The 144,179-nt window shown below is 46.0% G+C and overlaps 2 protein-coding genes across 2 annotated transcripts; both read right to left on the bottom strand.

The window, feature by feature from the left end:
* Window positions 1-27,073: 27,073 nt before the first annotated feature.
* LOC142566333 (complement inhibitor CirpT4-like) lies at window positions 27,074-85,740 on the bottom strand. Its single transcript, XM_075677255.1, has 3 exons — window positions 85,372-85,740; window positions 82,468-82,579; window positions 27,074-27,626 (listed from the first exon to the last, which is right to left on the bottom strand). The coding sequence occupies exons 1-3, from the start codon at window positions 85,478-85,480 to the stop codon at window positions 27,527-27,529; spliced, it is 321 nt and encodes a 106-aa protein (XP_075533370.1). The 5' UTR covers window positions 85,481-85,740; the 3' UTR covers window positions 27,074-27,526.
* Window positions 85,741-86,347: 607 nt separating this feature from the next.
* On the bottom strand, window positions 86,348-91,864 carry LOC142566334 (uncharacterized). The gene is made up of 3 exons (XM_075677256.1): window positions 91,538-91,864; window positions 88,173-88,281; window positions 86,348-86,478 (listed from the first exon to the last, which is right to left on the bottom strand). The coding sequence occupies exons 1-3, from the start codon at window positions 91,542-91,544 to the stop codon at window positions 86,385-86,387; spliced, it is 210 nt and encodes a 69-aa protein (XP_075533371.1). The 5' UTR covers window positions 91,545-91,864; the 3' UTR covers window positions 86,348-86,384.
* Window positions 91,865-144,179: the final 52,315 nt, after the last annotated feature.

Raw genomic sequence — 144,179 nt, 5'->3', positions numbered from 1 at the left:
CTAAAATATTTGGGAATCAGATATAATGGCAAACTCAACTGGAGTCCACACATAGAGAGTGTAGCGGGTAAGGCACAACGTGCTTTAGGTATTCTGCGCAGAATGAGTAACCGAAAATATGGACTACGTAGGGATTCACTGTTGATGATTTATAAAATGTATATGCGCCCCATATTGGAATTTGGGTGTGTCTTGTTCTCAGGCGGCCCTGCTTATAAAATAAAGCCTCTGGTTCTTTTGGAGCGTGAGGCCCTACGCCTGTGTCTGGGACTCCCCAGGTTTGTGGCTATTAATGTTATCTACCAAGAAGCACGCCTTCCAACATTGCCCTGCAGATTTCGCATCTTAACAGTTCAAACATTTCTGAAATTTTACAGCTTGCAGCTTAGACGATCTGAATACGCATTCATTAATGATCCAAATTCCTTCTTCCTTGCTCACTGGCCTCGATTTCACACTCCACAGATCATATTTGTTCAAAAACAATTAGATAGCCTGAATGTGAACATTCGAGAGGTAATTCCGTCAACCGAATCACATCAGAATATTAAGATAGATTTTGATGACATTTTCCCCCCCAACTCCAAGTTTCAATCTGCCACTTTTTTAAATAACCTGTTGCAAGATTACCTAGCACACGTGCAAACAAATAACATAATAGCTACAGACGCTTCAGTGAACAACGAAAAGGCGGGCGTAGGCATCTTCTCGCTTCCGCTTGGCTGGTCATTCTCCTTGAGACTGCCAGACTTCACACCTGTCTTTGAAGCCGAGCTTTTAGCAATTCTTTTAGCGCTTCGGAAACTCCCGTCGAACTCAATAAGTGCGGTTATTATGACAGATTCCCTTTCGGTCTGTACTTCGCTTACGGCTTCACCCAATTCGCCACCACTAAAGACGTTTCTAACATTAGTTCCTCCACAGTTGAATTCTCTAAAACTATTATGGGTACCTGGACATTGTGGCTTACATTCAAATGAAATGGCAGACGCATTAGCGCGAGCGTCCTTGAGTGGACCTATAATGCCCGTTCTTCCTTTGGTGGCTCACATAACAGCAATTAGATATAGAAAATATTCATTTCATAGAGATATCAGTGAATCAATAACAACATGGACAGAATATCAGCACCTCAAATTTCCGTGGAAAATCCAGTGGTGTCCATCAAGACAATCAGAAGTAGCAATCACGAGATTACGTTGCCGTGTCCCTCCATTAAACCTATATTTACACAGGACTGGTCTGACGCTGTCACCTCTGTGTCCATACTGCCAAGAAACAGAATCACTAGATCATTATTTTTTGGTATGTCGACGATACAAATTGTTAAGAAAAAGACATCTAGAACTTCCGTTCGCAAAATTAGGGTTAATGTTATCACCAGAAATTATACTATCTTTCGGTGCGTCAGTTATAGGGGGCAGCCACAGGGACGTTTTTGATGCCGTTTGCAGTTACATCCAGTCAACAAAACGAATAACTTTTTAACTTTCTCTTGCATTTTGTTTGTTTTTGTATGTTTTCTTATCTCTCTTTCGTTCAATTTTTTTTTCTCATCGAATAAGTGGCACTTCAAAAGAATAGGTGAACGTTTCAGCACCCAATTCTTGGCCAATCCCCCAGTGTGGGTATGAGCCATAACATGAGGCCATCATCATCATCATCACTGGCCTTGCGGCGACGATGGCTGCTAGATGGTGCCATGGAGAGCAGTGCGCGTCAGACGTGTGGAAACAAAGCGCTGCATGAGCGGAGGTCTGTTGGCGGCGGCTGCTGTGAATCGCGCCCACGCGTCACCCACGCGCTGCCTCTCGCGGTCTCCCGATCAGCGAGGCAGTCGCGCATCACTTCGATCCGTTTGCAACGGGCCGCACGAGACAGACTGTCGGTACAGGCCAATTTATCGCGAAATGAAAACACGTATAGAGCTGAGCTCAAATTTCGCTTTAGCGAGTATCGTAATCGTCGGTGAATATTTTTATAGGGGCCATCGCTTCTACGCTGGCATTGTTAAGCTCAATTCTGGCAAGCTTTTCTGGAAGGGAGTGCCTGCCCGTCACAGCAGCTCTACATAAATAGGGCGATTATCACGTTACGCAAAGAGCAGATGTTGGTGTTTACTTTCTTCAATGCACAACCAAACGTGGTGGTTCAACATCTGCACATACAAGATCCCTTGGTATGGACCTCAGTATCCCCAAACAAGAATGGTTACTTTCTTAAAATAACATTTCGCGATGCATTGTACAAGTGATTCCAGCCTCTTCAAGTAATCCAGCAGCATACAGTAGCACAACTCTCTCGGACTTCTTGCGGGTGGACTCGGCGCAAGCCTAATGGTCTTGCAGCATCTGCTCTGCCGCCTGCCTCCGAGCATCTGGCCAGCCGCAATGAACGTCAGTGTCTACGCGTGAGACATGATTGGTGAGGCATTCCTGGACGGGGCACTGCATGCGAATTATTCTTATTCTTATTATTCGTTTTGAAAGCATATATACACATGGCAGGAGAGGGAAAGGCAGGAAACAGCCTTCCGGTGTTTCCACAATCCAATGCCGCGTGAATCGCGTTTCCGCGCGTGTTTCTGCTCAGGATGTTCTGTTGCCGCGTCAGGACGCGCTCTTTATTACGAGAGTGTGCCCGCCGCTTCACTCTGCAGTCGATTAGCGCAAGTGCTTTTCCTCTGTCCAGACTCGCCGTGTAGTTGTCGCGGCACGGTGGTTGTGTGCTTTGTTTTGTTCCGCTTAAACCGGCGCGTGCGTTTAGCGAATTGTTTCTCGGCAATAAATTGCGGCTTTGTGGCTCTTTGTTGTCGCTGTGTTATTTATTGGCCTGCCTTGGGCGCAACAGAGCCAGCTAAGTGCGAGACAAAGGTTTTCAACTGAAATACAGCTTGGCGTATTTGCGCATGTCGGGGAATATTTCTGCGCTTTATCTGAAACGAGACCGTGCTTTAAATAGGACAGTGTTCTACGCATGAAATGAATGTAAAATGTCAAGGTCAATTCGTAACTTAATGTAACCTCCAAATAAAAGAAATATTTATTAACTGATGCATGTCATTGCTACCGACACAAGTACGTGGTTGTCCACGTGTACCGTGTGGTCTTATACTTAAAGGCAGCAGGCAACCACACGCCTCACATTTTTCGCCGTGCTCCATGTAAGTACGGCACAGACAGAGTAAGAAAGCAGAGGCACCTACCGCAGGTAATTTGCTACAAAGCAGCTCCCCAGACTTGCCGCTGAGGGAAATTTGCGCACTTTCCCCGCTCGTGCATTCACTGAAAAAGCACTTACACTTGAGCACACTTGAACGTAACGTTATACATTATTATAAATATAAGCCACTCAACTAACTGTAAAGCAGTAGCCCGCTGTGTCTGGTTGGTGATATCCGTCACGCGCCCCGTCACAAGGCAGAAAACGAAAAGACGTGGTAACCGTGGCCTCCGAGATTTGCTGCCACCGCTGCCAACTACGCGCGTGCGCAGGAGAGCCAGAAAGTTTTGTTTTCTTCTTTGGTATAAGGGGATGGAGGAGGTGTGTACCGTATGTTGTCGGTGGAGCTCAGAACCTTAAGCTCAAAAGTTTGATTCTACCTCACTTGGAGACATTAAACAAGTGGCAGACACCTGATTTCACTCGCTGTCGTTTGCTTGCACTCGACCCTTCCATACTCCTGCTACCTGGTGTTCCCCAAAGTGAAGAAACACTACTTTATCGCTTACGCCTGGGCGTTGCATTCACCAACGTATACGCATTCTTGATAGGCATCACCAATAGCGCCAATGGCAAAGCATGTGGTTGCGAACGAACTACTGTAGAACACCTTCTATGCTACTGCCCCTCCTTCGACAACGAAAGGTTTGCCCTCTGAACCGTCCTAAACCACCTGGACGAAAGACATTTCGCACTGCACAAGATCTTGGGAACATGCATGGTCTCGCATTTCACCGCTGCCGAAGACCACAAGGCTGGTGCTTCGATTAGTGAAGGCAACCGAACTGAGCAATCGTGTGTGACACTGCGCTGCGGAATCCATTCAGTCGTCCACTCCGGTGGTCATGAACTCTTGATTTTCTCTTAATATTTTCCGCCCCTTCCCCCAGTGCAGGTTAGCCAATCCGGTTCAGTCAAGATTAACATCCCTGCTTTCATTTATCGCTTTATCTCTCTCATTGGAGAGACACGTTCAAGGGGACGCAGCATTAAGTCTAAGGCTCGATGGCATACGGCATGTCGAAAGGCTAATTCGAGCGCTGTGGATATACAGCGGTGGCTACTCCAACCTGTTACCGTTTTGTTTTGTGGTTAGGAGGTGCGCGCTATCTTAGAGGCCATGTCGCAGGTGACCTCTCTTCGCTGTCTGCTACGCAGCGGTGCTTATAAATCTGTTTTTCTGTTTTCTCTCTCCATGTTTGACGAAGCTTTAGCTTAATTGGGCCATTGCTTCTTAAATACTTGTGGAATGTAGAGATCCTTTTATTGCGCAACTATTCAATAGAATTCAGTTTTGTCGGCTCAAAAAAAAAAGGAACTCAGAATGTAGTGGTTCAGTGTAGCAGATATTTTGTAGAAGCCTTAAAAAAAGGGAGGTTGAACAAAAATGACGAACTGAGCAAACGGTACACTGACAAATATTGGTGTAACTCATAGAAACCATTGTTTCAAATTTATGTTCTTTCGTAGCTCTATTAGGTATCATTTGCAGAATTAAGATGAATGTATTCGTGGCGGAGCTATAAAGTTGTAAACTACCCTCCGCTTCGCTTAAATATTATTTTGCAAATACTTTCATTTTGGTAAAGTATTTTTGCTTCTAGACAATTAATAAAAGTACTACGGCGTTCACATTTCTCTCAATAAGGAAAACGGAACTGTTCCCAAGCTGAACTTTACGGCAGCTGACTCATTATCGCTGGATTATTTTTATCCAAGAGGGGGCCAAGTTCAAGTTGGCAAAGAAGTGTTGTTTCTCCAATCAATCAATCAATCAATCAATCAATCAATCAATCAATCAATCAATCAATCAATCAATCAATCAATCAATCAATCAATCAATCAATCAATCAATCAATCAATCAATCGGTAAACAAATAAAATAATAAAATAAATTAATTAATTAGACTGAGTCCTTTTAACTGGCACCATTCAGGGAATGATGATAGTTTGGGCTGCAGAGCGTGGCAGTTCTCAGTACTGTACCTCTCTTTCAATATCTTCATGTCAACGTAAAGGCGAAATACAAACTTGTGGATTGCGGAAGAAACGTCATTGATGAAAATTAGGAAAAGAAGCGCACCTAGCAGGGAGCCTTGGGGCACACCACTGTAAATACCGTATAAATAACAAAAAAAAACATTGATCATTGACGCTCGCGAAGGAGAACCAATCGCGGATATAGCTGCGTAGTAGAGCTACAATAGCAGTTTCAACACCGTAGTGCTCAAGTTTCTCGAGCAGTAGGGGATAATCGACTGCATCAAATGCTTTGCTGAGGTCGCAGTACACAGCATCAACTTGCCCGCTTTGCTTGACTGGCGTCGAAACCTACATATAAAGCTCACAAGATTATTGGTCGTTGAACGGCAAGAAAAAAAAAAAAACATGATGCTTTCGAACGAGAACATTTTTTACACTGGATATCAATACACTGTGAATAGCCAATTCGAATAGCTTGGAAAATGCAGGGAGATGAGAAATCGGCTGATAGTTCTCGACATCCGTTTTGGCGCCGGATTTAAAGACAAGAAGGATGCGAGCGCTCTTCCAAGCACGTAGAAAGAGTGCATGGAATTATTCATACAGTTATTAAAGATTGATATCAGTGCCGCTACAAAGATGCTGCAATAGGCTTTGATAATGGCGGCCAGGATGCTGCCTGCATCGGAGGTCAAGATGGCCACAGACGCCTGGCGCATTCGCGGACGAGATTCTCGTCAAAGAGTACCGAGATAGAAAGTCCAGCAGAAGAGCGCTGCTGGTGGACAGCGCTGTCAGGTGACGGTTTATATAATAATAATAATAATAATAATAATAATAATAATAATAATAATAATAATAATAATAATAATAATAATAATAATAATAATAATAATAATGTTTATTGCCACACAATATACAAAACAACACAAGCAGGCCGGTCTAAGCCTTAGTTGGCTTGTAGGACCGTGCCAATGAATATATATTATTATTATATTATTATTATTATTATTATTATTATTATTATTATTATTATTATTATTATTATTATTATTATTATTATTATTATTATTATTATTATTAAGTTCTTTATTTAACGGACCGAGGAACAGCACTGACGTCCGAGTGCTGGCGCATGTGCACAGTACAATAATAAGAAACCCAGCTGCAATAGAAAATAATTAAACAATAAAGCTAGAAAAAGATGAACACAAGAAAAGGGGGACCGACTAGGCATAATCGACTACAGTACAATAGAAAAAAGGAGAAAGGACTTGACCAATGTGGCGAATGGCAACGCGTGCTGCAGTTTAGGTCGACGTGGTCAAAGGAACACCGGGCCCTTTACGGCTGATTAGGTGATTTCTCTTTCATTTGCTCCGTTGGCCAAGTTGTCGAGCGCGTTCGTAAATGTTCACGAATATGAAAAGACGACCACGAAGTAGTATGACAACAAGCTAGACGCATATCTGTGGGGCTACAGCTTGTATATACTTGTGTACCTTGATTTGTTTTACACTTTGTTATGCCCTTCGCAATACCGTTGGCGCTGGAAGATTTGTTGGAATAAGCAATAATGAATAGAAAATAGTTGTAAGCGGGCACTCGTCATTTCTTGCTCGTTTTTCATCAATAGGCTTGCGGAACTCTCTTGTTTTTAGGTAACATTTCAAAGAAAAGTGGGCGAGAACATTTTAGTTGTTTGTGGAAGTGAGCTATTCGAATTTTTCTCTCGAACAATCTTTTGAAATCTCCTAGGCGCGACCTTTCAGAGCTGCAGGTCAAGCACTGAAAGCTGAAAGGTCGAAGGCACTGCAGCTCCCACTGGTTAGGAGCGAACATACATTTAAGCTGCAATTCTGTTTCTGTTTGTACCAACCAGCTCTTCTCGTGCGCATTCATCTACTGCACCACAAGGTTTAGGCATTCGTTCCCTTTCTGCGGAGGGTTGCCGGAGGGAAGCAACGTATAATTTAGGTGACTGTAAAGCAGCTTTTCTTTCTCTCTCTTTCTTTTACTTTCCATCCCTACACTACTATAACCGGCATATTCTGCTGACATTTTTGCTTAATGCAACAGCAGCGCTTCCGGTCCAACGGGAATTTCTATAGAAATGAAATACTTGGAAACAAAACAGAATTTCAGCTTGTTTCTCATATTTTCTTTAAAGACGCAGGAAGAGTTTAGAAAAGTCTATGAATTGCAGAATAATGATAATAAAAAAAAACTATTGCGTACATCTCGAAAAAGCTCCGATATGAACGTTGGCGTGTTAGAACGACACGCTACCACAGTTGGTTCTCGGACCACCGCTGGCATAGCTTTAGCGACGGGTCATTTAAGAGAACATGAAATTCTAATGTACAAAGAGCAAGATATCCGGGCAGTTATGTTTCTTCGCGTGAGTTACGATTGAGGCCACGCCGGAGGACTTTGCAGTGTATGACTCATTTAATTGGCAGGAAGGCGGACGCACCGTGTATGAGGCAGCACTACGCCTTCAGGGTCCTGTGGACATGTGTATCTTTTACTAATGGCTTATTTTCAGAGCAGTTCTTAGACATTTTTTTTACAGCTCGCTTGCAGTGCCGACAGCCATAGATACAGATAAAACTGAAGCAAATCTGTGTGTTAACTCGACTCGAAATAATCAGTGAAAGGGAAGATTATTCCCCAACTCTGGGCATCGAGGACGAAAGGGAATACCGTAAAAGAAGAGGTAGAAGCCGCACGCCAAATGTTCAACCACTTGCGAAATCTTCTATTGTTGCCCAACCTCGACTCGCTTATCATCGCTTATCATTGCATTATTTGTAATTATTAGTGCTTGTATATTACGTATGATACATTTTTTCTGTGTGTAAATTATTTTAACACTGTGTAATTCCTCATCTGTTTATATGCTCATTGAAGTCTACATCACGGCCGTTTGTGTGTTTGTGACTCTGTTTACGAACTCATTGTGGTGCAACTTGCATTTGACTTTTATACTGTTATGTTCATGGGCGTATAGGACTGTGCTGTGGATTTCTGACCGTATGAAGTGATTTCTTTTCATTTCCCTACATATTTTTTATATTGTTGTTTCCGCTATGAGAAAAGGAGTAGCCGTCACCATTATAAGGTGACTACGTCTCTTTCTTTTATTGTCATTTCAATAAAAAAAAAAGAGGGAAGCAACGTGGACAAAAGACAGGTTGAGTGCTGTGTGCCTGCGTGTCCATTTAACTGCGAACCTCGTAAAATGAAACCGGCAGCAAAAGGCGAGTTTTTAGAGAGGTGAACAACGAGAAAGGATGGTAGCGTAGGCCTCAAAAAGGCCAGTGTTTGTTTCGTGCGCTTCTTTTTCACGTTTCAGCGCATCTGCAGCCGTAAAGCATTTCATGATCCGTCAAAGCAATTAGCGTTGCTCCAGTCCGCCTTAAACTTAGTATCGAAAGTTGTATCAAAGTAGCAGTGAGCACTGGAGCGAGATGCAATTTATCCTATGGAATAAAGTGCAAAATACAAAGAAAACAAATGAACGGACAAATACTAATGCTACTCCTACCCGCCGTGGTTGCTCAGTGGCTATGGTGCTGGGCTACTGAGCACGAGGTCGCGGGATCGAATCCCGGCCAAGGCGGCCGCATTTCGATAGGGGCGAAAACACCCGTGTATTTAGATTTAGGTGCACGTTAAAGAACCCCGTGTGGTCGAAATTTCTGGAGTCCTCCGCTGTGGCGTGCCTCATGATGAGAAAGTGGTTTTGGCGCGTTAAACTCCGTAAGTTAATTGTTTACTCTAGACTTAATTACGAACGTTTAGTACTTTAACGAGCTCTCAGCAAACACGTGTGTGCTATAGAAAACATGACTTTCCGCTATGAAAGCTTCCTAGTTTTGAGCACTGCGAAAGTTTACCAGCATTTTTTTCTCTCTTTACCTTTTGGCGCTTTGTTCCCGAAATTGAATTTTATTTCCGCTCTGTGGTACAGTTCCTGGGGCGCCAACACCTTGGGGAAGATGAGACTTAATTTATTAACTAGGTTGTCACGTATGCATTGCATTGCGCTTCGAGAACACAGTGTGTTATGTGCTGGACAAATTTTACCAAATCTCCTTTGCCTCTAAGACACTGGCTTGTTCTGGCTCGACTTTGGCCCGAAATATTAGGAATATTGCGGCCTTGCACACGTTACAAAAAAAGAAAGAAGCATAACAGATTACAATTCTGAATTACTTCATTAAAGTATTAAATTACTTAATGCATTCATTGAGTAATTACTAAAATGTAATTGATTACTTTTACATTTCTTTCCTTCCAACCTTTATTAACATTGCACAAACATAGTAAATAGAGCGAGCTGGCCTGGATTTTTTCAGTGCGTCCTCCGCAGCTCTTCCCACATTGTTTACCTTCCCCAACAATTACCTTCCAAAGTTTTTGTTGGGCACCTTCCCTCATTTTTTTTTTTTTTGTGAACACACCGGACAGCCACCGACTGAAAACTCGCTCCATGTGGTGCGGGAAACGCGGTGTTCAAACGCACGAGCACCTTGCGTGCAAATTGCGCAAATGTAGCGTGTAGCATCGCGTTATTGTGTGAATTTTTTTGAAAGCTTTTTTTCTTCTTTTTCCTTTTATTGCCTTTACCCCTTTCCCCAGCACAGCGTAGCCAGCCGGTACTTACGCTGGCTAACCTCCTTGTCTTTCCTCCCCTTTCGTCTCTCTCTCTCTGAATGCCGTAACGCTTGCGTCTGAGTTCTCTATGATAGCGCATCGCTTCATTGTTGCTGGGACTAGGGTTAGGCACTCTCGGTAAGGCAAACAAAAAGACAAAAAAAAATGCAGGTGATTTCCTGCAGCATCTGCGTCGGAAGTGGCTATCGATATCGAGCCATAGCAGTGTCGGTTCAAATTGTCGGCCGACGTCTGGTGGAAGCGTCGAGACGAGGAAACAAACACTGAGTGGCATTCGGGTTGGCCTGACTCAATATGGGCATCCGCGAGGCTGCTGCGAGTCTCGACCGCGGGTGCGGTCGAGACTCGGTAGCCAAATACGGTAGCCAAATACGGGCAAATGGCTACCGAAAAAAAATAATTTATTTACTACGAGCGTTACCGAGTAAAGAAATGTAATTGATGAATTAGAAAACTACCAAGAGATGTAATTGATTACAAGCAATTAATTACGTGCAATTAGCTACGTACAAGTCTGTTTTTTTTTTTGTCCGCTTTAACATGATCTGTTTGGCTCTGCCACTCTGGTCCTTATGCGTAGGATACATCCACACGAGGTGGACGCTTTGGCCTAAAGCTTTAGAACTTGGCAAAGATTTAGTGAAACTTTAATCACATTTGCTCGAGAAAATAGTATAGCGAGTGCATTGAGTGCGCGTGATGAATAAAACTGCTGAACGGAATAGCAGACAAGGCTAAGCGTATAATTTTTGTCTCGGTTGACAGTTTTCGAACAAACGAACGAAAGGTTCAATGAAAGCATCCTCGGCTGCTCCATTTCAAACATGAGAGGCGTTTTATAGGTCATCTCCAATTCTATTGCAAAATGTGTTAGATAACTTTAAAAGCGTTCGCTCTAAATTTCGTCTTTGATACAGCAATATAAGCATTTGTGATTTTACGCCTGAAGTTGAAATTTTGAACTAGTTGGATACACTAAGCTTGATGCCAAAGTTCTAAAAAATATGCGTTATCCATGCAGTTTACGCGACATTTTTCCAATTCAATGTAGAGACTGATTTTCCATAAGAGATGTGGTGATCTGAACATTTTACATTCGTGATTTGCTTTTTACCATGAAGTGGAGTTATAAACGCGGTATGTTGGCGTTTATTGATGAGCAAATTTTTGTACTCGCAGTGTAACAAGATTTTATGCAGCATTAGAGCACAGAATAAAAAATTTTAAAGATATATATGGATGCGAACCAAACTAAATTGTGTTGATAAAAATATCAAAGTTTCGAAATATGCTTTCCCATGCGTATTGAAACACGAACTCATAATTCCTCCGGTAAACCATCTCAAAACAAAGTATGGCTGATAGAGCATTTCAAATATTGCTTTCTTGAAATGCCATTGAGTTAGTTCCATTGATATAACTTTTCTGTAGTTAGGAGCATCATGTTTGTTATTTAATACGTAATAAAATAGTACATTGCATGAGCTTCTATGCAGGAAGAGGTGCCATAGTTAAAACGCCTTAACGGGACCTCTCAGTATACAGGTGTAAGAAGAGTTTGATGGTGGCCTATAGGTATTGGTATAACAACAAATGTCTAAGAAGGAGGGTATCAGAAAAACGAATATGAGAAAAGTAGGGAACGCGTTTCTTCTTCTTTTTCTTTTTTTCGTTTTGTTTAGTCGTGATGACAGCGCTGTTGCTTTTTGTTTTGTTTTTTTATTTTATCATATGAAGCTTAGGGTATGTTGGCGCCTTTTATTGGCGTCGACAACCCTGTTTCGTATAGAGATGCGCAAATAAGGAAGGCTACGGAAATGAAAAATAAATCACATAAAACCACAGTAAAACTGTAAGTCAACTCATCTAAATAAGTCCAACATTTTCCCTTAAAGTCTTGTCGCCTGCACTGAATATATAAATACCTATATATATATATATATATATATATATATATATATATATATATATATATATATATATATATATATATATATATATATTACAGAACCGCCGAAGCACAAAGCACCATTGACCTGCACTTCGCTTTCGTTGCACAGCATGTCAGTTGCAATGCGAGTTTATCCCCGTTTTATTGGTCGTTTCGTTCCAGTAGTGGCGCTCTAGTTTGACTGTGACCTTATATGCCCCTTTTTCCCACTCTTAGAGAAAATTTCACGAAGTTTTCGTTCCTCGCTGCTCGGCGCTGGTGCCGATAAGCCGCGCGGGGCCCTGTGGGAATTCTTGGATGTGATGCACGCAGTAACATATCGACCCGTGTGAGCGTTTGGCGCTTCCGCTGGAAGGGTATATGGGAACAGCGCATGCCCTCGCATTTTGCACAAGTGAATCCTTGCGTTGCCAAAAAAAAAGGCAAAAGAAGAATCCACTGGCGTGGACCTTGCAGGTTATTGAAGAGAAGCGGGTTCGAGGAAGACCGGCGCTGGAAGCATTTGCCGCGCACTGTGGCGCCGCGTGGTGCACTGCGTGTTGTGCGCTTTTGCGTCCCATTTGGGGCTGAAAACGGAAGTGCAGCAAGTTGCAACACCTGGAATGCATAGGGCGTCGAAAACCATTCAATTATCTCTCGGTAACGAGCGTATATGCAAATTTAAAAGTGTTAACGATAATAAAGTGGTACGATATACCCGCGTCGTACGACTCGTATTTGTGTCGTATATATCCCGTACCGTGCATCAGTTACGACTAACCTGTGAGTAGTCCTAACAGCACAGATCAGCAGATGCATCCACGTGCGGTTAGAGGAACAAAATGAGTCTTTTATAAAATTTCGCTAAATCCCATCTGGCATCATCACGCAGCCGCTATCGCGGTCGCGCACCCGTGTGTGGTGACGCCGACGTAGTGAGTAGGCATAAGGATGAAACAACCAGCGAGATTAAAATCAAATTGTGGGGTTTAACGCCCTCAAACTGCACAGTGGGTTATGAGTGAAGTCGCATGTGGACGGTTCCAAATTTTATTGGTACCACCTGCAGGGGTTCTTTGACGTGCACCTAAAGCACGGTATAGGTGTGCTTTTGCGTTCACGCCACATCTGAATGCTGCCGACGCGGCGGGGAATCGAGCCGTCGACCTGGTGCTGAGCAGCACAACGCAATCGCCGCTGAGCTATCGCGGCTGGCAACCTGCGAGATTATCGAGCCATTCCGCACGCAAAGGATAGGAGGCTGACTCGCTAACCAAGCGTCCATCGTGATGTTGGCGCAGGAATATTTTCGTTTGCTGAGGACATGCACGCATCCTGCATAAGTGTTCAAATTTTAAAGCGTCTGTTCTAGCCTTTCCCGAGCGTGACCCCGTGGTCACTTTTTTGTGTTGTTCTTGTAACAATTAGGCAAATATGTAAAAGAAATAAGACCTTCAGTCGAGAATCAGTGCTGTGTTTGTCTTCTTTCTCGGCCCATCTTTGCCGCTGCAAAATATCACACCGTACCAATTTGCCAAGCTTTGAATTTTGCTCGTTGTCATAATATACAGAGCAATAGATCAAAGACCAGCGGAGCTCTTAAGGGATGTAAGGGTTCAGGAAATTCCATAAATTCTTGCGACTTCCCCCAAAATAATGCCCGCATTGGTTCATCGGTGGATTCAACTATACCCAGTGAAAAGTTTCAACTAAATATCTTAGTTCCCCTGTGCATAGCAAAATATCTTAAATAAACGTCACTTCTTTGGAATACATTTTAGCGGGCAGAGCCGTAATATGTTGATTTCCCTTGGCTTCTTTAATTGGTCCAGACACTATAGATGCTCTGTGTTAACTTTCTATATCGTTGCAAAGTTTAATTCTGATAGACGATGGTTAGTTATTATATGGCTATTGCTTCAGCCTCTCGCGACCTCTGCGGTGCCGCATAATTAATGTAATTTTGATATTAATACTATAACGTGTAATTTAGAGCCCACTGACACAGCACCTCGCGACCTAAAATATGGCAACAGCAAAGGGAACAAGGCCGCGTTTTGGTTTAGAGTTGGTCTTACGACCGGGGGGTCCTTGACTTGATCTTAGCTACAAGACTCCCTTTATGAAATCTATGAACGTGTGTATGCATATGTTGGTAGATAAACATGTTTTAGGGCGTTTGTTACCAGCGGGAATATGTGTGTGAGCGCGTGTGTAGTGCATGCAGATGATTATATGATTATATATGACTATCGTTAAGCAGCGTGGCGTCACGTTCTTTCCTCTTTGCCGTTGTGATGTGAGGCTGTACTTTGTGCCACCAGGATTCTTGCCCCTTAAACACCTGTGTACTTAGATTTAGGTGCACGTTAAAAAACCCCAGGTAGTCACAATTAATTCGGAGTCCCCCACTACGGCGTGCCTCATAATCAGATCGCGGTTTTGGCGCGTAAAACCCCATAATTTAATAAAATTTTTGTCCCTTTCCCTGTCAGGTACGCAGTAGGTGCAGTGTTCACAAACATCCCTGTCTTTGAACTTAAGGGTCTTATGGGGAAGTTTCACTAGCACATGTGCATACTACATTGCCAATGGCATGCGACCCGTTGCTCTACATGTAAATGTATGAAAAGTCTTAGGCAGATTTTCAGGGACACGCTTTTAGTCTACGTGTCGGGTTTCGGCGGTCACGTTGCACAGTGGAATCATACACGCTACTGGCACGGCTTTGATGCCCTTCCTGCGGGGATGACGCTTCCGTATATGAAACGTGAGACATGCACGACCCCCCAGCGTTGGCATTTCTCTTGTTCTCTCTGATACGGCACACGCTGAGGACGTGTTGGGTGTCGTGCCTTATCCAAGTGGATCGAGGGGCCCGCTTCCGGAAGCCCGAGAATTCTGCCGCATTGCGCGTTGATAGCGCACCTCGTTAATCGCCTGTATCTGCGAAGGTCGGAGGCCAACGCTCTTTTGTAAGATGAGTAGCCGCTGTCGAGACGAACGTGAAATGTGGTCGGCGATTGCGTGGCGCTTGGCGAAGGAATCAGACCACGAGAATAGGCTGCCTGCTTCGCTTCGGCGGTGGGAAGAGAAGGCTAAGAACCTATGAAAAAAAAAATAATGAGAGAGAGAGAGAGAGAGAGAGAGAGAGGGAGGGAGGGAGGGAGGGAGGGAGGGAGGGAGAGAAGCAGATCTTGCGTTACCTTGACGGCTTGACTGCATACTGACTTGTTCTAATTCCGTGGTTTTATCACTTGCCTGCTGCTCGAACACCCAGTGTAGAATTAATCTTCAGGGATTTTAATAGCATGCGACGAAGTCAAAGTAGTTGCCTTCAGGTATCGCTTTGATTATATTTGTGCTTTCGATTTATAATTGAAACGTGAGTGCAATGTAAAGCTTCATATATTTCACGCGTCACAGATATGGATTTTTGAACAGTCTGCACGGTTGTAATAAGTGAAAAAAAATAATTGTGATTGTGATCAGATAAAGTTTTTCTTGTAACGCGTTGAAGAGTGGATATTTAATAGCTATGAAAACTGTCGGAGAGGCTACTAAAAGCCTGCGAGGACATTGTCGACACAAGCTACGCCACTATCCCTAAACACGATACCGCGAGCAATTTTTTTTTCAAAGCTCAATAGAAAACCATTGCGATTTCTTAGTAGTATTTAAAACTGTGACTTTCTGTCATGGCTTCATTATGTATGCCGCGGTGAGAGGGTAGTAAGGCCTTCAGGTGAATGAGAAACATTCCAGAAGGCGTTTTACAGAAGCATTTAGGTTGACAGTAATTCTCGAAGTGATTCTGTGTTACTCAGGAATGTATTTTAGCCCAACAATCCCGCAATGCTGGCAAGTTTGTTGCGTTGCTCGGCTGAAAGAGCATTTTTTTTTTAGATCTACATATACTCAGTGGCACAAGCGCTATATAAATGAAAGCGCGTGTGCCCAAGATATATGTCACAGAAGAACCTAGACACCCTGTGTAGGGAGCACACTTAATGGCGACCAAAAACTACATTTCACCAGCACAGCCATGCGCAATTTACTGTAAACCTGCAACCTTACACTCAGAAAATTTCATTTATTGAACACACGTCCTTTATTCCAATCTCCTCAATAAGACTTACTGGTTTCGACGGACTCCACTTGTGAATGCAAAGTTAGATTCACTGGGCGCCATGCTGGCTCAGCCTAGCATGTGGACTCAAAACCACATGGAATCACATCTTTTATTTATTTATTTATTTATTCAGGTTTCCTTACAGGTTCCGTCAGGAACATTGAGTAAGGGGGGGGGGGGCGATTGAATCAAGCACAAGTTTAACAGAAGCAACGCAGTATCAAACAATACAATGTGGTTACATAGTACAAATAAATAAAAGGTTCACATGACGCAAGTACACTATAGTTACAAAAACGTTATGCTTTGCAAAGGAGCGATAACGCAAGAATGTGAGATACACAAGGGGTGGAGACAGCATATTCAGTGGGCAGGCAATAAGCGCACGGCAACAACTGGTACGCTAAAAAAAAGAACAAGATGGCGACAATATACCCCCACGTAATCACAACGAAACATAGTTGCAGTATTTCAGATGCATAAAGTTGATACGCTTGTTTGCGGAAGGACGCGTGATCAGTTATTGAAACGATTTCGTTGGGAAGATCATTCCATAATGTTATTGCTCTGGGCTGTGTCTATGAGTTGAAGGTCTGCGTGTGGCCGTAGATGCGTTTGAAAGAGCGATGGTTGTTTAACCGATTGGACATGCGCATGGGGGATTCTAGGTGTAGAGGTGAAAGGTAAGCGCAGTTTATGTTTTTGTGTAGCCAACAAACGATAGCGACAGAACGACGGGTGTCTAAGGATTCGAGAGTATTATCAGTTTTTATTTGAGTTATGCTCGGGGGGGGGGGGGGAGATGACGGCTGTATTTTTCTGAGATGAAACGAGCAGCACGGTTTTCTATCGCTTCGATCATGGAAATTAGATATTTTTAATGAGGAGACCAGACTGATGATGCGAACTCGAGCTGAGGACGGACGTATGTTAGGTAGGCAAGTTTACTGACATTGGTCGGGCAGCCTCGTAAATTACGACGTAAGTACCCCAAAGTTCTGGAAGCCTTGGCGCAAATGGTGGTGATGTGCAAGGCCCGGGAAAGATAATGTGTTAGATGCACGCCTAGGTACTTATATGATGGAACTTAGAACACAGGTATAGTATCTAAGACATATGTAAAGTTAGAAATATTGCGTTTGCGACTGAAGGTTATGAGCCTGCATTTGGATAGGTTAAGGGACATAAGCTACATTTTGCACCAATGGGAAATAATTTTAAGTTCATTTTTCAAAGCGATGTGGTCTTCGACATCCGTAATTGTACGATATATGAATCAATCATCCAAAAATAAGCGCATGCATGATGATATATTAAGCGGTAGGTCATTAATATATACCAACAATAAAAGGGGCCCTAGAACACTTCCCTGGGGAGGAGCGTAAGATACGTGGCAACGGGGGGAGGAAAAGTTATTGACCACTGTGAACTGTTGACGGAGAAAAAGGAAATTCCGGATCCAAGTTAATGTAAGTGAGTCTAGTCTAAGGGTTGATAATTTGGATATTAGTCGACCATGAGCTACGCGATCAAAAGCTTTAGAAAAATCAAGGAACATGCAATCAATTTGTTTATTGTCATCCATGCTGAAGTGTAAGTCGGTGGTAAATTCCACCAATTGCGTCTCGCAAGAAAAATATTTTCTCAATCCGTGTTGATTAGAGAAAAAAAAGTTGTTTGATTCTAGGTGACTGGAAACATGACACGCGATAATATGTTCCAGCAGCTTGCAGCAAATGCATCTGAGCGCGATCGGACGATAATTATCGGGTGAATGGCTGTTACCGCTTTTATACACAGGGACGATTTTCGAAACCTTCCAGTCAGCTGGTAGCTTTCCTGACGCTAAGGATCGGTTTAATGAATAGCATAACATCTGACTAGAAATTGACGAGGTATTCTTTAATATTTTAGAATTGATATTATCTATACCTGCCGATGTAGATACCTTTAGGTTAGCAATGAGGCGTGAAATGCCATCAGCAGTAACGGTAGCTAATCTGATCTGATCAATCAGTAATCTGATTGAGACTTACTTGAACTAACCGACCGGTACGAATCATCCGATTGACAGGGACTTAATCAGACTCATGCACACTCCGGCTCATCTCGACTCACTCATACTTAGACTCACGGTCCCTAGGGACCATTCGTGTTCACTCAGATTCGCGGGTGGCTCTGAGTCGTAGTGACGACATATGGTCGTTTAATAAATTCGGTGTCATCAAAGTCAAGCTCAGTAGGAATAAAATATGGCTTGGGAGGAACACGTGGTGGCGGAACATATCTGAGTGAAAATTTTGTTTTCTCGTTCACTAACTTATACATAAAACCTTACACCATGGCTTGTGACTTGTTCAAGGAATGCCAAATACAGTAGAATACAAGTATTCAGTTGGTTTAGCCTCAACACGGAGCGTTCGTGCCTAAATTCGGCTCTTCGCTTATATTTGTGACCAGTAAAGTGGCGAATGCAGTTACTTTTTTCTGCAATTCGCTTGTAATATCAGACGCCGTAATGACAATGCATTTCGTACGCTAAAGTAGTTCTATAAAACAGGCATCTCTAATGGAAAAGTTTTCTTACAAAAGAAAACATATGTGTGTACCGCACGAGTACTCTTGATTTTCTTCCGGCGCATATTAGCAACGCGAAAATCAAGAAGAACAGGAATGCGTCTTTCGCGTGATTCAGACGTATTTCCTCCTCTAGAATGGCTTCCCTCCGCATTTCAAACAACAACAACACAAAAAATAAACATTCCAATTGCAAAACTTGAACAAAGCTGAGTTCTCTACGCGACGTCGAGAGAACTACAGAAACCCGCTTTTGTGTCTCTCTCACGTTTATTCTTCACTTCTTCAAAGCTACGCTGCAGCGCCTTTTCATATTTCGCTGCCTGCTTCATGCACTTTCTCGAAAGCGGCAGCCCCGCTGAGGTTTCGCCAAAGCTTGTTGTTGTCTTCCCGGCCAGCTTTTACTCAGAGTAGGAGGCAAATCCCGGCCTAGTCAGGCCCGTTCTGCGATGCAAAAGCAGGCGCCTCGGCGCGAAACTTACGTTCGCGGCAAAAAAAGCGTGGCAAACCACGCCAGCTAGTCTTTATGGAGCGCGAAGAACGGAGGGGGCGAGGTGGCACCGCTACGTTGCTCTCGATGAGCGGGGCGCATTATGCCGACGGAGCAGAAGCCGACGCCCGGCATCTCTCTGACGTGTGGGCGGAGTGCACCAAAGTTTGCTTGCGCCACCGCCTAAAAACCGGACGGCGTCGCGGGAGCGCCAGAAACAGAACACGTGCCGGAGATGAGCGCTGCGGCGAGAACGCTGTAGACAAGAAGACAAATGACGCCGCAAACGGCAGTCACAGCGGCGTTTCCTCGCGCTTTCGCATCTGCACGCGGATCTGCGTGCAACGACTTACACGCGAGCAGCATACAAAACGCTCTGCGTGTTTCGCTCGCTGAAGGATGCCACATTACATAGTTGATCGAAGCGAAGTTATTGCGAGAACGATTTTTTTTTGAGCGCGGCTCTTATGCGCGCGCTCCTGCGGCGAACGTCGTCGGCGGCGATGGCGGCGGCGTAGCGAAGTGAACGAGCTCAGCGAAAGATGAACGCGAACAAAGAACGGAGGGGGGGATGAAAGACGCTAGGAGGAAAGCGGAGAGGAGGATGCAGCGGAACCATGAGGCAGAAAGCTGAGGAGGGTAGAGCGAAAGCGTGAGAAGAAAAGCGCAGTGCAGCGACGACGGCCACGAGATGGCGCCAGAGTAGCGCGCATCGTCTGGTAGGTCTGTCGGCGGCGGCTGCTGTGAATCGCGCCCACGCGTCACGATTTCCACATTAACGCTCCGTTTGCAACGTGCCGCACGAGACAGATTTTCTGCGCAGCCAATATATCGCGAAATGTAAACACGTATACAGCTGCGCTCAAGTTTCGTATTATGGAGTATCGCAATCGTTGCTGGATTTTTGTTTATTCTCCAAAACAAAGAAGCACCACATGCTAGCGCGAAAAAAAGTGCCGCGAAGAAAGCGGCCGTTCGTTGCACAAGTCAACCTGCTCGTGTCTTCCGAGCAACGTAAAGTGATTCTAAAGTGAGGACGCGCGAATGTGGGAAATTACACTGCGAGATTTTCGCGCTATCTTTAGTTTCTTCCCTAATCCAGTCTTTTTTGGCAATTATGCTTCCAAAAAAGTGTGTCATTTTATTCTTTCTTCGTTTTACATCGAAATGACTCTTTCCAGGCCTTGGGAAGCTGCTGTGAGCGTTTATCTCTTCGTTGCCGTCATTCACGAAGGCAAAGAAGTGTCTACTGCATTTATCAGTTCTTGCTCTGTAGCATCCTTCAAAAAAATCTAGCACAGATTGCAACCGGACCCGCAGCTATGACCTCGCGCTGCTCAACACGACGTTAAAGTATCGGGCTCCATCACCGGCAATGGCTGCCGCGTGCATTACGATGAGAATGGATTATGCCGTTATTTGGGTGCGCGCTTGAGAACCTCATGCAGTCAAGTTCAGCCTGGGCTCCATGCACCACGGCATTTCATAACCCCTATGCTACCTTCGGGCGTTAAACCCTATAAATTAGTTATGCTACAGCCAGTAGGTGTTCGTGACTGTCTCTCGTTTTACAAACAGTTCAAACTTGTCGACACGTATACAGGCATTTTAATGAGCAGCACGAGCAGCATTCACTAAATCATGCCTTGTCTAAAAACACATAACATTATTCCCAACCTTGGAATTATGCAAAGCGAATGTCAGCTACGCTTCTTGGAGGAGGAGGAGGAGGAGGAGGAGGAGGAGGAGGAAATAAAGAGAGAAGGCAGGGATGTTAACCAGAAATTAGTCTGATTGGGGGAAAGGGAGAGAGGGAATAGAAAGATGAGATAGAGGGAGGGGAGGAGGAGGAAAGCTGCGGTGAGCTCGCGCACGCACACGGAGGGCATGAGTGAGTCAAAGGCGTTCACATAGGCCAGTCACCATCAAGAAAGACAAAAGTGCTTCAACAGCTTTGTGGGCCAACGAGCCGAGCGATGAGGACGGTCTTCAAGCGGGACCTGCACAAACAACGGCCGATCGTCCAGTCGTCGCAATGCGATAGATAATGTTTGTCTATCCGACTGTAATCGATGACATTGGCACAATAAAAGTTCGATGTTCTCTTCGACGCCGCAGACGTTGCATGCAGCACTGTCGGTCAGTCCAAAGTAGTGTACGCCTTCGTGAAAGCCACTCCCAGCCACAGCCGGTACAGAAGCGATGCCTCACGTCGGTGAAGCCCGGGTGGAGGTCAGAGTCGGAGCAAAAGGTTCAGTTCGTACAACCTGGTGCGCCTTATATTTGGGGTGTTCCATTCTGCTAAAGAGAGCTCGCGCGCCATGTGACGAAGCTGCCTTACAGCGTTTGTCCTGGTAAGAGGAATGCGAACGCTGTGTTCTTAGTGTGACTCTCGGGCAGTTTTATCCGCTTGATCATTTCCACTGATACCGCAATGGCCATGTAGCCACTGGAAAATAATTTCGTGGCCTTTCTGTCTGACATCGTGGTGAAGTTTGACAATATTGCGTGTTAGCTTTTCGTGAGCTCCCCGTCGGAGAATTGACTGCATGCTGTGTAAAGCCAGTTTCGAGTCCGAAAACATGGCCGATGTACCAGGACCCTCTGTGTAAATAAATTGAAGCTCATTGCGCAGATCCGTGAGTTCTGCAGCCGTGGACGTCGTGACATGTGACATATGGAATCGAAGGCTTATTCCTCTCGTAGGTATAAATACAGCAGCGCCAGAAGTGGTCGATGTAGTCGATCTGTCAGTATAGATGTGTATGTGCCTACTGTATCTCTCGTGCAACAGGAGTAAGCTCAATTGTTTTAGTGGAGACGGTGGTAGATCTGACTTCTTTTGAAGTCCTGGAATTCTGAGGTGTACTTCAGGACGGCACGAACAGTATGCAGGAGAAACCGGCCTGGCCGCAGGTGTGTACACTGGTGTAAGCGAGGCACAATACGCACTCGCAGTTGTGCTAACGTGCGGGGTCTTTCCAAGGTGAGTGCGGCGAGGTGGTGACAAGGGGTCCGGGCAATGTGCCTGACATGTGCATGCATTGTCTCGACAGTGATGTGTGTCGTCATTAAATAATCTTGAGCAATGGCAATAGTTTTAGCCGTTGACGCACTGCGTGGTAATCCAAGGCATATCCTCAGAACTTGGGCTTGAATGCTCTGAATTGTACGCAAATTGGTTTTAAAGGTGTTGGCTATAACAGATAGGCTGTACCGGAGGAACCCAACAAAAAACACTCTGTACAGCTTTAACATGGATTGTGTGGACACCTCCCAGTTCTTTTCTGCAAGGAACCTGGGGCGCTCTAACGTAAAACTATTCCAAACTTTTCTATTCCAATTCTGCTATCAGCCCTCCACGATTGGTCAAAAACTTTTTCGACAACCCCCACTTCAGCTGTCTGTCACGCGACGTCACGAAAGCCGCGCTACCTCCCCATCTGATATGATGTGTACACACTGAGTATGCATGAATTGACAGAAAAAGGAAAAACAGATATTTCTGATTCGACCCCTTTTCGCCATTATCCCTCGGCTATTGGTAAAAAGTTTTCGGGCTGCACCCACTTCACCTGCCTGTCCCGCGACGTCACAAAACCGCAAGAACTCGCCGCGTCAAAGTGACGTGTACGCGATAAAGATGCATTAATATGCCGAACAAAACTGAATTTTCTTCGGAATAGCCGCAGGCTGCCCCGTTCCGAAAGGAATGAAAGATGGCTGCCGCCGATCGCTCAGACGCTGGGTACTCGCACCTGCCGGAGAGCATGGGTGTTTTTGCGTATAATAAAATTTCTTGCGTTGCCGTTTAACGTTTTCGAGCAATTTTGGCACGTTTACCCCCTCATTCTGCCAACTATCTTTGATGAGGGTCCATTTTGGCGTCATTCTTTAGCTTCCGTTGCATGCCGCCGCGATTTTCGACCAATCACCACAAGCTAAGTACGGGAAAGCCGACCAGTCGTAGACGCCGGCACCACCCTCTTCCTCCGGTTATCGACTTTCAGTGCAATGGATCGGCCCCATCGAATCCCTCTCCACTTGAGCGTTGTCCTCGCCTCTTGTAAGCCAATTAGATACGACAAGCCGCTCAGCGTAGGGAATGTTATTCGTTTTTCAAGCAAACAAAAGTGACCTCCTATGAACGAGGAGAGCGTTTGATTGGTCTGTTCAGACTACCCTGCGGTTGACCGCCCGGTGCTTGCGTTGGTGGTTACGCAAATTTGACGTCAGGAGATTGGAATAGAAAAATATTGGAATAGTTTTACGTTATAGGGCCCCTGAACAGATGACATATAACGATCAGTCGCTTTTTCACGTGGTTCACGTAAGGAATCCAGGACAGGTCGCTGTCAATCACAACACCCCAAGAACCTGTGACTTCTGCTGGACGATATAACTTGTCCGTTGATTGATAAGCCGTATGCAGACATTGGCTTCCGGGTAAATACCACCACTGCGCACTTTTCCTTGGATGTTAACAACATCTAAAGTAGAGCTAGCTGTCGGTCGATGAAATAGTAGCTACGAGATACATGTTGTTGATAGCTGCGCAACAACTTGCACTGTATCACATTTAGAGCTTACATACTTAGTATACTCTTGAATACAGACAGATGGTAACATAATAAATCCTCTGCTTCAGTATTCGTCATACCAAATTTTTTGCGTTAGAGCAAACATTCAATTTATCTTGAGTGACAGCTTCCACCATCGCTAAATTTCTTGCTATTCACTCTGTGTTGCGCTTCACAGCATCACCAGAGAATGAAAAAAAAGAGGTCATTTTTAGTGATTCGCAAGTCGCTGTCACATCACTAAAAAGCGTAGACAAAGAATTCTTCAAGTACATTTTTATTAAGTGAAGTTATGGGGTTTTACGTGCCAACGCCACTTTCTAATGATGAGGCACGCCGTAGTGGAGGACTCCGGAAATTTCGACCACCTGCGGATCTTTAACGGGCACCTAAATCGAAGCACACCGGTGTTTTCGCCCCCCACGAAATGCGGCCGCCGGGGCCGGGATTCGATCCCGCCGACCTCGTGCTCAGCAGCCCAACACCATAGCCACTAAGCAACCACGGCGGGTTTCATTTTTGCTGTAGAAAACGCTCGACGAGCACACAAAAGCAAGCGTGATGGATCACGCTATGGTGTTTAAATGAATACCAGGACACTGCCATATTCCTGGAAACAGTGCAGCGAATGCGGCTGCGAATTGGACGCAAAATAACAAAGAAACATTAAACCTGCCTATTTCGCGTAGTGAAGTTTGCCTGATCTTGAGACAGATGTCGTGTCGTCTCAGCAAAAAAAAAAAAAAAAAAAAAAAATCGCGTTTGTTCAGCAGTCTAAGAGTTCTGAGTTATTATTTATAGACACATGCATAACACTGTCAGTTCCATCAAATCTGAGCGACAAAATAAAATTGACACGTTAGTGCGCCACGTGCGGCTTGGTACAGCATATCCGTGGCACTTTTTGTGCAGCATAAAACGTGCACCTAGCCTTCAGTGTTCTTGTGGCGACCAAGACTAAGATGTACACCACCTCCTTCTCGAGTGCTCAAGATACTTACTGCGAGGCGAACATCGAGGACAGATTTAATGTTATTAGATCGACTGCCACTCACCTTGAAAAAAAAATAATTGGGCTAAATCCAACAGCGCGCATTCCGAGAAACACGTTTGTCGCTTTAAATGTGCTTTTTTTCTTTTCTTTTTTTAGAGCATACCAATATCTTATGTTTATATTAAATGTATTCTCATCTGAAAGACATATGTGTGATGCAAGCCTAAGCTTGTTACGTTGCCAAGAAGTTATGCCTTATGTTATGTGTGCGTACTTACGTTTTGTGGATACCCGCCGCGGTGACTTACCGGCTATGGTGTTGCGCCGCTAAGCGCGACGTCGCGGGATCAAATACAGGCCGTGGCGGCCGCATTTCGATGGAGGCGAGTTGCAGAAACGACAGTGTCGCGCACGTTGGGGACACGTTAAAGATCCCCTGGTGGTCAAAGTTGATCCGGAGTCCCTCACTACGACATGCCTCATAATCACGCCGTGGTTTCGGCGCGTAAAACCACAGTATTTGGGTTTTGTGCATTCGTCTGCGAAACTGTGCTTTTGTATGCATTCTCCGACAATTATATATACTATCATTTCCTTGTGCAACTGCACATGCTTATTTTCTGTGGCTTCCTGGACTCCTGTGCAGAATTTTGTGTTCATGCTGACTGACTTTAATTCATGTTTTTCGCAACACTTTTGTGACCTAATTTTATTTTTTAAGCATAGAGGAGTAGCCGCGGCCACCCAAAGGCGCCAATCTCTCTTATGATATGATGTCAAAGATAATATTAAAAAAAGGAAAGAGGAAGCAAAATAAGGCCAGAGCTTGTGGTCGTTTTCATAGTGTTCTCTATCTATTGCGTTGCAGTTGCAGTTTTTAAGCATGACTACATGTCGTTACTTCAGGTATTAGGTCCGTGAACCTTTTGCGCAGAGATGCAAACGCTGCACACGCAAGTTTCAGCTCCATACAGCGATTTCTGCTAGTCCCTGCTGGCGCTCGATTGGGCGGTCCGTGAGAATAATTATTTCTCCCCACCTTTATAAGATGTAGCTTGAAGTTCTTGTTCTGGGATCATATAGCTGCACTACAACGGTGTGCAAAAACTTCCCTGACGTCTTTTATGTGTGTTACTTAAGGTAGCCATTGTTCAATTTACTTGAGACACTATACCGGGTGTCCCACGTAACTTGAGCTTAACTTGAAGAATACGCAAATGCCACGGAGCTGGACAGAACCAAGGTGATGTTGCTTGCCGTCGCTTGGAGTTACTCAGATTATTTTTGCATGCCACCTAATTACATATTTAATCTTACTTAATTAATAAAGTATAATTAACTTCTCAAATATTAAAATTCGATGAAAAAGTGTCAACGAGAAAATTGTAGAGCAACACGAGAAACTACCGATACAGATTTCTGCTGCTCAATGCGTGCTACATAAAAGCGTTCTTCCAAGCATGAAAGGAGCCCGCGATTACACGACAAAATTGCCGCGCGACTGGCTGCTCGAGGCACTTTACGTGTATTCGCGGGCTTCTCTCATGCTTGGAAAACCTCTTTTTCAGGCACGTGGGTCACCCTATATATAACACACAGATTGTACAGAAACCCAATTGTTCTGCAGTGTTGGAAAACTCGATGTTAAAATGCCCCGTACGCGCGTTTTATCGGGATCCTATGTTTTTTTTCTTGCGTTGTGTTCAGGGAGTCAGAACACAGACTGAAAAGAAAAAGTGCAGGGAGTTTTGGTCGTTGCTGGAGGCTGCTGCTTCGACGGATGCTCGCCCTTGGGACACACTTCTCGGGCGCCCGTGGCGTGTCACAGGGGTACTGGCGTTCTACACTGAACGTGGCGTATGGGCGGTGCGGGACCTTCAGCACTCGGCATGTACACGAATCTTGTTTATTGCGAGCGTTGGTTTTGCGGACGAACAAGAAAGCAAAAAAAGAAAACACACAAAAGAAAAGAGAAACGAAAAGTCACAGTGAGAATGATCGATACAAAAAAGAAAGCATTATACCGATAGCGCGGTGCACACACACACACACACACACACATATATATATATATATATATATATATATATATATATATATATATATATATATATATATATATATATATATATATATATATATATATATATATATATATATATATATAACGAGAGCGTCTGTAAGCGCATGAGCCAGGTCGATGCGAACGCGGCATTTTGTGGAGTGGAATTTTCGCGAAAGTGGGGGACGTTAAAAACAAAGCTAAATTCTTTTGCGTACTCCCACTGCTTAGCTGCGCGATTATGTGACAGTGCTTTTACGGTGTAAACCATAGTTAAGTGCGGAAGATAAGACACCATTCTTTGAGAGCTGCTAGACACTAATTAATTCGCGTTGTTAAAAGCCGTTTTCCGAATAAAGAGCGGTCCATGCACCGCAAGAAGTCCGGTATACACCAGAAAAGAAAGAAAGAACGCTCGTCTTTAATTGACAGTTTTTCATTTATTTTCTGTCAACGCTGAACATATATATACTGGAGTAACAACAATATTTAGAGCAGGATGTTTTTTATGGGCAACAAATGATTATTTGGAACAAGCATCGTCATCATTTCACGTAAGACATATTTCCTTAGCAACATCAAATCCGAAAAGAAAGAAACACTAAAGAAAGTAATGTGGCACCAGATCTGCGCCCGTGTTGCTGGTGATACAATTAACCCGTTTTATGAGAAACTGAACATTTTCTTAGGCACTAATAGCTACTACCTTTGTACGCATTACCTGAGAAAAAAGAATGATGAAAGCGGCATCGGGAAGATCAATGGCAACTGTCGTTTGTGATTATTCTCCCGAGACATGAATAACGTGCTGCTCGTGTAACTGCAGTGTGATGCTATTGTCGATGACTTTCGCACCAGAGGTGAAGTAGGCGCTCAGTTTTCGACATAAACGGGCATTGGGCAGCAGGCGGGATAGAGCCCCTCCTGGGACTCCATGCGGCAGTTCGCTGACGGGCAATAATATGTTGTGCACCTGGGGGAGAGAGAGAGAGCGTTAACATTATATGGAGCAAAGCTGAATATAGTCACACTGCCTTCATTTAAGCATATCTGGATGAACACTACAAACGTATAAGGCGGGGCCATAGAACAAACTCTTGCATTTTGCGCTAACCGCTTATGACAAGAAGTTTTAATGCATTTTCGGCTGTCTAACGTGACGCATAAGGCAGAGATATCCTCTTAGAACTTGAGTGTAATTATAAGGAATATAACAACAAAATCTTGAAAGGATAACATTCTATCAACAGAAAAGCAAGCTGAATTGAACGATTCACCTATTCGCCACTAGCACAGATTAGGTCACTTTCCCCTTTCTGGTTAAAACAGCGCAAGGTAAGAACAAACGGTAAGACAGCTAGAGATATTAATTCTGTTTTTCCGTTAGGCATACTGAAGCGGCCGCTTCCTTTTCATTTCTCCTCGATCTCATTTTATTGCTCTTTCAGTAAACCAACCAGTCAGGAATCTACTGTTGCCCCATGTCTGCTGCTTGCTCTTCAAGATTTAAAAATAATAATAAAGGAAGTCACTGTCTGGCCTGTGGTCGTATATACTCAGAGCCATATGCTTCCCGAATATTGCCACCAAACCGGATATATTCCCCTCTGGTTATCCTCCCTGTCTCTCCCCTTTCTTTTCTCTCTCTCCTCCTGTTTTTGTTGTCTGTCCTCTTCGTGCTTTTGATTAACGCTCAAACAGGGAGCTTCGAAGAGGTGTACCTAAAACCTGTAAGGCTCGAGTTCTCTCGGCTCTGCTTCTAAGCATTCGTCGATTTGCTGAAGCGAAGACATAGAATCGGGGCGCGCAATTTCAGTCCATTGCAAAGTGTCCTCCTTTATTTTGCCCTGTACTCTGCAGGCATTGGAGAGATCGAACGTTCATTAATATTTATTTATTTATTTATTTATTTATTTATTTATTTATTTATTTATTTATCATAAGTAACCTCAGTTGCCGAAGCTTTAAAGAGGGGAGTGGGGTTACAATTAAATCAGCAATTCAAAATTAAGAAAAAAAAGGTGGCAACGTTATACACGTGCTAAACAAATTACTAACACTGATAAACAATAACTATAACAAACAATGAAGATGGTACGACACTAAACAAGAATAGTGCCTAGTAAAACGAAATGAAAAAAAAAAGAACACCAGCGGTTAATAAGAGAGAGAGAGATAAATGAGATCTGGCTGAGATGAGATGAGGTTAAGCATCGATTGCGATAACAAATTAGTGCGCAGCTATACGAAGTCGGGATAGGCAGTTTTATTGGCTATATAAACATGGAAACATTCACTTACTAAGTGGATTAACAAGCATGGCGTCAACATCCACGCGCAAACATGAACGCATAACACTCGATGAGCGCGGACACTCGCTGTAAAAACGCGAGCGAAGTAACCTTCTTGCGGTCTATCGCTTCAACGCAAGAGCGGCGAAAACACAGCGCGCAGCCGCGCAGAGTACGCCCTTGTTGGCGTACTCTGCCGTGGGTGTTTTTGCATTTCGCCCCCATCGAAATGGGGCCATCCAGGCCGGGATTTGATCCCTCGACCTCGTGCTTAGCAGCGTAACGCCAAAGCCGCTAAGCAACCGGGGTGGGTTAAGTACGGCGCTGTATAGGGAGGAAGAAACAAATCGCCTGCATGCCACAATTTTGCGCGCTTCCTTCACACATTCAACCAGCAATTTTACATCCTAGTAAAATTGCTGGTTGACAGTGTATTCAGAAAAAAAAAGAACAATTTCCCCTCGCACAACTCTCAAAATGCCGAAGCAGAAGAAGAAACGATATTTATTGTCTTTCACACGAGTGCAATTGTCGCATTTTTTTCGGTCTTCGGGAGGAAGGAGGCTTCAACTGACTAGAAGCTTGCTTGGTATCGAGGTCACATCCATAGCACCAGCTTTAGTAGCCCAAGATAGTCTTCGAAAAAAAGGTCTTGGTCACTTTCGATGTGATTTTTGAATCCTTGCACAAAATGAAACAAGTGATCTTTGCTTCGTTTATTGTGCTTTGAGAGCACGCTGGGAACAAGCATCGCGGCAACCTGTCTGAAGCCTAGTTCCGCATTTAAAATCCCCTCACAGGGGATTCAACGCATGACAGCAGCTTCGGCAATCTTGTTGCCTGTGTAGAGACGATTGTCTTTTACAGTGAAGCTGTTAAGGGCTACTTTCCCCACTATCGTGTCCGTGTGCAGAAAATATCCCTAAGATAGTACAGTACCCGGCCGACCCGCGGCGGAAGTGAAGCAAGCGTTAAACACTCCCCATACGTGAGCCGATCCCAAAGATATTGCAATGCCGGGCCGACCCGCGGCAGAGGTGAAGCAGGCGTGAAGCACTCCTCATACCTGGGCCGATCTTAATGGCAGTGAAATGCCGGGCCGACCTTCGGCGGAAGTGCAGTTCGCCATTAAGCACAGCTTCGCTGGTCTTCCTTCTTCACAGAGTGCAACAGAGAGGAAGGGCACTGAGCTTTTTCTTTTCCTTTTATTTTCTTGCATTTTTTCGTCGAGATTTTTCTGTAGACTCGTACGACTAGTTCAAGATGGGCCGAAATGAGTATGTTTTTTAATGTTCATTTCTGCTCTTGCAAACCGCCGGAACGACTCAAAAGCTCGTGTAAGACTCAGTGCCTTCTCTATAAACCTCGTTTGAAACATTTCAAGTGTCTACTTAGTCGTTTTCTTTTTTTTTAGAAGGGATCAAATGCTCGAGGAGTGTTACTATTTGGTTCCAACAGGCGTCACGGTTTCACAATAGTAGCGCTATAACAGTTGGCAAAAGTGTCATGACACATCCGTAAGACACCTTACAGCGAAGTTGGCTTAATAATAATAATGTTTGGGGTTTTACGTGCCAAAACCACTTACTGATTATGAGGCACGCCGTAGTGGAGGACTCCGGAAATTTTTGACCACCTGGGGTTCTTTAACGTGCACCTAAATCTAAGCACACGGGTGTTTTCGCATTTCGCCCCCATCGAAATGCGGCCGCCGTGGCCGGGATTCGATCCCGCGACCTCGTGCTCAGCAGCCCAACACCATAGCCACTGAGCAACCACGGCGGGTGAAGTTTGGCTTGTGTAGTGGCCCGTGAAGAGCCCATCTACATCCACCTAGTGGGATAACACCGCTATACAATTACGAAAAGCTCCACGAAGCCAGTCCCTTCTTTTTTCCGGGTCCCCCCGAATCGGCGATAGCAATGGCACGCTGGATTTCTTGTACTGCGGTGATGAAACCTGTTCCATTACAACCTGGATCGATCGAAGGCGGTACAATGCCACATAGCGTCGCAATGCACTCTCTGTCCCAGCAAGGGAGAGAAAGAGAGAGAAAGAAATAGCTGAGTTCTTGTCATTTGTTCAGAGGATGGCGGCCCTAGTCCAGGGATAATGATGACTGTGGCGATGTCCTGGGCCTGCGGGACCAGCGCATGCTGAAGCTGCGAAGCATGTGTGACACTGGCACATTGCCGCTTTTATGAGCTCCACGTTGCTATGCGACGTGATTCACGCCAAGGACAGTGGTAAGGTCAACAGTCATTCGCGCGTTCCAATCCTGCGCATGTGGCTCAAAGGACCCCTCATCAGGTATGGCCATCTTGAGCTGACTTGCGCAGAGAATACAATGCGTGCTAACCATCGTGTCTGAGAAATATTCTCTACGCGCCGCGGAAGGACCTGAAATTTCAAACCGAACGTCGTATATCTCACCCTCGCAGGCGCCGCGCTCCAAGCTGGAGGGTGATGTATACATGCAAGTGCGCCTACGTGCATGTGTTTGTACTGTGATGTCGCTCTTACTGACACGTGACTTCGCGAATTATTCTAGGCAACATCTAATATTTGGACAAGTGTTGGTTCAATACACGAAGTAATGTTCAGAGAAATGATAAAGCACACAAACCGAATGTCTGCTTGTCTTTGTTTTACTTCGCACCGCTACAAGAGCGACCCACTTCGGTTTTGTCTGCCTGTTCCCACGTCGTGCAGTCGCGCGCGGACACCGAGACATGTCATCGTCTACCGTGTTCCAGAGGGGCGATCATCCACTGTGATCCGTCTGTGCCTGCCTCAGTATTCGTGTAGCACTGAATTATACCGCCAGTCAGGTGTTCTCGAGCACAGCGCGCAAACTCGTGCGCTGCGCGAAACGAGACAATTGCACCAGCTCCGCGCGACGCAGTCAGCAGAAGTGCGCCGCGCTGCAAAAAAAGCGAAGAGGAAAAAAATGAAGGCGCGGCCCATGACGTATGCCTCAGGCGATCCTTGCGCTCTGGTATGGGAGAACGCGGTGAAGGAATTTCGCGTGCGGAGGCTAGACGGGGCAAGCGGAGAGAGTGTCTTTCTTGGCAGTGGCGCTCGCCTCCTGAAATCATATATGTTCGCGGCACTGAAACATTTCGATCTCGGCTATTAATGAACCTTTTCGAAATTTTTTGTGGCAGAACGCCCCTTAGAGGACACGTAACAACTTACAGCGTCTAACCGAAATTTACTATGTGTCCTTGCGAGGGGCCCTTTAACGGAAACTGGCACGCAAACACGTGCTCACGCTTTTAGAGCAATAGCGTTAAGCGCCCGTGTCGCAGGAAATCTGGTGTCGGCATCCGCCGTCGTCGTCGGCGCCGGCGTCCCGTGAGCGAAAGTAGGCGCATATATTCTATACGTCACTAAAATTCTTCCATCACTAAAGTTGCTCGCACCTTGTCTTACATTCTTCAGAAAGTTATTCCTCAGAATTTTAAGAATGACAGCCCACAAACAAATGTCATGACACAAAACACCGGTAGTGCATGCGTTTTGGGTTAAATGTTCTCACAATGAAATATTAAAAGTGCGAAACAATAACAGAAGATTGGCTCACGCAAGAAGCCGTGTTTCTATCAGAAAGCTCGCCTTCGTGCTTAGCGCTCGCAGCCAGCGTTTCTCGGTAAACGTTACGGTTACATGCGCTGCAGTGGCCAGGAAGCGTGAGAAGCAGTCAGGGATCTTTGAGTGCTTTCGCGTTCCATTCTTAAAGGCGAAACTTAGGCGTCCTCTGCATTTTCTCTCTAGAATGTAAAACATTTTATTGAAATCGCTCCAGCGGCTGCTCCATAAAAGCATTTCTCCATTCTATTTTTTTTCTCCATTTATTTCTATTTGAATAGAGAAATGGGAGTTTTCCCTGCAATAAAGCGTCCTGTTAATTTCCATCATAGATGTCGCCTAAATGTACCTGGGGCATAATCAGTAAACTGTATCAACTAGAGCAAGGAGGCTTAAGAGAAAACTTAAGATATTAGAAATTTGTAATTGAAAATTATAATTTACAGATATTAAATATTATATTCCTTTTACACGGTCGCGTTCATATGCCCAACAATTACGATCCCCAGTGCTTGGAAATCCCTCCTCCTAAACAGTGGAAGGCCGCGCTGCTCAGCTGGGACCCCGACATGCAAGTCTGGGTCACGCACCGGGCGGAGGCAACCGCCAGGATCGAAGGATTTCTGGCCGCTCGACCATAAGTGGCGTCCCGCCAAGTGGCATTTCCGCTCCATCTTCATAATATTCTGAACAAAAGTTTCTTTTTCCTCCTCCTTCGGAGGAAACAGAAGCTACGTAACTCATTTACCGAGCACTACTGCAAAACTATGGGCTTGGACGCAGGTTATATTTACCCCCACATCAAAAGCTAACAAGAGACGAAGGTGCTGACTAAAGGCGACTCCGTGTATGAACACCTGCACACACGACATCTTATTGCATCATATCCAGTCGATGCTATATAGCTACACCTGCACACATTGCAACGAGCCGGACACCCTGGCACACCTTCCCCGGCAATGCAGGCACACCCAAGCAAGCATCACAACGACACAACTAGCAGCACCAGACACATACGACCTCACTGAAACGTGAGAGACTGCGATTTCCAAGCCGCGCCAAGTCGACCAGCGCCAACTGTACGGCCGGGCGCGGTGGGCGATACAGGCCAGAGGGTTCCTGGAATAAGTACCCTCTGACAGGACCCTCGAGTGACAAGTCACTGCTTAAATAAATGCTCAATACGACCCAGGCTGGCCTGTAGCTTCAGGTCAGGGCCGGAACACGGCTCCGCACCTCAGAGAGCCACCATTTGGGTGCGGCGGATGCTTGAAATAAATGTTTATTCATGTCATGTCTCCTTCTTGGGCAAGACCAACATAAACGTAGTCTTTTACGGCGGTGCTGTATAAGGCTGGGGTACCACATAATTTTCGTGTCCGCATACAAAGAATGTCATCATCAATGGCTCATGCCCCCGTTAGCACTCATACCCCCGTAAGACAGAGGCTACAAGCAGTCAGAAAAGTAAAGCAAACAGTGTTTCCTTTCTTTCTAATCGCGCATACAGCATACAGAACAGCATGTCGAAAACTGTCATCATAAACGGCTCATACCACTCGTAAACAATGACTAATACCGCCGTAAGCAAGCAAAAAATGCAATGCCTGATAGCCCCGTAAGGTTAATGGCTTCTCACTTAGCACAGTTTAGTTCCGAGGACACTAAACCTGTGGTCGTTGTCAGTTATTTCAATGTGAATGTGTCGCGACCGAAAACGCAGTGGTTTACGCGTGTCGTGTTGCAGACAGATCGCCTGCAATGCCACACTGATCCGGCCAAACTCACCACACAGCGGCGTACGTGAATCGGTTTGACATTATCAAATAATGTGTTTGCAGTTGCGAGCATGCCGATCAGTGCATGTCATAGCGACCACGAAGCCAGTGTGACCGTCGTTACTAAGTGACAATAACTGATGCAATAAAATATTTACCACAAGTTTTCTTATCACGACGTTTACAGCTCCGGTGGTTACCCACCTTCACAAGGCGAAGTGGACTTGATTTTTTACAGCGAAGCTGTTTATGCGGACCCTGTGCCATCGTTGTCCGAGTCAGCTAAAACGATCGTCATCAGCAATGACTCGAGCGTCGTCGTCTTCTTCCACAGCTGGCTCGTTGGCGCTACGCGGTGCTAACGCGCGAACGCGTCGCACCACTGCTCCCGTATTCGTCGTCGTCGTCGTCGTTTTCTTCCACAGTTTCCTCCATTGCCACTCGTCATTCCAGCGGAGAATTTACCTTCTCTTCTGTCGTCGTAAAGGGGAGGCCGCGTTTACGGGGGTACGAGCCATTGCTTAAGGGGGTATGAACCATTCATTGTCTTATGTGACGAACAGATTTAATTTTGAAGCAATTTTGAAGAATCGCAAGGGGCAATGCCGGGCGGATGCTGCTAACCACGCCACCGAGCAAATTCGAGACATCGAATGCAAGCGACAACGGCGGACTGCGGGCATACCGTCATTGACGTCATTCTCTCCGTCGCAGGCGAACGTGTGTGTGACCTCATTAAGAAACGCAAAGACGCAATCGTCAAACAATTCCAACCAATCGTGAAAACGATTGCAGCGTCCGCATCTCAAGTGGTGTGCCTTGCGACCAATATGCGGAGCTTTGGATTAGTGGTTTCGCACATTCCATCCAAGCCACAACTATGAGAAGACCACGAGTGGTGCGTATACTCCTGAGGGAGAAGCTGCCTACCGCGAGCGTCAGCCAGAGTTGGCTCGTGAACGGGCTCGTCGCCCTAGGGCCAACAACGAGCTGCCCGCCACAGATGCCGACTTTAAACGGCAGCCTGGGAGAAAAACAAAGCGCTTCCTAAACCATGCTCACACACGAACCACGCAAAGGCGAAAATGAAGCGAAAGAATGGTGAAACAAAAGATCTATAATATAGACTGCTTGCGAAGTTTGACTTGCATGGTGTGACGCTCAAACTTCGCTGGTGGACCATCTTCACGGAGTGGAAGGGGCGGTCATTTTTTTATCTTTCTTTTTTTTTTTGAGAGCATGCACCGTACCGCCGTAAGCACGCGTGGCAAGCACGTGCCTCGCTCGACGATCGGTGGCCTCAACACACGTGCTCTCACGAGAAACTCTAACTTCGTCGCAACTTCTTTTTTGATTAGGCTGCAGCTCAGAAAAGACACCATCAAAACATGCGTCTGTACATCTGCATAAAGCAGAGCTGGGCCCCTGTATCTGCGTTCTATGGGGTTGCTCACTGAGCTCGCTATGGAGCGATCAAGGAAGCAGCGGCGCTCCGAGCAGCCTCTGGCTGTTACGGAGTGGCCATTTTCCTTGCACTTTCTGAAGTGCGGCGGAGTGCTTGAAGCTTCTTGCTTCACTTCTGCCGCGGATTCTGCCGGTATGCCACTTATACCAGGCTAGCCCTTCTCTCCCCACACTCCTCACTTTTCCCTCTTCCTCCCACACCTTCCTTACTTTCCCCCTGCCCCTGCACTTTCTGAGCTCCTTCCCACTTCCCAACCCCCTCTTGAAAATCAAAAGGCAGGCCAGTATAGCAGACATCAGTCCCCGGACTCGTGTCGCTGGTGCGCAGTCAAACAAGCAAGCTCGCGCTCCTCAAGGCTATGTTTGACGTTGAGTGGTTAGAGTGGGCGCGTGAAGTGTGAAGAAGAATCAAAACCGTACGCCTGTTAAGCATTTTCTCTTCTCAAATGATCTCCTTTACATGCTGCAGCCTTTGTAAGGGAACCTCTTGCGAAGTGTCGAACGACTGCAGTGTCGAGGATCAGTGTTTTTTTTTATTGAAACGAAAATAAAAGAAAGAGACGTACTCACCTTATAATGGTGACGGCTACTCCTTTTCTCATAGCAGAAACAACAATATAAAAAGAGATATGTAGGAAAATGAAAAAAAAAGAGGAAAAGAAATCACTTCATACGGAGAGAAAGCAACAGCACAGTCCGATACGCCTATGAACATAACGGTGTAAAAGTAAAATGCAAGTTTCACCACAATGGGTTCGTAAACAAAGTCACAAATACACACAAACTGCCGTGATGTAGACTTCGATGAGCATTTATATATATATAGTAGTCTCCATAATAATATTTCAAACGGAATGGCCGTGAATTTTTTTTTTCCTATTTTGAGAGCATGCATCTCATCGTCGTAAGCGCGCGTACCAAGCACGTGCCTCGCCCGATGATCGGCGTCACGCGTTGTCACGAGAAACGCTAACTTCGTCGCAACTTCTTTTTTCATTAGGCGGCAGCTCAAAAAATAAGAGCCTCTGGCTGTTACGGAGTGGCCATTTTCCTTGCACTTCCTGACATGCGGCGGAGTGCTTGAAGCTTCTTGCTTCCCCTCTGCCGCGGTTTGTCCCGCAGTGCCACTTGCTCCGGGATAGCCCTTCTCTCCGCGCACTTTCCTCCTTCCCACTCGCTCTCCTACGTTTTCCTCCATTTCCCCCTAACACTGCGCTTTCTGAGCGCCATCCCGTGCTTCCACCACTTCCTGAAAAATCAGAAAGCAGGCCAGCATAACAGACCAGGGGACACGAAGAGGTGTTTAAACGTCAGGCCGAATAACGCAACCATGGCTTAACTCCTCGTACTCGTGCCGTTAGTCGGACACATTGTGGCTCATACCGCAGTCAGAATGGCAAGCTCGCGATCGTCAAGGCTTCCCTTGACGTTAAATTGTTAGAGTATAGCACGTGAAGTGGGAAGAAGAATCGAATTATTTATTTATTTATTTATTTATTTATTTATTTATTTATTTATTTATTTATTTATCATACGTAACCTCAGTTGCCGAAGCTTTAAAGGCGAGAGTGGGGTAACAATTAAATCAGCAATTCAAAATTAAGAAAGAAAAGGTGGCAACGTTATACAAGTGCTAAACAAATTAAGAACACTGATAAACAATAACTATAACAAACAATGAAGATGGTACGACACTAAACAAGAATAGTGCCTAGTAAAACGAAATGAAAAAAAAAAGAACACCAGTGGTTAATAAGAGAGAGAGAGAGATAAATGAGATCTGGCTGAGATGAGATGAGGTTAAGCATCGATTGCGATAACAAATTAGTGCGCAGCTATACGCAGTCGGGATAGCAGTTTTATTGGCTATATAAACTTGTAAACATTCACTTACTAAGTGGATTAACAAGCATGGCGTCAACACTCACGAGCAAACATGAACGCATAACACTCGTTGAGCGCGGACACTCGCTGTAAAAACGCGAGCGAAGTAACCTTCTTGAGGTGTATCGCTTCAACGCAAGAGCGGCGAAAACACAGCGCGCAGGAAGATATGAACTGCCCCGTGGATCACTTTCAAGATACGCTGCGAGCGACCGCGCGCAGCCGCGCAGAGTACGCACTTGTTGGCGCACTCTGCCGTGGGTGTTTTTACATTTCGCCCCCATCGAAATGGGGCCATCCAGGCCGGGATTTGATCCCTCGACCTCGTGCTTAGCAGCGTAACGCCAAAGCCGCTAAGCAACTGCGGTGGGTTAAGTACGGCGCTGTATAAGGAGGTAGAAACAAATCACCTGCATTCCACAATTTTGCGCGCTTCCTTCACACATTCAACCAGCAATTTTACATCCTAGTAAAATTGCTGGTTGACAGTGTATTCAGAAAAAAAAAGAACAATTTCCCCTCGCACAACTCTCAAAATGCCGAAGCAGAAGAAGAAACGATATTTATTGTCTTTCACACGAGTGCAATTGTCGCATTTTTTTCGGTCTTCGTGAGGAAGGAGGCTTCAACTGACTAGAAGCTTGCTTGGTATCGAGGTCACATCCATAGCACCAGCTTTAGTAGCCCAAGATAGTCTTCGAAAAAAAGGTCTTGATCACTTTCGATGTGATTTTTGAATCCTTGCACAAAATGAAACAAGTGATCTTTGCTTCGTTTGTGCTTTGAGAGCACTCTGGGAACAAGCATCGCGGCCACCTGTCTGAAGCCTAGTTCCGCATTTAAAATCCCCTCACAGGGGATTCAACGCATGACAGCAGCTTCGGCAATCTTGTTGCCTGTGTAGAGACGATTGTCTTTTACAGTGAAGCTGTTAAGGGCTACTTTCCCCACTATCGTGTCCGTGTGCAGAAAATATCCCTAAGATAGTACAGTACCCGGCCGACCCGCGGCGGAAGTGAAGCAAGCGTTAAACACTCCCCATACGTGAGCCGATCCCAAAGATATTGCAATGCCGGGCCGACCCGCGGCAGAGGTGAAGCAGGCGTGAAGCACTCCTCATACCTGGGCCGATCTTAATGATAGTGAAATGCCGGGCCGACCTTCGGCGCAAGTGCAGTTCGCCATTAAGGGGCCCACATGCACAGCTTCGCTGGTCTTCCTTCTTCACAGAGTGCAACAGAGAGGAAGGGCACTGAGCTTTTTCTTTTCTTTTTATTTTCTTGCAGTTTTTCGTCGAGATTTTTCTGTAGACTCGTACGACTACTTCAAGATGGGCCGAAATGAGTATGTTTTTTAATGTTCATTTCTGCTCTTGCGACCCGCCGGAACGACTCAAAAGCTCGTGTGAGACTCAGTGCCTCCTCTATAAACCTCGTTTGAAATATTTCAAGTGTCTACTTAGTCGTTTTCTTTTTTTTTTAGAAGGGATCAAATGCTCGAGGAGTGTTACTATTTGGTTCCAACAGGCGTCACGGTTTCACAATAGTAGCGCTATAACAGTTGGCAAAAGTGTCATGACACATCCGTAAGACACCTTACAGCGAAGTTGGCTTGTGTAGTGGCCCGTGAAGAGCCCATCTACATCCACCTAGTGGGATAACACCGCTATACAATTACGAAAAGCTCCACGAAGCCAGTCCCTTCTTTTTTCCGGGTCCCCCCGAATCGGCGATAGCAATGGCACGCTGGATTTCTTGTACTGCGGTGATGAAACCTGTTCCATTACAACCTGGGTCGATCGAAGGCGGTACAACGCCACATAGCGTCGCAAAGCACCCTCTGTCCCAGCAAGGGAGAGAAAGAGAGAGAAAGAAATAGCTGAGTTCTTGTCATTTGTTCAGAGGATGGCGCCCCTAGTCCAGGGATAATGATGACTGTGGCGACGTCCTGGGCCTGCGGAACCAGCGCCTGCTGAAGTTCCGAAGCATGTGTGACACTGGCACATTGCCGCTTTTATGAGCTCCACGTTGCTATGCGACGTGATTGACGCCAAGGACAGCGGTAAGGTGAACAGTCATTCGCGCGTTCCAATCCTGCGCATGTGGCTCAAAGGACCCCTCACCAGGTCTGGCCATCTTGAGCTGACATGCGCAGAGAATACAATGCGTGCTAACCATCGTGTCTGAGAAATATTCTCTACGCGCCGCGGAAGGACCTGAAATTTCAAACCGAACGTCGTATATCTCACCCTCGCAGGCGCCGCGCTCCAAGCTGGAGGGTGATGTATACATGCAAGTGCGCCTACGTGCATGTGTTTGTACTGTGATGTCGCTCTTACTGACACGTGACTTCGCGAATTATTCTAGGCAACATCTAATATTTGGACAAGTGTTGGTTCAATACACGAAGTAATGTTCAGAGAAATGATAAAGCACACAAACCGAATGTCTGCTTGTCTTTGTTTTACTTCGCACCGCTACAAGAGCGACCCACTTCGGTTTTGTCTGCCTGTTCCCACGTCGTGCAGTCGCGCGCGGACACCGAGACATGTCATCGTCTACCGTGTTCCAGAGGGGCGATCATCCACTGTGATCCGTCTGTGCCTGCCTCAGTATTCGTGTAGCACTGAATTATACCGCCAGTCAGGTGTTCTCGAGCACAGCGCGCAAACTCGTGCGCTGCGCGAAACGAGACAATTGCACCAGCTCCGCGCGACGCAGTCAGCAGAAGTGCGCCGCGCTGCAAAAAAAGCGAAGAGGAAAAAAATGAAGGCGCGGCCCATGACGTATGCCTCAGGCGATCCTTGCGCTCTGGTATGGGAGAACGCGGTGAAGGAATTTCGCGTGCGGAGGCTAGACGGGGCAAGCGGAGAGAGTGTCTTTCTTGGCAGTGGCGCTCGCCTCCTGAAATCATATATGTTCGCGGCACTGAAACATTTCCATCTCGGCTATTAATGAACCTTTTCGAAATTTTTTGTGGCAGAACGCCCCTTAGAGGACACGTAACAACTTACAGCGTGTAACCGAAATTTACTATGTGTCCTTGCGAGGGGCCCTTTAATGGGAACTGGAGCGCAAACACGTGCTCACGCTTTTAGAGCAATAGCGTTAAGCGCCCGTGTCGCAGGAAATCTGGTGTCGGCATCTGCCGTCGTCGTCGGCGCCGGCGTGAGAAGCAGTCAGGGATCTTTGAGTGCTTTCGCGTTCCATTCTTAAAGGCGAAACTTAGGCGCCCTCTGAATTTCCTCTCTAGAATGTAAAACATTTTATTGAAATCGCTCCAGCGGCTGCTCCATAAAAGCATTTCTCCATTGTATTTTTTTCCCATTTATTTCTATTTGAATAGAGAAATCGGAGTTTTCCCTGCAATAAAGCGTCCTGTTAATTTCCATCATAGATGTCGCCTAAAAGTACCTGGGGAATAATCAGTAAACTGTATCAACTAGAGCAAGGAGGCTTAAGAGAATACTTAAGATATTAGAAATTTGTAATTGAAATTTATAATTTACAGATATTAAATATTATATTCCTTTTACACGGTCGCGTTCATATGCCCAACCATTACGATCCCAAGTGGTTGGAAATCCCTCCTCCTGAACAGTGGAAGGCCGCGCTGCTCAGCTGGGACCCCGACGTGCAAGTCTGGGTCACGCACCGGGCGGAGGCAACCGCCAGGATCCAAGGATTTCTGGCCGCTTGACCATAAGTGGGGTCCCGCCAAGTGGTATTTCCGCTCCATCTTCATAATATTCTGAATAAAAGTTTTTTTCTTTCCCTCCTCCTTCGGAGGAAACAGAAACTACGTAACTCATTTACCGAGCACTACTGCAGCACTATCGGCTTGGACGCAGGTTATATTTACCCCCACATCAAAAGCTAACAAGAGACGAAGGTGCCGACTACAGGCGACTCCGTGTATGAATACCTGCACACGCGACATCTTATTGCATCATATCCAGTCGATGCTATATAGCTACACCTGCCCACACTGCAACGTGCCGGACACCCTGGAACACTTTCTCCTGCAATGCAGGCACACCCAAGCAAGCATCACAACGACACAACTAGGAGCACCAGACACATACGACCTCACTGAAACGTGAGAGGCTGCGATTTCCAAGCCACGCCTAGTCGCCCAGCGCCAACTCGACGGCCGGGCGCGGTGGGCGATACAGGCCAGAGGGTTCCTGGAATAAGGGACCCTCTGACAGCACCCATGAGTGACAAGTCACTGCTTCAATAAACGCTCAATACGACCCAGGCTGGCCTGTAGCATCAGGTCAGAGCCCGAACACGGCTCCGCACCTCAGAGAGCCACCATTTGGGTGCGGCGGATGCTTGCAATAAATGTTTATTCATGTCATGTCTCCTTCTTGGGCAAGACCAACATAAATGTAGTGTTTTACGGCGGTGCTGTATAAGGCTGGGGTACCACAGAATTTTCGTTTCCGCATACAAAGAATGTCATCATCAATGGCTCATGCCCCCGTTAGCACTCATACCCCCGTAAGACAGAGGCTAGAAGCAGTCAGAAAAGTAAAGCAAACAGTGTTTCCATTCTTTCTAATCGCGCATACAGCATACAGAACAGCATGTCGAAAACTGACATCATAAACGGCTCATACCACTCGTAAACAATGACTAATACCGCCGTAAGCAAGCAAAAAATGCAATGCCTCATAGCCCCGTAAGGTTAATGGCTTCTCACTTAGCACAGTTTAGTTCCGAGGACACTAACCCTGTGGTCGTTGTCAGTTATTTCAATGTGGATGTGTCGCGACCGAAAACGCAGTGGTTCACGCGTGTCGTGTTGCAGACAGATCGCTTGCAATGCCACACTGATCCGGCCAAACTCACCACACAGCGGCGTACGTGAATCGGTTTGACATTATGAAATAACGTGTTTGCAGTTGCGAGCATGCCGATCAGTGTATGTCATAGCGACCACGAAGCCAGTGTGACCGTCGTTACTAAATGACAATAACTGATGCAATAAAATATTTACCACAACTTTTCTTATCACGACGTTTACAGCTCCGGTGGTCACCCACCTTCGCAAGGCGAAGTGGACTTGATTTTTTACAGCGAAGCTGTTTATGCGGACCCTGTGCCATCGTTGTCGGAGTCAGCTAAAACTATCGTCAACAGCAATGACTCGAGCGTCGTCGTCTTCTTCCACAGCTGGCTCGTTGGCGCTACGCGGTGCTAACGCGCGAACGCGTTCGCATCACTGCTCCCGCATTCGTCGTCGTCGTCGTATTCTTCCACAGTTTCCTCCATTGCCGCTCGTCATTCCAGCGGAGAATTTCCCTTCTCTTCTGTCGTCGTAAAGGGGAGGCCGCGTTTACGGGGGTACGAGCCATTGCTGAAGGGGGTATGAACCATTCATTGTCTTATGTGACGGACAGATTTAATTTTGAAGCAATTTTGAAGAATCGCAATGGGCAATGTCGGGCGGATGCTGCTAACCACGCCACCGAGCAAATTCGAGACATCGAATGCAAGCGACAACGGCGGACTGCGGGCATACCGTCATTGACGTCATTCTCTCCGTCACAGCCGAACGTGTGTGTGACCTCATTAAGAAACACAAAGACGCAATCGTCAAACTATTCCAACCAATCGTCAAAACGATTGCAGCGTCCGCATCTCGAGTGGTGTGCCTTGCGACCAATATGCGGAGCTTTGGATTAGTGGTTTCGCACATTCCATCCAAGCCACAACTATGGGAAGACCACGAGTAGTGCGTATACTCCTGAGGGAGAAGCTGCCTACCGCGAGCGTCAGCCAGAGTTGGCTCGTGAACGGGCTCGTCGCCATAGGGCCAACAACGACCTGCCCGCCACAGATGCCGAGTTTAAACGGCAGCCTGGGAGAAAAACAAAGCACTCCTAAACCATGCTCACCACACGAAGCACGCAAAAGCGAAAATGAAGCGAAAGAATGGTGAAACAAAAGATATATAATGTAGACTGCTTGCGAAGTTTGACTTGCATGGTGTGACGCTCGAGCTTCGCTGGTGGACCATCTTCACGGAGTGGAAGGGGTGGTCATTTTTTTTATCTTTTTTTTTTTGAGAGCATGAACCGTACCGCCGTAAGCACGCGTGGCAAGCACGTGCCTCGCTCGACGATCGGTGGCCTCAACACACGAGCTCTCACGAGAAACTCTAACTTCGTCGCAACTTCTTTATTGATTAGGCTGCAGCTCAGAAAAGACACCATCAAAACATGCGTCTGTACATCTGCATAAAGCAGAGCTGGGCCCCTGTATCTGCGTTCTATGGGGTTGCTCACTGAGCTCGCTATGGAGCGATCAAGGAAGCAGCGGCGCTCCGAGCAGCCTCTGGCTGTTACGGAGTGGCCATTTTCCTTGCACTTTCTGAAGTGCGGCGGAGTGCTTGAAGCTTCTTGCTTCACTTCTGCCGCGGATTTTGCCGGTATGCCACTTATACCAGGCTAGCCCTTCTCTCCCCACACTCCCCACTTTCCCCTCTTCCTCCCACACCTTCCTTACTTTCCCCCTATTTTCCCAACCCCCTCTTGAAAATCAAAAAGCAGGCCAGTATAGTAGATCAGGGGACACGAACTGGTGTTTAAGCATAATAACGCGACTATGACATCAGTCCCCGGACTCGTGTCGCTGGTGCGTAGTCAAACTAGCAAGCTCGCGCTCCTCAAGGCTATGTTTGACGTTGAGTATTGGAATCTGAACCTGGCAACGTTTAACGTTAGAACGTTATCTAGTGAGGCGAGTCTAGCAGTGTTATTGGAGGAATTAGAGGGTAGTAAATGGGATATAATAGGGCTCAGTGTGGTTAGGAGGACAAAAGAAGCATATACAGTGCTAAAAAGCGGGCACGTACTGTGCTACCGGGGCTTAGCGGAGAGACGAGAACTAGGAGTCCGATTCCTGATTAATAAGGAAATAGCTGGTAACATACAGGAATTCTATAGCATTAACGAGAGGGTGGCAGGTCTTGTTGTGAAACTTAATAAGAGGTACAAATTGAAGGTGGTACAAGTCGATGCCCCTACATGCAGTCATGATGACCAGGAAGTGGAAAGCTTTTATGAAGACGTGGAATCGGCGATGGGTAAAGTCAAAACAAAATACACTATACTCATGGGCGACTTCAATGCCACGGTAGGCAAGAAGCAGGCTGTAGACAAGTCAGTGGGGGAATATGGCATACGCTCTAGGAATAGCAGAGGAGAGTTATTAGTAGAGTTTGCAGAACAGAATAATATGCGGATAATGAATACCTTTTTCCGCAAGCGGGTTAGTCGAAAGTGGACGTGCAGGAGCCCGAATGGTGAGACTAGAAATGAAAAAGACTTCATACTCTGCGCGAACCCTGGCATCATACAAGATGTAGACGTGCTCGGCAAGGTACGCTGCAGTGACCATAGGATGGTAAGAACTCGAATTAGCCAAGACTTGAGGAGGGAACGGAAGAAACTGGTACACAAGAAGCCAATCAATGAGTTAGCGGTAAGGGGGAAACTAGAGGAATTCCGGATCAAGCTACAGAACAGGTATTCGGCTTTAACTCAGGAAGAGGACCTTAGTGTTGAAGCAATGAACGACGATCTCATGGGCATCATTAAGGAGTGCGCAATAGAAGTCGGTGGTAACGCCGTTAGACAGGAAACCAGTAAGCTATCGCGGGAGGCGAAAGATCTGATCAAGAAACGCCAGTGTATGAAAGCCTCTAACCCTACAGCTAGAATAGAACTGGCAGAACTTTCGAAGTTAATCAACAAGCGTAAGACAGCGGACATCAGGAACTATAATATGGATAGAATTGAACAGGCTCTCAGGAACGGAGGAAGCCTAAAAACAGTGAAGAAGAAACTAGGAATAGGCAAGAATCGGATGTGTGCGTTAAGAGACAAAGCCGGCAATATCGTTACTAATATGGATGAGATAGTTCAAGTGGCTGAGGAGTTCTATAGAGATTTATACAGTACCAGTGGGACGCACGACGATAGTGGAAGAGAGAATAGCCTAGAGGAATTCGAAATCCCACAGGTAACGCCAGAAGAAGTAAAGAAAGCCTTAGGAGCTATGCAAAGGGGGAAGGCAGCTGGGGAGGATCAGGTAACAGCAGATCTGTTGAAGGATTGTGGTCAGATTGTTCTAGAGAAACTGGCCACCCTGTATACGCACTGCCTCATAACGTCGAGCGTACCGGAGTCTTGTAAGAACGCTAACATAATCCTAATCCATAAGAAAGGGGACGCCAAAGACTTGAAAAATTGTAGACCGATCAGCTTACTGTCCGTTGCCTACAAAGTATTTACTAAGGTAATCGCAAATAGGATCAGGAACGCCTTAGACTTCTGTCAACCAAAGGACCAGGCAGGATTCCGTAAACGCTACTCAACAATAGACCATATTCACACTATCAATCAAGTGATAGAGAAATGTGCAGAATATAACCAACCCTTATATATAGCTTTCATTGATTACGAGAAAGCGTTTGATTTAGTCGAAACCTCAGCAGTCATGGAGGCATTACGGAATCAGGGTGTAGATGAGCCATATGTAAAAATACTGGAAGATATCTATAGCGGCTCCACAGCCACCGTAGTCCTCCACAAAGAAAGCAACAAAATCCCAATAAAGAAAGGCGTCAGACAGGCAGATACGATCTCTCCAATGCTATTCACAGCATGTTTACAGGAGGTATTCCGAGACCTGGAGTGGGAAGAATTGGGGATAAAAGTTGATGGAGAATACCTTAGCAACTTGCGATTCGCTGATGATATTGCCATGCTTAGTAACTCAGGAGACCAATTGCAATGTATGCTCACTGACCTGGAGAGGCAAAGCAGAAGGGTGGGTCTGAAAATTAATCTGCAGAAAACTAAAGTAATGTTTAACAGTCTCGGAAGAGAACAGCAGTTTACGCTAGGTAGCGAGGCACTGGAAGTGGTAAGGGAATACATCTACTTAGGGCAGGTAGTGAACACGGATCCGGATCATGAGACTGAAATAACCAGAAGAATAAGAATGGGCTGGGGTGCGTTTGGCAGGCATTCTCAAATCATGAACAGCAGGTTGCCACTATCCCTCAAAAGGAAAGTGTATAACAGCTGTGTGTTACCAGTACTAACGTATGGGGCAGAAACCTGGAGGCTTACGAAAAGGGTTCTACTTAAATTGAGGACGACGCAACGAGCTATGGAAAGAAGAATGATAGGTGTAACTTTAAGGGATAAGAAAGGAGCAGATTGGGTGAGGGAACAAACGCGAGTTAATGACATCTTAGTTGAAATCAAGAAAAAGAAATGGGCATGGGCAGGACATGTAAGGAGGAGGGAAGATAACCGATGGTCATTAAGGGTTACGGACTGGATTCCAAGGGAAGGGAAGCGTAGCAGGGGGCGGCAGAAAGTTAGGTGGGCGGATGAGATTAAGAAGTTTGCAGGGACGGCATGGCCACAATTAGTACATGACTGGGGTTGTTGAGAAATATGGGAGAGGCCTTTGCCCTGCAGCGGGCGTAACTAGGCTTATGATGATGATGATGATGGTTAGAGTGGGCGCATGAAGGGTGAAGAAGAATCAAAACCGTACGCCTGTTAAGCATTTTCTCTTCTCAAAGGATCTCCTTTACATGCTCCAGCCTTTGTAAGGGAACCTCTTGCGAAGTGTCGAACGACTGCAGTGTCGAGGTTCAGTGTTTTTTTTTTATTGAAACGAAAATAAAAGAACGAGACGTACTCACCTTATAATGGTGACGGCTACTCCTTTTCTCATAGCAGAAACAACAATATAAAAAAAGATATGTAGGAAAATGAAAAAAAGAAGAAAAGAAATCACTTCATACGGTGAGAAAGCAACAGCACAGTCCGATACGCCTATGAACATAACGGTGTAAAAGTAAAATGCAAGTTGCACCACAATGGGTTCGTAAACAAAGTCACAAACACACACAAACGGCCGTGATGTAGACTTCGATGACCATACAAACATATATATATATATATATATATATATATATATATATATATATATATATATATATATATATATATATATATATATATATATATATATATATATATGTAGTAGTCTCCATAATATTGTTTCAGACGGAATGGCCGTTCATTTTTTTTTTTTTTGAGAGCATGCACCTCATCGTCGTAAGCGCGCGTGGCAAGCACGTGCCTCGCCCGATGATCGGCGTCGCGTGTTGTCACGAGAAACGCTAACTTCGTCGCAACTTCTTTTTTCATTAGGTGGCAGCTCACAAATTGAGAGCCTCTGTCTGTTACGGAGTGGCCATTTTCCTTGCACTTCCTGACATGCGGCGGAGTGCTTGAAGCTTCTTGCTTCACCTCTGCCGCGGTTTCTCCCGCAGTGCCACTTGCTCCGGCATAGCCCTTCTCTCCGCACACTTTCCTCTTTCCCACTCGCTCTCCTACGTCTTCCTCCATTTCCCCCTAACACTGCGCTTTCTGAGCGCCTTCCCGTGCTTCCACCACTTCCTGAAAAATCAGAAAGCAGGCCAGCATAACAGACCAGGGGACACGAAGAGGTGTTTAAACGTCAGGCCGAATAACGCAACCATGGCTTAAGTCCTCGTACTCGTGGCGTTACTGGGACACATTGTGGCTAATACCGCAGTCAGAATGGCAAACTCGCGATCCTCAAGGCTTCCCTTCACGTTAAATTGTTAGAGTATAGCACGTGAAGTGGGAAGAAGAATCGAATTATTTATTTATTTATTTATTTATATATTTATTTATTTATTTTTCATAAGTAACCTCAGTTGCCGAAGCTTTAAAGAGGAGAGTGGGGTTACAATTAAATCAGCAATTCAAAATTAAGAAAAAAAAGGTGGCAACGTTATACAAGTGCTAAACAAATTAAGAACACTGATAAACAATAACTGTAACAAACAATGAAGATGGTACGACACTAAACAAGAATAGTGCCAAGTAAAACGAAATGAAAAAAAAAGAACACCAGTGGTTAATAAGAGAGAGAGAGAGATAAATGAGATCTGGCTGAGATGAGATGAGGTTAAGCATCGATTGCGATAACAAATTAGTGCGCAGCTATCTGTAGTCGGGATAGCAGTTTTATTGGCTATATAAACTTGTAAACATTCACTTACTAAGTGGATTAACAAGCATGGCGTCAACACTTACGAGCAAACATGAACGCATAACACTCGATGAGCGCGGACACTCGCTGTAAAAACGCGAGCGAGGTAACCTTCTTGCGGTCTATCGCTTCAACGCAAGAGCAGCGAAAACACAGCGCGCAGGAAGGTATGAACTGCCCCGTAGATCACTTTCAAGATACGGTGCGAGCGACCGCGCGCAGCCGCGCAGAGTACGCACTTGTTGGCGTACTCTGCCGTGGGTGTTTTTGCATTTGGCCCACATCGAAATGGGGCCATCCAGGCCGGGATTTGATCCCTCGACCTCGTGCTTAGCAGCGTAACGCAAAGCCGCTAAGCAACCGCGGTGGGTTAAGTACGGCGCTGTATAGGGAGGTAGAAAGAAATCACCTGCATTCCACAATTTTGCGCGCTTCCTTCACACATTCAACCAGCAATTTTACATCCTATTAAGATTGCTGGTTGACAGTGTATTCAGAAAAAAAAAAGAACAATTTCCCCTAGCACAACTCTGAAAATGCCGAAGCAGAAGAAGAAACGATATTTATTGTCTTTCACACGAGTGCAATTGTCACATTTTTTTCGGTCTTCGTGAGGAAGGAGGCTTCAACTGACTAGAAGCTTGCTCGGTATCGAGGTCACATCCATACAACCAGCTTTAGTAGCCCAAGATAGTCTTCGAAAAAAAGGTCTTGGTCACTCTCGATGTGATTTTTGAATCCTTGCACAAAATGAAACAAGTGATCTTTGCTTCGTTTATTGTGCTTTGAGAGCACGCTGGGAACAAGCATCGCGGCAACCTGTCTGACGCCTAGTTCCGCATTTAAAATCCCCTCACAGGGGATTCAACGCATGACAGCAGCTTCGGCAATCTTGTTGCCTGTGTAGAGACGATTGTCTTTTACAGTGAAGCTGTTAAGGGCTACTTTCCCCACTATCGTGTCCGTGTGCAGAAAATATCCCTAAGATAGTACAGTACCCGGCCGACCCGCGGCGGAAGTGAAGCAAGCGTTAAACACTCCCCATACGTGAGCCGATCCCAAAGATATTGCAATGCCGGGCCGACCCGCGGCAGAGTTGAAGCAGGCGTGAAGCACTCCTCATACCTGGGCCGATCTTAATGGCAGTGAAATGCCGGGCCGACCTTCGGCGGAAGTGCAGTTCGCCATTAAGGGGCCCACATGCACAGCTTCGCTGCAGTCTTCCTTCTTTACACAGTGCAACAGAGAGGAATGGCACTGAGCTTTTTCTTTTCTATTTATTTTCTTGCATTTTTTCGTCGAGATTTTTCTGTAGACTCGTACGACTAGTTCAAGATGGGCCGAAATGAGTATGTTTTTTAATGTTCATTTCTGCTCTTGCAAACCGCCGGAACGACTCAAAAGCTCGTGTAAGACTCAGTGCCTTCTCTATAAACCTCGTTTGAAACATTTCAAGTGTCTACTTAGTCGTTTTCTTTTTTTTTAGAAGGGATCAAATGCTCGAGGAGTGTTACTATTTGGTTCCAACAGGCGTCACGGTTTCACAATAGTAGCGCTATAAGAGTTGGCAAAAGTGTCATGACACATCCGTAAGACACCTTACAGCTGAGTTGGCTTGTGTAGTGGCCCGTGAAGAGCCCATCTACATCCACCTAGTTGGATAACACCGCTATACAATTACGAAAAGCTCCACGAAGCCAGTCCCTTCTCTTTTCCGGGTCCCCCCGAATCGGCCATAGCAATGGCACGATGGATTTTTTGTACTGCGGTGATGAAACCTGTTCCATTACAACCTGGGTCGATCGAAGGCGGTACAACGCCACATAGCGTCGCAAAGCACCCTCTGTCCCAGCAAGGGAGAGAAAGAGAGAGAAAGAAATAGCTGAGTTCTTGTCATTTGTTCAGAGGATGGCGCCCCTAGTCCAGGGATAATGATGACTGTGGCGACGTCCTGGGCCTGCGGAACCAGCGCCTGCTGAAGTTCCGAAGCATGTGTGACACTGGCACATTGCCGCTTTTATGAGCTCCACGTTGCTATGCGACGTGATTCACGCCAAGGACAGTGGTAAGGTCAACAGTCATTCGCGCGTTCCAATCCTGCGCATGTGGCTCAAAGGACCCCTCACCAGGTATGGCCATCTTGAGCTGACTTGCGCAGAGAATACAATGCGTGCTAACCATCGTGTCTGAGAAATATTCTCTACGCGCCGCGGAAGGACCTGAAATTTCAAACCGAACGTCGTATATCTCACCCTCGCAGGCGCCGCGCTCCAAGCTGGAGGGTGATGTATACATGCAAGTGCGCCTACGTGCATGTGTTTGTACTGTGATGTCGCTCTTACTGACACGTGACTTCGCGAATTATTCTAGGCAACATCTAATATTTGGACAAGTGTTGGTTCAATACACGAAGTAATGTTCAGAGAAATGATAAAGCACACAAACCGAATGTCTGCTTGTCTTTGTTTTACTTCGCACCGCTACAAGAGCGACCCACTTCGGTTTTGTCTGCCTGTTCCCACGTCGTGCAGTCGCGCGCGGACACCGAGACATGTCATCGTCTACCGTGTTCCAGAGGGGCGATCATCCACTGTGATCCGTCTGTGCCTGCCTCAGTATTCGTGTAGCACTGAATTATACCGCCAGTCAGGTGTTCTCGAGCACAGCGCGCAAACTCGTGCGCTGCGCGAAACGAGACAATTGCACCAGCTCCGCGCGACGCAGTCAGCAGAAGTGCGCCGCGCTGCAAAAAAAGCGAAGAGGAAAAAAATGAAGGCGCGGCCCATGACGTATGCCTCAGGCGATCCTTGCGCTCTGGTATGGGAGAACGCGGTGAAGGAATTTCGCGTGCGGAGGCTAGACGGGGCAAGCGGAGAGAGTGTCTTTCTTGGCAGTGGCGCTCGCCTCCTGAAATCATATATGTTCGCGGCACTGAAACATTTCCATCTCGGCTATTAATGAACCGATTTGAAAATTTTTTGCGGCAGAACGCCCCTTAGAGGACACGTAACAACTTACAGCGTGTAACCGAAATTTACTATGTGTCCTTGCGAGGGGCCCTTTAATGGGAACTGGAGCGCAAACACGTGCTCACGCTTTTAGAGCAATAGCGTTAAGCGCCCGTGTCGCAGGAAATCTGGTGTCGGCATCTGCCGTCGTCGTCGGCGCCGGCGTGAGAAGCAGTCAGGGATCTTTGAGTGCTTTCGCGTTCCATTCTTAAAGGCGAAACTTAGGCGTCCTCTGAATTTCCTCTCTAGAATGTAAAACATTTTATTGAAATCGCTCCAGCGGCTGCTCCATAAAAGCATTTCTCCATTGTATTTTTTTCCCATTTATTTCTATTTGAATAGAGAAATCGGAGTTTTCCCTGCAATAAAGCGTCCTGTTAATTTCCATCATAGATGTCGCCTAAAAGTACCTGGGGAATAATCAGTAAACTGTATCAACTAGAGCAAGGAGGCTTAAGAGAATACTTAAGATATTAGAAATTTGTAATTGAAATTTATAATTTACAGATATTAAATATTATATTCCTTTTACACGGTCGCGTTCATATGCCCAACCATTACGATCCCAAGTGGTTGGAAATCCCTCCTCCTGAACAGTGGAAGGCCGCGCTGCTCAGCTGGGACCCCGACGTGCAAGTCTGGGTCCCGCACCGGGCGGAGGCAACCGCCAGGATCCAAGGATTTCTGGCCGCTTGACCATAAGTGGGGTCCCGCCAAGTGGTATTTCCGCTCCATCTTCATAATATTCTGAATAAAAGTTTTTTTCTTTCCCTCCTCCTTCGGAGGAAACAGAAACTACGTAACTCATTTACCGAGCACTACTGCAGCACTATCGGCTTGGACGCAGGTTATATTTACCCCCACATCAAAAGCTAACAAGAGACGAAGGTGCCGACTACAGGCGACTCCGTGTATGAATACCTGCACACGCGACATCTTATTGCATCATATCCAGTCGATGCTATATAGCTACACCTGCCCACACTGCAACGTGCCGGACACCCTGGAACACTTTCTCCTGCAATGCAGGCACACCCAAGCAAGCATCACAACGACACAACTAGGAGCACCAGACACATACGACCTCACTGAAACGTGAGAGGCTGCGATTTCCAAGCCACGCCTAGTCGCCCAGCGCCAACTCGACGGCCGGGCGCGGTGGGCGATACAGGCCAGAGGGTTCCTGGAATAAGGGACCCTCTGACAGCACCCATGAGTGACAAGTCACTGCTTCAATAAACGCTCAATACGACCCAGGCTGGCCTGTAGCATCAGGTCAGAGCCCGAACACGGCTCCGCACCTCAGAGAGCCACCATTTGGGTGCGGCGGATGCTTGCAATAAATGTTTATTCATGTCATGTCTCCTTCTTGGGCAAGATCAACATAAATGTAGTGTTTTACGGCGGTGCTGTATAAGGCTGGGGTACCACAGAATTTTCGTTTCCGCATACAAAGAATGTCATCATCAATGGCTCATGCCCCCGTTAGCACTCATACCCCCGTAAGACAGAGGCTAGAAGCAGTCAGAAAAGTAAAGCAAACAGTGTTTCCATTCTTTCTAATCGCGCATACAGCATACAGAACAGCATGTCGAAAACTGACATCATAAACGGCTCATACCACTCGTAAACAATGACTAATACCGCCGTAAGCAAGCAAAAAATGCAATGCCTCATAGCCCCGTAAGGTTAATGGCTTCTCACTTAGCACAGTTTAGTTCCGAGGACACTAACCCTGTGGTCGTTGTCAGTTATTTCAATGTGGATGTGTCGCGACCGAAAACGCAGTGGTTCACGCGTGTCGTGTTGCAGACAGATCGCTTGCAATGCCACACTGATCCGGCCAAACTCACCACACAGCGGCGTACGTGAATCGGTTTGACATTATGAAATAACGTGTTTGCAGTTGCGAGCATGCCGATCAGTGTATGTCATAGCGACCACGAAGCCAGTGTGACCGTCGTTACTAAATGACAATAACTGATGCAATAAAATATTTACCACAACTTTTCTTATCACGACGTTTACAGCTCCGGTGGTCACCCACCTTCGCAAGGCGAAGTGGACTTGATTTTTTACAGCGAAGCTGTTTATGCGGACCCTGTGCCATCGTTGTCGGAGTCAGCTAAAACTATCGTCAACAGCAATGACTCGAGCGTCGTCGTCTTCTTCCACAGCTGGCTCGTTGGCGCTACGCGGTGCTAACGCGCGAACGCGTTCGCATCACTGCTCCCGCATTCGTCGTCGTCGTCGTATTCTTCCACAGTTTCCTCCATTGCCGCTCGTCATTCCAGCGGAGAATTTCCCTTCTCTTCTGTCGTCGTAAAGGGGAGGCCGCGTTTACGGGGGTACGAGCCATTGCTGAAGGGGGTATGAACCATTCATTGTCTTATGTGACGGACAGATTTAATTTTGAAGCAATTTTGAAGAATCGCAATGGGCAATGTCGGGCGGATGCTGCTAACCACGCCACCGAGCAAATTCGAGACATCGAATGCAAGCGACAACGGCGGACTGCGGGCATACCGTCATTGACGTCATTCTCTCCGTCACAGCCGAACGTGTGTGTGACCTCATTAAGAAACACAAAGACGCAATCGTCAAACTATTCCAACCAATCGTCAAAACGATTGCAGCGTCCGCATCTCGAGTGGTGTGCCTTGCGACCAATATGCGGAGCTTTGGATTAGTGATTTCGCACATTCCATCCAAGCCACAACTATGGGAAGACCACGAGTAGTGCGTATACTCCTGAGGGAGAAGCTGCCTACCGCGAGCGTCAGCCAGAGTTGGCTCGTGAACGGGCTCGTCGCCATAGGGCCAACAACGAGCTGCCCGCCACAGATGCCGAGTTTAAATGGTAGCCTGGGAGAAAAACAAAGCACTCCTAAACCATGCTCACCACACGAAGCACGCAAAAGCGAAAATGAAGCGAAAGAATGGTGAAACAAAAGATATATAATGTAGACTGCTTGCGAAGTTTGACTTGCATGGTGTGACGCTCGAGCTTCGCTGGTGGACCATCTTCACGGAGTGGAAGGGGTGGTCATTTTTTTTATCTTTTTTTTTGAGAGCATGAACCGTACCGCCGTAAGCACGCGTGGCAAGCACGTGCCTCGCTCGACGATCGGTGGCCTCAACACACGTGCTCTCACGAGAAACTCTAACTTCGTCGCAACTTCTTTATTGATTAGGCTGCAGCTCAGAAAAGACACCATCAAAACATGCGTCTGTACATCTGCATAAAGCAGAGCTGGGCCCCTGTATCTGCGTTCTATGGGGTTGCTCACTGAGCTCGCTATGGAGCGATCAAGGAAGCAGCGGCGCTCCGAGCAGCCTCTGGCTGTTACGGAGTGGCCATTTTCCTTGCACTTTCTGAAGTGCGGCGGAGTGCTTGAAGCTTCTTGCTTCACTTCTGCCGCGGATTTTGCCGGTATGCCACTTATACCAGGCTAGCCCTTCTCTCCCCACACTCCCCACTTTCCCCTCTTCCTCCCACACCTTCCTTACTTTCCCCCTATCTTCCCAACCCCCTCTTGAAAATCAAAAAGCAGGCCAGTATAGTAGATCAGGGGACACGAACTGGTGTTTAAGCATAATAACGCGACTATGACATCAGTCCCCGGACTCGTGTCGCTGGTGCGTAGTCAAACTAGCAAGCTCGCGCTCCTCAAGGCTATGTTTGACGTTGAGTTTTGGAATCTGAACCTGGCAACGTTTAACGTTAGAACGTTATCTAGTGAGGCGAGTCTAGCAGTGTTATTGGAGGAATTAGAGGGTAGTAAATGGGATATAATAGGGCTCAGTGAGGTTAGAAGGACAAAAGAAGCATATACAGTGCTAAAAAGCGGGCACGTACTGTGCTACCGGGGCTTAGCGGAGAGACGAGAACTAGGAGTCCGATTCCTGATTAATAAGGAAATAGCTGGTAACATACAGGAATTCTATAGCATTAACGAGAGGGTGGCAGGTCTTGTTGTGAAACTTAATAAGAGGTACAAATTGAAGGTGGTACAAGTCTATGCCCCTACATGCAGTCATGATGACCAGGAAGTGGAAAGCTTTTATGAAGACGTGGAATCGGCGATGGGTAAAGTCAAAACAAAATACACTATACTCATGGGCGACTTCAATGCCACGGTAGGCAAGAAGCAGGCTGTAGACAAGTCAGTGGGGGAATATGGCATACGCTCTAGGAATAGCAGAGGAGAGTTATTAGTAGAGTTTGCAGAACAGAATAATATGCGGATAATGAATACCTTTTTCCGCAAGCGGGTTAGTCGAAAGTGGACGTGCAGGAGCCCGAATGGTGAGACTAGAAATGAAATAGACTTCATACTCTGCGCGAACCCTGGCATCATACAAGATGTAGACGTGCTCGGCAAGGTACGCTGCAGTGACCATAGGATGGTAAGAACTCGAATTAGCCAAGACTTGAGGAGGGAACGGAAGAAACTGGTACACAAGAAGCCAATCAATGAGTTAGCGGTAAGGGGGAAACTAGAGGAATTCCGGATCAAGCTACAGAACAGGTATTCGGCTTTAACTCAGGAAGAGGACCTTAGTGTTGAAGCAATGAACGACGATCTCATGGGCATCATTAAGGATTGCGCAATAGAAGTCGGTGGTAACGCCGTTAGACAGGAAACCAGTAAGCTATCGCGGGAGACGAAAGATCTGATCAAGAAACGCCAGTGTATGAAAGCCTCTAACCCTACAGCTAGAATAGAACTGGCAGAACTTTCGAAGTTAATCAACAAGCGTAAGACAGCGGACATCAGGAACTATAATATGGATAGAATTGAACAGGCTCTCAGGAACGGAGGAAGCCTAAAAACAGTGAAGAAGAAACTAGGAATAGGCAAGAATCGGATGTGTGCGTTAAGAGACAAAGCCGGCAATATCGTTACTAATATGGATGAGATAGTTCAAGTGGCTGAGGAGTTCTATAGAGATTTATACAGTACCAGTGGGACGCACGACGATAGTGGAAGAGAGAATAGCCTAGAGGAATTCGAAATCCCACAGGTAACGCCAGAAGAAGTAAAGAAAGCCTTAGGAGCTATGCAAAGGGGGAAGGCAGCTGGGGAGGATCAGGTAACAGCAGATCTGTTGAAGGATTGTGGTCAGATTGTTCTAGAGAAACTGGCCACCCTGTATACGCAATGCCTCATAACGTCGAGCGTACCGGAGTCTTGTAAGAACGCTAACATAATCCTAATCCACAAGAAAGGGGACGCCAAAGACTTGAAAAATTGTAGACCGATCAGCTTACTGTCCGTTGCCTACAAAGTATTTACTAAGGTAATCGCAAATAGGATCAGGAACGCCTTAGACTTCTGTCAACCAAAGGACCAGGCAGGATTCCGTAAAGGCTACTCAACAATAGACCATATTCACACTATCAATCAAGTGATAGAGAAATGCGCAGAATATAAGCAACCCTTATATATAGCTTTCATTGATTACGAGAAAGCGTTTGATTCAGTCGAAACCTCAGCAGTCATGGAGGCATTACGGAATCAGGGTGTAGATGAGCCATATGTAAAAATACTGGAAGATATCTATAGCGGCTCCACAGCCACCGTAGTCCTCCACAAAGAAAGCAACATAATCCCAATAAAGAAAGGCGTCAGACAGGCAGATACGATCTCTCCAATGCTATTCACAGCATGTTTACAGGAGGTATTCCGAGACCTGGAGTGGGAAGAATTGGGGAAAAAAGTTGATGGAGAATACCTTAGCAACTTGCGATTCGCTGATGATATTGCCTTGCTTAGTAACTCAGGAGACCAATTGCAATGTATGCTCACTGACCTGGAGAGGCAAAGCAGAAGGGTGGGTCTGAAAATTAATCTGCAGAAAACTAAAGTAATGTTTAACAGTCTCGGAAGAGAACAGCAGTTTACGATAGGTAGCGAGGCACTGGAAGTGGTAAGGGAATACATCTACTTAGGGCAGGTAGTGACCACGGATCCGGATCATGAGACTGAAATAACCAGAAGAATAAGAATGGGCTGGGGTGCGTTTGGCAGGCATTCTCAAATCATGAACAGCAGGTTGCCACTATCCCTCAAAAGGAAAGTGTATAACAGCTGTGTGTTACCAGTACTAACGTATGGGGCAGAAACCTGGAGGCTTACGAAAATGGTTCTACTTAAATTGAGGACGACGCAACGAGCTATGGAAAGAAGAATGATAGGTGTAACTTTAAGGGATAAGAAAGGAGCAGATTGGGTGAGGGAACAAACGCGAGTTAATGACATCTTAGTTGAAATCAAGAAAAAGAAATGGGCATGGGCAGGACATGTAAGGAGGAGGGAAGATAACCGATGGTCAATAAGGGTTACGGACTGGATTCCAAGGGAAGGGAAGCGTAGCAGGGGGCGGCAGAAAGTTAGTTGGGCGGATGAGATTAAGAAGTTTGCAGGGACGGCATGGCCACAATTAGTACATGACTGGGGTTGTTGGAGAAATATGGGAGAGGCCTTTGCCCTGCAGCGGGCGTAACTAGGCTTATGATGATGATGATGATGGTTAGAGTGGGCGCGTGAAGTGTGAAGAAGAATCAAAACCGTACGCCTGTTAAGCATTTTCTCTTCTCAAAGGATCTCCTTTACATGTTCCAGCCTTTGTAAGGGAACCTCTTGCGAAGTGTCGAACGACTGCAGTGTCGAGGTTCAGTGTTTTTTTTTTATTGAAACGAAAATAAAAGAAAGAGACGTACTCACCTTATAATGGTGACGGCTACTCCTTTTCTCATAGCAGAAACAACAATATAAAAAAAGATATGTAGGAAAATGAAAAAAAGAAGAAAACAAATCACTTCATACGGTGAGAAAGCAACAGCACAGTCCGATACGCCTATGAACATAACGGTGTAAAAGTAAAATGCAAGTTGCACCACAATGGGTTCGTAAACAAAGTCACAAACACACACAAACGGCCGTGATGTAGACTTCGATGACCATACAAACATATATATATATATATATACATATATATATGTAGTAGTCTCCATAATATTGTTTCAGACGGAATGGCCGTGAATTTTTTTTTTTTTTTGAGAGCATGCACCTTATCGTCGTAAGCGCGCGTGCCAAGCACGTGCCTCGCCCGATGATCGGCTTCACGTGTTGTCACGAGAAACGCTAACTTCGTCGCAACTTCTTTTTTCATTAGGTGGCAGTTGAGAAAATAAGAGCCTCTGGCTGTTACGGAGTGGCCATTTTGCTTGCACTTGCTGACATGCGGCGGAGTGCTTGAAGCTTCTTGCTTCACCTCTGCCGCTGTTTCTCCCGCAGTGCCACTTGCTCCGGGATAGCCCTTCTCTCCGCACACTTTCCTCTTTCCTACTCGCTCTCCTACGTCTTCCTCCATTTCCCCCTAACACTGCGCTTTCTGAGCGCCTTCCCGTGCTTCCACCACTTCCTGAAAAATCAGAAAGCAGGCCAGCATAAGAGACCAGGGGACACGAAGAGGTGTTTAAACGTCAGGCCGAATAACGCAACCATGGCTTAAGTCCTCCTACTCGTGGCGTTAGTGGGACACATTGTGGCTAATTCCGCAGTCAGAATGGCAAGCTCGCGATCCTCAAGGCTTCCCTTCACGTTAAATTGTTAGAGTATAGCACGTGACGTGGGAAGAAGAATCGAAGCCATGCGCCGGTTGACCATTTTTTCTTCTCAAATGATCTCATTTACACGTTCTAGCTTGTGTATGGGAACCTCTTGCGAAGCGTCGAACGACTGCAGTGTCGGAGTATTATTATAGCATGCATAAACGTGTTTGAGGGCATAACTTACCGATGGCATTCATCTTCAAGCCTTGAATTCAGCGCATCTTTTTTAAAGCGAAAGCGTGAAATGGGCCCATTGAGCGAAAAAGCCGGAGGCGTCTGTAGCAGCGAAATGGCATCTAACTTCCCATTGGGCGAAGCGCCGCGCCAGCGCGAGCGAGGCGCGCTGGCGTGGCGCTCACAAACCGAATGTCTGCTTGTTTTTGTTTTACTTCGCACCGCAACAAGAGTGACCTACTTCGGTTTTGTCTGCCTGTTCCCACGTCGTGCAGTCGCGCGCGCACACCGAGACATGTCATCGTCTACCGTGTTCCAGAGGGGCGATCAAGCACTGTGATCCGTTTGTGCCTGCCTCAGTATTCGTGTAGCACTGAATTATACCGCCAGTCAGGTGTTCTCGTGCACAGCGCGCAAAATCGTGCGCTGCGCGAAACGAGACAATTGCAACAGCTCCGCGCGACGCAGTCAGCAGAAGTGCGCCGCGCTGCAAAAAAGCGAGGAGGAAAAAAATGAAGGCGCGGCCCATGACGTATGCCTCACGCGATCCTTGCGCTCTGGTATGGGAGAACGCGGTGCAGGAATTTCGCGTGCGGAGGCTAGACGGGGCAAGCGGAGAGAGTGTCTTTCTTGGCAGTGGCGCTCGCCTCCTGAAATCATATATGTTCGCGGCACTGAAACATTTCCATCTCGGCTATTAATGAACCGATTTGAAAATTTTTTGTGGCAGAACGCCCCTTAGAGGACACGTAACAACTTACAGCGTGTAACCGAAATTTACTATGTGTCCTTGCGAGGGGCCCTTTAATGGAAACTGGCGCGCGAACACGTGCTCACGCTTTTAGAGCAATAGCGTTAGGCGCCCGTGGCGTAGGAAATCTGGTGTCGGCATCCGCCGTCGTCGTCGGCGCCGGCGTCCCGTGTGCGAAAGTTGGCGTATATATTCTATACGGCACTAAAATTCTTCCATCACTAAAGTTGCTCGTACCTTGTCTTACATTCTTCAGAAAGTTATTCCTCAGAATTTTAAGAATGACAGTCCACAAACAAATGTCATGACACAAAACACCGGTAGTGCATGCGTTTTGGGTTAAATGTTCTCACAATGAAATATTAAAAGTGCGAAACAATAACAGAAGATTGGCTCAAGCAAGAAGCCGTGTTTCTATCAGAAAGCTCGCCTTCGTGCTTAGCGCTCGCAGCCAGCGTTTCCCGGTAAACGTTACGGTTACATGCGCTGCAGTGGCCAGGAAGTGTGAGAAGCAGTCAGGGATCTTTGAGTGCTTTCGCGTTCCATTCTTAAAGGCGAAACTTAGGCGTCCTCTGAATTTTCTCTCTAGAATGTAAAACATTTTATTAAAATCGCTCCAGCGGCTGCTCCATAAAAGAATTTCTCCATTCTATTTTTTTTCTCCATTTATTTCTATTTGAATAGAGAAATGGGAGTTTTCCCTGCAATAAAGCGTCCTGTTAATTTCCATCATAGATGTCGCCTAAAAGTACCTGGGGCATAATCAGTAAATTGTATCAACTAGAGCAAGGAGGCTTAAGAGAATACTTAAGATATTAGAAATTTGTAATTGAAATTTATAATTTCCAGATATTAAATATTATATTCCTTTTACACGCTGCTTCAATAAATGTTCAATACTACCCAGGCTAGCCTGTAGCATCAGGTCAGGGCCGGAACACGGCTCCGCACCTCAGAGAGCCACCATTTGGGTGCGGCGGATGCTTTCAATAAATGTTTATTCATGTCATGTCTCCTTCTTGGGCAAGACCAACATAAACGTAGTGTTTTACGGCGGTGCTGTATAAGGCTAGAGCACCACAGAATTTTCGTGTGCGCATACAAAGAATGTCATCATCAATGGCTCATGCCCCCTTTAGCACTCATACCCCCGTAAGGCAGAGGCTACAAGCAGTCAGAAAAGTAAAGCGAACAGTGTTTCCATTCTTTCTAATCGCGCATACAGCATATAATAATGGCTTTATTTTCCATCCCAAGGATGAGGGAGGGGGAGAGAAAAAGCTAGATATCCAGCTTGACGGGCTCTCGCCTCCCCGATACAATACATGATGTTTAGAAAAAAAGGCAAACAGTACAAGCATGTGAGTACAGACAAAATATCACAATATCACAATATCACAAATGACAATTTTTACAAAAATGTACAATTCCAAAAAAAAAAAAAAACAAAACAAAGCGATGTGCATTCAAACAGAAAGTGCTGCCCTTCCACTTATAAGTGAAACAAAATGACGCAAATCTTTTGACCGGGTGCGTTGGAGATTTAAATTGTAATGTTGGCACAGGTTTAAGAGATGTGGAAGAGTGTTTCTGAGCATATGTTGTCCGTAACCTGTTCTGGATGAATGTATGTGCCAAATGTCGGTGTTTCTAGTTGCGTAAGCGAAATTTCTTTTCTGCAGTGATGCCAGTTGTGCAATGAACGAGACGTTATTTTTGACCTCGGTAATGTATTTAGTGATTAGGCGGTATGCGTACAGATCATGAATCGGCATTATGTTGTCTTTCATAAAGAGCGGTGTAGATGGGTGGTCATATGCTACATTGTATATTATTCTGAGCATTCTTTTCTGCTGAACGTGTAATTTTCGTAAATTCGCGAAGGATGTTTCCCCCCAGACCAAATGACAGTAATTTAGATGCGAACAGAACAATGAATTGTGAAGGAGCAATTTCACTTTTATAGGGAGGATGTCCTTATGAGTGTAAATCGATCCGATGACACGTGACAGTTTAGATGCTACGTAATTTGTGTGGTCATCCCACGTCATTTTCTCATTGAAAAGTACACCTAGTACTTTAAAGGAATTTACTATCTCTATTTTAAAATTATTAAGAATGATATCATCGTTAATATGAACATCCTTGTTTTTTGGACGGTAAATAATGGCCTTTGTTTTGGAAGTGTTAATTTTTAGAGCGTTATATTTTGTCCACTTCTCAAGCTGCCTAAGTGCTGTATTTGCTTTCATGACCACGTTCGAGGCAGACGAGGCTGAAAAGAATAAGCTGGTGTCATCAGCATATATGACCATTTTTGTTTCTCTGTCTATTTGTGTTATGTCATTCACGTATATGTTAAAAAGAAACGGGCCCATAATGCTGCCTTGCGGTACGCCGGAAGAGAGAGCTTTAACATTGGATCGGTGACCGTTTATTTCAACATACTGTTGTCGACTTCCGAGATAGCTGCTCAAAAGCATCAATGACGTTCCTCTAAAGCCATATACTTGAAGCTTTTTTAAAAGTAACTTGTGGTTCAGGTGGTCAAAAGCCTTCGAAAAATCTACATATACTCCTAATGCTAAATTCCTGTCATCAAGAGATTTTAGAATGTATTCTTTTTGTTCTAATAAAGCGAGTTCGGTGGACCGGTGTTTCCGAAAACCAAATTGTGAAGGTGTCAGTATATTATGCTTACTACAAAAGTTATTCATCCGGGTCAAAATTACTTTCTCAAGCCCTTTCGAGAAAACAGGTAGTATTGACAAAGGCCTATAGTTTGCAAAGTCATTCTTGTCACCTTTCTTATAAACAACTGCTACTCTTGCAATCTGCATTTGCTGAGGAAAGACACCATTTGCCAAACAAAGGTTAAATATATGGGTGAGACTCGGTGCTATTACATCCATAACATATTTCACAGGTTTCACCTTAATAGAACAGCATGTCGAAAACTGTCATCATAAACGGCTCATACCACTCGTAAACAATGACTAATACCGCCGTAAGCAAACAAAAAATGCAATGCCTCATAGCCCCGTAAGGTTAATGGCTTCTCACTTAGCACAGTTTAGTTCCGAGGACACTAACCCTGTGGTCGTGGTCAGTTATTTCAATGTGGATGTGTCGCGACCGAAAACGCAGTGGTTTACTCGTGTCGTGTTTCAGACAGATCGCTTGCAATGCCACACTGATCCGGCCAAAGTCACCACACAGCGGCGTACGTGAATCGGTTTGACATTATCAAATAATGAGTTTGCAGTTGCGAGCATGCCGATCAGTGCATGTCATAGCGACCACGAAGCCAGTGTGACCGTCGTTACTAAATGACAATAGCTGATGCAATAAAATATTTACCGCAAGTTTTCTTATCACGACGTTTACACCTCCGGTGGTCACCCACCTTCGCAAGGCGAAGTGGACTTGATTTTTTACAGCGAAGCTGTTTATGCGGACCCTGTGCTATCGTTGTCGGAGTCAGCTAAAGCTATCGTCATCAGCAATGACTCGAGCATCGTCGTCTTCTTCCACAGCTGGCTCGTTGGCGCTGCGCGGTGCTAACGCGCGAACGCGTTCGCATCACTGCTCCCGCATTCGTCGTCGTCGTCCTTTTCTTCCACAGTTTCCTCCATTGCCACTCGTCATTGCAGCGGAGAATTTCCTTTCTCTTCTGTCGTCGTAAAGGGGAGGCCGCGTTTACGGGGGTACGAGCCATTGCTGAAGGGGGTATGAACCATTCATTGTCTCATGTGACGGACAGATTTAATTTTGAAGCAATTTTGAAGAATCGCAATGGGCAATGTCGGGCGGATGCTGCTAACCACGCCACCGAGCAAATTCGAGACATCGAATGCAAGCGACAACGGCGGACTGCGGGCATACCGTCATTGACGTCATTCTCTCCGTCACAGCCGAACGTGTGTGTGACCTCATTAAGAAACACAAAGACGCAATCGTCAAACAATTCCAACCAATCGTCAAAACGATTGCAGCGTCCGCATCTCGAGTGGTGTGCCTTGCGACCAATATGCGGACCTTTGGATTAGTGGTTTCGCACATTCCATCCAAGCCACAACTATGGGAAGACCACGAGTAGTGCGTATACTCCTGAGGGAGAAGCTGCCTACCGCGAGCGTCAGCCAGAGTTGGCTCGTGAACGGGCTCGTCGCCATAGGGCCAACAACGAGCTGCCCGCCACAGATGCCGAGTTTAAACGGCAGCCTGGGAGAAAAACAAAGCACTCCTAAACCATGCTCACCACACGAAGCACGCAAAAGCGAAAATGAAGCGAAAGAATGGTGAAACAAAAGATCTATAATATAGACTGCTTGCGAAGTTTGACTTGCATGGTGTGACGCTCGAGCTTCGCTGGTGGACCATCTTCACGGAGTGGAAGGGGCGTCATCTTTTTTATCTTTTTTTTTTTTTGAGAGCATGAACCGTACCGCCGTAAGCACGCGTGGCAAGCACGTGCCTCGCTCGACGATCGGTGGCCTCAACACACGTGCTCTCACGAGAAACTCTAACTTCGTCGCAACTTCTTTTTTGATTAGGCTGCAGCTCAGAAAAGACACCATCAAAACATGCGTCTGTACATCTGCATAAAGCAGAGCTGGGCCCCTGTATCTGCGTTCTATGGGGTTGCTCACTGAGCTCGCTATGGAGCGATCAAGGAAGCAGCGGCGCTCCGAGCAGCCTCTGGCTGTTACGGAGTGGCCATTTTCCTTGCACTTTCTGAAGTGCGGCGGAGTGCTTGAAGCTTCTTGCTTCACTTGTGCCGCGGATTCTGCCGGTATGCCACTTATACCAGGCTAGCCCTTCTCTCCCCACACTTCCCACTTTCCCCTCTTCCTCCCACACCTTCCTTACTTTCCCCCTGCCCCTGCACTTTCTGAGCTCCTTCCCACTTCCCAACCCCCTCTTGAAAATCAAAAAGCAGGCCAGTATAGACCGTTTCATCGGGCGAGGAGGATAGGGCGCGCTGAGAGCCTTTCCTCCTCTCTGGCTTGGGCGATCCGGCGCGGCGCTGCTTGATACAATTGCTGTCGCGTGCTGCGGAGCGATTTTGAGATGTTTTAGATGGTATTTTGTGAAATTTACGCCGTGTCCGTTCATATAAGGTCGTCAGGGAAGCCTTTCGGTGCATCGGTAACTACAGTAGGCGGAAATATCTTTTGGGAGCGCAGAAATGTGACGCGTTTTATAAGCCGCGGTGTACGCACATTATCAGTCGCGGTGTTTGTATGTGTTGTGAACTATTTTACTTATATCGGTTTTAATTCAACAAAGAAACCCGGTGTCTCTGTATTAGCAGCATGAAATGGTAAATCTGCTCAATATCTGATCGCTTGGCCTAGGGAGCAAAGCGTAAACATAAGAGCGCGTGCTTGTGCACGGCAAACCTAAGGCAACCACGAAACATCTAAGCGGCAGGCGCAATCAAATATTTGTGATGCACCGGCATCGTTCTCGCGCATTTCAAGTCTAGTAGGCTTCAAATTACCATATGTCTACGCTAGCCTTCCTGGATGAGGCCGATGGCGCTGCTCAACGCAGCGATCACTGCGGTTTGCGAACCAGCACGGTACATATGTAAGCTGCGCGCGTCGGCATTGCCTTTTTTGCCTGCATACAGCCATAATATATGAAGGATCGCATAAAAAGAATGCGATGCCTATTTCTGAGGACAAAATTTCCGTAATGCGTGTGAGTGCGTCGTAGTGAACGGAACGAACACAACCGAAAAAGAAATTCGGTTATAATCCTCTTTTTCGAAAAAGCAAGAGAAAACGGGCTAACGCCGCAATAGGGCCTCGCATAGTCACGCCGCACAACGTTTATAAATATATAACCGCTGATGCGGTATGCTTGGACCATGCGGTATATAGAACAAAGATATATGTAATCCAGCACTTACCACTGCTTAGGACGCTCGCGCAGTTCGTAAACAGTCCCTTTGCTGGACAAGCGTAATTCAGACTGTAAGGTATGCTGCTATCACTTGCCAAAACTATTTTATTCAGGTTCGGAAACCTCACCCATCGAACCAAGTAGTCACGCAATGTAACCTGCAGCGAACAGTTTGAACGCTTGCCAAAGTATAACGTCACAGCTCCTATCGTAGCAGAACGGTACCCACGATCACGCTGTTATGATCGTCGCGTATGTTTCCGCAGCTTAGAAATAGAGGATAATACTGCAATAAGGTCACATTAGGGACTGGAACATTCAGAAATAGACAATTCATCTCCGAGGCTGATTGCAGACTCGAATATGCGCGCACACATCGCGTTGCGTGTTCTGTCCACCTCAACGCCAGCAGAAATTCCGGCCATGATGCCTTAAACCACTTCAGCACGTCTCACAGAACCGTTTACTACGTAGAAGACGCACGTCATACTATACAGACCGCACGACCACGAAAACAAACGCCAGAAACGGCCGCCAAGCGTATACCTGCCATGCAAAAGACCGCTTTCACCCAAGCCAGTATGGCGCTACTCATAGGCGGCGCCACTACGTTCGCAATATGGCGGCGCCTACGAAAAAACGGTCTATAGCAGACATCAGTCCCCGGACTCGTGTCGCTGGTGCGTAGTCAAACTAGCAAGCTCGCGCTCCTCAAGGCTATGTTTGACGTTGAGTGGTCAGAGTGGGCGCGTGAAGTGTGAAGAAGAATCAAAACCGTACGCCTGTTAAGCATTTTCTCTTCTCAAATGATCTACTTTACGTGCTCCAGCCTTTGTAAGGGAACCTCTTGCGAAGTGTCGAACGACTGCAGTGTCGAGGTTCAATGTTCTTTCTTATTGAAATGAAAATAAAAGAAAGAGACGTACTTACCTTATAATGGTGACGGCTACTCCTTTTCTCATAGCAGAAACAACAATATAAAAAAAAGATACGCAGGAAAATGAAAAAAAAGAAGAAAAGAAATCACTTCATACGGTGAGAAAGCAACAGCACAGTGCGATACGCCTATGGACATAACGGTGTAAAAGTAGAATGCAAGTTTCACCACCACAATGGGTTCGTAAACAAAGTCACAAGCACACACAAACGGCCGTGATGTAGACTTCGATGAGCATATATATATATATATATATACGTATATATGTAGTAGTCTGCATAATATTGTTTCAGACGGAATGGCCGTGAATTTTTTTTTTTTTTGAGAGCATGCATCTCATCGTCGTGAGGGGGCGTGCCAAGCACGTGCCTCGCCTGATGATCGGCGTCACGTGTTGTCACGAGAAACGCTAACTTCGTCGCAACTTCTTTTTTCATTAGGTGGCAGCTCAGAAAATAAGAGCCTCTGGCTGTTACGGAGTGGCCATTTTCCTTGCACTTCCTGACATGCGGCGGAGTGCTTGAAGCTTCTTGCTTCACCTCTGTCGCGGTTTCTCCCGCAGTGCCACTTGCTCCGGTATAGCCCTTCTCTCCGCACACTTTCCTCTTTCCCACTCGCTCTCCCACGTCTTCCTTATTTCCCCCTAACACTGCGCTTTCTGAGCGCCTTCCCGTGCTTCCACCACTTCCTGAAAAATCAGAAAGCAGGCCAGCATAACAGACCAGGGGACACGAAGAGGTGTTTAAACGTCAGGCCGAATAACGCAACCAAGGCTTAAGTCCTCGTACTCGTGGCGTTAGTGGGACACATTGTTGCTAATACCGCAGTCAGAATGGCAAGCTCGCGATCCTCAAGGCTTCCCTTCACGTTAAATTGTTAGAGTATAGCACGTGAAGTGGGAAGAAGAATCGAAGCCATGCGCCGGTTGAGCATTTTCTCTTCTCAAATGATCTCATTTACACGTTCTAGCTTGTGTATGGGAACCTCTTGCGAAGCGTCGAACGACTGCAGTGTCGGAGTGTTATTATAGCATGCATGAACGTGTTTGAGGGCATAACTTACCGATGGCATTCATCTTCAACCCTTGAATCAGCGCATCTTTTTTAAAGCGAAAGCGTGAAATGGGCCCATTGAGCGAAAAAGCCAGAGGCGTCTGTAGCAGCGAAATGGCATCTAACTTCCCATTGGGCGAAGCGCCACGCCAGCGCGAGCGAGGCGCGCTCGCGACGTCCGCACAAGCTTTCGCCTGCGTTCTAGTCGCGCCTCGCGATAAGGCCAAATCAAAACTCGCCAAGGGTCTCAACGCGTTCGATCGCCCGCGAGGAGTTTTATAACACGAAGGACCGCTCAGGGGCGTTCAAATGGACGTTAATGCTTTCGCATTCACAACTCATAAGAAGTGCTTATGTGTCCTCGGATCTTTTCATTGAATGCGACTGGAATCGTTTTTCTTGTCGGGAGAAGCGTGCGCGCAAAGCGCGTGCGCTAAACAAAGCGCCTGCACCGATTTCAAGCGAGCTAGAAGTCTGGAAATGTTACACAAATTCAGGAGACCTTGTGTGTAATCAAGTCGAGAAATTACAAAAACGTGTTTCAATTGAGGGATTCACAATGTATCTTAATCTCGCCCATTCCTTAAACCCTTCACCGAGATGTTTGAGACGGCTGCTAACTCTACCAGTTTCGAGATGCTAATTTTCGAAGTGTCCGACGAAATGCATTAGCATTCCATTCACTTTCGTGCTTCAATGCATAACACGGCCGTTTCTGTAAAAAAATAAGTGGGACAACAGTGCATTTTTACCGCAACTTTGACGGCGCATATATCGAAACCAGTGCCATCCTCAGAATTTGTTTGAAGTCGATATGCCTAGTAAACTCACTAGCTAAAATTCGTAGATTGATATATGTGTGGCAAGGAATTTAACTAAAATATTAATTAGCATAATTATGTTAATTATTCAATTATTTGGATTTTCTTGTAGAATTACTGGCCGCTTCAACGAGTAATTTAGATCGAGGGTTAGAATTGTGCAATTTGTCGAACACAACTTTCTTTTTAAAATTTGGTGCAGCCAAAAAAAAATCTATATATGCAATCCGTCCTACTATGTTCACTAAGACCAATTATGATGCTCGAAGTTAGAGATATATATCATAACCTCCCGGAGAAAGGACATGACGTCGTTTTCAGGTGGTCTTGAAGACCATTGTGGCATCACGGGCAACGAACCTGCCGGTGAAGCTGCCGATAGTGCTCACGAATATGGCGTGCAGCAGTCTATATTCGGCTTTCAAGAACAGGCGCAGCAACAACGCTTCGCATGCTCGCGCGTCTTGTCACACAATCCATGAGAAATACGACGCCAGGTTTCATCACACTTGTCTACATCGCTTGGACCCCCCTCTCAAATTCAAGTTTCAAGTTTTCTTCGGTTCATAAGAACATTATTACGTTTATCGCAGAACTACAGAATATGCCGAAAAGGGTCTCAAGGTCAGGCAACTATACCAGGAGCCTGTGTACATAATTTATAGAAGCAGATTACAAAGGAGCCTGAAAATTAAAAAAAAAGTTAAGCAAGAAATAGAAAACTAACCAAACGCAGAAATATGTAAAAAAGAAACAAAATATAATGACAGGCAAAATTTTCAAGGAAAACATAGAGAGCCGAAGTAACAGTGCAAGTATACAAAAATGCCTTATCTAAACAGTCAGAAATATAATTAGGAAAAAGAAACTCCGATTAACAGTGATAGTATACAAGTGAAGTTACATAAACAACACTCAAGCCGTATGTGTCGCATGTACAGTACTCCATATCTGAACTATCCTGAAACGAGACAACTGTTCATTGCCGACAGCGGTTTGCTGTATTTGGTGCACGAATATTTTCGCTTGCGCATCGGCATGTCTGCTGCCTGTGATGATTGCCGCAGCGAGGGGACCAACATGTATACTCTGTCATTGTCCTCGCTACAGCACCCAGAGAACACCTCCAGCACCCGGCCGCTTTCCGAGCAGCCAGCGATCTTGTAATGCCGGCTCATGCGGTCCTCGCACCAGAAAGTGGCGAAAGCACTACGGAAGTTCCTCCGTTGAAGCGACCAAATCGAACGACTCTGACGCTGCCGCGTTCTTTCTTTTCATCTATGTGCGCGTGCGTGTGTTTGTGCGTTTTTCTTTCTCGGCTTTTTTTTTCTTTTAATTCTTTCTGTTTCGACAGTGCAATTGAGGTTGCAAGCTAGATGTTCCGGTGAACCGCCGTGCCTTTTGCATCTCATTCCCCCTCTCTTTTTTCACAATGTTTTCTTTTTGTATTCTTTTTTGTATGTTTTTGTATGTTTGTATAGCAATAAATTTGACAGTAAAGCTGGCTATGCTCGCCTGCTCGTCCTATTTCATGATTCTCGCCGTAATGCCGTGTTTACGGAGATAAAAACGCGTGTACGAGCGCGCCTGGTGCCAGCCATCTAGCCGATATCTATCGCCATATATCGGCCCCTTTTTTATATCTTGCAAGGGAAATCATGCCGCAATACCAATGTACCAATACCAATACCAATACCAATACACACGCATTCTGTTAGTTTTGCTAAATGATAAACGTCGCTTTATCGGATGCTTATGTAAAACACAAAGTAATGAAGTATCCTACATAATTGCGACCTCTCCCAAGCAGGATAGAAAGAACCGAGTGTGAGACGGAGTACAGCGGGAGGCCGTGAATTCAGGAACAAAAATTAATCGCGTCAGTTTGGTACCGAATCTAAATCGTCGCCGAGTGACAAACGGAAAGCGGCGGGTGGCAGTGCATCATCATCATCATCAGCCTAGTTACGCCCACTGCAGGGCAAAGGCCTCTCCCAGACTTGACCCGCCGTGGTTGCTCAGTGGCTATGGTGTTGGGCTGCTGGGCACGAGGTCGCGGGATCGAATCCCGGCCACGGCGGCCGCATTTCGATGGGGGCGAAATGCGAAAACACCCGTGTGCTTAGATTTAGGTGCACGTTAAAGAACCCCAGGTGGTCAAAATTTCCGGAGTCCTCCACTACGGCGTGCCTCATAATCAGAAAGTGGTTTTGGCACGTAAAACCCCAAATATTATTATTATATCTCCCAGACTTCTCCAACTACCCCGGTCATGTACTAATTGTGGCCATGTTGTCCCTGCAAACGTCTTAATGTCATCCGCCTACCTAACTTTCTGCCGCCCCCTGCTACGCTTCCCTTCCCTTGGAATCCAGTCTGTAACCCTTAATGACCATCGGTTATCTTCCCTCCTCATTACATGTCCGGCCCATGCCCATTTCTTTTTCTTGATTTCAACTAAGATGTCATTTACCCGCGTTTGTTGCCTCACCCAATCTGCTCTTTTCTTATCCCTTAACGTTACACCCATCATTCTTCTTTCCATAGCTCGTTGCGTCGTCCTCAATTTCAGCAGAACCCTTTTCGTAAGCCTCCAGCTTTCTGCCCCATATGTGAGTACTGGTAACACACAGCTGTTATACACTTTCCTTTTGAGGGATAGTGGCAACCTGCTGTTCATGATTTGAGAATGCCTGCCAAACGCACCCCAGCCCATTCTTATTCTTCTGGTTATTTCAGTCTCATGATCCGGATACGTGGTCACTACCTGCCCTAAGTAGATGTATTCCCTTACCACTTCCAGTGCCTCGCTACCTATCGTAAACTGCTGTTCTCTTCCGAGACTGTTAAACATTACTTTAGTTTTCTGCAGATTAATTTTCAGACCCACCCTTCTGCTTTGCCTCTCCAGGTCAGTGAGCATGCATTGCAATTGGTCTCCTGAGTTACTAAGCAAGGCAATATCATCAGCGAATCGCAAGTTGCTAAGGTATTCTCCATCAACATTTATCCCCAATTCTTCCCACTCCAGGTCTCGGAATACCTCCTCTAAACATGCTGTGAATAGCATTGGAGAGATCGTATCTCCCTGTCTGACGCCTTTTTTTATTGGGATTTTGTTGCTTTCTTTGTGGAGGACTACGGTGGCTGTGGAGCCGCTATAGATATCTTCCAGTATTTTTACATATGGCTCATCTACACCCTGATTCCGTAATGCCTCCATGACTGCTGAGGATTCGACTGAATCAAAGGCTTTCTCGTAATCAATGAAAGCTATATATAAGAGTTGGTTATATTCTGCACATTTCTCTATCACTTGATTGATAGTGTGAATATGGTCTATTGTTGAGTAGCCTTTACGGAATCCTGCCTGGTCCTTTGGTTGACAGAATTCTAAGGTGTTCCTGATTCTATTTGCGATTACCTTAGTAAATACTTTGTAGGCAACGGACAGTAAGCTGATCGGACTATAATTTAGGATTATGGATTAGGATTATGTTAGCCTTCTTCCAAGATTCCGGTACGCTCGAGGTTATGAGGCATTGCGTATACAGGGTGGCCAGTTTCTCTAGAACAATCTGACCACCATCCTTCAACAAATCTGCTGTTACCTGATCCCCCCCAGCTGCCTTCCCCCTTTGCATAGCTCCTAAGGCTTTCTTTACTTCTTCTGGCGTTACCTGTGGGATTTCGAATTCCTCTAGGCTATTCTCTCTTCCACTATCGTCGTGGGTGCCACTGGTACTGTATAAATCTCTATAGAACTCCTCAGCCACTTGAACTATCTCATCCATATTAGTAACGATATTGCCGGCTTTGTCTCTTAACCCACACATCCGATTCTTGCCGATTCCTAGTTTCTTCTTCACTGTTTTTAGGCTTCCTCCTTTCCTGAAAGCCTGTTCAATTCTATCCATATTATAGTTCCTGATGTCCGCAGTCTTACGCTTGTTGATTAGCTTAGAAAGTTCTGCCAGTTCTATTCTAGCTGTAGGATTAGAGGCTTTCATACATTGGCGTTTCTTGATCAGAACTTTCGTCTCCTGCGATAGCTTACTGGTTTCCTGTCTAACGGCGTTACCACCGACTTCTATTGCGCACTCCTTAATGATGCCCATGAGATTGTCGTTCATTGCTTCAACACTAAGGTCCTCTTCCTGAGTTAAAGTCGAATACCTGTTCTGTAGCTTGATCCGGAATTCCTCTAGTTTCCCTCTTACCGCTAACTCATTGATTGGCTTCTTGTGTACCAGTTTCTTCCGTTCCATCCTCAAGTCTAGGCTAATTCGAGTTCTTACCATCCTATGGTTCCTGCAGCGTACCTTGCCGAGCACGTCTACATCTTGTATGGTGCCAGGGTTCGCGCAGAGTATGAAGTCGATTTCATTTCTAGTCTCACCATTCGGGCTCCTCCACGTCCACTTTCGGCTAACCCGCTTGCGGAAAAAGGTATTCATTATCCGCATATTATTCTGTTCTGCAAACTCTACTAATAACTCTCCTCTGCTATTCCTAGAGCCTATGCCATATTCCCCCACTGACTTGTCTCCAGCCTGCTTCTTGCCTACCCTGGCATTGAAGTCGCCCATCAGTATAGTGTATTTTGTTTTGACTTTACCCATCGCCGATTCCACGTCTTCATAAAAGCTTTCGACTTCCTGGTCATCATGACTGCATGTAGGGGCATAGACTTGTACCACCTTCAATTTGTACCTCTTATTAAGTTTCACAACAAGACCTGCCACCCTCTCGTTAATGCTATAGAATTCCTGTATGTTACCAGCTATTTCCTTATTAATCAGGAATCCGACTCCTAGTTCTCGTCTCTCCGCTAAGCCCCGGTAGCACAGTACGTGCCCGCTTTTTAGCACTGTATATGCTTCTTTCGTCCTCCTAACCTCACTGAGCCCTATTATATCCTATTTACTACCCTCTAATTCCTCCAATAACACTGCTAGACTCGCCTCACTAGATAACGTTCTAACGTTAAACGTTGCCAGGTTCAGATTCCAATGGCGGCCTGTCCGGAGCCAGGTATTCTTAGCACCCTCTGCAGCGTCACAGATCTGACCGCCGCCGTGGTCAGTTGCTTCGCGGCTGCTGGGGACTGAGGGCCGGTGGCAGTGCATTATAATCTAAAGGGTCACCATGGAAGAAACTAAGCGGAGCTAATAATAATCACAAAGATTGACCTAAAGGCTTTGATGTGGTTTTTGCAATAGCCATCTATTGTCTTTTTTCATAGAGAGTGTGCTGTTGTTATGATGAACCTCTAAATAGGAAGATGACCCGGTGGCTTCCTTAGCAAGTAGAGGTTCCGGTTAAGTGTTTTTTATCTTAAAAAGTGCTCCTTGCACGCACTTTTGCTAACTTCATTGAAGACCATTAAAATCTTTCAACCACACGGACGACTTCTTGATGTAAATGTGATGTGTGTCGTCGAAGAATATTGTCCAGGCTATGGGTTGGAACCGTCCCTTTCCTCGTTAAACTCCCGTACATCGGCGAAAGATTGTTGGCGCAAGCTGGGAAAAAAAATAAGGAAAAATTGTTGTTCCGCTAATCGTCAACAAGCAGCCTCAATGCTTTCATAAAATAGCTCATAAGCGCGTACCTTCATAAGCGTGCATCCTCATAGGTTTCGCTTGCCGCGCGCAGATAAAAGCTCCTCCCTGGAATGAAGTCTGCGCCTGCCTTGACCTTAACGACGTTATTTTCACGGAGGCGCGGTCGCCTTGCAATTACTTGTGCTTCGCTTTTCTCATTTGGCCGCGTCTCACCATTGCGACGCACGACGCCCTGCGGCGACCAGCTGTAGCTGCTAACGATTTTCTCGGGCGTGGGACGACTCCGCGTGCGAGCAGCTTTCTGTGGCCGAGACATTACGATAGCCTCGTAGTTAATACGTCTACCGCAACTTTTCCTCCGCGCGGAATGTCCGGGGCTTCGGGCGAAGCCTCCTTCTCACTCCGTAATGAGTTCCGTCGCGCGCAGTTTGTGGTTCGCTCGATGCGACAGCGGGAACCGCCTGCATTTTTTATCAGCGCATGCCGAGGAAGGCGAGTGGTTTTGGAAACGGATTCAAGAGTAACAGAGCAAAACGACGGCGATTTTATTGCGCAAGATGAAAGAACGTTTGCTCATTTAGCAGAACGCTATCGAAGTGGGCGGGATAAAACATTTAATCTGAATTGCCGTCACACGCTGTCAATATGTTTCGCACGATGCCAGCCGTGTCTCGTAACGTTAACATAATCATTTATTTCATCGAACAATTTCCGTCGCTCTGATTGCCCTTGCTTTATTTTTTAAGTACCCGGAAACTCTGTAATAATTACTTAAAAGCTGAACTAGAATATATGAAAATGGCGTGATGTAAGAAGCCTGTTCGGCATCCTGCATGGTGAAAAAGTTTGATCGCTAGCACTACTGCACATTTTATGCCCCGGTTTAGGGACGCCAAAAATAGAGAGAAACCTCCTGGCTAATTTCACACCATGCCATCTATGCCATGTTTTAACGCACAAGTGTTGGGCTTGGCGCTTCGGATGACCTTTCTGTAGATGACCTTGCGAGGACAAAAAACGTGGACACGAAACTCGAGCCAGCGATGCCGTCTGCCGAGAAAGAAAAGCAGGAGATTTGGTTCCACCGCGTACTTGAGCTGTAAAAGCGAGCTCGAGAAGCGCGACCGTGGATTGCGCAGCCAGCTCCATCTCTTCTAGAGTAGGGTTTCGAAACAGAACCTTCACTTGTGAGAGTTAATGGATTGAGTGAACAAAAAAAAAGAAAGAATGGCAATTATGCCACGAATTTAGAATAATCGGAGCATAGAGTAGCTCGATCCACGCGAAGTAAGCACGTAAGCTTGTATTACATCACACCAGAAGGAAAGATTTCTTTCAATAAACACGAGGAGCAGTTACATGTCCCATATAATCACGTTGCGGTGAGGTGAAAAAGGAAAAACGAGAAAAAGAAACGCTGCGCCGCTTTAATGTTACAAATGATGCATAGAACTAAACGATATCACGCTCATATTTAAAGGTCGCATCAATTCGACATAACTTCCTTCGTGTTTTCTGCTTTCAAATCATTTTCTTCAGTATACTTTCGAACAAATGCTAATTGATAGCACTGAATTCCCAGCCGTCAATTAGATGTAGATACTTTGCCCGCAAACTTACATTAGGCGATTACATTTACAATCACTACACAATAAATGTGGAGAGGTAGTCGCTGGACTCAAGCTGAGTTCGAATGAACAACATTAGTCTTTTTCATGGGATTACGGACGGCACACTGATGCAAATATCCATGACGTGCTCTCCGATCCAGCAGATTTCTATCATTTCTCTTTCATGCATGCTTTTTTCGTTGCCTGCGATGAAGAATTTATTAAGGATCCGGCTGGGGGGCCCTCAAGTTGCTTAGGGTGCAGTGCGACTCAAGGAAGTCGAGGGCTCTATATGAGCCAATTTGCGAGACAGTGACCCGTTTGCCCATTGTATACATGGCCCCAGTTAAGCGGAATCTTTGTACTCCTTGTGTGGTATTCGTCAGGACATGGATTCCACACGCCAAAAATTTATTTTCCAGTGAACAGCAGTGAATACAGTTTCTCGTCGGGCATAAAAAATGATGATGACGTTGTCATGACGTCTCTAGATGAAGGTCGTCATTTATACTAACACCTCTTAATGCCGCAGATGGTGGTGGTGGTGGCCGGCAATTGTTCCTCCTGCGCCTCCTATGAGTGTCACTGTGTGTCTCACGAAGTGTCGAAGAGCCCTGTGTCTCGCACGAAGGCAGTCAGCAGTCGTTGCGCCTTCTTCCTGATCGCCGCCCTCTTCCTGCCGCACTCACCGCTAGTTGCCCAGCCGTGCCCCATCCACATTATCATTCATGCCTTTACGTTGGCGATAAAAAGAAATGTTGAAAGTGAAATATGTAGCTTGCGGAAATATGTAGTGAAACCTTCCTGTAAGTAAATATCAGATCTTGATTATTTATGCTCATATTTTTTTTCTTCATACTATTCCAGTAGGTAAACATCATATCTTGATCATGTGTGCTAACAAATCGGGCTGCATTGAAATGCAGCACGAGTTGGGAGCATCTCGTTATGCTTTTGCATACTGTCTCCTTTTTTTACACTTGTGTATATAAAAACTTGTCATCGTTCTTTCTTTTTTCTTTTTTACCTAAACTTACAGCTAATGTATTTGCTACAATGAAATTAGTGTTGTTATTCCTGCATATATTCTTCTAAAGTTGTGCTCTTCAAGCCCTCAATTTTGTATTTTATTTGTTGTTTTGTGTGTATCTTATGCTGCTGTCTTACTTGGTGTGTTTTGTTTAATAATGCAGAAGTACTTATTTTTCCTAGAACGGGAATCATGTTTCTGCATCCCATCTTTGTACCACATGCTCGATGGTGTCATTGTCAACGAACTTTGTGGGCCTCGGGAGCTTGTCAAGCTACGGCTTTTTTTTCCGAGGTCCACTGCTCTTTGAAGCAGGAAATAAATGCAATGAAATCAAAATGAAAACGCCGAAGAAAAGAAGACACTGCAACTGGTATCAAGTCTCGAGACCATCTCCTCCGAAAATAGTTGTGCAGAACTCCTTCAATATTTTGGCCGCTGCTCACTTACGGCACACGATCTCGATATCTTAGAAGCAGCTGCTAAAACGGCCTTTAAACGACGTCGAGTCCACGCCAGATCCATATGAGGTGTGCAGTCACATGAATGGAGCGCAACAAGAATTCTTCCTCTGGTGCTTACCCCTACTTTTGTATAATTTTTTTTGCCTACCTGATCTTCGCTATAATCATGAAACTCGAAGCGCAGCCACCAGCTCGGGAAAAGCTTAGAATATGCCAGTGCACGTACTTTAATGCATGGACCTTATACAGAATCCATTGTACAAAATGGTGGTCAAAATCGAGATGTACGGAACTTCATAAATGTTACAGCACCAAATCTGTTAGCGAAGGAAACTGCAAAAACGTCGTTGCTCTCTGGGGAGCGGGAGTTTGAAACGGTCAGGAACTGATCGCACTATGCACATCGTGCTCCTCAAGCGGATTGGGCTCGAAGTACAACAGTATTTGCGCCACTGACTGTAGACAGGACAACACGAGAGTTTCCACCGTTACGGTGCTGGTTTACTTCGAGCTGCGAATTGCGCTGAAGCATTTCCGCGCTCATCTTTTGCCTCCCTGCCTTTTCTATACAGTCTCTCTCTGTCTCTCTCTTTGTTTCTCGTGTCGTACTCTGATTCATCGTCATTTGCATCCCTATGTTACACTTCTTGGGTTTATTTCACCACTCATTCCGCGCGCGCTCTGAATGTGCGCGGCAGTGCTTCGCGTCTTTCCCCCGTTGTACGAAATGCGGAGAGCGCGGAGTTAAGTGGCCGCGAGGCTCTCATCTCGTTCTCCCGTTAAGAGGCAGCATCATCTCGGGCCTAACTCGGTTGCTGCCTATTCGTATACATGTAAAACGCAGAGAAGCTTTTCTGAGATAACTATTTGGCCGATTTTAATGAAATTTGTTGCACTTGAGAGCAAACGTTAAATTCTAGTAATTGTTGGTAGCGAAATTTTGATTTAAGGCGTGAATATTTAAGAGCAATTTCGAAACATTTGCAATGTTGGAAAGAAATGGAAGCACGAAGTATACAAATTCGTAGCGCTGCATCAAAAACAGATATCGCAGTCCTGTCAACTGCATCCGCTAGAGCATCCAGTTTTTTTTTCAGTTTTCAGTTCATTTCTTTATTAAGTAGATATACATGCTTACACAAGTGGATAAAGTTGATATATCAATTTATATCTTACGTGAATTCGTTACATTGTTTACAAGGGTTCTGCAAAAATCCTACTCACACATAAGTGCTTGAGAGCCATGCCTAATACATCAATTTTGCCCGCTTTAGATGTACTATTGCATGTAGCTAACAGAATTGTGTTATCGTTTTTCATTATTGAGTTATATTCCTGAGATATTTTTTATACGTCTTTATTTCTGCATTTAATAGGCGAAGCCTTCGGTTATCGAGATACTGACGGCCTAAATCGAAAATTCGCTGCCAACCGTCACTAGATCTCAGATTTTTTTTTCTCTCTCTAGCTCTTAAATGCAATAATTTATTAAAACTTCTTTCTGGGCGAGTTGGTGCATACGTGACATAAAAATTGTAACAGCGCCAACACATGCATCCACAAAGTGACAAGGACGACACAAAGCGCTTGTGTCTCGTCCTTGTTACTTTGTGCATGCATGCGTTCGCGCTGTTACAATGTTTATGTCAAATAAATGCAATAAACCTCATCAAACGTGGTGCAGCGGTTGCCGAGGAAAACGATTTCTCCTTTCCCTTGTATATAGACAGGAGCCCCAGAGCCGAAGCTCTTCTCAACCCAACCCAATACCGACCTACTTCGCTAGGATGCACACCGCCACTTGAGCTGAAAACAAATGACGCGTGTCAAAAGGCGCCAGATCCTTTCGCGGCGTTGCCGCCGGTCCAACTCGGAACTGCTTTGCGTCAGCGGTGACGCAAATCGACAGCCGGTGCTGCGCGCACGCTACACCGCTCAAGAAACCGCGGGTTTGTCTCGTCGCGCACAAACTGCAGGATGTTATTACCCGGGCTGCCTTTCGCGCCCCGTCGCGTCTGCGTATTGGCGAGAAACAGTGTCCCGCGCGAGCAGACGCCGCCGTGAGAACCACTTCCTTTGTCCGTCTGTATTTTCTTCTTTACATTTTTACGTTTAGAAAACAGTATACGCTTGCGCAAAGTCCGTGTTTTGACGGGAAATCGAAAACAAAATAAAAGAAAAAGACGCGCAAAAAGCGATTTCGAAACAGGAATCTCCCTAGATATCGACTCTGTCGTTCCGTACTTTTAGGCGATAGAAGCGAATAGCTGGAAAAGGAGAGGGAGTCGGTTGGAAGCAGCAAACACCCCCCCCCCCAGCCTAAATGATAGTACAATGAAAGAAAGAAGGAAGGAAAGAGAAAAATCCAGGGGGATTTAAGCAAAGCTAAACAGCTATACCTCATTGTCCAAGAGAAGTAATTTGTTGACATATGAATATACAGTGGTGGCGCTGGTTAACACTCCCAATGTTTGTTCTAGTAGCAACACATAAGATACCCAAGAAAGTGGAGGGGGGAAACGCGCCGCGGTGCGGTAGCTCAATTGGTTAGACTTGGTTAGATTTATTGAATTAGATCGTGGGATCCTTCCCCACCTGCGGCAAGTTTTTTTGTTTATCCACTTTCGTTGCCATTAATTTATCATTTCTTTAATTCAATTAGTAAGTACATATAATTTCCCCTATGTTTTCCTTGGTGTATTTGTTGGCTTCTCATGATATGATTAATAAAAACCGGGCCCCTCGGTTAACCCGCTTTCTTCTCGTATATATATATATATATATATATATATATATATATATATATATATATATATATATATATATATATATATATATGTGTGTGTGTGTGTGTGTGTGTGTGTGTGTGTGTGTGTGTGTGTGTGTGTGTGTGTGTGTGTGTGTGTGTGTGTGTGTGTGTGTGTGTGAAATGGTGTAGTAGTGTTGGGTACATTGGATATGCGTCAATGAAACTTAAAACAATTTTTATCGTCGACGAAGCCAACGAGGTGGGGTAATAAATCCTGCAATGCAGTGTGCGTTCACGTTGACACTCTCCTCTTGATAACGAGACATTCAGCGGCGAGCCTGTCTGAGTAGGGCCTACGCTGCTGTTGTTTTGTCGGGTCTCTTACACTGCACTACTTTTATACATCTGTTCAATGCACTGCAGTGTCTAATGCATTTAGTGCATCTTTTGTTCATATATGGTAGTCGTAAAAGAGATGCATTTGATTGCGTACGTTTGCGTCATCTGGCCTACAGTCAGTTTTTGGTCTTTGAATAAATCTCTCGGCATCTTGTTGTGAGCCGCCCATCTGCTGGTTGTAAAGTAGCCGGTGTGAAAACACACGAACCATGTCCTTACCAACTCACCACTCGGTAAGAAACAAAAAAAAAAACTGTGCATACAGATGGGGGGGGGGGGGGGGGAGGGGGGTCACACAGACAGCGGTGTAAAAGCTCCAAAATGTTTCTTTGTTCTTAATGCTTTGTTCTCATTTGGGCTTTCTAGGACATTCCTCTGCTAACCTAGAGGAATGTCCCTAAACACTCCGTCCAGGCTTTGTTGCACCGTGGTTTCTACGGCGGCGAACCTCTAATATTCCAGGGGCACTGTCGTTCCTGCTTCGGGATTCCAGCCGATACGGCTAAGCTGTTATAGCCAATCCCTTTTCCATGGTGACGCAGTTCATTGAGCGCGATCATTTCTTAGTGGCTGATCACCTATGAGACCCGCTACGGATGTGAGTAGACTGGTACGCAAATCACATTCCTTTTCGCGGAGTATCAGGACCGTCAGAGGCGCGCTGAACAACATTATAATAGCTGCGGTATAGGGATCGTATACGCAAGAGTAGCACTGCATTAAAGAGTCACTTGCCCTGACTTAGGGTGACCCCATGCCAGAGATACCCCTTAGAGGAAAAAAAAAACAGCTCTTGCCAGGGATCCCATCTGCATCTGAAAGCTGAACTGCGTTGCTCCGCACTCCTCCCCCCCCCCCTCGCCAATCTTACCTTTTCGCGCGACTTATATGCAAATGAGTTATGTGTGTTTTGGAGTGTCACCAAGTCGAAGACGGGGATATGTTTCGTAGCAGCACGTACGCGATTCGACGTCATTAACCACTTCATGACGGTCATAAAACGACTGGTACTTCTAGTAGGTAGGCTTAAAACTGGGGCTGCTATATGAAACTGCTGGAAGCAACACGCTTCTGCTACGTAATGCCACTTTTTCGGAAAATAAATCTCACATCGACACTAATGCAATGAAAAACTACAAGTTCCTCAACAAACAAACAATATACACTAATAATTTGCATCCGAGATTATCTGAGACGATCAAAAGGTTGCTCTTGGCAATAAACACCTTCTATTCAAGCCCTGAAATGAAACCGCGGTTCAACTATAATGCGAATGCACAACGGGTGCATGCCAAGTATTCTCCATATGTCTCACAGCTTATTCCCTTGCTGGGCATAAAGTGAACAGTCGGACAACACCGTCTATTACGTCTTCATCGCCTCCGCCACATTCGCAAGACGGCGAACATACAGTGAGCAGTTTACATGTAAAATGATTTGCGTAAGCGACATCAAGGCGAAGGGGACGCAACAAAGTGAGTTCTCCGTTCCATTGGAGGAGACATGGTGAGAGGAAGGGTGCGGGTGGGAGAGCAGAGGACGAGGACGCGGGCCTCGCACGCTCCGCGGGCTCTCGTCGTGGACGCTTACTCTTGAATGAAGACTGCCTTGTGGTGCTCGATACAGGTGACCCTCCGGCAGGGAGATTCCTGGCGTAGGCTCTCGCCGGCTGGAATGGTGATGTTCTCGAAAAGGCACGAACCTGTCCGCGTCGCGGGCGTGGGAAGACGCAATCAATGCGCAGCCGGAGAGAAACGCCCAGCTTGAAACCTGAACGCCGTCTATTCGACGTGATGTACGAGAGAGATCCGGATAAGTGCTTGTGTAGGCGCGGAAAATGGTGCCGTTCGGCGTTTGCACAACTGCAGCCTTTGATATTTAATGGGTGCTCCTAAGACGTGCTCGGCACACACTGAAAGAGTCTCGCACAACTCCAGGCCCAACATAGAAAAGAACAAAGAAAAGCTATGTTGCGCTTTGAATTCCAAATATTGAACTCTGGCTATACTGCTGGAGTTCTATATTTAGAGGTAGTGTGCGAAAAAAAAGAAAAGAAAAGAAAGCGTATTAACTTGTTCGGAGTTCCTGAACGGCGTTAAAACAGCACGTATAGCCGCGCACGAAGCACCGTAAATGGTTCTGTTACCATTTAAGGGTCTGAAATGCGTCAGTGTGCCCCCGCAGCGCAGATAAAAAGGTTTGCAAAGAAGGCCCTTTGTTGGCATTTCATTCTCTGCCCACATATGGAGCAGACGACATGACTTTACTGCTCAGAGATGCACTTGAACATAATTTTTTTTTAAACAACTGAAGATATGAAAGCTTCTGTATGCTTAGTTTCAGAGATTAAGAAATAATCGGTAACATACTCAACCTTTATGTTAGCGCGACCCGCTACTAATAACTTCAAGTGGTCCTTTCTTAAGCACACTGTAAATTACGCATGAACATCTATCCCTCTTCTTAATGGTAGATTAGAAAAAGTAAAATCGGCATTTCAATTTTTGTTGCTTGGATAGTTGATTTATACTTCGAACGATGGAAAAGGCGCGAAACCCCGTAAGAACACCACTTGAAGAAACAATGAATTAACCAAGAAAATATGTGTCTAGTCCGGTCGTTTGTTTATATAGTTTCGAGTCTTTTCCGCCGTTAGATGAAATCAGCATTCTGCACTGCGGCCAAGCGGATATTTGTGTCACTAGTCAAACTTCGAAGCCCTCGATATCCTTCAAATTCCATCATTCATAGGTATGTCTTGTGAAAACAAACAGTATATGCATAATCTAAGCTAACAGCAATGGTGCTATTAGGTTGCAACAAAATAAAAAAAAATGAAGGTACTCAGAAACACTGCTATAGGGCGTGTGCTTCGGTATGTGAGGAGGGGGTCTGTTAATTTTGCAAGGAAGTTTACGCTCAGAGTTATACATAAATTAAACAATCAAACCGACATAGGAGCGGCGGATAAAAGATGCCTTTCGGCAGCTTGATGAGCCCGCTGTCCCAAGAAGTAATGATCCCATTGTCAGAGCAGCAGGCGCGCAAACTTTAGCAAAAGCAGCACGACAGAGCAAGTATAACGAACAAGTTGACTGTAATTGTACTTTTTCTTAATTTTAGAAGACTGTTTAAAGCATACTTAGAAGCAACAGTATTATGTAAATGGCAGCCACGACGCAGCAACTTCATTAGGGTTCTATTGTGACTGGCTGCTTGAACCCGCGTGCTAAATTCAGAACTTGCTGAATTGCATCAAAGCCATGGAGCGCATACTTTAACTTTGCGCTCGCAGTATTGCATACATTAAAAAAAAACGTCAAGAAAGTCCCTTCAGCTTCACCAAGGTAAGGAATTAAAAAAGCGCGGAATACAGATGTAATTTGCTCTTTCTGGTTCATATTTGTTTTAAACCGCTTCCAACAATCCCTCAATGCAACCATGAGTTGTTCTTTGTAGAGCAGCGTCTTTAATTATGCGTTTGTTTTTTCACCACATGTCGAAGTCTACACGGTGAGCATAACACCAAGAGCAGTCGTAGCGATACTTGCTGCCGCAACGCTCCGGGCTTATATATCTATACAACAAGAAAATAAAGAAGGAGTCGTTTAAACGGCTGTTCTTCACGTTGACTCACTGATGCCCGGTGATGCTGAACAGCAAAAACTCAATTATATTCATTTTTTTTTCTTTCGCACCACTATAGATATCACAAAGTAGACGCTCTCATTTGCGGGCAAAGAGAAAAATACTAACGCTTTCCAAATACTCGCCATGGATGGCGGCATAATCTGCGTTTTACGGACCACTTGCGATCCCTTCTGAAGCTCGAGACCCATCGTATGCAAGCGTGCGTGCCTGTCTCGAGACTTGTTAGGCAAGGAGGGCGTTGCCGCCAATGAGAAGGGAAGGATAGTAATGAACTTTAATGAAACAATTGATTTCATTGGGGGATGCTAAAATGACAGACAAACTCCTTTCTTAGAATATCACTCGCGCAAAATAAGTTATTGCTGCTCGAAAGAAGGAACTGTATGACGGCTTCAAAACGGACGGCAAATTTTGTTTGTCTGATAGAATCTGTAATATTTTACGGCAGATCAAGCTGTAAAAAAAAAATTGCACATATAGATAGCGAAACCACAATTTGGGCCTAAAGGGTTAATTGCCAAGATAATGCAGCACTTTGGAGAGAAAGACAGGGTGCAAGAAAAAGTAAAAAGGGAAGTATAACCAATGTAGTGCGTTTTCTTGAGTAAAACTCGAAATAAAAATTAAAAAGAAAGACAAAGGCTGTACGCGCATATAAATCAAAGGCGCCTGCGTTTGTTGTCTCGTTATCAACTCGGTCAGAGGGCCATTACAATATCGCCGGCGACAGGCGCGCGACCACTACGACTCAAGGACGCCCGACACGGCGTGGTGTGGCGCGTGTGTTGGAAAAAGTCTCGGTCGCGCACGCCGGCCGGCCGGCGTGCTCGTCCGATCTCTTACCGTTGACAAGCTGCATCCCCATATCGGCGCGATAGCCCGTCCCGATGCTCCAGCAGTGGCCCACGGCCAACATTGCCGCCAGGGCGAGCGCTGGCACCAACTTCGGCATCGCGCGCGAACACCGGCTCCGTGTGCACGCCGCCAGCAACCGTGGCGGATCACAACTCCGCGCCGGAGGTGCCCACAAGCGGAGCGTCGTCGTGCAGAGCGAGGGCGCGGCCTTATCACGAGGGATGCCGAGCTCTCCAAAGTGGCGTCAAGGCTTCCGCTCCCCTCAAGGCCGCCTGTGTCACCCGGCTGAAGACGCGCTTCGGGCGGCTCCGTTCCAGCGGCCGACACGGGCGCGCGGCTACTTTATTGGGATCGCGCGGCGGTGGCACGCTCAGCGTCGCATGCGACAGCTCATCGCGCAACCGCCGGCTCATTGCCATGCAACTGGTGCGCCGCGCCGGACGTGTCTTCGTCGCCCTGTACGTGCCGCAACGGCCGACCAATTAACATTTTCCGCATGGCACTGTTTTCCGCGCCAGGCTGAGGGTGCACTTTCTATTGTGCCGGCACTGGAAGGGAGACGGAAAAGGCAGTACGAAAGGGAAATCGTGCGGATGCTTGGCTGTGTATGCATGACGCAAACTTGACTCGGATGCGTGAGGGCGCGAGACGTGGCGGGAGGAATACCAATGCCCGCCGCCTTGCCACGTGCGCGTGCCTGTGCTTCATCCCAGTCTTTACAAGCGTGCACGGAGCGAAATGACTCACGCTTTCTTTTTTCTTTAATACTAGGCTAGAACAGAACGTTCTTGCTCAGCATGTTCTGGCTCTATAACATTGGTGCCAATCGTTGGCTTTTTTTTTTTTGTTTTCGGAGGCACACGTATTTTCTTATGTGTCTCGAAAGGTGTTTTCATGCAGACTAGGCGATAACAGAACTTTGAGAGGGCGAACGGTTCCCGACAGCACGAAGACAGCAGACTGCAGCGAGTAAACAATGCAAGTCTATATTGTGCAACTTGTCATCGACATATCACTTTCGGGCAGCAGTCTGGATAGTAAGATCTTCCCTGCTTTAGCTCGCATCCCGGCCGAAGTTCAGGCAGTGGCCCACACCTGGGAAAAGACAATAACATTGCATAAATCTATTTTCGTTCAGGAAGATATCGTAACTTTTTACTAATTTACATTGTGGCATACAGCTTTATCACTGATCTCTCCTAAATTATGAGCTCTTGAGACATTGCAATAACAGTAGCTCCTGAAGCAGGGCACTGCTTAGCAGCGGTGAAAGTAAGTTCAAAAGGTACATTTCAGACATGGGCTTTCGCTTTAAGATCTACGCAACAAGAGACTGTTTTGCAGCAGCCGTATTCGTGACGCATTTCGTGATAAGAAAATGAAAGTCTTACAGTAAGTGTTTATAACGATTTTTTAGTTTCGTTATCGTCGTAGCGGTCACACTGTGGCTGTAATCATTACGGTATTGTATACCTGCCGTGCTGGCTCAATGGCCAGGGAGCTGTGCTTCTGCGGACGTAGTCGCGGCTTCGACCGCTGGCTGCGGCAGCCGCGTTGTGCAGGGGACGGAATGCCAAACCTCTTGTGTACCAAGCTTTGGATGCCGGTTAAAGGACTTCGGGTATCAAAATTTATTCAGGAACCCTCCACTGCGGCATCTCTGATAATCAACCGTACAGTTTCTGCGTCGTTGGGCCTCATTTTCTGATTATGGCATTTCCACGTCAGAGACAAAGAAATCGAGAGTATGGGGAATTTGCCACCGGAATTTGATGCTTCAACCACTGTACCAACCGAACACTGATAAAGTTCGACCTCTAAAATCACCCCTGCTTCGCAAGACAGCCATTGCGCTGAGCGAAGGTGTCCTAGAGAGACTTCATCCAGCACCGAAGTCTAAGAAATTAAACGGCAACGATGTCGCAAAGTGGACGCGTAGGAAAGAAAATGTAATCTAAAGTGAGGGTTCGCGATACGTATACAAAACAGGAAAGTTGCGTGGGCGTGTAACGGTGCGTGAAGGAACGGAGCGAAGGGAAGCGCTACCGATAAGTGTGACGGGGCATCCTGTAGTTTCCAGTTCCCTGCATTTCACACATCCACACAGGCTCGGTATTATGCGGAAGTGCGTATTTAGTGGGGACTGTAGAGCAGATTGGCCTGCGCACCACCGCGAGTAATTAGACTGCAAGCAGCTAGTAGTGGGTACAAATGTGCGAGCTGTATACTATGTGCGCAATATTCCGGCTATATAGTCATCGGAGTTAACACTTCGCACTTTTGAAAAACTGAATTCTTTTTCATATGGCTGATGTAATATACTTTAATGGAGCCGCAACCACGCCTTGACGATTACTGAAGGCGCAAACATGTGCTGCTTTTCTCGCATAGTAAATATAGAAACGACGTACGACTGCGAATTACGGAAAGCAAAAGTGAACAGTTGCCTGACTTGCGCTGAAAGCTTGCTAAAAGAATTAGAAAATGAACAATGAAAGTATACTTGAATAAAGAATAAGAACTATGCCAAATTGCCTTTTCCTCCGAAAACCTGTATGCCCTGTGCAATACCAGACACGAAAGAATATGAAGCAGACATAAGCCAACTAATAATTACAATCTCCCAAAAAGAAAAGAAAACGAACTTTATTCAAACAGAAAAACGAATAGAATACATTACTATAACCCCGCGCTAGTCTTTCTGAGAGATAAAAAAGCTGCATCGGCCTCTTCCACACTGGAACGTTGCGGAGTGTGCGGATGCAACTGCGTTGAAATCGTGTGCTTACGTTTCAATGGTGATTTCCCGCTTCCGAATGTCGCAGGAAATCTGCTGACAGGGTGTTCGCCTTCTCACGCGTCCATGGTAGATCTCCCGTCCGGCGTACACACACCGTCCTGCACAGAATGGAGGAGCCGGGGAGAAGGTGAGGCCTTGCTTGCTTAGGTAGTGCTCTTCAGGTTGCGCAGAGATGTTATCTTGTCCAAATGATGCAGAGCATCTCGGTAATATGTGCTTGAAGTCTACAAAACCACATATAATAGGGGAGGAAGTGCCAGGTTTCAAAACTGTCAGGGGGACCACCTATGAAACACACACACACACACACACACACACACACACACACACACACACACACACACACACACACACACACACACACACACACACACACACACACACACACACACACACACACGCACACACACACACACACACACACACGCACACACACACACACACACACGCACACACACACACACACGCACGCACGCACGTACGCACGCACGCACGCACGCACGCACACACACACGCACGCACGCACGCACACACACACACACACACACACGCACACACACACACACCCACGCACGCGCACACACACACAAACACACACACGCACACACGCACGCGCACACACACACACACACACCCACAAACACACGCACGCACACACGCACTCACGCACGCGCACGCGCACACGCACGCACACACACACACACACACACACACACACAGTGAAAGGAAATCGTAACGTTCTAGATGCTACGTATGTAGATGGCAGCACAATGTACAGCTCACACAACATTATAATTTAACATAGAATGCAAGAATAAATTTAAGAAACAGACATCTGGTGGGGGAGATGCATAGAAGCGGCTCAAAAACAATATACCTAGAAATGAAGGAACTACAGTTTGTATAGCGTACACGTTTGTACTAACACGATGTTACGAATAATTAATAATAGTAATACAGTAATTATAAATTAGTACTTTATAGTAATACAGGCTCTTGAGAAAACTAAATTTGCAGGAAGACGTTGAAGACAGAATAATCAGAGGTATACAATTTTACAATGAAGAGCACGTGGCGACCAATCTTTGACTAAGACGAATTTAAGGTATTCCTAAATAGAGGTATAGCAAGGCACTTTTGTATTATTCATTTCTCACTTTAGTTAAAAGAAAAATGTCCTGCGAAAGTCTTGTGTGGACAAAGAGATCCAATCAGTGTCACAGCGAAGTGTATATGCCGTTAAAGCAGTCGGCAATTGAAACAATCACCCCGCCTGCCCTTCTTCTCGAAGCAACCGCTTGTCCAGCCAGCGAGATGACGTCACGCGTGTGGCGCTTCCGCGTCGTACGCACAGCGCCTGCAGCGCACGAATAGGCAGCAGCAGGAGCGAGTACAGTTCGGGGCTTCCCGTAAAGCCCAAAGCGCTTAAAACCACCTCCAAAAATGTGCGACGCAGCAAGAAGCGAAAAAAAAAGAAAGAAAGAAAGAACGATAGCAAATCGGTGGATCCCAAACATATATGGGAATCGATCATGAGCGAAGCTTTCTTTCGTGTTTACTAAAATGTATTCCCTTCTCGTCCTTCACTTCCATGTGGCTCAACGATCCTGCCTCAGTGCATGCCTTGGTCCCATTTTATTTACTTCTTTCTCCGTACTCGGCTGCTTCTGTCGCTGACTTATTCACTTCTGTGTAGCCGACATTCTTGAATTTTCTGTTCCCGACTTCATCAATTTTTCCCGCTTGTCCTGCGTGTCTATTCTGGCCCATACCGAGTGGCACATGCCCATTGCGTTAACTTTTCTTCTTTTTGGCCATGAATGTTCACATACTCGGCACAATTTCACCTACCCAGTGGCCCGAGTTGTCTATTTGTACACACACGTACTGGCAAGTGCCCAGTTGCACATAGCCATCGACCCAAGTTGTATAATCGCGAGAACAGCAGCAGCCAGCATCCCAAAAGTGGGAGAAGGGGCAAAGCAAGCTTCACTTTAATTAACAAAAAGAAGGAGGTGGTTGTGGGTCACGAAAAAGAGCGTGGGCCCTCGGCTCCGATAACGAGAAAGCAGGATGTCGCTTGCGGCTGCTGGTCGTGGAAACCACAGAGAGCGTTAGTTGGAAATTTCAGGCCTGTACTACGACGAACTCATAGAAGCACAACAAACATCTCAAGCAGAGCGACTAATCAAAACCAAAACGGGATGGCATATACTAAGCAAACTAGGAATGAATTACCGCAATCTATACGGGGAAAAGAGGACGATAACGAGAGAAATTCGTGACAAACTCCTAGTACCAAATATACCCAAGAACATGCATCCAGGTTACAACGACGGCAGACGCAAGAGTAGAGCAGAGAAAATTATCCGAAGCTTTGAGTCAGACAACAAGGCAATTCTCGTAGACGCGGCTGAATACCCAGATAGAAATAGCTATGTAGCAGTAATCGTAGATCACATTTAAAGACCCCTTACAGGCGTATCAGTTAATACCAAACATTCCGAGACAGCAGAGGAGGTAGCCATTGCACTAGCATTGGTCTCCACGAATGCTCAGTACATGATTAGCGATTCTCAAGCGGCCATTAGAAATTATGCAAAAGGTAGGATCTCTCCTGAGGCATGGCACATCATCAGAGTCAATGAAGCAAAATTCTCCCATGCAGATACGAACGGCAGGCAATTGCTCTGGTTCCCAGCGCATACGACTCCAGACATTCCCGCAGTCAACCTCAACGAGGTAGCACACCGCGAAGCTCGAGGTCTTACTCGCCGAGCTGAGCAAAGAGTGACTTCCATCGGTCAGGAGAACGCGGAGGAGGAAATCTGGAGAGAAAAAGATATATTAACAAGATTTAGCGATATTACCAAATTCTATCAAAATCGGAGGCGAGTATTACCACCGCCTCACGCTAAACTGAACAGAGCTGAGTCCGTTACTTGGAGGCGACTACAAACAGAAACTTATACGAGTCCCGTGCAACTAAAAACTTTCTACCCCGATATATACGAGAGCGATATGTGCAAGCTATGCAATTCTGTTAGAGCCACCCTTCAACACATGTTGTGGGGATGTGAAATATACCAAAATAAAATGGCAGTCTCCCCAGAAAATCTACGGGCGCGGTGGTCAGCCGTGCTGCTCAGCTCAGAACTCCAAGACCAACTTTGGGCCGTCCAGCGAGCCAAGGAAGCCGCACGGGAGCAGCAGCTCCCAGTGGCCATCTAGGCGGCCCCAGGCCCAAGCCTCCCAATCGCCGGATTCCAAATAAAGTTATCACACGCACATACTACGCGCGATTTCAATAGAATTCGCTCCCGAAAGGGCTACAAGAGGTTGAAAGAGGAGTACCGAGCATTCTGTGCTTCAAGTCCGACGTCGGCTGCTGGATAGTTGGTAAACAGTCATAAAAATCACCGTCCAAGCACTCTGTACAGATGGTTAACCAGCGAAGCTGAAACGTGCGGCCCCGGTGTTTATCACTGGGTCAATCCCGGCGGTTCATTAAACGACGGCCTGGTAGGTTGCCGGATCCTCGGTACGAAGTTGCTGCTCGTGCTCGGCTGCACGAGCCTGTTCTTGTGCCCGGGCTGCAGCATCGGCACGGTGTAGACGAGCTCGTTCTTGGTTCTGCTCGCGACGTTGGTGATGGAAAGCTCCCTCCTCCTAAGGAGTACGTCTGACGTGTGGCCTACCCATTTGGGAGCCGAGAGAAACTGCTGCGCGCGCGCTCGGCTGCGACGGAGAGCGACGACGACACTACTGGCACAGGTAATCCAACACCACCTAGATAGCGCATGGATTTTTTCTAAGACGTCATGTTACATGGCCAGACTGCTATAGAATCTAATGGGGATGCTCCCGAGTAGGCAACAGTGATTTTTACATCACCGCTTTCATCACGCCAGCCTTGTCAATGTAAATCTAAGCCTTGTGCTATCTAGGTGCCGTTGGCTATTCGCCGCCTCTCTTTTGCTCTTTCTTTTTTTTTTTCTCACATGCACATGGGGTTGCGCCGGAGGAGTTTTCGGTGTACAGGAGACCAACAGACGGACGGACGGATGAGCGAATCGGCTAGCCATATACAGCTTCGCTGTAAAAGCTTCTGGGCAACAAGACGAAGCGGCCGCGCAGCATCCGCCTATCGGCCTGTGAGCGAGCGCAGTGGCTTTATCGGTGTGGTGGTCGTGAATTTTTGTCTGCGGGATCATTGCCATCGATACCGCCATTGCAATGTAGTCAAGGAAATTGTGGCCTCTCTCTCTCTCTGTCTCGCTGCATTTTTGCGTGCGATGAAGTTCTTCCGCTTTTCACAAGCGAAATATGATTTAAGACCGTGACGGAATCATTATTACAACTACTGCAAGAATCGCTTTGAATCTTGTAATGTGGATAATTTTCTATCAAGCTCCCGTTTAGTTGCATATAGAAGATCCACGCAGAGCATCGAGTTCCGCGGCTACAGTCAGTGGTCTCGCTCTATATATCAATTATAACAGTGGTGAAGTTGAGCGTAACGAGGTCGTCGGTGTACGTGCATGTGTTTCCGCTGTATTTATGTGCAAGAACAGCAAGCTGAGGTAATGAAGAAACAATTGATTTATGATTTACAGTGGAAATGATTTTAGTTGACATATAACGTGCTGCCCGCGTTTGCGTATGCGCCCTATCGCGTGACTAGCGCTTGAAACTGGCATCAGGCTGGCCTTGTCGTAATTAAGTACCAATAATGGCATCGCAAAGGCTAAGAACGGCATCGCACAGCCAGTAGCAGGTATTTGCTCCCGCAAGGAAATAATATAGGCTCGTTTTGGTGGATGTAGGACGCGCTACGAATTCGAAATAAGCATTGTGTGGATTGATAAAGTTCGTACAGAGAAGGAGCAGCAGGGAAGTACACCAGACGCACGTACGGTTTGCTACCTTATGTAGGAGAAAGTGGATGAAGCAACGAAGCGAATGAAATAAATGAGACAAAAGATTCAGGGTGTCGCTTCTTGCGGAGGTGCACGTGAAACGTGCAATCCGCTCACTGACACCTGCCGACTTCAGGAAGTGCAGTGGTGCATGCATCGCTTTCTGGCCTTGTTGAGGCATGTGGTCCAAGTGCTTTTGTCACCGTGAATGATTCGATATAGAAGATAACTCACAGCATAGGAATTCTTTTTACGACATGCTTTCTCTATGTTAGCGCAGCCATATTTAATTACTGTCACTTGCCTATAATGTGTCCTAAAAATAGTACCCGCCCCGTAGGTCCAGTCGCTGTGGCGTTTTGCTGTTAGGTGCTATGTCATGGAATATCGTCCGCAATGCTCGGATTGCGGTGAGTGCGAGCACGGGTACCCCAGGTGGTGCACTTTAATAAGGAGTCCTCCACTGCGCGGCCCCCCTCATAGCCACGTAATGCTTTGGGAGGTTAAACACAGTCAGACAATTAATCGGGAACAGTCCACCGTGATTTACTGCCAGCACTTAAATAAGTACGAATTCATGACGCTGGAAGCAAATGCCCTATTCGCCATGTGGAGAAGATTGACTATAAATACGCACGCAGGTTCGTAGGCGTGTCATATAATCGAAAACTTGTCGCGCAGAGAGGGATGGTAACCACTGAGCTTGACGGCGCCTGTGCTGCGTATAACTGGAAATGTACGACGTCTCGATGCTGTAGCCTAGGCGTTATTCTGCCGAGGTTCAATGCCCCGCCACAACGTTTCGAAGGGCTCTGACATGCAAACACACTCGCTTTCTTTATGCACTTTGGTGATGCGTGTAACGTGTCAAACACCTCGGTGGCGTCTCTGCTAACCGGTCTTCTGCTTTAGAGCCGAAGCTGGATGCGCTGCTCGCCCGGCAAATGTGAGAGTGTATGTGGGAGAAAGTTTGTTTGTGCGGAACATATTCGAGCTCCATATTCCATGAAAAGAAGATGGCTTAAGCAGGATGTTCGGTAAGCAGGGCTTGAAACGAAGCAATAATTGTACTAAAGCAATGTATACCGAGTGATGGCAGCAGAATTATTGGGCAAGGCTCAAATTAGGTTGAGGGAAGAAATAAGCGCGTCTACTTACTGGGAATATATGAGGTGGACTAGGATGACGAATGGACATATAACGTATGCATAGGCCTTTCTTCTGAATTTTAAATAAGGAGGGTGCAACCGATGACTATCCCTGGCAGGAACAAAAACCTAAACATCCCTAAATCTGTTTTTTTGAAATCAGGGCAAGTATGTGTGGACACGTATTAAATCCTTTTAAAACAGCGCCGAAAGACAACACGCTTAAAGGAATACGTGCCACACGTGTGTGCCTCACGATTACATAAATTATAACGGTGACTTGAAAATTCGAAATGTGTTACCATATCACATAATAAATGAAATTAAACCGGGTGTTTCAGTTTGCCTGTAGCGGATAGCACAACTCTAGTTCATGACCTGGTCTACTTGAAGAGGGGGGCATTGCTTGCACAAAAAACTAAAATGCATAACATACTAATTAACAAAAATTCACTAATTAAGTTCCTAATTAATTACCTTATGGTCAATATTGCAATTTACAAATTGTAGCGGTGGAGTTCCCAAGGCTGATCCACTTGGAACGAATTCTCAGGAAGACCCCACTTTCGAGATATTAATTCCCGAACTTTACGGAGAAATACATTGACGTTCCAGTTACTTTTGTGCTTGAATGTATAAAATGACGCTTTGTTAAGAAAGTAACGGGCATTTTTTTAACGGGAATAAGTTCGGGAATTAATATCTCGAAAGTGGGGTCTTGCTGAGAATTCGTTCCAAGTGGATCAGCCTTGGGAACTCCACCGCTAGAAATTGTTAATTGCAATATGGGCCACAAGGTAATTAGTTAGAAACTTAATTATTGATTTTTTGTTAATTAGTTTATTATGCATTTCTATTTTTCGTGCAAGTAATGCCCGCCTCTTCGAGTAGACCAGCTCATGAGCTAGAATTGCGCTATTTACCAGAGGCAACTTTTAATAATTTTTGAAAGTGTTCACTGAAACACCCTGTGTACAAGCGTGCAGGCACATTTTGTGCAAATATTGCATGCGGAAGAGACTTGGTGAACTGAAGAGACGTAAATGTTTATTTTCCAAGTCGAATCGGGTTTCCTAAGCGAAAAGATGCCACACGTGTTGAGAGTGACAATATATACCTATATAGACCAGTATACAGGAAGGAGTAGCTCTTAGATTGAATTTAGGGAAGATTAAAAACTGATGCGTGCTAATGAAATCCGATATAGATGGCAGACAATTAAAATATCAATGAAATACAAGATCAATAACAACAAAAAGACACGTGTGAGATACATGGAGTGAAGACCCAAATTCACATTATGTCGGAGTTATAGAACACATGAGCGCATGCACGCGGGCAACACAAAATGCTCAAAATCACAACTGAATTACAAAAAAATATAGTAAAAAAGAACGAACTGATATGTAATACCCGCAGTACATACTGAACAAAGAAGAGAAAACCTTATCGTTCATACGACAACGTGTATGGCTTTCTCATCTGTCAGGAAATCAGATAGCTCCGAATGCTTGTTCACTCAGGCCAGGGCCAAAAGAGAATGTGTTCGCGGCTTAAATTGATGCGTATGACAAGCTTGTTACCGTATTAATTGATTACATTTAGGGTTACATTGACATTTTCGTGGGGAGATTTCCAGTGCGATGGCTCGCTCGGGCGACGGGCATCCCCACCAGCGGCTCAGGAAATGCTCCAACGCGCTCTGAAAGTTATAGCCCCAAATAAGATCGATCGATAATGCCGACCCCGCATATCTGCATGCATGTTCGCTGTGAACGAGAGGCTGGAGAACCGGTAAGATGCTTATCTCCATCCATCGCCGCCACTCTTGAGCTTTTCCCGACTCACCATTCTTGAGGTGCGCTCTCTTTCGCGACACTTCCACGGCCGCGGTCAATGTGAGCAGCAGCGCGAGCACAAAGATACCAAAGGTTCCGGGCCGCATGTTCTCCGCTGCCGAGGCGTCGTGCTGTGGCGGTGCCGGATGCTGGGCGGTTCTTTATCGAGAACCTGCCCGGGCCCTTCCTTCGGCACCACGTGAGAGCTGCTTTCACCTGTCATTGGACGTCGGTGGCGGGCCCAACAGACTGTCAATGACCCTCCCTGGCATGACGGGGACGCTCGCGGCGGGTGCGCGAACTCATCTCGGCGCTCGACTTTTCAAGGCCACGGAGAAAGTGGACAACCGACAGCGCAATGGTTTCTCGTTCACCACCCCGCCCCGATACTGCGTAGGCAGTGAACTCGCCCGACGGGCAAGCCCGCTGGTAACCCGCCGCGATGAGCGAGCGGTCTCACTGGTCCTACCGGGTTCCAACGACTCATCACTGTTTCTTTTTTCTCAGGTTCTCGTAGTAAGCTTGACCCTTGGCAATCGCGGTGTTCCTGCCCCGCACTGCGAGCACTGGGCCCGGTGTTTCGGGTGGGATGCTGCTGCCACGCGGCCGTTCTGACTCCAGGCTCGATAAATGCCGGCGGTCGGCCCTAGTGAAATATTATGGGCTATAGAAGAGAAGGCTCGGACTTCCCGGACAGTGCTCCCGGCGCGGGCAGCCTACTTATTATCGGGAGTTATTTCTCTAAGTGGAGTCTGGTGTTTCCTGGAAGAAGAATGATTGGTTCCTTGGGAAAGTACAATGGTCTGTGCGGGTGCGAAGAGCATCGTCCCCCTCCCTCGGCCGGACACCCCGCGACGTGCTTCCAAGTTAACGAGCTGACCTGAGAACTTCATTCTAGTTGAGGTGGTTATAGCTCGTAAAAGATTTGCTGTGTTGAGCGAAATAATTTTTATTACCCTACAAGTCAGGAGGCGGCGATTGAAATAAAGTCACGTATAGTTTTCTTTACTAGGGCTGGACGACTGATCAATTAACATTTCTTTTAAAGAATAATTACTTCGAGTTTACTGATCGAGTTTACTGATCTGTGCAATTAACTGGCTGAAGTCACGTAAGCAAAATCAGGCAAGCCTCGGCACCGACGTCCCCGCTTCACTTGCTCAAAAGCGATGAAGGAAACCCCAGACTGAGGTATACAACCTTCAAACTAGGAACGTGTCTGCGTGCCCGTCTTTGAGGCAAACGTAGGAAAATGACCTTACAAGTTCCAAGATCACCCCAGCATTTAATAGGATCTTTCAGTCTCACTCACCTCGTCGCGTGAAGTTGAAATGCTTTCAGGAGACCTTGCCTAAAACTTCAGCGTTTGCCAGGAACTCTCATCCTTGTTTTCAAGTTAAGGTAGACTGGTCAACTTGGCCTCATTTCATGAGGTTGCGGACTGATTATGTAGGATGTAATGTACTCTTTAATTGTCGTTGTCAGAAGTAAACCTGCATGTTAACATGTTATTGTGCCTCTGACACAGGTGGCTTAAAACCATGATACAGCGAATTAAGCATAATGCATTATGGGGAAAAAAAAACGTACGTCCAACGCAATTTTATAACATATATGACGCGTTTTATTTTATTTAGCGAGGTAGCAGTGGTTGCGGATGATATGCGCACGGTCTCCTCTCTTGTAGCTGTTCGCTCTTTAGGTAACGAGGAAATATATGGCTTATCTTGTAACAGAATACCGGTCGAGGGAAGAATGGTAATGAGAAGTGCATGGGAGCGCAGAGGAGTATGACAGACATCGAAATACATTTAAGGATGTTATACACCTTGTGTCATAGTGTCACATACACATTCGGGAGGATTAGCCAACAATGGGCACATATCCAGTGGCATATACCCCGTGATCCAAGAATGGGAAGCCCAAATATTAGAAATACAAGAAAAGCAAAGAAGCCTTTGAAAATCACGCGCTATTCCATTAAGAGGTATGCGTGCTTTAGATATCTTCTATTTATGCTTCTGTTTATTTCATTGAAGGGCTCCTCACCAGGTATGGCCATTTTGAGCTGACAGCGATCGTGTCTGCGAAGTATTACATCGCTACGCGCCGCGGAACGATCTGAAACTTCAAGCCGAACGCCGTTGTCCCTTCTCCTCGCGGCTATCACGTTCCAAGCCGGAGGATGACGTACAGTTGCTAGTGCGCCTACGTACACGTGTTTGCACTGTGACGTCACTTGTGGTGACACGTGACTTCGAGAATTATTCGAGGCAACATCTGTTATTTGTGTAATATGTTGCTTGAATAGACGAATTAAAGCTTACAGAAATAATAAAACACACAAATCGAATGTCCGCATGTTTTTGTTTTACCTCGCACCGAAGCAAGAGAGATGTACTTCCGTTTCGTCTGCTTGTTACCACGTCGTGCAGTCGCGCACGCAGACATCGAAACTATGTCATTGTCTACCGTGTTCCAGCGCGCGATCATGCTCCGTGATCCGCTTGTGTCTGCCTCAGTATTCGTGTAGCACTGATTTATACCGCTAGTCAGGTGTCCTCGTGCACAGCGCGTAAAATCGTGTGCTGCGCGAAACGAGACAATCACAACAGCTGCGCGCGACGCCGTCAGCGGAAGTGCGCCGCGCCGTAATAAAGCGAGGAGAAAAAAGAATGAAGGCGGGGCCGTGACTTATGCGTCACGCTATCCTCGACTTGCGGTATGGCAGAACCGAGGGAAGGAATTTCGCTTTCGGAGGCTAGACGGAGCGAAAGGAGTGATCGTAAACTGGGATACATAGCGCAAGAACGACACAAGGACGAAGCAGGAACACGGGAGGAACGCTAACTTTCAACAATTGATTTATTGCAGCTAGTAAGCATATATATACTCACAGGGAAGCCACTGCGACAGACACACTGAAGGGAAAGAAGAAAGGAAAAGCAGTCATGTGACTACTATGCCAAAAAATTCAAGCTCTTTCTTAGATGAAAGAATAGACGGCGTGCTAACAAAATCGTGACCTGCTCTAGCTATCTCAGCTGCTTCGACAATTTCCTTCGTTATCTTATTCCTGTGGCGATAGACAAGAACAATTTGTTTTAAGAAAGGGTGGCATGGTGTCTTCACGTCACATTTTCTACAATGGGCAGCCAGATGCCGATCTATAGCGATGCTCTCTACTTTATTACTATGCTCCGCCAGACGCGCATTTAAACATCTGCCCGTCTGACCCACGTAGTGCTTCCCACACGAAAATGGAATCTTGTACGCCACGTTACGAGTGCATGTTGCAAAAGGATCCTTGTGCGCGGTAGCGCAACCCGGCTTAAGTTTCCTCGTGGGACAGCTCAACCTACTTTCATAAGGTTTCCCACAACCTAAGAAAGGTATTGCAACGGTCTGGTGGAAACGTTGTTTTTACATCACCTAACAAAGTTTTGAGGTTAAGTAGATTGAGCTGTCCCACGAGGAAACTTAAGCCGGGTTGCGCTACCGCGCACAAGGATGCTTTTGTAACATGCACTCGTAACGTGGTGTAGCAGATTCCACTTTCGTGCTGGAATTACTACGTGGGCCAGACGGGCAGATACTTAAACGTGTGTCTGGCTGAGCATAGTAATAAATTAGAGAGCATCGCTATAGATGGGCATCTGGGTGCCCATTATAGAAAATGTGACGTGAAGACACCATGCCACCCTCTCTTAAAACAAACTGTTGTCTATCGCCACAGGAATAAGATAACGAAGGGAATTGTCGAAGCAGCTGAGATAGCTAGAGCAGGTGACGATTGTGTTAGCACGCCGTCTATTCTTTTATCAAAGAAAGAGCTTGAATTTTTTGCCATAGTAGTCACATGACTGCTTTTCCTTTCTTCTTTCCCTTCAGTGTGTCTGTCGCAGTGGCTTCCCTGTTAGTATATATGTGCTTACCAGCTGCAATAAATCAATTCTTGAAAGTTAGCGCTCGTCCCGTGTTCATGCTTCGTCCTTGTGTCGTTCTTGCGCTATGTGTCCCAGTTTACGATTGAATTACCAACACGCCCAAACTTCTTCCCTGCTAGAGCGGAGAGAGTGTCTCGCTTGGCAGTGAAGCACGCCTGCTGAAATCATAGGTTCGTGGTACTGAAACATTTCTATCTCGGCTATTAATGAACCGATTTCAAAAGTTTTTGCTGCAGAACGCTCTCTAGAGGACACGTAACAACTTCCAGCGTATAACCAAAGTTTACTATGGGGCCTGATGAGGGACCCTTTGAGTGCCTCTGAGTTGGGGGTTAACTGAGCGGTGGATTACATGTTGCTGTTTTATTGAAATGCAAGTTCTGTTAGCCTTTTAAAATAAATCGATGGTCAACTGATAGAATCAACTTAGTGAGAAAGGCCGTTCCAGCATCATGCTGCACGAAAAAAAATTAAAATGAAAAGGTAGCAGTGCGGGAACGTAGGCGTGAAATTTGAAGTGGATGGCCGGTGCGCTGTGATGTATGCTAAGAAAATTTGTTGCTGGGTTAGTTGGTTCATACTTAACAACTGAATACTGGTAAGCGAAATTCTAAGACGGTACAGAAGATAGACACAGAAGCACAGGACAAGCGCTTGTCCTGTGCTTCTGTGTATATCTTTTGTCCCGTCTTAGAATTGCGCTTACCAGTTGTGATGAAACTCCGGTATTTCAGAAGCTACATAGAGGGTCGTCATTTCCGGCTTTTCACTGACAACCGAGCGTTAACCTACCTCTTGGGATTAACCCAGCCTAAGGGCAGGGTGGCGCATTGGATCAGTGAAATACAACAGTTCACTTTCGATGTAAGCCATCGACCTGGTGATAAGCTTCCTGACGCAGATGCTCTTTCCAGGCTTCACATCACAGAAGTGAGAACATCTGATCATGAACACGTTTACAGCTTGTGGGAAGGAACCGAAGTCCTGACTTGCAATAATGGCAAATTTTGCGTGCCAGGAACTTTGGTGAAAAAGGTTTTGAAGCTGTACCATGACAACCCAGAGTCAGGAGGGCATGATGGATTCTGGAAAAGTTATTGGAAGATAAAAAGTCGATTCATCTGGAAAAATATGAAGGAAGATATCAAGAACTACGTGCAAACCTGTCACCAGTGCCAAATTAAAAAGGCCAAGTATCGTCCAAGAGGGAAGCAAATGGTCATCGCTAATCATTCCCAAATACCATTTGAAGTAATTCATCTAGATTTTGCCGAAATAAAAAAGCGAGGAGAGGGAGTCAGTAAGACCCAAGCATTCCTTGTTGCAATAGATGAATGCACACGCATGGCAGCTGCAAAGCCAGGAAAGGAAGACGCCAATTCTGTTTTGACGTTACTGGAGCGGAATATGTTCAAGAACACCAAGGTAGTGGTCTCCGACAACGGGCCAGCTTTCCGCAGTAAGAAGCTTTAAGAATGGACCCGTGATAGAGGAATTGCCCTGAGATTTGCCGCACCCTGCCATCCAGAAGGAAACGGCCTAGCTGAGAGGCTCATTCGGGATTTGAAAACATTCATCGCAATTTACCATGATTTCCGTGGAGGATGGAAGTGTGCCTTGGAAGCAGCAGTCAGGCACCACAATCATTCTCATACCATGGGATTAGGATGCACGCCTAACTTTGCTGCATCAGGCGAAGCAACTTGGCTACCGGCAGACTACGACCTTGGAATCATTGGGTAAGTAGATCTGCAGGAAAGGCGCAAGACAGAAGAGGAGCTTGCACGCTACAGATCAACCATGAAGAGACACTTCGATCTGCGACATAGCTCGAAGATGCCTGTAATAGAGCCTGGAGATACAGTTTTAGTCCGGAGGAGTTTAGATGGACCGAAGTCCAGATTTTCTGGGCCCCACACAGTGATAAAGACCATCAAGCAACAAGGAATTTTGAAATCGCTACACTATTTGGGACCGGAAGGAAAAACTGAAATAGCAACAGTGGGAAATGTCATACCCTATCATCCCAGGAGGGATGAAAACCGAAGTCTGGGAGGATGTGCTGTTCCGGCGAAGAAGAAGAAGACAGAAGAGACAAGAACAGGAGGGGAGGAGGAAGAGAAAGAAGTGATCAAGATGGATACCTGTAAATAAATGAGTGTATTTTAACTCGTACTTTATACCAGTATTCAGTGATGTATGTTTGCGACGTACATTGTAAGGTGCCTGATGCAATGATCTGTAGAAAAAATTATAGAAAAGGCTTCAAAGGTAGTTGCGGTTATGGTCCGTATCTCAGCGAAGATATTTGTGAAAATGCATACGAAGATTCGCGAAGGCCTTTTACGATTCGCTGGTACCGGACATAGTGCAAACCGGCACCGGATAGAGCGGGAACAGGTGGAGGCGGCCTGGGGCATCTGGTGATATGCGTAAATGTGGACGTGAGCTCTAGCACAAACGTGCCACTGTCGTCATTGCGTCGTTATTCCATCACCTTCGTTTCGTTGTGACCAGTTCTTCATTCTCATGCCGATGTCATCGTTCCGCCGTCTTCATTCTGTCGTCGTCTTTGCGTTGTCATTTTATCGTCGTCAGGCGGCCGTCGTGAGGCCGTCATAATTATTCTGCCGTCACGCCGCAGTAGTCAGTCCATCATCATCAAACCATCGTCATCACGCTGCCGTAATCATGCCATCGTCATTCCATCGTCATCATAGCCGGAATAACGTTTCTTTTCCGGCGGCGTTAGAATAATGTCGAGAACACAGTCAGTGATTTAATGACCTATCCAATTATTAATTTCGAGAATTAACATGGTAGCCTTCTTATGTCACAGAGATAGTCGCAAATGGCCACGCAAGTGTTCCTGTGGCTAAAGCCCAATGAAGAAGCTCCGAAAGAGAGGATATTTTGAGTAGTTAAAGTAATACCCAATTTTCGGAATGAAAATTCGTTTCTTATGATTTCTAAATCAACGGCATGCTATTAGAAAGTGTTCAAAGCTTTCGGTTTCCTCGCAGGTAAGACACAGAGGGGGCGGTGCCAGAGCAGGCGTGTATAGGTAAAAATTTAATGGTGGGATGCGGCGTTGTAATCGTGTCATGGACATTTCTAATTTACGTGTGGGGCACCATTTATTGTCCCATGAAAGGGACAAATGATTAAATTCCGACGTTTGGTTTTTCAGTTTTGTAAAGTCTTAAAAAGAAAATTTTGTAAACCTAGCCGCAGTGACATAAGCCGAAGTAGCCACCCCGGACCATAGCTGGCCCATCAAGAAACATAAAAGCAAGTGGTCTGCCATTTCATTTAAGAACATACCATGATGGCCTGGAACCCATACCAACTGCACAAGGCTTAAGTTTGAGGGGATTAATGATTTAAATGTATTGGCTACAGTACTAGCGCCACTGCTCGCGCGTTCGTCGTCGTCGCCTACTTCCCCAGATGGATCCGTTGCCGCTCAACATTAAAGCGCAGAATTTCACTTCTTTCGTCGTAATGGGGAGGCCGTGTTTACAGGCGTCTGAGCGATTGCTTAAGGGAGTATGAGCCATTCAGTTGTTTTACGTGACGACACATTTATTAACAGAGGTGGTACGCGAATGTGTGTGCGTAGCTATATCCCCACGATGACCACAGATTAGGACAATAACTGTGTTATTGTCCTAAGTTATTATCGTCCTGTGTTGTTGTTATTAAGTAGATAGTCTGGGTAGCAAGCCGGATTTTTCGTTCTGATTAATATGCCTGCCTTTCTCCCTTTTCTCGTCACTGTATAACTAAATGTTGAAGTATTTCTAAAGGTGTAAAAGTTTACATAAGAAGGAAGTCTACTTAACACCGTCAGCTCCGTAGTTTAGGAGCAGCAGATATACACATAAGTAGCCAAAAAAAGTTTGACCTCAACGCCCGACCTCACCGAGGATTCGATCTTACTCAAGCTCAAAGACAGACGAAGTTGAGACTTCACTCACACAATTTCTAGCACTTTCCAACCTCAACTTCGCGTAATATTTTGAGATTAAGGCCTAAGGCAGGACAGTGATATGTCACCAATTTTGTGCGATAATAAAGTTATTATTATCATTATTTATGATTACCTTCTCTGTGTGTTCTAGCAATTATTCGTTAAGAACATGCTTGAAGAAACTATATGGAGATTTAGTAATACAGGTCAAAAAAATTTTGCAGGGCGCTATCAACCAGCTACAACAGCCACCACAGCCAGCTATATATATATATATATATATATATATATATATATATATATATATATATATATATATATATATATATATATATATAGCTGGCTGAGCGTATACTCTGGTCTGGGAAGTAAACGTCCAGCTAACGCTATATAATAATCCGTGCACTGGGCCCTGACTAAGTGGGACGGGTTGCCGTCGGCTTCATCTCGTGCATCAGCGAGGTGTGACGCCACTGGCGGCGCTCATCACGCCAGCATTGTGAGACGCCTGGCAGCTGCAAGGGGCGCTGTTTCTTCTGCCCAGCACCAGTCCAGTATAGCCTCGAAAGAAAGGTGAACAACATTGCGCCAGCTGTGTTGGCACTTGCAAGGCGCACCTGCTGTTTTTTTTTTTTTCTTGCTTGGCTCAAATTAGCTAAATCCGACTATGGATGCACCTACCAGACGCCCACTTTACAGTTTCGCAGTTCTGAGGTTTCTTCATGCCAACGCAATGGAATGAAGCTTTTTCGGAGATATCCTCAATATCAGCGAAAGTGTATCCTAGTGCTCGCAGAATTAATGCGATCGCTCAAATCAACACAGTTTGAATTTGAAAACTTAGGCATCTTGTGCAAGCGACGCAAGCTTGAAATAGCAAGGAAGGAAAATGCAAGTGCCTCATTTCTTTCACATTGTATAGAATTTATGGACGCATACGATGATTGCAGGCGACGACCATCTCGAGATCCACGATGTCGGGTTACCCTGCCCTTCCCATGTCTATTGACATACCGTTCCTCCCTCTCCTTATTCCGCGTTACTCCCATATTATTCGCCATTGAAATCTGCACTGACGATGATGCATACATTGGTACAAATGTTCTTTAATATTTACTTCAAATCGGTTATGAAAAAAAAGTCAATTTTTGTGTGGGCTCTTTTTCTTTTTGTGTGTGTGTATGTGTGTGTGTGTGCGTGCGTGTGCGTGTGCGTGTGCGTGCGCGCGCGCGCGCGTGTGTGCGTGCGTGTGTGTGTGTGTGTGTGTGTGTGTGTCTGTGTGTGTGTGTGTGTGTGTGTGTGTGCGTGTGCGTGTGCGTGTGCGTGTGTGTGTGTGTGTGTGTGTGTGTGTGTGTTGCCGTATACGCTGGTGCGAGAGCGTGTGTGCGCAGCAGCATCGGTGATAAACACATGCCACTTGTGTAGGCCACATGCAACAAAAGCGTTTGCAGTAGTATATATAGGAGTAGCCGAGGAAGACAGAGGTGGCAGTGAGAAGAGCAACTCAGTACTTCCTCGCGTGTTTGTCACTGTGAATGCCTTCTGAAGAAAAACAGGGGCAAGGGAGACGCAATTCAAGTAGAAAAAGAAAAGAAACCTTCAAGAATCATCCTAGGAAGGCAACAGACACAGCTAAAGAGGGCAAACCGAACTTTGGTCATTGTTCCTCCCTCACTGGTCGATCCCCGGATGGAAACAGACCTTCCATCGCCGAGGTATCACATTCGCATAAGCCTCCAGGGAGTGCAGTGAGTTGAGATCAGATCATTTGACAGAACAATAGAGGGAAGAGAGCTGCGAGGCACAGGAGAGGAGGGAGGGGGGGGTACGACGAACAGGCAGGGCATGAAAAGGAACGTCGCCCTCATAGCAGAAGATGCAATCCGCCGGGGTTGTGCCTGAATGCGGGCGTTTATTCGCTGCCCGAGGCGCCCGTATACATAGCGAGCAGTCAAGCATCCAGTGATGGATGTCGTCGGGAGCGGCTTGGAAACTGCGCAGACGCGGCGGCGAGATCTGCCGCGCTTCTCCGTCGGTTCCGCGCGCCACCGCTCGGTGGTTTGCGAATAAGCGTCTACCACCGTTCTGAATGCACGCGACATGGTGCGTAATTACATTGCTCATGCCGAGCAGCGACAGTCAGAAACTACGAGCGCAGTGCAGCCACCCATTCTCTTTTCTATTTCTTACTTTACCCCCTCCCCCTCCTCAGCCCCGGCCTCTAATTTCCCAGTAGATGAGCAGAAGTGCATACGGAAGACTGATTATCATTACAGTACAATGTTGCGTCGTATAGCGGTAAAATGAGCGTGAATGTTTGAAAATAAAGTGCCATACAGAATATGTATAGAGCGCACGTAATTGTAAATTACTATCTACATCGCCTACATCAAGCGGCAATATCAGGCGCTTGTTACGCAGTGTTCTCACAAATGAAGATGCACAGGCGAGTGACGCCATCCATTTATTCTGCGAGCCCTCTTCGTCTTCCTTCTCCGTAGCCCTTCCGTGCCACCACAGCAGAGCTTATTTCATGTTATTATAACGAAATAGACAAAAAAAAATACATACGCCATATATAATAGGCCAGGGAAGAGGGATAAAAAGGATTTACACTCCAATTAGAGGAGAGGTGTCTGCAAGCGCCGGAAAGCTAAGAAGAGTGAAAAAAAGTGTGTTAGTTTGATGCATTGGCTCTAACGACAGTAGTTAATATGCTTACCCCTTAGCTGAACAACAAAGGCTGAAACTTAGCGGGTGCGCCAGCTCTACAAAATGTTATTACTCGCGCATTCAGCTGTATGCGTACGCTTGTAGACAACAGACAGTTTTAGTACTGCGCTATGACGATACGTAAGCAGCACGCAAGTGCTTTGCGGAACGTAGGAGCGCGTGTCGCGTTAGGGCTTTTAGTACTGCGAAATGCCTACTTACGTAAGAGGGCGAGCGTTAGACGCCGGGTGCGTCGGAGCGCATTGGCCACGACCGCCAGTACGTCGAACTGTCGGTCGAACTACCCGCTCTTGATCTCGCTAACATGATGTAACGTGTGGGCGCGTTCCCGCTTCGCCGAACTATATTTAGGCCTTTAAGAGACTCTACTTTTAATACGGATGAAATACACGAATCATATCGAGAAAAATAAAAACCGTGTACTTGCTTTCTGAGGCTGGCGCGGTCACTTGCGACGAACTGCGCCAAAAGCAGGTCGAGCCTTTCGCGCAAACAGCACACGCTAAACACTTTCTCAAAAACAAAGTTCCTATTTTTGCTATGCATTCCCACACTGCAGAACCCGGGAATGGCTTCTGCGAGTTCACTTCACGCAGCGAAGGCAAATCGTAGGCCATTGAAAAGTACAGCCTTCCGCTGGTCGCCTTTGACGCTGCCATTTTGGGAAACTCTTTTGTCTCGCGCTCTCCCGAACAAACGAGAACCACGAGAGTAGCACGCAAGGCTCCATACGTACGCGCGCAAGAATCGGATGCGTGGGTATGCGCAGCGGCCGCGTACGCATCACGCACCGTTCGTGTTGCGTTCTGCTCATGCGCACTTTGCAGAACGCAGCGATCTTACGTACGCAACACGGTTGCGTGCGCTACGTACAGAGTACTAAAACTTTCTAATATAAGGCTGGTAAAACGCAGTATAAGCGTAACGGCATCAAACGGCAAAAGCGTATAACGGCAACAAATAAAATGAGCAAAACATCACTTGTTATTACCCATGTCGTTGGTAATGCAAAACGCCGATTGTTTATGACTGCGATTTTATAGGCCATTGTCGATAGCAAGTGGAATCTTGTACCGCCATTACAACTGGCCGTAAAACCTTTATTTCCCAGTTACCAAGTCATAACAAAGGTGGAACGTTTCCGTTTTTCTTTATTTTTCTTGCCGGGTGTAGCGCGATGTGCAAAGTGTCGGGACTGTTGTGCCAGCTCAGAAGAGTACACGTTCAATCTTTTTTTTTCCATGTCGCCAGTTTTGGGAACCGCATGACGCAAGCAGCGGTGGCGAGACTATAAGACTTGGGCCCCATACTTACGCGAAATAGGATTACGTCTCAGCACTCAGGGTCGACATGACTGGGCGTAGAGCGATTCAGCCGTAGGCTTCCTAGAGGGCACACTCATCCCTTCTTCCAAGTGCTGGCCCGAAATCCCGAGGTGAACCCATGCCGAGGGCAGCGTGTGCGCCGCTATGGCGCGTTATTTGATTCCCTCTCGCTGTGCTATTCCTGGCATGCGCGTCAGTTCGTACACGGGATGTCAAATGTTCTTCAGACGAACGCATGAACAGAAGTAGAAAAAGAGCATGCGTGTAACACGAGTGACTGTAGCTGAGACAAAGCTAGGCCATTGGCAGTTCACGACAGAGAACATATAGGTCCCGGCACACGCTCAAAGGATCCTTGTTCCTTACAGGTACATCGTAACTGCTATAGGGGAAGCGAAAGTTTTGTGTTGAGCTCCGAAAAACAAAACGAAATCAATGCTGATGGGTAGCTTAATTGATCCCATCTCGACATAAATGAGCACTTCGTACGAGCTGCCAACGCGGTGCGCTGTTCGTTTCCAGGTTGCATGCCGAGAAAGCTCGTCAGCCCAACCTTCCTTGTGGTACACAACTTAGCATTGGCGTGGAGAAGCTCAAGTCCTCCGTCGTATATAGGTTTGCTAAGGGTGCCATCACGCCGGCAACCTCGAGTGAGTGGCACTCCGACCGCCCCAATGGAATTAACCATCTATGCTGTACCCATACGCACTGGCGTCATTGGGCCTTTGTATGAAAATTTTAGAATAAGCGGGTTTCAATCCATGACGAATTCGTCATACAGCTTCATTGTAATGTTAAATTTTTTCCCGAATCCTCTGTAATTCTTGCGCATGAGTAAAAATAGCAGATAGGCACGTAGACGTATAAGTTTTCATTTTCCGATTTATTAGCTGCATGACGCCTGCCGAAGGCCAGTTCCAGACGCACAGTACAGCCAAGCGGGGTTAAACGAACTGTTTGCCTGAATTGGTAAATAACTTTAGAATCAGTTTTAATGTTCAATAAATAAAAGTAAGCAACTAAATGTATCGGTGTTAAAATTCCTCATCTAAGCATTTGTAACCAGCGATTAAGAATGCAGGGCCATCCATTTCAACTGATGGCCACAAAACCACAATAGTCTATTTTGTATTTATTATTTACTTCTTAACCAAACTCCAGAGGGACGTTCACGAAGCTTTACATTGACGTGGAGGCACCTATAACTGCTACCGCATGCAGTGTTCGAGGCCCTATGGCAACTCTCTATCTGCTCTAATTCAAAGCCGGAGCAATCGGTTTCCAAGTAATCGCACAGTTGAAGTTAAACTGTCGAAAACAGCTTTATTTAAGCATCTATTTTCTTCATTGCATCGGATATGCAATTGGCAAATGTATCGTTTATTACGGTTTGCTTCTGCACGGGGACAATCCGCAAGTTCATACTGCTGAAGTGGATGATTATTATAAGTTGTAAGTTGTATACCACTGAGCTTATTTATTTATTTATTTATTTATTTAAAACTTCAAAACATAGTAGTCGATATTAGATGTGGCAGATATCGAAATTATACCTCTGATGCCCGGTTACATGGATAGGTAGACATAACTTATACGACAAATCGAAGTGATCAAACAGTTAAATAATAGTATTAGTTAATTATGATTACTGATTTTATGGCATCTATTTGTTCCAATGATTTATAACCGTTCATTCTCTAAGGCCATTTCATTTTGTGAAACCTTTCTGCGGTGCGATTGACCATTAGGGTAACTGGTGTTAAATGGAGCAGACAATGACCGCGTTTTCTAATATTTCTCAATTGTCTGGGATTTTATTCAATACGAACCATCGGTCCCACCTTGTAGCCGATCCTTAAAACAGCGCGGTTTCGACTTTGCACATGTCAATGACTAAGGGAAAAAAGAATTGAGTATGTATAAAATCCTTAGAGAACGTGGCATCGGTTCCTGAAAGGATCGTTAACAGCGCGGCTTGGTGGAATCGTGACGTACGCCGGCGATGTGTGCATGAAAACTACGGCGCGTCGTACGGTATCGCTGGGTGTCAAAGCTGATAGTGGCATCCAGCACGATTGTAGGGTGAAACAAATGGAGGATTCGCATTTCGGAGTCACTGGGCGATTTCGATTGAAATTTAACAGGGGATGTATACATGACCTTCACGCAGGATTGCCTTAAGCAAGCGCATATCCGTGCCCACTTCGGGACTCTGTTTACTCTGCCGAGCCCTCTTAGAGTTTAACTGAACTTGTCGTTCCTGTTATCTTATTATTTTCACTACTTCCATGTGAAACGGAGTTACCATCACCTTTGTAAGGTGACGAATGTTCCTCCTTTGTTTCCACTATGAGTAAAGAGAAGCAAACCTGATAATAATGTTGCTATATAAAAGGAGTCGTATGCCAAAGGAAAGCCATTGCCATATGCCACATGCCATTGCGTTTCTCATTTTGAAATAGCAAGTTTCTTTGGCTGCATACCGACTCCCGATTCTTGGCCTATCCCCCTTAGTGGCTACGAAGCATGTGCATCATAATCATCATCATCATATGTCATAAGGTCAGCAGTCAAAAATAACTAGCCAACGTTTGCTAATCGGCTAATTATATTTTGTCGTGCAAGTAATACTCGCCTATCCGTATACGCAGTAACCCATCTGTGATAGAACTGCATTATCTGTCACACAGTCGATATTTCAATAACTTCGCTGCAATTAAAGAAAAGGCAGATGATATTCTTTATGTAGTAGCGTTATGAGTGAGTGACTTGAAAGTCTGAATATAAAATAGACAGAAATTTTAAAAACAGCGTATTTACAATTAACGGTCTGCGACATTCATACTCCCTGTCAGTCTATTGGTCCTTTGTGACAGAAAGCTAGCATTCATCTTACGCAAAGTGTCTACTACTCGTGTATTAATTCGTGAAATCGTCTAAAGCAGAACTGGCCCATGTCTGCCCAATTTCGTTCGCATGGCATATGGGTGAGCGACACAGACATTTCTAGCGCGGTGTGTTTCATAACGAAAACATTGCAACAAGCTCGGAAACTGTAAAGAGTGAATCTAAACGCGTTGGCTTCAATCATTAACCTGGTACCCTTACTTCGTTTCGTCATCAACTACATTCTACTCTGTAAGCAAGAAAAAAGGTCAAGTGCTTTGCTCAGGACGAAGACGCTGACATATACGCTTTCGCAAATGCTCACGAGCGGTTTTGTGCGCGGTGGAACGGATGTATTGTGCAATCCTTGGCAAACTCACAACAGCCCATTGTGACCCGCCGTGGTTGCTCAGTGGCTATGGTGCTGGGCTGCTGAGCACGAGGTCGCCGGATCGAATCACGGCGGCCGCATTCCGATGGGGGCGAAATGCGTAAACGCCCGTGTACTTAGACTTAGGTGCACGTTAAAGAACCCCAGGTGGTCAAAATTTCCGGAGTCCTCCACTACGGCGTGCCTCATAATCAGAAAGTGGTTTTGTCACGTAAAACCACATAATTTAATTTTAACAGCCCATTGTGCGGGCGAATATGCCCTGTCATATATATATATACATCTTATATCAAAGCTGTAGAAATATTACCGAGGTAGCGAGATAAGCAACTGTTCTTAAATACATGATTTTACAAGAGAAACACAAGAGTCAATACAAATACAAGAGAGCTTGGCGCCGTTATGTGGCACCGGCTGCTCCTAAATCGGTGCATAGCGACCAAAAAACGAAATAATAAGAGCTGCAAAAAAATTCACCGATGATTACGATACTCATTAATGCGAATTTTGAGCGCAGCCATTTAAATGTTTTGACTTCGCGATATATTGGGGCAAAAAAAAAAAAAGATTCTGAACGACGGTCGTCTCGGCGGCGGCACTGAGCCTCTGCTCGGGCAGCTATAGTTTGGCAGCTGCGGCAGACGAAGCACTTTCACCGGTTGCGTGGCTCATTGTTCGAGAACTGGCTGACACTATTTCATATTATGATTATATTGTCATACGGTAGTGACAGTTAAAGGCGGCAGTGTCGAAGCTGTGAGTTACAAATTTAACTCTTTTAGACTGAGTTTGTGTCCAGCAAAACAAGCAACACTCAAGCACAACGAAAGCGGCGAGCACAGTCGTCGACCGTCAAAAATCTTATCTGCGGGTCAAGCGCGTCGATTTTTATTCAAGGTTCCAGTATAATCGCTGGTGCCCGCGTGGCTTCAAGAAAGTAATAAACAATTCGCATCGCGCTTACAATCAGTTTACAAAAACAGCAAACCATGACAATCGAAACAAGCGCGAACGATACCAAACCAAGCAAACCAAACAAGCGCGCGCGAGCTGACGCGAGCAGATGATAGTACGAAACGAGAGGTCGGGCGGGTCCCCATGACAGCAGTTTCCCCGCGCACGTCACTGAAGGGGCCGCTCTCATTGGTCTCCGCCGTTCGCGGCTCGCGTCTTTCATCGCCCGCTCCGCGGCCGCTCTTTCAGCTTTCGCTATGGTCGTTCGCTCAGTTACGCCGCCGGCGCCGGCGCTCTCCGCAAGAACGGACGCCTAAAAGCTGCGCTCTCAGCGATTACGGTCGGAGAGTACGGCCGCACGAAAAGTTCTGGAAACGACTAGAGAAAGCCACAGAATATAGTAATGCACGTACATGCACGTACCAAGTTCTCTTGCGCAATATTTGACAGCAACACTACAGAGGCATCATCACTAGAGATTTCAAGCATAAATAAAAGCGGTGAGCTTTCGTCGCTCGTGTGACCCTTTGAATACGTGCTACTCACATTCCTCCGTACATGTTCGCAGCTACCACACGTTACACCGAGAAGAATTAATATTTTTGAAGCACTGCAAAAGAGACAGAAGGTCTGGTTCATTTATTTATTTAATTATTTGTATATTTATTTTTGTGGGAAACAGGGGAAAGGGCAATATGGCAATGTGGTGAGGATCGTGTCACACCATGCATGAAATATGCAGCGCAATTAATAAAATTTTTTAAATTCAGTCTTCTTATAAAAGACTATCGCAGGTGATGCATGTATTTGGTATCGTAGCCAACCACTGTTCTCGGCACGACTATTTAATAAGAATATTAATTTTGGAGCCATTGACGGTGAGACAGTTGTTACACGAGCGGGGGTGGGGGAACCACAATATACAGTGGCATTCCCAGTAATATTGTCGCAACGGTTGAGAGGGGCGCTTTTCTTGGAGAGGATTAAGAGAAAGAAAGTGGTACGCTTATGCATTTATAGTTATACAGACAGTGAAGGGTCACGGGCTAGCTTTTTGCTAATTAGTTAGCAGAAAAATGACATGAGAAAACTGAAAGCGAAGTGAATGGGGCTTTCAAGATCCGGCAAGGGCGACTGACATGTGTCAGCAAAGCATCGCCGTGTCTTTGATCAAAAAGTGTCTTTTTGATGGCACGTTTCCACAAGTTTTAAAGGGATAGTGAATAAAAAATTTGTCGCCGAGATTTCTGTCTCCAGTGAGAGCTGTCGCACCGAGAGCGACCAAAACAACACTCTTTCTGAGGAGAAGTGAGCGAAAAGTAATTATTTTAGTGAATATTTCTCAAATCACAGCACCTACCGGCCTCCTCCGAAAGCTCCGGCAAAACCGGATATCACGTCACGCTTACCCACCTCGAGGCCCATTGCGAGCGATCGTCCACACTGAGCGCGCGAAGGGGCGAGTTGACGTTTGCAGCAACGCGCTTTCTTTGTTCGACCGTCCTATTCGTATCGCTTCCTCGTGTGAGCTGTTCGAAAACCTCGTCTTTAATCTCGTGGATTTGTGGTTTGATGTGTGGAGTAGCCGTGTCAACGCCGCAAAATGCCGAGGGTCTGCTGTGCGCATGTGAAAACGGCAGGCAGCGGTAGTCTTTTTTTCTCGCGTACTTGTTCACGCTGTAGTTTTGCGCACAGGTGCCGTTTGACCGTAATTTGTCGTTTGTACGACGTTCTGAGCCAGATGTTTGGTCAATTCTGCCAGAATGAATCGAAATCCGCATCGTCTGAAGCGACGGCTGACGAAAAAAAATTCGCCGACATGAGACTGGTGGCGCCATCTAGTGTGCACCAAGGGAAGGAGTGCTCGGCTGCGATGAAACAACGGGACGCTGAAACCGCTGCGCATGTACTCGTTCACTCCGTGAATAACAAGACGTTCCCTGCTTACAGAGGCGCATTTCAGTCACTGCACATGCCTGGCTCCAATCCTCACCCGTTGCTTCATCGCATCTATTCTCAAAACAGCTACTTGCGCGCATCAAGCACTTGCCGCGCGAGAGTCGGCAGCCGACTGTTATGCTCACGCCGCCGGCCACACCTGCTCCGATGGCGTAGGTACAGGGAGGTCTACATGCGTCAATATCTTCAACGATTTCTACTTTTTTTTTTCTTTTTTTGTACAGTGTGTACTCACGGCACCTGTATTGTGCATTGATGGCTTTCAGGTTTTACGCGCTAGCAGCTACCCATCCAAGCGGGCGAAGCAAGCCGCTTTGCGCAGAACGCAAAATAAATTCCTTACGTCCACTGATATTGCATAGCCTGAGCCATAAGCGTCCTCGCTCTGTTGAAGCCAAACATGGCAAAACGTTTGCGTGAGTGAATCACGCTGGGCGCACCGCCTCGGATGCAACACTGTCAATGAGGCGTGTGTCTCCCGTCTCGCCAACTCGTTCGTGACAGGTGCGAGCTTGCGATCCGAGCCGCAGGAACCGCGTTTAAATCTGGTTTCCACCTATGATGCCGCCCCTGATCTCTCGAGGCGAACGCGTGTACACGGAATGCACAGTGTAAACACCACTTTGCTGGTCCAGACTCTCTCGGCACCGCGGAGGGGGACTGCTGCGGCGGGTCGTCGTCAATTTCTCTTGACGACGCGGACGGATCGTAGGCATACGCCTTTATCGTTCGTGGTCGTTCAGTAGGCCGCTCATCCAAGTCGGAGTCATAAGTTCCGCTCATGCTATCGCTCTCACTAGAATTTTGCACTGCGCAGCGCGAGGAAAACAAAACTGCGCAGCCGGCCAGCTCGCTCCGCCGCTGCTGAGGGTAGGTGTGACGTCAGATCCGCCGGCTTGTTGTCGGGAGCGCTTTGCGAGTGACGCGGTGGCGGCTCATAGAGAGTCAAAAATAAAGCCATCCGCTCAAAAGTAACCCGAATAATGACTATATACTATAGCAATCGTGTCTTAGGAATGCAATTGTGGGGTTTTCTCTATATTCTTCGATTTTTATTCCGTATCCCTTTAACGCACGCTTTACCGAGACACATATATGCTGGTGCCGCATGCTGGTTATATCGCATGCAGTATTGATAATAAACGTGGTTGTAAATGCTCGTCCCCTTCCAGCGATAAAACTAGTTGCCAATGGGCATGTAGGCGTGTGTTAGTGTGTTCATTTGTCCTGGTTCTTTCCCGCCATATACTATTTTTACCAGCATGTCTGACAAACTATAGCTCAACCGAAAGTTCTGATGGAAGGCGACCTTCCTTTAAAATATAAGCAGATGTGCGTCCCACGGGAACACTGGCGGATAGAGGGGGTCCTGACTCCTCCCCCCTACCCGCATGTGTTATTGCTACCCCCACCCTACGGTATTGAGCCGGGCAAGTTGGATACTGTTCATAGTTGCGTAACAGCGCCACACATAAAGGACGAGTAACAAAGAACAGGACGGGCACTGTTACTGAGCTTTTCTTGCTCGCGAGTCCTTTGTATGGTTGCTCTGTTACGCCATCATGAACGCCTGTATAGTCTGCAGCAGCCTTCACATTTTGATTTCCTTTTTCTTCTTTTTTTATTTTATATGGCTTGTAATAGGTGACGCAACTGAACCGTACACGGCAAAATTATGAAAGTTTTCCAAAGGGGAGATTTCAATACGCTCGTGAATGGGCTAAACGTGAACGCTCTACTACAGAACTGGCACCACGTGCGTATAACTACAGCTATAGCCTACAGTGTAAAACATAGAATTCTACTTTTATGTGGCAGCACGAACTTGATTGTGTTTAACTGTTCAAAATTACATGCGTTCTATAATGCTTTTGAGAAGAGTGTTTTCCTCGGTTTTATTATATATGATGTGTATTTTGTGCTTTGAGGCTTTAGTAACGCTTACGTGATCAATCAGTTTGTCTTTCTTTAACGATATTACGATGACAGTTAGTGGCCTTGAACAGCTTTCATTGTAGAAAAATACGTTTTTTTTTTTTTGAATTACGGACATGTGCGCAAAATACTAGGCATGATTTTGTGCAATGAATAGGCTTCATTTTTATGTTTCGTTTCTTTTCTCTTTCACATATTTAAGTGTGAGTATCTGTGCGCCCTGAAGCGGTCTTTTTATTTTTGATTATTTCTTTTACCGTGTATATTAAACTACTACTTGATTTTTGCATATAAGTAAAATGGGGGGGGGGGGAGCAGCTGGGGGCGTACTGGTTCCAACCTCTCAAGTTAGACACCATCTAGCTCTACCTAGCTACCTCAGATCACGATAATGGGGGAACGCATTGATGCTGCATTTCACTTTACTTTTTGCTCCAGCTGTTGAACAACGCAGAGGACAGAGTGCACTGTATAAATGTCCCGTGCGCGGATGTTGTAACGTTGCTATCGTTTCCTTTCGGCTCAGGACATATATGAGACAAAAGAGATTTTTGAAAAAATATAAAATTCTAGTTTCCTCTGGAGACCTGCACTTTAAAAAAAATTGCATGGTAGCCGTCCTCCAATCACGGTATAGGCGCGAAAGTCTGGCACAATAACCTAACCATTGGTCAGGACCCGGGGTGGCCGGTGCGCTGCCCCCAAGCGCACGTTTAAACGCACGATGACGACAGCTGCCATCTCGCGGCTGTTCTCTGCGCCGTCATTTGGAGCAAGTTGTCTAGCGTGATCCCTAGGTGGTGCAACATACCCCTTCGTGCGCCTTGCGCATCCGCAGTTGGCCTTAGCTGCGTTTGAGCGCGGTGCGTTGAAAAGTTGAGCCCGCCGTGTTGAAATGAGTGTGTGCAGCAGTGGGTGTGGTAGGTGTTGCAGGGGCGCAGGGTCTGTGATTCCTCTCGCTGTTCCCGTTATCCCGTGTAGCTTGTTTAGCGTAAGTGGCTCGGGACGCTTGGCAGTCTCGAACAGCTGGCACGCGCTGATCGTCCGCACGAGCTTTCAGTCGATGCAGCAGCAGCGCAGCAGCCTGCTGTTCTTTCCGACGGGGAGAGTAGCATTGATTTGTGCATTTCTTCCAAGGAGGCGCTTTTCTGATGCAGCAGCAACTAATGCAACGCGCCAAGTCACTGCGAATAACAATAAAAAAAGAACTGTTCCAGATCTCCCCGGTCGCTGTCTTCCGTCATGTCTCTCTTAACTTTTTTTGTTTCATTCAAATACACCGCCGGGTGAACGAAAGCCCGGGGATTTAGGAGACACTTATTTCTTGACTGGCTGTCTTGGACGGAAACGGCGGGGAGGAACGGAAGTCACTGAGGCGAGACGTTCGTCGCAATGAAACGAAGTGAAATAAACGCGCGCTTCGAGAAACTTGTTTTATTCTTTGTCTGACTCTTGTGTGTACACTGAGAGCGAGGAGACAAGATGGCGGGAAAAGGAGGAAATAGCCCTCATCAACAAAATATAAACGATAGAAACGAATGTTAAATCAAACTATAAGAACGGAAGAGTGATGACACTAAGTACAGTGACCTGTATATTATTATAACTCCAAATGAGTGTCTGCTTACCGCTTCCGTTGCGCGAAAGTTTCTGAATGACATCGCAGCTATTCACCGAACCGTTTAATAAAGCACTTACAAGAATATTTGCTTGGCTGGTTCGTCCATAAATAAAAATAATAGTTAAAGAGAGAATCAGCTAAGTTACTGGGGTTTCGTTGCATGTCGGCGACTAAAAGGCCTAATGAACCAGACAAGCAATGGGACCAGGTGTTTATTGAACGACATGGACCAACACATGGGACTCGTCATGTTGCACTGACTGAGGCGTGTGTAGAAGCAATATACTTCTCGTGTAAACGCACTGTACACTACGTCCTCACACGACATGACATTGCCCAGATGCTCAGATGGTTATTGCACACCGGTACTTGGAGCTATATGTCCAATTATGCGCCAGACGCGCCAACGCTGCTCGGGAATCTCGGCCTCATGATGAGCCATTGCCGCATTGGCCTCACGGCGGCGTTGGTCGGCGACATCGGCACGGTTCACAATCTTACAAGACGGGAAATTAAGTAATTATTACATCGGGTCGCTTCCAACGCTGCTGCAACATCTGCATATGACCGAACTTTGTCGGGGCACGACGCAGCGTTCCAAAGAGCGTACATCGTGCCATCAAGTGCCCGGCGTGGCGTTCGAACCAACCAGCGCCACCAACAATAGCTTCGTCATTCCTTCTCCTCCAACCAACCGGCAGCGGCCTTTCTTAAGCCTAGACCACATGCACGCTTACGGACGCGCGCAAGCTCGCGTCTACGCGCCCGCGCCCGCGCAGACAGTGCGCTACGGCTCGTACGCGTCGAAACGCAGCGCGATCTCGGTGAATAGCTCATCTCTGTTATCGCGCGCTTGGGCTGCGAATAATGATAACAAAAAAAGAAAGAACTGTCCCAGATCTCCCCGGTCGCTGTCTTCCGTCATGTCTCTCTTGCTTATGTTTTTTGTTTCATTCAAATGCAGCGCCGGGTGAACGAAAGCCTGGGGATTTAGGAGACACTTATTTCTTGACTGGCTGTCTTGGACGGAAATGGCGTGGAGGAACGGAAGCTACTGAGGCGAGACTCAGTGACTGCCTCTCCTCGCTACGGCGCAGTATATTCAACGCTCAGCGAAGCAGATTTATATCAAGCAAGAAAGTGCCTAATCTTTCCTTTTTGTGCTGATATAACAGCTCCAAAAATATAACAATTAGGTTTATAAATATCGAAGTATTTTGAAACACTGTCAATAACAAAGTACGAAGTGGCATGTATGAATGAGCCTAGTGAGCACGCTGTCGCGCGTCTTTGTGGCTGCGAGCGCTCATTCCTCGCGAGGCGCATAGACACAAGCTTGCGCGCGTTCGCGAGCGTACACGTTCGCAAGCAGAGCGTTCGTTCGCAAGCGTTCGCAAGCGCAAGCGTTTGGGCTTTACACAGCGCCCGCTCGCCCTCCTGTACACGGTCTCCGGTGGGAGAAGGAATTTTGCGACATGCGACATTAAGCGAGTTCCGCATTAAAATGAGAACATTTTATGGAATTTGAGCGAAAGCAAACTCAGTGCCGCAGTTAGCATTGAACCTTATTCTAATCATAGGAAAGAAAGCCAGCTTGTTGTAGAGATCGTTGTACAATCTAAATAGCACTTACAGAATGTGCACGACACGAACTCCTTATAACAATAAAATTGACACGGACAGCCGACAGCAAAAGTTTTTGAAGCACAGATTTCGACAAAAAGACATATTTTGTTGCGTCTTCGTCACTGTACCTCTAATTCAGAGGTGAAATGTGAAATGTGACGTTCCCACACGTATTTAACTTCCTGGCTGGGTTTAGTTCATAGGCAGTAATATCTAAGTTGACCAGAGAGACAGCGCACCACAGCTCAATTGGTAGAGCATCGCGCACGTAAGACAGAGCCACGGCAGTGCAGCCGAACAAACGTGCACCGAATAAAAACTACTGACATGCCACACACTAAGCTCAATATAGCTCAATCGGTGACTCTGAGATTGTTACAGACAAGAACTTATCCGAGTCCAAACTTTATCAACAAGCTATATCCAGAAAGAGAGATACCAATCAATTGCGAGAAGTGTAATGGCATCATTACTCTGGATCATATGCTTTGGCAGTGTTCTGTGTCTTTCACAGACTGTGACAAGGAAAGAGACTGGTGGCGACAAGTCCTTCACAGTGGAGTTCCTTTACATCAAGTACAGGCCGTCCAGAAGGCCCATGATACGGCGGCAAGGTTAAACATTACTGTCCCGACGTGGGAGCCGCCTGCGTCAACCTAAGGGTTGATCTTCAGGACGCGAATAAAGTTCATCATACCATGCCATTCCATAGCTACTAGGAACCAAACGTCTCAGCAAATCTCGATTCCTGCTCCGTGATCTCGATGCAAGAGGTCACGTGTTGGGCCACCACTGTGGCTTCACGGAGCGTTCGCTTGCCAAAGCTGGCTGCGTGGCGTAATGATCCTTCCTATATTTTTCTTTCCTCCATGGGTCAAGCGCTCTGCCTGTCTTGTCTCTTCCTTACAATGGTGCAGTCAACGAAAAGGCAACCTAACACAATCCAGCCTTAAAAACAGTCCTTGTGGGACCATGCCGTCCTAGGTGTCTCCTGCGGCCAGCGAAGGCCGTCCACATTTCCGTTGCCATAGAAATCTTCCCAGGACATCATCGACTTCTGAGCCGCCAAAGGATGCCGGTCATGCTGTCCTGGCTATGCTTCCGGCTGCAGTGAGTACCACGACCAGCACCGTCCCAGTTTCAACGGATGCCATTCACGCTTCCTTCCCCATCCCTGGCTGGCGTGAGCACGGGGCTGTACACTCAGGGAAGCGATCGTGCTTCCTCAACAGACTCGACTGACAGCCTCACAGACCTCATGCGAACCATCTCCCTGCTCTCACAGGAACTGAACTACGTCGCCTCAGTAACCTCCGAATTATCGCCTGCACCATATCCAGCTGTTTGGTAACTACCAGAATTCCGCGGGTTTCAGGATGACGCCATCATTTGGGTGGAAACAGTTAACGTGCTCGGCGCTCGTCATGCCTGGCCAGACCACAAAAAAATGGCCAATTGCGGTAAACCGGCTTCGCGGTGCCGCCAAGGCGTGGCAGGAGTACGAAGGCATCAGGCGCCCGTGTTGAACTTATTGTAGTACAGCTATTGGTAGCTGCTTTCGGCCGGCTCTCGCATGTCTTCGGCGACTCTGACCAGCGCTGATCCCCGAGCCGGGCTCATGAAGGACACCGTCTCGACGCGGCAATCGTGCCAACCAGCGACTCGATAGAAAGGTCTGCAGGCTGCCTCGCCATAGGCGCCAGCTCGCCGCTTGTCGCCATCGGCTTCCTCCTTGACGGTGGGAAGCGTACGGCGACCAGCGCTCCTACTTTGACATGGCCGTCTGCTCCAGCCGAGATTCTGCGACGGCAACCTCGCGACGCTCGAGAGAAGTGCCATCTAACCGCTGCAGCTGCATCCGACAATGCTTTGGCAGATGGGCTTGCGGGCTGCCCCGCTGTGGACCCCACTTGCGAGCTACTTTTTTCGCCGGGAGTCTCGGACTCCACATGAGCATCCTGAACCACACCATCACTACCAGAGCCAGCGGTCGCATCCCATCTATTGCTGTCGATGACGACACGATCTCCAAGCTTCACAGAAGAACCACACCTCATGACTTCAAAGCAGTCATTGGCGCAAAGCGGCGACATTCATTCGCCGCTGAGAGACCGCAAGATGCGCAAGTGACTTTCGAAGCGCAATTCACACAACGGAACATCGCAACAGACGCACAAGAGAGCGGACGCACGAGAGACCATTGTTTTTGGTGCAGACAAGAGCTTTTTCCCCTTTCGAGCCTTGAAAAGCTCGCATCTCCTTCTTTCGCATTGCATGTCGCAGGCCAGTCATCTCATCCTTATGGCAGGGCTTCTGACCAGGACAGTTCGAGTGCACCCGAATTTTTGGTCAAGACTTGCCGGGTCAACCATCTCGGAGAGCCTCGGCCTGGTAGCTGCAACGCTACGAAAGCGTAAATCGCGTCGCGCACCGGTAAGGAAACTCGCCCCCGTCATTGTCACAGATACCTGGTATAGCACACTGCGACGCACTGCGACCGACCGCGACCAGTGCAACCGACCATGTTTGGTGAGGCAGACATGCTTCATTGTCCGAGATCACCTGCCCTTTTTCTCGACTGCGACGAAATAATCATCGGAGAAAACCAACGGCCCGAGCGCAACACTCAGTGCCGAACCCCAGAGAAGCTGGTTGCACAGTGGACGGCCTTAACAACGACGACTTCCAAGTCTCATAACCACCTATAGAGCTATCTTCGGGAGCGTGGCCGAGTGTAATGAAGAGAACTAGGCACTCTTGGGCTCGGGCGCTCGGAGTGCGTGCGCGCGCAGGGGAATGGACGAGGAAGCAGAAGAGCAGCTCAAGGTGTCCGGCGCTCTGCCTGTGTTATTCATTTCTTACAAACTGGACTTTGCAAGTAAACCAAGAACTGAATTTCTGCCTTGCTTTCCATGAATTCATTGTCTGGCTTCTACTTGCATTTACCTTGTCTTTCCACAATAAGATAAAGTTTATCATAAATTTAACCTCACCTTTCGTATTTATTAACACCGATTAACAGAAAAAAACATTTATTCTGACCTGTCATTTTTTTTATTAGCATGTGTTTAAGGAGATGTTGGTGTACGTGGCCTACGCTGGCTACTCCTGTCCTCTCACTTTATAAATGTTCATGAACACTCAAAATGTCACAGGCAAAGATACCAAAAAAAAAGTAACATCAATTCCAAACTTTACAAAATACAAACAATCCTGGGCCGGCGTTAATGAGGTCTTTTATGAGTGCCACCTTCCAAACACAACACAATAATACCGAATACCGAATAATACGTAAGATTGAAGTAAAAAGGAAGTTCTGCATACAATGTTGCCAACGAACACTACGCAGCGTTCGAATAAACCTACATGACCACACGTAGCGCTTATGCAGTTAATAATATTAAGTAGACCCTACGCGCAACGTTTAGGTCCGGGCTCACAGCGAACTATTCTGGCCATACAAGTAAGAAATAGGACGTAGAACCTCGAAAAAAAAAAGGCAAAAGCAACTCTCCTTGCGCCATTAAACATCAAACATTCATTAATTGAAGCAACTCTGGAGCTCAGGTAAAAGGAAGTGGTTTTCTCAGTGTTAGGAATATATTTAGGTTTCAATTTCTGTCCCAGGTATCTAGGAGACGACGGCACATTTTATTTAAAAACTTTAATTTCTTTCATTAAAACACAGATGAAAGATTTATGTGTTGACAGAATATTTGTAAAATGTTTTAAAAGTGTCAAATTAGCATGAAACTTCCCTTTAAACGTTGGGAGTAGTGGAGTGTATGTCATTTCCACTTTTCAGCTACTCATTCCAACTTGCACGGCGTTTGCGAACAACTGAGGAACGTGCAGAAACATCCACGCGGCTTTCTTTTCTTTTTTTTTTGCCCGCACTCATCTGTATGTGTGGCGCTTGACACGCTCCCACTCCACGGTCGTTTTCAAACCTACATTGGTTGACTTCACATGAGAAAAGTATTCGGGTTTTCTTCCTCCAGTTATTGACTTTTGTTTATGTTATCATCGTACACAGAGCAAGAACAGTCTGTGGTAAAGTAGTCATGTATTGTGTCGTGAACCAAGACTGCTAATCCAAAATGGTGTTGTTCCTCCTAGTATCAAAAGTAACATGTTGTCATTAGGAAGGTCGCGGAGTTACGTTGCTTCATTCGTTTCATATCGTGCTAGCACAGCACACATTATGCTTTATTTTCTGCGCTAGATAAAGCCATAACCTCTGAAGATGTCAAATAGTTGCTTTAGAGGCGCTTTCATTGCGCCAACGATCGACCAAGGGAAGTTCTTGAGGACTTTCTGCAATATCGCAACCTTTACATTTTGTAACGCCTCGCCTCTGCGACGCTCACCTAGCAAGACCGTGAGCGGAGCAGTTGCGTCGTGGTGTACTTTTAAAGCCATTAATTTAGCTTTTCGCTGCGTAACTGTGAAACTTCGAAAAATAGTACACATTGACGAAATATAGCCCGACGGCCCTACGACACTGAAGAGCACACAATGTGAAGAAAAAAACTCTACTTATATGGTGATTAGGCAACAGTGAGAGCATTGTGACTCCCAATTTATGAAATCATCACTTATGCTTTCTATATCTGTTCGCCTCCTGCGTGTGTGTGTTACGATTTGTGATTAGCTTACTTTATTCATGATACAATCAGAAATGCCCCCAATCATGTTATGAACGAGACGAAAGGGGGTTAACCGAGAGGCCCGATTTTTATTAATCATGCCATAAGAAGCCAACTAACAAAAACGCCAAGGACAACACAGGGGAAATTACTTGTACTCACTAACTGAAATAAATAAATTATAAATTAATGAAATTGAAAGTGGATGAAAAAGCAACTTGCTGCATGTGGGGAACGATCCCACGTCTTGGCATTACGCTTGCGATGTTCTACCAGTTGAGCTACTGCGGCGCTGTCTTCCCATCCACTTTCTGGGGTATTTATGTGTTACTGCTAGAACTAACCCTGGGACTGTTAGCTAGCGCCACCGCTAATAAACCTTGGCGGCGGATGTAGAACATCTTTTCTGCCGCCGACGTCACTAGTACGTGATCTTTTTGGCTGAAGGCAACTGGTCAACTTTGTTGGCTTCTTATGACTTGATCATGCCTTCTAAAGACTGTCGTGCGACTGCATGACAATTGCAGTTGGTGATATATCGGCCGAGATGAGGCACATCACAGTCATAATTTTTCGCGCACATTTCTTTTAAACCATTATTGAAGTACCCCGAATGAACTTCACTTATTTTGCGTCTGGTTTCCCAGTCAGAGAACAACATTTTTGACTGACAATGACAACAGTAGCAGTAGCTACAGAAGCGCACTGCCTCTCACTTTTGCCATGAAAGTTGAATAGAGAAAAGCAGTTCATTTTGTGAAGTCACTTCAGTTTCTGGTCGTGAGTGTTCAACTTTTTCGCGGACATCGGAGGCGGGTGTCTTCCAGCCACGTCGCCTAATAAGAAGATTATCATGCGAAAAAAAAAAATCACGATGCTGCGCCGGAGGCATAAAATTGCTTCTTTCTTTCTTTTGCGCACTTCAAAAAGAAGTTTCGCTTTGCTCTGGTGAAAATTTTTACACTGAGCACGGAACAAAGATTATATGTTATCAGAAAGACATTATCACGAAGTTATTCGCCGCGAACAGAGGGCAGGTGGCAGTACCGCATTATATACACGAAAGAAAATGAAGCCGATTGTTCGTGGGCGTTGGCGTACTATGCCGATGATGGGAATCTGAGCCGGCGAAGCTCTGCGGCACAATACGTGCGGGAACGGAAAAATGGTAGTTCCTTGCTTTTCTTCCTATAAGGCTGGCGCGAGTTCTCGGCCTCTTTCGCTTACTCTGCGCTCTTTCGCGAACCACGTGAATAAGGATTTTGCGCAGCAGTTCTTCCTATAGGATGTTCCTTTTCTATCAAAGTTTCTTTGCTGGTGAAAAAATGGAAACACCGTTCCGCGCCACAGCTTCGAGAAAAATGAGGCAAACTACACGCAGCGTGCGACAGACGGACAGACACACCTTTAACTCACTGTTTCGCTTTGGCGGTGAAGCTCGCTTCAAGGAAAGCAAGGGCTAAAAACGAACGGAGATGAAGGTACCGCACCGTCTTATCGTCTGATCCTTCAGTACTACTTTCGTTTTTCTTCGTTCAGAATTTTCTAACAAAGCAAAACAGAACAAAAATGCAAGGACAAGGAGTGATGGCTGCGTAATGGCAGCTTGGCGTACGTATTTACAATCTGCTTGCAGCTCATTCCGAGAAATACGGTTCCACGCATAGAAGTCCATGAGTTACAGGTACCAATCAAGCATTTTTGAAGTCGTTGGCGAGAAATGAATCACACAGACTGACGAAATAAGGGCATCGCTAACACCACGGCAGAAAGGCTCACGTGAGAGGTAGTCAATCGAACTTAAATGTTGGCACGGTTCTGCTTTAGCGCCAAACCAACGTCTCGACAGACTCGGAAAATACAGCGGAGAAAACACGCTCCATCATTTCGCCCGTACAATCTGCTCTATATTCTTGCTTCTTCATTGCCAAAGAAAAATTAAATTTTCGAGCTTCCGTGTTTTATTTTAAATCTTTTTTTTTTTTTGCGCCAGACGAAACCCCAAGCCCTCAATACTCTATAATGAATGTGGCAAACGTGAGTGTGTTCTAAAAAATTTAGTACGACATCTTTTTCGTAGAACTATATTTGGTTGCGATATACTGCCACGAAGTCATTGCACCGAAAGTCACACTGGGTTCACAGTCACGCGACTGCCTACACGTTGCAGCCATGTAGCTTATTACATTTACAGTCACCGAGACATAAGAATGTTTGTGATAAACGTCAATGCGATTATTATTTACATTATTTACAGTAATGTTTTAGTTATTTACTTGAAGGGAATGTTGTTAATCAGGAAAAGGAAGTCACCCAGTACACTAAGCATGGCTGGGCAAAGATGCTTTGCAAGTATGGCATGACAGAGATACAAGATAAAAGCGGATTAATTGCGTATATAATATTTGTTGTATGTATCTTTACATAATTTTGTACATTAGTTAACTTCCCCAGAGCTTGCTGCAGGGTAACCGGTGTTGACAGGCAATTTATTATATTCCGCGAGCACACATACCCTTCTTTTCGAATTTTCTTCCACTGACGTGCAAAACTTTTTCGATGTTTTAACAACGACCTACGTCGCAATCAATTCCGCAACAGTCTACGGGGCTGGCCGGACGAGCAGCAATTAGTGCAAATACGCTGCGCAATCAGGAATTGTTTTCCTGTCACCTTTACCACCGGTACGATGCACTGTTTGGCGTGCATTCGTAAAGCGGGTCAGTGTGTTATATAGGAACCTGCTCGTTTGTATAGGTCTATATTTGTGCCACATTAAGCTTCGTCGCGTAATCTGCATATTAAGCACTGAATACGTTGCGCGTGTTATTTGGAGATAACAATGTTTATAAACAAAATAACACGTCGTATTCATTTTGTTTATAGACACCAGTATTACACTGCTTGGACGAAGGGACCACATTATCGATCCTTCCTGGGCTTTATTAGATCCGCAAATTTTTTTTCATTCATTTAATCATCGTTATTCGCCCGCAACCCATACCCCGGTATGCCCTGAGACATTAACGCTCGCATTGAAAAAAAAGAGAAAAATAAACGACAGTATATTGAGCTCAGGGTATGAATGTAGTTAAAAACATAGCCAGATTAGGAAGTTCAAAGAAGACGTTTGGAAGACCATTCAGTTTCAGAGTGGATGCGCCCATCATCATATCGTTATCATCACAAATGCAGAAGTTTGCCGACTATATCATTATCAGCGCTCAGCTTTTCAGTAGAAGCAGAGTACTTTGATACTTCTCCCCCATCCCGCTCTCACGTGTAGGGTAGCAAACCGGTTAAGCTAAACTGATTAATCTTCCTGCCTTTCCTTCTCCACTTTTTCCTTCCTTCCTTCCTCATAGAAGCTCCCAGAAAAGATTATTGGAAACGGATGCGTGAGATCTCGGCGATGGTCCCCGCTTGGCAACCGACTTATATTTCTCTTCCTCATTAAGGGGCATTGAAGAAATAGGGGAAAATCTCCGCAACTTTTGAAAAACATTCACTCATGGCTTTAAAAATGAAGAAATGTACCTTGAAACTAACCAGCACATATGACATAAATGGACGCGTCGACAGCTGCACCTCGCCACGGACTCTACCCCGGAAGAGTTGATTGTCGACAGGCTCTTAGACAAGTAGCTGCCAGTCGCAGATAGCTCTGCCCCTACACAGTTCCCGGACTACGCAGGGTGTGCGGTGCCGGAGTTGGACCAGGAATTTGCTGCGACCGAGATCTGAGATGTCCTCTTCTCCTTCAACGTCAAATCTGCCCCTGACCCGGATGGCGTCAATAACAGGATGCTCAGGAATCTCGATGATGAGTCGATCGACTTCCTCCCTGAAAGGATTATTAAAGCCTGGCGCAGTGGACAGATCCCCACACAATGGAAGACGGCCTGCTCGGTACTCATCCACAAACCCGGTAAGGCACCAGAAATCGACAATCTAAGACCGATTTCCCTGACATCCTGTATCGGTAAGGCTTAAGGTGCACATCGAGGCCAATGGCACGTACACCCACAATATGATTGGTTTCAGAGCCGGCCTCTCGACACAGGACGCCATGAAGCTGATAAAGCATCAGATCATCGACCGGAACACGGGAGATACCAGAGCCATCCTTGGATTAGACTTGCAGAAGGCCTTCGACAATATCTCACATTCCTTCTCCAGTCTATTGCCGGTCTCGGGCTCGGGAAGAGGGCCTACGACTTCGTCCGATCCTTCCTTAGCCAGAGAACTGCTAAGCTCAAGATCGAAGGATACCTCTCGCAAGAGATCACCCTCGGTTCACGCGGCACGCCTCAGGGCTCAGTCATCTCGCCAACATTATTCAACATCGCAATAATCGGGCTTTCCAAGCAGCTCACGAAGATTCAAGGAATCAACCATACCATCTACACAGATGACATCACCATCTGGTGCGTCGGCGGGAGCGACGGCCAAGTTGAGGCCGCCATGCAGAGCACCATCCATGCGACCGAGCGCTTCCTCCGCCCCACTGCAGATGGGTTCAGATGTTCTCCAACCAAATCTGAACTACTTCTCTACAAGGAAAGACCCAGAGGCGGCGGTTATCGTGATTGGAAACCGGCGTCCGAAAGCGAAATACGGTTTTTCACTGGTGACGTGTCTCCGGTGCCCAGAGTGGACTCACTCCGAATATCGGGGATGTATATCTAGTCTAACGGAGCCAATGGAACCGCACTCAGAAAGATCACCGCCAAGACGGAGAGTGCTCTCGGTCTCATCCGGAGGATTTCCAACAGGCAGCGGGGGATCAAAGAAGACAATCTGATCTGCATTATACATGCTTTTGTTCTCTGCCACCTTTTATACTCGGCGCCATGCATACTTGGCATGTTGCAGAGAGGAACAAGCTCAATTCCCTCATCAGAAAGGTATTTAAGCTTGCCCTCGGCTTACCTGTCAGCACCCACACCGAAAACCTGCTCAAGCTCGGAGTCCACAACACGCTCGAAGAAATAATCGAGCCACAAGAGCGCTCACAGCTTCTCAGGCTATCCAGCACCACGGCGGGCCGCATATACTCGACGAGATGGGCCTCAACCCAGTCGACCAGTGGCCCGACGCCCTGCGGATTCCCAGCGACATCAGGTCTCAACTGCACATCGCGCCCATTCTCCGCAATATGCACCCGCAAACAACGTCGGCAGACGTCGGGCCAGGGGTACAGCTCTACTCGAGCATGTCCGCAACAACCACATTGAGGCAAGCTTCGTGGATGCCACGGCATATGTCCATCAAGGGGCATTCGCCGTCTCCATCGTCGACTCCAATTCCAGGCTCACTTGCTGCGCTACGGTACGCTCTTCGAGGCCCGTGGTAGCCGAACAGGTTGCAATTGCACTGGCTGTGCTCGATGGTCGCAGAGAGGCAATATATAGCGATTCCAAGGCATCCATTAAGGCCTACCAAACCGGGGTGGTCTCCCCTCAGGCCCTCCGCATTCTCCAAATCGCCAAAAGTATCTCTCCGCATTCTATCACTTGGTTTCTCGCTCACTTGGGGTCGACTGAGGGCTCTCTTTCTAACCCTAACGAGGGCGTGCACGAGGCCGCGGGAGGACTCACTGACCGCGCCGCCTCCACAGTCCCCCTGCCGCGCGGGTAACCCTTGCTCACGTTCCACAAACTACTATCTGTCAAGACGAGTATTCCCCCTCCCGCAACCCGCCTTATGCTGGGCGCGGGCGGTGACCCTTCAACATTTACAAGCCCGTGCGCATCCTAACCTTGCGGTTCTTCATGCAATATACCCTGAAAGGTACCCCAGTGCGGACTGCCCTGCCTGTGGATTAACGGCAACATTGGACCGCGTGTTGTGGGATGTAGCTTGAAGGTAGCTTAGTTGGTATACCTTCACTCGACGTATGCAGCATGGCATGACAAAATATTCATTCAAAAGCAGGGTGTCTGCATCGGCTCAGGTTTGGCGCCTATACTAAGTGACATTTTTCTAGCCCACCAGAACAGTAACCGGTCGCGTACCTTGTCGGAGCACAGGGTGGTTAAAGTTGTCAGGTACGTTGATGACTGTCTAGTCATTTTCAAACAAGACGCACGTTCTATAGTAGACAAGCTTTACGAAGTTTTTCTGCAGGTCTTAGCCCACTTACTCACACGCTTGAAGAGCCGACTGATAACGTGCTCCGTTTCTTAGGTATTCAGCTCGAGTTCACGGAACGGCGCACTTGTTGGGAGTATAAACCCAGGGCTAATAAGCCTCTGTTGCCGTATCGACCCGCCCACTCGAGGCTCATCAAGAGGAGCATTGCCAACCTGTGCTTTAGAAATGCATTAAAGAAATCTTGCCAGCGTAAGATATATACGAGCCTTATGGATCACTCGGAAAGGTTATCAGCAGCAGGCTTTCCGGAGTCAGTGCAGGTTTCGGTCGAAGAGGGGCTGCTAAAAAGATGCCGGTCAGACAGCACGACTCGGGACGTGGCATATCAATGGACGGAACGCAGAGGGAAGGTAGCGGTAGTGCCCTATCTGCATAGAATGGCACATAGTCTCAAGAAAATGGCTAGCCGTGTGGACACAAAAGTGGTCTTTTCAGCGCCAGAAGAACTCGCCAAAATATGTCGGTTAATGGGCCCGAACCGAAAGCCAGCTGTCGGATGCTCTCCGAATCATCGTAAAGCACCAGTGGGTTGCGTAGAAGCTGTTGTTTACGAGCTTCCGCTGTCCTGTGGAAAAAATACATCGTATAGACAGGAAGGTGCCTTAATGAGCGGTTACGAGAACATAGTCTAACGTGAGAAATAAGCAATACGGTCATCTGTCAACTCACTGTCAGAAATGCGGCTGTGCGCCGGTGTATGGGTCCTGCCGTGTTCTTGCGAAGGACAAAGATAAAGATGTGCGAGAGATTATTGAGGATCAGGCTATCTGTCGCAATAGTGATATCTGTGTTAGTGCCCCTTCGGTCGACTTGTTAGGTAAGGAGGCGGCTTTTTTGGATGGTTAAAATTTGGATCATGTGGCGCCACTGTGCATTGGTTAAAGAGGTGGCTTCTTCCTGAAAATAAGGTCGTTGAAGTTAGCGCATTGTGGTGTCGTCTCCCTTCTGTCCTTGCTCGCTGGCGCTAAATATGCTTTCCAAGTCTATTTTGCTACTAGAAAAATTTATTGGCATAAAAGTGCCACCTAAAAATAATATTTAACTGCTGTCAGTGACTCTGGTTGTCTGGATATTGCTATACGTTTATATTGTATATTTAGGTACAGGATACTTCGTATTATGTATCGAAAATACAAGTACAGATACATTTCTTGCCGAATGTATTATCATACAGATACAAGTTACCCAAGAGTATCTTAAGATAGTATCTAAGATACGAGTAGATATATCTTGGATACTGTCCAATCCTGACTCATATCATACCTTTTTGGCAGAAACTGGGCCTTGTACCATTTTCGAGGAAAACTGACTTAAAACCTGCACCGGAATGCACTGCTGTTCCAATTAACATGTTTGCGCACTGTGGACAAAGACAGTATTTATAACTGTTAACTGGAAGGGCAATAAATTTCACTGCGCCAAAAGTTATGGCTGGAATATCGGCTGACTTCAGTTCTGAAGCCACAACACGCTCTCTAAAGTAAAAAAAGAATGTAACTAGTAAACATTTTTACTCAATGATCGCATTATCGATTACAGCGCAAATTCTTCTGTCTGCTATTGCTATAAAATTTGGTCATTAAATTTTATAATTCTGTCTGAAATAACGCATACTTTTATTGTCCTGACACAGTCGTCGGAGAAACATGCCTTGTATCCATGAATACTTTCACAGAACGAGAGCCAGTATTCAGAAAAATGTCCCCACTCTAGAAGCGTTGGTAAAAGTAAGTACCAGCCAATCGTGAAGTTCGATATGTAATTAACAAAGGCGGTAGACCTTTGGCAAACTGAACTTACGAACGAAAAGCTTGGTGAATTTTCCCCCGTATCCTTACCAATACGGCGAGATGCACTATAGCTTCAAAAAGTTGTAAGGCTTTTCGTTCTTCCGCTGCCGTTCGCACAAATTATTTTGGCCGTTTCAGAATGGTTTCTCCTCGCCTTTGTCCTCGCCTTTGACTGCTTTTACGTAAAGTAGGGTTTATTGAAGAATTAGTTTGAGAGTTGGGAAACAACATGCTTACGCCTGCTTTATTTACGGCACATTGGCCTACATTCCCTTGTTCTACGCAGATTCTTCGACGGCCCTTGTGTCTCCGGCGGTAGTCTTTGTGGCGCTACCTACACTTTTCGTCATTGGTGCTGCATCGTTCCCGTGTTACCTACACGTGCGGATTCCTCAGCCTGGCTTGTATCTACAGCTGATAGCATCGATGTTTTCTACCACCGGGGGGCACTGTCGTCTCAATTCCTCGCTATAAAAGCCGCCGACGTGGAAGACGACACTTTGGTAGCAGCGGTAGCGACCCTGGCACATTGGCTTACATTCACCTGTTCTACGCAGGTTAGTCCACGACTTGTAACATTCGCTCTTTAGTTCATTTTATGTTTTCAACGCTACCGCTGCTGCCCCTCGAGTCTGCTTCCCTGTGTTTCCGTATCCTGTTCCCATGGCAACTGTACGCACCTGTTGATCATGCAATGAAGCTGTTAGCTCAGATGAAATGTCTGTGTCATGTGGTAAATGTAAGCGGCTTTTCCACATTGGGACGTGTGCTGGCTTATCGGATAAACAATATAAGAAAAATCTGAATCGGCTAAACAAAAGTGGACTTGCTCTGCATGCAGAGTTGCAGGAAAGGATGGTGAATGCTCAAGCGGGAAGTCGTCAGCTGATGAACTAACTGATATAAGGTCTCTTTGGGCGAACATAAGTCTAAAGTTGGATGAGTTGTTGCCGCTCAAAGAGACTGTGCCAAGCATTGAGCGGTCGGTACAACTAATGTCTGGTAAGTATGACGAGATGTTGGCACGATTGGCCGCGCAAGAAAAGGACACGAAAGAAATCCGGAAAAGGCTTAAACACCTTGAACAAAGCTCTCACGCTAGCGACGATACGACAAAGAAGTTAGAGGCGGATCTACATGAGCTGGAATGGAGAAACCGCAGGTTAAACCTAGAAATTCACGGTGTTAGTGCAGCTGACAATGAAAATTTGTTTGGGAAAGTGAATTCTCTTGCCACATTGATTGAGGTCCCTGTACTTAGTGAAACCGATGTCACTGCCATTCACCGCCTTCCATGCAAAGCCGGCCGCATTCCTGGTATAATTGTAAGGTATCTCAGGCATTCTGTTCGAGACCTGTGGCTGGACAGCCGCTCAAAGCTGAGAGAAAAGAAATCCAAGGTGTTCTTTCAGGAAAACATGACCAATTACAACCGGCAACTGCTTCGAGAGGCTAAAGACTGGGCGAAAGTGAATGGGTACGAATTCGCGTGGCACAGGAATGGAAAGATCTTGCTGCGAAAGGCCGAGGGCGACTCTGTGCTCGTAGTGCGTCACAGATCAGACTTTCCTTCCTGAGCCTGCTGTCTTGTGAGCGTACTGAAGTTGATCTTTCCCGCTTAAAGATGGCTACTGATAGTCCCTTATTTCCGCATGAGGTAGATAATCTTGTCTCAAATCAACATGCTGGATCATTGAAGTTTCTTCACCTTAATGTTCGTTCGCTCTATAACAAAGAAACAGATATCGATGGCTTTATCAATGGTTTTCATTTTTTGTTTGATGCTGTAATGCTCAGTGAAACTTGGTGCAGAGATGGTCGTGACGTGCCTAAGTTTAGACATTATCAATAGTTTTGTGTTAACCGAACAAACCACCGTGGCGGCGGTGTTTTGCTGTTGTTGAAAGAACATGTAAGTTGTGAATTGCTTCCCGACTTTTGTGTTTGTTGCGAAGATTTTCAAACGGTAACAGTTCGTGCGAATGAGTAATTTTCTGTTTGCTACAGGCCTCCAAATGGAAATGATCTTCAGTTCCTTTCTTTTTATGAATAGCTGCTGTCTTTTACCGCAGAAAATAGCCATTACTTGGTGTCAGCTGGTGATTTTAATATCGCCATGTTGACTACTTCTGTACCACAAAAGACTATGTTAAATATTTTGGCTTGAAATGGTTATGAAAATTTAATCCGTACGCCAACAAGGATTACATCCGAAAGTGAAACATTGTTGGACTTGCTCATTACAAATGCTGACACTGAACATGCTACTGCCGAGGTGATGTCACACGATCTTAGTGATCACCTTCCAGTATTTCTTTTTATAAGAAAACACAACTTTAGAAAGAACAGGAAGCATGAAGATATCCTATGTCAAAGTATTACTCAAACACGTCTAGACAGCTTCAGAGACGAACTTCTGCGGTGCGACCTTAAACAAATTTTAGAAATAGTTAACGTTGAAATCGCGTATGGCAAGCTTATTGATGAAGTCTCTCAATATATAAGAACCATTTTCCAGAAAAAAAGCTCAGGCTCGGTAAAAAATTACGGAAGCCGTGGATAAACCCCGAATTGCTAAAACGAATTACTTATAAAAATGCGCTCTATCACAAGTTCGTCAAGACTAAGGATCCAAGTATATTAAAGGAATACAAGTCGTATAGAAACAAGCTAACTAAGAAACTAAAATTGCATAGGAAGTCCTATTTTCATGCAGAATTCGAGGGTTGTTTGAACAAACCTGATACCTTATGGAAAAAGTTAAATGATGTCTTAAATCGTCGAAAATCAGCTCCGCGAATACAAACTATAATACTTGGTGGAAACGAAGGATCGGGAAGTGCTCTTGCAAATGTTTTTAATGATTACCTTGTAGACTTTTCTCGTGGTGGTGCGTCGTCTGATATTAGTGAATTTATGCCAAACAGAAATTCATCTTCACTCTTTCTTCACCCCTTTACTGAGCACGAGGTGACATCAGTTTTACTTTCACTAAAAATAGCTCAAGTTGCGATGCAGAAGGCATGCAGGTTCGCCCTATCAAGTATGTGCTTGATATCATTTCCCTGTACATTACCTATATTTTTAATTTGTCTTTGCCAAGCGCTATCTTTCCTAAATGGATGCAAATAGCCAGAGTGTCGGTATTGTTCAAGAAAGGTGACGTTAATGATACTAAAAATTACAGACCCATTTCTATAATACCTGTTTTTTCGAAGGGTCTAGAAAAACGAATACTAATGCAGGTTTCGAAGTTTTTTGACAAGCACAGACTAATTTCTCCAGTCCAGTTTGGATTTAGAAAACGACGGTCTACAGAATTAGCCCTACTCCATGAAAAAGAATTTATTTTATCGCAATTTGAAATTAAGAACATTGTCCTTGATATTTATATTGATTTTACTAAAGCATTTGATTGCATCCTTCACTCGGTTCTACTTGATAAGCTTAAAACCTACGGTATTCGAGGGCACTGTGGAAGCCTTATAAAATCTTATCTTGATAATCGCTATCAATATGTTGAAATAAACGATAGCCGCTCAAATTTGAAACATATCACCAGAGGCGTTCCTCAGGGTAGTATTCTTGGCCCGTTCCTGTTTATCGTATATATAAATGACTTAGTAAATATCTATAAAGATGCGAAATACGTAATGTACGCCGACGATGCCAGTATACTTTTTTCATCACCTGACTCTAGTAGCCTTGAGAATAAAGCTAACACTGCTCTGAAAATTCTTCATGTAGGGTCAAAACAAAACTGTCTACAAATCAATATAAACAAACAAAAGCAATAATCTTTAGGCCCAAATCTAAGCAAATAATCAGTTCCATCAACCTTGTCTATGACGACGTAAACATAGAAATTGTAGATAATTTTAAAATACTTGGAGTTATTTTCACACAAAATATACTTTGGGACATGCACATAGAATCGATATTGGGCAAATTATCTCGTGTAGTTGGTATGATGGTGCGGCTGAGACCTCTTTTACCTTACAGAATCAAGGTTCTTGTTTACAACAACCAATTTTTTTCTGCACTTTATTACTGCCTGCACGTGTGGGGTACAACATCACGTACGAATCTAGAAAAGATACATATACTTCAGAAAAAAATTTTGCGAGCACTATTTAACCTGCCTTACAATGCCCACCACATCAGACTTATTTCCAAAAGCAAATATAATACCCGTGTTTAACCTTTATAATTACAAATTATGTCAAGCTTTCAAACGGGAGGTAAAAGAGAACTTAAATTTTCTTCATGAGTTATCTAATGTTACCAGGAACACACATTCTTACATCACAAGGTGCACGGAACAGTGGAAGGTAGTCACTCTGCGTGCCAATTATTCTACACAAAATATATACACACTACCAACACTTTTAAATTTGTTCCTGAAATCAAGTCTTGATATTTATATAACTGATGTACGAGCTTTACGTGAACATTTTGTCCCTCAATCTTTCGTAAATAATTTATGAGCGTTTTTCAGGTAATTTGTGTTTTTGCGTTTATTTTTTGTGCATATTTCACATGTAGTCAATTGGTATGTATATATATATATATCTCCTGTTCAATCGCTGTTTGCCTTGTAAAGGAGTCTGCGGGCTCTAGTCAAGTCGCTTGCCTCTAAAGCGACTTTTACCCGCAGTCTCCTCCATCACTGATGGAAATAAAGAAGTTATTATTATTATTATTATGTCACTTGCGAATAATATAGACAACATATGAAAAAAGAAAGTGCTATCGCATGCAAGAACTAACACGTGAATTCGGTAAAAGTGATTTAGTAAACACGCAACTATAACAGTTTTCAATGAACAAGCAAACGCTAGTAACAATCAACTCTGCTGCTCTCAGGGCCTAGATAAAAAAAATCAGTTAACAGAGTCAACTGATCTTTATTTAATGCCCTTAGTTTCTATGAATAACCTGTTGATATTAGCTGAGTATTATAGCAGAAGTGTACCATGAAAGTAGCGCTAAATAAAGTCTAAATACATCCATATAAACCAATAAATAAAATGAAATCCGAGGTGGAAACAGCAATGCTTACATGAAACGTACAGACGATTAATTTGCGTACTTGAGTCAAAATTTAAAGAAAACTGATATTGTCAGTGCTTGATACCCGCACTTCTACCGATACTGTTTTATAAAAGCGCACCGAGATAGTTAGGATATATTTTGGTTAAAGAGGGGAAATGTGTCACTGAACTCTATAGTTCTAATCTTTCAATCGGCAATCTCCATCTTTATTCGATCGAATCCTATATACATGTAATTTCACATTTCTTGCTATTTCAACAGCAATCGTTGCACTGGCCACAAACAATTACCACACTATTCAAATGCAAAGTTTTCCGATTCGCTTGACATTTCTAAAATCCTGAGCGGACACGGTCCATGCCTACTAACCGGATCTTATTCACAAGATCTCTTTCAGTACGCGCTGTATCGCTCCAGGTTCTGTCGTCGTAAACACCTCACAGCACGCAGAGTAATTCGAATTGCGGGGGAAAAAATAAAGAGAAAAATGATGCAATGATGATGGGCAGTAACTGCGGAGGCAAGTGCGCGGGCAAACAACGTACAGGTAAGTACACGTCACCAATGTTGTGCCCCCTCCCCCCTTCGTCTTCGAGGCACTACAATGTCCTAATATCTGCATATGCGTGTGTGTGTGTTTTATCCGCGTATATAATCGAGCAGACCCCACTGGCTTAGGAAGAAAAAGACTGCTAGAGTGCTTTTAGCGTGGGACGACCGAGCGTCGTAGGTGGCTTGTGCGCGGCGTCCACGGCGTCTTCGCGCAGATTGCAAAAGCAGCTGGCATCGCATGGACGGAGTGGCTGCGTATAGGCAAAATTATCATGCAACGCTGGTAGGCCATACGCACGCGCTTGCACTAGGTGAGTGCGCAAGCGTCCTACCCGAAATGAGCGGCTCGCGTGGCTTGGGGAATAGTAATTGACCAATTTCGCGAAGGGTGCGTTGTGGAACGCCCCCAATTACTTTGTCGACTTACTCCTCTTCTTTATCACGTGTCTGCGGGCTGCCCTTCCGGCGGAGGTCAATTCACTTTTCGTCAGGTTAGCTCGTACGTAACATTCGGTCACGAGGATCTTCGATAAATGCGGTTTTCCTCATGTTCGGGGTAACTTGGTACACGCTCGGAATGCGATGTTCAGCGCACAACGTCAGCCAGGTGCTTGGTGTAGCGGCAGAGCAGTCGGTCAGCTAACTTCCAAGGTCGTCCTTGGCTCTGACTCTGCTCCAGGTGTCTGCGTAGCTGGGAAGATGCGCTCTGTATATACGAAGGGCTATTTTACATCTGCATCTGCGTAATTCTGAAATGCTACGACACGTTGAGTAGACCTTGGAACTACGAGCCTTTCATACTGACGGTCCTGAATATGGACAAGGTTCTTCTGGAAATGGCTAGGGGTTATATTGTATTGTAGTTCCGGTGTGATGGTATTCTTCTTCTTATTATTATTATTATAACTGCCCTTAAGTATAAAGATCGCGCGTACCGTAAATCCAGAAGTCCTCTGCGTAATGAGTGGAGAGGAAGAATACCGCTTTTTTTCGGGCTCTCTGCAAACGCCTCTATAAGCGGGATCATGACACATATATTGCATTCTTGGAAAAGAGCGCCTCCGAGCGGTCAACGGAATTTTCCAAGTATATCCGCAAACTCTCTATTAAACGTGGAGAGTGTTTTCGCTTGCCCGGCTCTAGAGGAGCAGAAGTCCCCATTCAGTCGCTGATTGTTTTGCGGTTCATTTCACATCCTTATATAAGGCTGCAGGTCTCAACGCTGGTATCAGCAGCAGCACGCGACAGCTCTTACATCTCGTGCTCTGTTGTTTGACAAAAATATCAACAGCAAATGTCTTAAGCGCTTGAAGCCTTCTCTACCTTGCGGCCCTGATGGCATACCCTCCGGAAGTCTAAAAGTTTACGGTAGTATATTTGCCCCAATATTGGCATCTGTATTTAATAACTCTCCGAATACCTTCACTTTCTCTCACATCTGGAAAACTTCTCGTATCTTTCCTGTACTTAAGCCTCGCTGTAAAGCCGATTTCTCAAATTATCGCCCAGTTACTTTTCTGTGTGCCACGTCTAAGATTCTCGAGCTTGGTCTTCGCAGCATAGTGTCTTTTACTATAGAGAACTAACTGATTCCGAATCAGCATGGATTTCTCACCTGCCGCTCCACTATCACAAATCTCGCAAGTTTCATGACACAGATCTTCACGCCGGTACTTCAAACGGAACAAGTTGACACCGTTTACGGTGACCTGAGCAAAGCCTTTGATGTAGTCTGCCACTCGCTGCTACTGATCAAGCTTGCGCACTGTGATGTTGGCTCGTCAGTTGTCAATCCCTTCCGCAGTTATCTTCTTGATAGATCACGTTATGTAAACGTGAATGGCCAAACAACTTTTTTTTACATGGCAACTAGTGGCGTCCCTGAACGATCATTATTAGAACCACTCCTTTTTAAAAAATAATAATTACATTCTTTCGGCTATTCGGAATTATTAATTCCTTCTATATGTAGACGACATCAACACTATGAATTTCCTTGAAGATCTTGATGGCTTTCACATCCTGCACTCTGGCTTGTTTTCGGTTTCTAAATGGTGCAAACATAATATCGTCACACTGAATGCTGCTAAGAGCAAAGTCATGACTTTGACACGCAATACAGCAAGCAGTTCTTTTTCTTATTCTGTAGATTCTGCACCATTCTGTAAGGTCTATGAGATCAGTGATCTCGGTGTACTTTTTGATGCAACCTTACACTTTTCAGCTCACACTAGACGCGTTGCAATGCAGGGTATGTGCTCTCTTGACTCAGTTTGCAGACTATTCAGAGTGAGAGAGAGAGAGAGTAAACTTTTATTGATGCCAGCAATCACGAGGGCGGACGCAGCCTCCCTCCGCCTAGCAGACGGCCGAGATCCCTTGAGTCTCAGCGGCTGGTTCGGCTAGCTGGACGGCCCAGACGTAGTCTCGCTGGTCTGAGCTGAGCAGCAGGGTCTTCAACTGCTGCCGGTTTTGAATACTGCGGCCCTCCAGTGGTGCCACCTTCGAGCATGCCCATAGAATATGTGGTCCATCCGTCCTACCCATGCATAATTTACATTGATTATTGTATTACCCTGAATAGAATCTGCTGCAGACCACCGGTCTAAGATACATGTTTGTTTGCAGGACGCGCCAGGCTGCCGCGTGTTTCTTGGTTAGCTCTGGATGAGGTGGCGGATACCGAGCCCAGCCCATAGTAAATGGTGATTTAGCTGCTGCAAACTAGACTCAGTCTGGTTAACCTCCCTGCCTTGCCTTCCTCCCTTCTCTCACTCTCTTTTTGCAGCTGACCATGCGGTCTCCTCTCGTTCGCGGCTGGGCCGGTCACTTGCTCGGCGAGTAAGTTCTCGAGCTACGTTGTGAGCCGCCTCAGTGCCGGGAAGAGACGAGTGCGCGGGCACCCAAATAATTTGGATCATCCCGCGATGATGGTCGCTGCTATTATTTGGAATTTTCAGCACCTCTGGCGAGAAGCGTCCTTTTGCGAAATTATGAACAGCGATCTTTGAGTCGCTTATGACAATTCTAGCTTTGGTGGAGGCCACCATTAATGTTATGGCTGATTCCCCCGCAACTTCGGGGTTCTCCGCTTTCACGGTTCCGCTAGTGAGGGGTTTTCCGTCCGCGTCTACGGCAACGACGGTCATCCCTTTGCGCTCTCTATATTCCGCAGTGTCTACGTAGGCAACGCCCTCTACACCATCGTATTTGCGCTCAATGTGGCGGGCCCTTGCCTCTCGCCGCTCATTGTGGTGCTACGAGTGCATGTTCTTTGGCAGTGGAGGAATGTTAAAGTTCCTCCTCGTCTCTACTGGAATGTGGAGTTTCGGGCCGTGGTGTGCGCCTCGATTAGTTCGTCAAGCGTGTTGTGTAGCCCCAACTCTAAGAGTTTGTCGTTAGGTGTTTTGAGTGGAACGCCAATTGCCTGTTCGAACGCTCGTCTGATAATGCATTCCATCTTGTTTTGTTTTTTTCTGCTACGGTAAATATTAGGTGTGGTGCCACATAGACGATGTGCCGGTTGACGAACGCCTGCCCTAAATGTATTAGGCCGACCTCCCTCGTGCCGTAGTGTCTATTGGCAATCTGTTTGATTAGTCTTAGTGTTTGCTGTACGCTGTTCTCTAGCACATTGATGGTATCGAGGTGTCCGCCTTCCGCATGCAACCGCAGTCCTAAGACCTTGATCGGATTTACGTTAGGTATCGGACCCTCGTTCGCCTTGATGTTAATATTCGGTGTTCCTCCATTTTGTTTCCTGTTCGTAGGGTACACCAGCAGGAGTTCAGACTTTTGCGATGAGATACTGAGCCCCGTCACGGCCACGTAGCGTTCTACGGCCTCCGTGATGTGCTGGAGAGTTTCCTCGACTTGGGCCTCGCTGCCGCCTGTCACTCACAACGTTATGTCACCGGCGTACAGGCTGTGGTTGAGCCCGCGGATCTTTCTGATGATTTTTGGCAGACCAATCATGTCCACATTGAAGAGGAAGGCCGACAATACCGAGCCTTGCGGCGTTCCCCTACAACCCATTTCTATGTCATCCGACTTGATTGCTCCTATCGTAATTTGAGCTGTGCGGTTCGAGCGAAAGTCTCGGACGTAGGTGTAGGCCTTGCGACCTAGCCCCAGGTCCCGGAGGTTCCCTAGGATCGCCTTGTGCGTAATATTATCAAAGACCTTGGTGCGGTCCAGCCCGAAGATGGCTTTTAGTCTCGCTCCTCTGCCCCGCATGTCAAGGATTTGATGATTGATTTGGAGTAGGACATCCTGAGTGGACAGTTTCGGCCTAAACCTAATCATCGTGAGTGGATACGGGCCTCTGTCCTCCATGTAGTTGCTTCATCTAGTCAGAACGACGTGCTTCATCAGCTTCCCCACGCACGAGGTCAGAGAAATGGGCCTGAGCTTCTCAATGAGCTATTGCTTGCCGGGTTTGGAGATCATCACCACGTGCACAGTTCTCGACTGCCGCGGCAATGCGCCCCGCTCCCAGTGCTCGTTCATGTACTTTGATATTGCCGCGATAGATTCATCGTTTAGGTTTAGGGGAATTTTATTCGTGATGCCACCCGGGCACGGCGCCGACTTTGTGCGTAGCCTGAATATTTCGGCCCTCACCTCAGGATCCGTGATTTCCTCGTCCATCGCGGGGTTTTCCGTACCCATATACGCGTTGTGCAGTTCTCGCGTAATCCTTCCTATGCATCTGTTCTGTATGTCACGAATAAGTTCATCTTCAGTTCCCGCGTAAGTGTGGGTGATCTTGTTGAGGTTCTGCCTCTGTGTCGTTTTGCTGCCCTCCGGGTCTAAGAGACATCGGAGGATGTTCCACGTTTTGCCCAGCCCGAGCTGGTTCTCCATGCTGTTACGTGTGGACTCCCATTGATGTCGCGCTACGCGGTGCGCGTGAGGCTCAATCCCCCTTTTAAGCATGCTATTCGCCGCCGCAGTGCCAGATTCAGCCTCCGGCGTCTTAAACGTCGCTGTAGGCTGCTTCGAGCCCTGCTTCCTCGGGAATTTCTCGAGTGGCCGGTTTTACTGCCTTGTGTATCTGTTGTGTCCCTTTATCAATGTCTAATAATTTCTGCGCTACTGATGTTTGGCAATGTGTTGTTGTGTGCCTGTGTCTCTCTGAATATATGCCAATCCACCACCACCACCAACTACTAATAATAATGACAACAATTATTATTGTTATTGTTGTCGTCGTCGTTGATGTTACCAAGACCACCAGGTTCTTCCTGGGCACTTAGTACAATTGACTGATTGATTAATTGAATATTATTATTATTAGCATAGTCATCCTCAATCATGCAAACGTATAGGTACTAACATCACATAGAGAAAAGGAGAAGTAGGCTACAAATTGTCTACTGAAAGGGACTGGACGGACGTCCTTGGCGGTGAAGGCGACGTGCTACATTACTAGGCACCCAACGCCTTGCCTGAGCAAAAGGTACCTTGCGCGGCGGCCTAAAGCACTGCTAGTGATTTTAACGCGATAACGTTAAGGAGCCCGTGTCGCCAAAAATCCAGTGTCGGCGTCGGACATCGTTACGGCGAAAAGATTTTCGAACCGCCCATACCCCGACCGTCCATGTGACGCAAAGAATTTACTGAACTAATTTCTCAAGCTGAAATACGTTGAAAAATCGTAAACTATTACTTACACATAACCTACAGACATAAATATCTCTCGGATTGTAATTTGACTATGCGAGAAAACATAATTCTGTCACGCGAAAACTAAGAAAAATACTTTTTCCAGCGTTTCTACCATTCACAAACCAGCCGGAGCGTCCGCAATTTGCGTACGCCGGCGCGCGGGTGTCTCGGGGGCCCCGGAGCGGCGTGCCTGGTCCCTTGCAACACCTCCAGCTGGCGCTCGCCTCCGTCGCATCGCGGCCTACACAAGAAGCCGCGTTTCTACCAGAAAGCCCGCCTTCATGCATAGCGTTCGAGGCCAGCGTTTCCCGGTAACCATTACGGTTACAGACGCTCCAGTTGCCGGGAAGCGTGAGAAGCAGTCAGGGATCGTTCAATGCGATCGCGTTCCACTCTTAAGAGGAAGCTTTAGCTCGGGCCCAACTCCGACGCGGCCTATTCAAATACATGTAAAAACGCAAAAACGTTTTTCTGAGATAACCCCTGGACCGATTTTAATGAAATTTGTTGCATTTGAGAGGGCAAGTGAAATTCTAGTGACTGTTGGTAGCAGAATATTGATTTAGGTCCTGAATTTTGTTATAAAGATTTTCAAAAATTTGAATGTTTGAAAAAAATAGGAGCACGAAGTTTACAGATTCCTAGCTCTGCGTAAAAAAGAGATATCGCGGTTCTGTAAACGGAATCCATTAGATCATTGAAAGCGGACAAATTCGATAGGTCATCTTATATCTTACATGAATTTGTTACGTTGTTTTCAAGGGTTCTGCAAAAGCTGTATTTCCATATTATTAAATTTTTTGACATTCATGTGTAACATATCAATTTTGTCCGCTGTGGATGTACTATTAGATTCAATTCACGGAATT

The sequence above is a fragment of the Dermacentor variabilis genome, unplaced genomic scaffold, assembly GCF_050947875.1.
Source record: "Dermacentor variabilis isolate Ectoservices unplaced genomic scaffold, ASM5094787v1 scaffold_12, whole genome shotgun sequence".
Lineage (NCBI taxonomy): Eukaryota > Metazoa > Arthropoda > Arachnida > Ixodida > Ixodidae > Dermacentor > Dermacentor variabilis.
The sequence above is the reverse complement of the archived record's forward strand: the minus strand, read 5'-3'. Positions and strand labels throughout refer to the sequence as shown.

Excerpts from the sequence above, each read along its gene's own strand:
- LOC142566333 (XM_075677255.1), bottom strand. The coding sequence starts at position 85,480 with ATGCCGAAGTTGGTGCCAGCGCTCGCCCTGGCGGCAATGTTGGCCGTG. Across the intron at positions 82,580-85,371 it reads GGGGATGCAGCTTGTCAACG|GTTCGTGCCTTTTCGAGAAC; the intron begins GTAAGAGATCGG and ends CGACGCGGACAG. Across the intron at positions 27,627-82,467 it reads AAGGCAGTCTTCATTCAAGA|GTGCACAACATATTATTGCC; the intron begins GTAAGCGTCCAC and ends TCTCTCCCCCAG.
- LOC142566334 (XM_075677256.1), bottom strand. Across the intron at positions 86,479-88,172 it reads CGGGAAATCACCATTGAAAC|GTGTGGGCCACTGCCTGAAC; the intron begins GTAAGCACACGA and ends GTCTTTTCCCAG.